At 29.3% G+C, this 102,846-nt stretch overlaps 17 protein-coding genes across 20 annotated transcripts; 9 read left to right on the top strand and 8 right to left on the bottom strand.

Moving 5' to 3' along the window:
* Positions 1-509: 509 nt before the first annotated feature.
* LOC134836078 (lethal(2) giant larvae protein) lies at positions 510-21,922 on the top strand. The gene is made up of 13 exons (XM_063851261.1): positions 510-1,090; positions 3,595-3,709; positions 12,890-14,217; positions 15,061-15,572; positions 15,631-15,758; positions 15,816-15,921; positions 15,980-16,164; positions 16,230-16,378; positions 16,858-17,151; positions 17,210-17,487; positions 18,221-18,373; positions 21,071-21,179; positions 21,241-21,922. The coding sequence occupies exons 2-13, from the start codon at positions 3,626-3,628 to the stop codon at positions 21,374-21,376; spliced, it is 3,462 nt and encodes a 1,153-aa protein (XP_063707331.1). The 5' UTR covers positions 510-1,090; positions 3,595-3,625; the 3' UTR covers positions 21,377-21,922.
* On the bottom strand, positions 18,335-19,884 carry LOC134836080 (uncharacterized). Its single transcript, XM_063851262.1, has 2 exons — positions 18,917-19,884; positions 18,335-18,861 (listed from the first exon to the last, which is right to left on the bottom strand). Exons 1-2 carry the CDS (start codon positions 19,615-19,617, stop codon positions 18,411-18,413), a joined length of 1,152 nt encoding a protein of 383 aa, XP_063707332.1. The 5' UTR covers positions 19,618-19,884; the 3' UTR covers positions 18,335-18,410.
* A 14,279-nt stretch (positions 21,923-36,201) lies between the features above and the next one.
* On the top strand, positions 36,202-39,739 carry LOC134835164 (uncharacterized). The gene is made up of 4 exons (XM_063850035.1): positions 36,202-36,491; positions 37,732-38,109; positions 38,175-39,589; positions 39,651-39,739. Exons 1-4 carry the CDS (start codon positions 36,202-36,204, stop codon positions 39,737-39,739), a joined length of 2,172 nt encoding a protein of 723 aa, XP_063706105.1.
* A 1,583-nt stretch (positions 39,740-41,322) lies between these two features.
* Positions 41,323-42,747, bottom strand: LOC134833965 (retinol dehydrogenase 14-like). Its single transcript, XM_063848475.1, has 3 exons — positions 42,494-42,747; positions 41,749-42,328; positions 41,323-41,687 (listed from the first exon to the last, which is right to left on the bottom strand). The coding sequence occupies exons 1-3, from the start codon at positions 42,649-42,651 to the stop codon at positions 41,439-41,441; spliced, it is 987 nt and encodes a 328-aa protein (XP_063704545.1). The 5' UTR covers positions 42,652-42,747; the 3' UTR covers positions 41,323-41,438.
* Positions 42,748-42,804: 57 nt separating this feature from the next.
* Positions 42,805-45,298, top strand: LOC134833590 (solute carrier family 35 member F6). Its single transcript, XM_063847955.1, has 3 exons — positions 42,805-43,002; positions 43,156-43,558; positions 44,472-45,298. Exons 1-3 carry the CDS (start codon positions 42,926-42,928, stop codon positions 45,138-45,140), a joined length of 1,149 nt encoding a protein of 382 aa, XP_063704025.1. The 5' UTR covers positions 42,805-42,925; the 3' UTR covers positions 45,141-45,298.
* A 522-nt stretch (positions 45,299-45,820) lies between these two features.
* Positions 45,821-47,238, top strand: LOC134834055 (uncharacterized). The gene is made up of 2 exons (XM_063848580.1): positions 45,821-46,126; positions 46,192-47,238. The coding sequence occupies exons 1-2, from the start codon at positions 45,953-45,955 to the stop codon at positions 47,191-47,193; spliced, it is 1,176 nt and encodes a 391-aa protein (XP_063704650.1). The 5' UTR covers positions 45,821-45,952; the 3' UTR covers positions 47,194-47,238.
* A 263-nt stretch (positions 47,239-47,501) lies between these two features.
* Positions 47,502-58,413, top strand: LOC134834054 (uncharacterized). 2 transcript variants are annotated; one of them, XM_063848578.1, is made up of 8 exons: positions 47,502-47,640; positions 47,755-47,930; positions 49,777-53,720; positions 54,893-55,903; positions 56,622-56,935; positions 56,991-57,141; positions 57,201-57,462; positions 57,528-58,413. In XM_063848578.1, exons 3-8 carry the CDS (start codon positions 49,811-49,813, stop codon positions 57,715-57,717), a joined length of 5,838 nt encoding a protein of 1,945 aa, XP_063704648.1. In that variant the 5' UTR covers positions 47,502-47,640; positions 47,755-47,930; positions 49,777-49,810; the 3' UTR covers positions 57,718-58,413. The 2 variants fall into 2 exon arrangements, with proteins under 2 accessions (XP_063704648.1, XP_063704649.1); XM_063848579.1 differs by lacking the exon at positions 47,502-47,640 and having other exon boundaries at positions 47,723-47,930.
* Positions 58,414-64,140: 5,727 nt separating this feature from the next.
* On the bottom strand, positions 64,141-66,073 carry LOC134834743 (hydroxysteroid dehydrogenase-like protein 2). The gene is made up of 2 exons (XM_063849498.1): positions 65,934-66,073; positions 64,141-65,598 (listed from the first exon to the last, which is right to left on the bottom strand). The coding sequence occupies exons 1-2, from the start codon at positions 65,945-65,947 to the stop codon at positions 64,356-64,358; spliced, it is 1,257 nt and encodes a 418-aa protein (XP_063705568.1). The 5' UTR covers positions 65,948-66,073; the 3' UTR covers positions 64,141-64,355.
* Positions 66,074-68,069: 1,996 nt separating this feature from the next.
* Positions 68,070-72,633, top strand: LOC134836105 (protein wntless). 3 transcript variants are annotated; one of them, XR_010162254.1, is made up of 7 exons: positions 68,070-68,367; positions 68,432-68,533; positions 68,590-68,669; positions 68,913-69,018; positions 70,001-70,587; positions 71,355-72,140; positions 72,415-72,633. XR_010162254.1 is itself a non-coding variant. In XM_063851307.1 (6 exons), the coding sequence occupies exons 1-6, from the start codon at positions 68,262-68,264 to the stop codon at positions 72,015-72,017; spliced, it is 1,644 nt and encodes a 547-aa protein (XP_063707377.1). In that variant the 5' UTR covers positions 68,070-68,261; the 3' UTR covers positions 72,018-72,215. The 3 variants fall into 3 exon arrangements, 1 of the variants encoding a protein (XP_063707377.1); XR_010162253.1 differs by having other exon boundaries at positions 71,355-72,161; XM_063851307.1 differs by lacking the exon at positions 72,415-72,633 and having other exon boundaries at positions 71,355-72,215.
* A 1,472-nt stretch (positions 72,634-74,105) lies between these two features.
* Positions 74,106-75,713, top strand: LOC134833946 (adenosine receptor A3-like). The gene is made up of 3 exons (XM_063848455.1): positions 74,106-75,014; positions 75,074-75,294; positions 75,351-75,713. The coding sequence occupies exons 1-3, from the start codon at positions 74,666-74,668 to the stop codon at positions 75,711-75,713; spliced, it is 933 nt and encodes a 310-aa protein (XP_063704525.1). The 5' UTR covers positions 74,106-74,665.
* A 14-nt stretch (positions 75,714-75,727) lies between these two features.
* Positions 75,728-76,439, bottom strand: LOC134833947 (aprataxin). Its single transcript, XM_063848456.1, has 3 exons — positions 76,235-76,439; positions 75,959-76,184; positions 75,728-75,898 (listed from the first exon to the last, which is right to left on the bottom strand). Exons 1-3 carry the CDS (start codon positions 76,385-76,387, stop codon positions 75,729-75,731), a joined length of 549 nt encoding a protein of 182 aa, XP_063704526.1. The 5' UTR covers positions 76,388-76,439; the 3' UTR covers position 75,728.
* Positions 76,440-76,534: 95 nt separating this feature from the next.
* On the bottom strand, positions 76,535-78,896 carry LOC134834194 (beclin-1-like protein). Its single transcript, XM_063848771.1, has 4 exons — positions 78,754-78,896; positions 78,523-78,683; positions 77,559-78,454; positions 76,535-76,747 (listed from the first exon to the last, which is right to left on the bottom strand). The coding sequence occupies exons 1-4, from the start codon at positions 78,857-78,859 to the stop codon at positions 76,606-76,608; spliced, it is 1,305 nt and encodes a 434-aa protein (XP_063704841.1). The 5' UTR covers positions 78,860-78,896; the 3' UTR covers positions 76,535-76,605.
* A 328-nt stretch (positions 78,897-79,224) lies between these two features.
* On the top strand, positions 79,225-79,889 carry LOC134834872 (transmembrane protein 17-like). Its single transcript, XM_063849670.1, has 3 exons — positions 79,225-79,274; positions 79,341-79,444; positions 79,509-79,889. Exons 1-3 carry the CDS (start codon positions 79,250-79,252, stop codon positions 79,887-79,889), a joined length of 510 nt encoding a protein of 169 aa, XP_063705740.1. The 5' UTR covers positions 79,225-79,249.
* On the bottom strand, positions 79,280-80,669 carry LOC134834871 (glycolipid transfer protein). The gene is made up of 3 exons (XM_063849669.1): positions 80,489-80,669; positions 80,120-80,424; positions 79,280-80,061 (listed from the first exon to the last, which is right to left on the bottom strand). The coding sequence occupies exons 1-3, from the start codon at positions 80,601-80,603 to the stop codon at positions 79,894-79,896; spliced, it is 588 nt and encodes a 195-aa protein (XP_063705739.1). The 5' UTR covers positions 80,604-80,669; the 3' UTR covers positions 79,280-79,893.
* Positions 80,670-81,935: 1,266 nt separating this feature from the next.
* LOC134835163 (uncharacterized) lies at positions 81,936-83,300 on the bottom strand. Its single transcript, XM_063850034.1, has one exon. It carries the CDS (start codon positions 83,298-83,300, stop codon positions 81,936-81,938), a length of 1,365 nt encoding a protein of 454 aa, XP_063706104.1.
* A 188-nt stretch (positions 83,301-83,488) lies between these two features.
* Positions 83,489-87,882, top strand: LOC134834321 (N-alpha-acetyltransferase 15, NatA auxiliary subunit). The gene is made up of 3 exons (XM_063848943.1): positions 83,489-83,629; positions 83,894-86,242; positions 87,069-87,882. Exons 1-3 carry the CDS (start codon positions 83,573-83,575, stop codon positions 87,288-87,290), a joined length of 2,628 nt encoding a protein of 875 aa, XP_063705013.1. The 5' UTR covers positions 83,489-83,572; the 3' UTR covers positions 87,291-87,882.
* Positions 87,883-95,740: 7,858 nt separating this feature from the next.
* LOC134833907 (heat shock 70 kDa protein cognate 2-like) lies at positions 95,741-101,063 on the bottom strand. The gene is made up of 6 exons (XM_063848402.1): positions 100,936-101,063; positions 99,128-99,261; positions 98,941-99,052; positions 98,849-98,876; positions 98,440-98,694; positions 95,741-97,355 (listed from the first exon to the last, which is right to left on the bottom strand). The coding sequence occupies exons 2-6, from the start codon at positions 99,159-99,161 to the stop codon at positions 95,901-95,903; spliced, it is 1,884 nt and encodes a 627-aa protein (XP_063704472.1). The 5' UTR covers positions 99,162-99,261; positions 100,936-101,063; the 3' UTR covers positions 95,741-95,900.
* Positions 101,064-102,846: the final 1,783 nt, after the last annotated feature.

Raw genomic sequence — 102,846 nt, 5'->3', positions numbered from 1 at the left:
GTTTACATAACCGTTTGAACCGATTGCAATATGCAAACCACAACCCACGCGGATTTTTTTCACACGAAAACGGTAGCAGAAAATGGAATGTAGGGTTGCCAGTTGTTTAATGTTTCAGTTAACATAAGTTGGCAACCCTAATTAAAAATTTAATTTTTTAATTAAATTAATTATTTTAATTGGATAAATAATTATTTATTAATAACAAAGTATTTTAACTATTTTTGGGCATCTTTATAAATTTATTTTAAATTTTTAATTAAATATTTTAATAAAATTAATTAAAAATTAAATTCAGATTTAAGTTTTTTTATTTGATAAATTAAATTATTTAAAATTAGTTATTTTTAAGGATTTTCCTTTAATTTTGTTATTTATGAAATTAAATTAATTTAATTACAAATTAAAAAAAAAATATTTTGCATCAATTTTTTTTTTAATTTTAAACATTTTTGTAACAGGCTACGAAAAACGCCATGAAATCGGAATCAGTTTGAAGCGAACTGTGACTCACGACGGACGTGTTTTGTTTCGTGTGTGTATTTCGGTGTTTATTTTGACCAATTTTTTACCATTTTCTGCCTTTTTTACGTTATATTTTGACGCATTTACTACAAATTCTCACGAGAATTTCATCGATAAAATACCTAAACTTTATTCTACTTGATCGAGCCAAATTTATGACGATCAAAACTCGCCGCCCAAAAAAATTTGGAATTGTTTATTTTGATTAATTTACTCGCTGTCTGGAGTAAAATTTACTAAAACGAATTAAAATAAATAAATAATTAAATAAAAGTGAACAAATAAAAACAAATTTAAAAAAAAATAAAATAACCGGCAAAGGAATTTTATATATCGACACATCACTTGATCGTGAATCGTGTTAATTCCATTTCGTTGAATATTTATATTTTATGAGTTTATAAGAAGAGAAAAAAAGTGAATTGTACTCATAATAATAATCAATTGGGTGCGGCTAAAAAAACATACAAAAAAATAAGATTGTTAGTAATAAACAGCGATAAAAGTGAACACAAAAGTGGGAGATAACAAACAATTAATTGGATAAAAAACCAACATTATTTAGGTAAGCGTACCATATGTGTGATTTATGTCTAATTTTGTCTTTCGATATTGATGCCGGCGTGAAACACCTGTTGAATGACTATTTTAAAATGCGACTTGCCGGAAGTCATGTCCCGTTGTTTCTATTAGGATTAGTCCAAATTCTATAAAATTCTCTTGAAAAAAGTTAAAAGGGTGGATAAACATTCGGGCGTGTCATTCTAATAATTAATTCAACCCACATATGAATTAATGTCCTTCCTTCCGTTAGATTTTTAACTTTATTCATTACTCAACGATGACATCATTGACCAAAAAATTATCTGGTTTATTTTTTTCTGCTTGCATAACTAATTAACCGGCATATAGCATCGCACTTTCGTTCATTTTATTTACATTCCTGTTTTTTTCAAGTCAATCGATGGAATGCGTCATAAACTGCATCCAAGAATGGCATTAGTTCCATGTTTGTCGTATTATATGTTTGTGTAGAGTGAAAAAAGACTAATGATTAAAATTCCGCAGTCTATTGAACATGAAACTATTACAAACATTCACCTTGAGCTTTTTTCTGCTGAGCTGCTTGTTTACTATTTTGAATCTAAATTTGCTGACTAATTCTTTTGGTTCTTACATTCATGTTTTTTGATGAAATTGAGTCAATGTCAAGTCACAAGTTCTTAGAATTTAAATATTTTTACTTATCGGATACCTTTCTCCTTGAATTTGTGTCACTTGTCTCTCAAAAAATGCAGACAAACGTACAATAGTAGATGTTAAATGGTCTGTAAATAAGCGTCTTGCATTCTGTCTCTTTCTTTTTTTCTTAAATAACAAACAAATAATATGCATAAAAGTAATTTGTCTTGTATGGTCTTTGTAGCTTTGGGAAAAAATCACGTGTTACCCAGACTGTTTTACATATCTAACCTATTGTTTTTTACACTTTCAGGTAGGTTTAACAGGTAGGACCTAAGTCGTAAAAAGAACTTAATAGTTGTGAATGCATGGAAAGGGATTTGTGTGAGCGTATTTTGATGAATTTGTAGATTTTCAGATTTTTTTCAATAGTGATCTTTCAATGTATCCAAAATCCTTCAGAGGCTTAAGAACCTCCAATAACGATGATGATTCTCCAATTATTAATTTTAGCACGTGAAAGTTGCAATAATTTTTATGCATATGAAAAGTATATTTACCTGTTAGATCCTTAATTCCATATTTCTTGTTCCTCTAATAGTTGAGAGCTTTCAGATTCATCCTTTTTTAGACATCAGTTGAATCCATGATTTTTTAAAGTTTTTAGACTGTCCTTTGTCAAACCTAAAAATAATAATAAATTAATTTTTGAAATATTAAAATTTCATAACTTACCGACAGACCCAAAACATAGCAATTTTTCCATAATCTGAAAAAAAAATAAAAAAATTCACATACCTACCATTGAAAGTGAATTATGACCTGTTGATGGAGTTGTATTTGTTGCTGTTTTTGTCTTTTTTTATTATTTCATTTTTTTCACGAAACAAAACATAAAACACAAAAAAGGGAGTACGACATACAATTAATTAACGAGAATCGTTTGTTTATTTGACGACTCCGCTGTGGTAATTAAATAAATATAAATTGCATAAACTTTTGCGGTTGAAACCATCTTTCTGCTGTCTCTCGAAAATAAAACAAAAAAAAGTAGTAGTAGTGCAGTAATAAAACTGTAAAAACAATAAAAGTTGGTAATTATGTTGTAAATTGTCGGTTACTTAGTTTTGTCGTTTCAGCACATTTTATCTCTTTCTCTCATAAGCTTGAAAACTAAAAAGTGTATTAGAGAATTTCCGTTAGGTTATTTAAGTATGAAACAGGATTTGAAAGATACTTCAAAACGTAATTCGATAAAGATTCGTGGACAAACAAACAGCAAACGATTGCATCGTCGATATCGTTCCTGATACATTTTAAGTATTATAGCTCCATTTTAAGCTAAGAAGAAATAAATCTGCACGAAGCATATGAAGAAGAATTTTGTGATATTGAAGACGGGTTTTGATTTTTTTTTACCTTTTTCTAGTTCTTTCTTGAATTTGTGGTTTCTTGCACAAAAAAGTTGTGATTTTATGAGAAATATCAAGAACTTTTCTTCTTAATTCTAAAGATGACGTTCATTGGCTTTTTCCATTACATCAAGAATCACTTTTTAAAAACAAACGACAATTACGACCCACACTTTCTTACATTTTTTTTTTGCTTAAAACTCGACATGTACAAAAAAGTTAATCTTCTCAGACTTTCATGCAATTATCGTGACATTTTTATTTGTAAAGTTGCATTGCTGGACATTTCATTTATTTATGGGTCTCAAGTCGTTCTCATGATACGATAAAAAAAAAATTGTAGATCAGGACAGCTACTTTACGATGAAAAAAGTTGTGTAGGTTGGATGAGAAGATTAGAGTCGCGACGATCGACTTAAAAAAAATGTAAACTTAATAATAATAATGATAAATTTCTTACTTTTTTTTGTTGCAGTTTCCTTTGAACATATGATGCAAACAGAAAAATGTTGAAGTTTATTCGTGGAAAAGGACATCAGCCAACAGCTGAGCGACAAAAGCTCCAAAAGGAGTTGTATGCATTCCGGAAGGTGAGTTTTCAAAGTCATAAATTTTATGTTTAATAAAGCTTTTTGTCACTGAAATGAAAAAAAAAATTATAATTATACCTTAATATATGTAATATATATTACAAAAATATATTATATATATTTTAAAATAATATATTTAATTTTTCGGGACATTTTTAGAAAGGATATGTATCATCGAATATCAAAAAATTTAATTTTTGGTACATTTTTGTTAAAATTTCTCAATTCTAAAGTTTATATCCTTCCTAATTTTCAATTTTTTAGTAAAAAATCTTAAATTTTTACAAAAATATTCAAGATTTCACATACATATACCTATCAACTTTTGAAAATTAAGAGAAAAATTTAATTTCTCACTAAATATTTTTAAAAGTAAGAAAATATTAACTTTCGAATTAATTTTAACCAAAACATTTACCTTTTTTAACAAATTCGGGTCTAAAATTTACCAAATTTAAACAATTTCTTGCATATACCTCCTAAAAACTCTCAAAAAGTTAGGTTATAAAAATTAAAAACATTTTTGATCTTTGTACATAACCTCAAATAAAAATTATAACCTAAAAAAATGAAAATTATACCATTTTTAGATAAGAAAAGGTTGTTATTTACATAAAAAACCTACAATTTGATAACGAAGCTGCACCTTCACGCCTTCCAAGAACGCAAAAGACACAATTTCAAGTAATAATAACTTGTCAGTGATAAGAAAGCACCTTGTACAGTACGATATCACGGCAATTTTTCTACCTTCGCGCTTTCATGCGGTGACAGTTAGTCAAAGCAAAGCGGTGTCAAAGCAAATTAAAAATGCAGTATGGTAATTTTTTGCTTCAATGAGCTATGAAAGCACGTTATCAGCATGCAACACGCACCAGAGAGACCGAAAACCAAAACGAATTGTCTAATCTTTGACCTTCTGCTGCCACAAAAGCTGCCTTTTTGTTGCTAAATTTACGTTTGTTCTCAAATTGAATCAAATTACGTCATCTAAAGTAATTTTTAATTGCTACTGGTGTGAAAAACTGCATTTTATTACTTAACTAGACAAAGCTGTGAATTATGATTTTTATCGTCTTGTGAGTTTTTTACTCCGGAAAAGCAGGTCATTGATCTCGCGTGTTGTTTTTTCGTCAAAAATCATCTGGTTTCGGCATTTACAGCGAGAAAGAAGACCCTTTGTCCATTTTTCGTTGCATCAACGGAAGGGCGAGGTTAACAAAACTCTTTCTTACGGTTCTTTTCGTCTTTGTTTGACGATAATTAACGAGTTCCCTACTCGAGGTACGACCATTAAAGCCATTATGATGTCATTTTAGCATAGAAATGGACAAGAAAGAGGTCAATTACCGTTCTCTCGACGCTTCCAACGACGAAATTTGCATTTAAAATGAACTTTCAATCGGACAAATCTGAGGCACGCTTGAACGAACAAATGCGGATCGAATGTAAAATGTGTCTTGTGCTTGTCTTGTGTCTCGTTGTGTTAGTTCGCATGACTTGTCGCGAGAAAACACCACGAACACGTACAACATTGCATCATTTTTCAATGAAAAAAAATTGTTTTTGTCTCGAAATGTTGCCCAAGCTCGAAATAAGTCACAGATAACGATAAAAATTATTTTTATAAAAAAAATGATAAGATACGAAAAGTAAATTTTTTTGAGAGAAATGAACTTCATTGGTCATAAAATCATGTTTTACATACAATGCAAGCCGAAATCCAGACCTAATTTAAATATAAATAAAATACTAACCAAGATCCAAGTTGTCTTGTCTTGTACTGTTGCTTTCTTGCTGCCATGCCAGAACAACAACAATCATCATTAAATTCGTTGCCTGTGTCACACCACACAGAGCATAACAAAAAAAGTTTAATTTTAATAACATTATAACGGGAACGTGATAGAAAAGTATTACCATTGTCAGACACAAATCTTGTTTCTTTCTTTTGATACTTTTTTACGTTCGAAAAAAGCAACAAGTTTTAAAGGTTTTCGTGAAATTAAAAGATTTCAGCGTTTTTTGAATTAATTTTTAAAAATTAATGATTTTTTTTTTAAAAATTTTTAAATATTTTAAAAAAAAAATAATTTTTTAGAATGCAAGAAAAAAACTTTAAAAAAATTTTCTAATTAAATTTATAAAAAATTTCATAAATAATTTGAATTTTTACAGATTTATTATTTTTATTAATTAATTTATTTAAAATTTTATTAATTAATTTATTATTTTTTTTTAATTTTAAAAATAATAAAAATCTTTTTAAAAATTATTTTTGACTTTAAAAAATTAAAAAAACAATTAAAATGAAAAATAATTTTTAATATTTTTTAAATAATTCAAAAAATTAATTTTTAAATTAATTTTTTAATTAATTATTTTATTTTAATTTTTTTAATAATATTTTATTTAATTAAATTTTTAATTTTAATAATTTTTTAATTATTTACTTTTTAAATAAAATTTTTAAACAAAAATTTGAGATTCCCAAAAAAATATATAATTAAAAATTTCGATTAATTTTAAAAAATAAATTTAAAAATTTTTCAAAAAGGCGTTTTTCTTTCAAAAATTATTTTAAAAAATTTTAAATTCAATAAATATATTTAGAAATAAATTTTTCTTCATAAATTTTATTTATTTCATTAAAATTTAAAACTTTCTTCAGAATTAATATTTCTTAACACAATTATATGATCATTATAAAAATATTAAAAAAAAATTAATTTCATTAAAATTATTTTTAGAATTATTTTTTAAAATTATGATTTTTTTTTATAAAATTTGATTTTTTTATTAAATTTTTTTTTTTTTTATTGAAAATTTTAAATATCTTTTATATAAAAATAAAAAAAAATCATAAATTATTTATTTTTTTTCATTTTATGACAAAAAAGACTCAAAAACAGGAAAAAGAGAAAATTTTCAAGCAAAAAATTAAAATGCGTTAAAAAGTGAATAAAAGAACAACAATAAAATAGTTAGTAGTAGAGTACCTAACAAATGCCAGAGGGACGTTCTCTTGCTCTACTATTTCTCGCAAAGCAAGCAAAGTTCGTTTTCTCCACGAAAGTCATGACTATCGAAATCAATTTCTGTTCTAATAAGCTGCAAGAGATCGTTCGCTAACTCGAATATACCTCGCGTAATAAATAAACCAGCATGACAGTGATTCATATCATTTCTTTACGGTTTGCAACTTCATTCACATATTTTTGTTTGTTTTTTTTTTTTTGCACAAACACAAAAAATTTAAATGCAAAACAGCAAAAAGCCAAAGCAAGAACGTGTCTGTGACTTTCTGAGTCATTTAAATCTGATTTTTGGTCGTGACGAGTCGACAAAAAAAAATAATTCACAAAATTGACGAACGAAATTTATCGAGAAATGAATTTTGTGGTTAACGCGATAAAATTTCGGACGAGATGAAGAATTTTTTTTGGCATTTTTAACGGTTCTCCTCTTGAATTCTCGAAAACTGGTTCATGATTGATGATGACTTGGTACTTTTTTCGTCGTGCGTTCTGGTTGCATTACTTACAAAAATAAAATAAAAATCAATTGTAAGCAATTGAAATTTGATACGTTTCAGGCATAAATCACGACACTTGTAAAACTTCTTCCTTTTAATTCTTTTTGTTTGGCGAGACATAAACACACAGGTGAGCCAAAGTTGCAAAATGCGACCTCTTTTAAGGGAATTATGCGAGACTTACAACGAACTTAACACAGTTTTCAGTGAATTTTTGGGGCAAGCAGGGCTTTGAACGACAGAAAATTAACTTTAAGTAAGAAAAAAAAATTATTTTTTGTAACTTTTTACATTTTTTTTCTAATATTTGTCAAAAATTTGTTAATTTTCATCAATTTTTGAATACTAAATGAAAATTCTTATTAAATTTTTAGCGAAAAAAATTGTTTTGAGTGAAATTTTTCATTTAGAAGTTGACTATTTTTTGACACTTGAAGAGAATTTTTACTCGAAATTTTTAATTTTTAGCTTTTTAGCAAGAAAACCTTGAAACCTTGAAGAAAACATATTTTCGAGCATTTTTTTTTGAATTTTTTATGAAAAAAAAAATATTTTTGCCAATTTTGAGACAATTTATACTCAAATTTTTCAACTTTCAGCGCAAAAAAATAAAAAATTAGTCAATTTTTGTTTATTTTTTCTACGAAATTTAGAGCTGAAAAATATTATTTTTTTATTTTTTTTTTATTTTATTTTTTTTTAATTTATTATTTTAATTAAATTTTTTTAAAATAATTTATTTAAAAATTTTTAAACATATTTTTCATAATTTTAAATTAAATTTAAATGTTTTTAATTATTTATTTTTTTAAATTATTTTGATTATTTAGATTTATGCAAATTTGTACTCAAAAAATTTTTTTTTTAATTTTAAAATTTTTTAAAAGCTTTTCAAAATAATTTTTTTTACCATTTTTGAAGGAATTTGGGCAATAAAATATTAAAAAAAAAAAATAATTAAAATTTTTTTTCGAGCATTTGTGACAATTTTAAAGAAAATTATTTTTAAAAAATTAAAATTTTTTACATATTAACAAAATTTTTTGCTCAAAAATTAATTTTTGGGAAAAAAATATCACATAAAATCTTGATATTTCAAAGATAAATTGACAATTTTTATTCAAAATTGACGAAAACAATCAATCAATACCTCAAAAAATGTTTAAAACGACTCCTCCTACCAATCATTCCTCATATTTACCTTTAATTTTTTCAACCACATATCGAACATTATTACCATATAATCAACATCAGCACACTTTGTAGCGTGAAGATATGCAAGAATCGTACTTTTAATGAAATAATAATAATAATCATCGTAATAACAAAAGTTAATAAAATAAAATAAAATGAAAAAAAATCAAACATGAACCAGAGAACAAGAATAAGAGAGGAAAAAGTTCATTGAACTCTTGAATAGATTGGATAGATTTATTGTTTTTTTTTTGTACGATCGATCGTCGTTGCTATAGTACGGAATATTTGTACTATTGGCACAACAAAATACGAATTTCTTGTTTGTTCTTCGATTTTTTGTCTTAATTTGATGTTTGTTACATTTAATTCGATCGAATTTCATCAAAACCCGACGACGATCGAGTTGACTTAGATAAAAAATTGTAAGATAATGACGAGATAAGGCACTTGTTGATTACTTATCGTCGTCATTTCATCATATTTTTAGCGTTGGATGATCGTTGAGTCATAATTTTGAGACAATGATTCATTTTTTGCTGGATTTTGAGACGATTTAAAGCAGATTTTGTCACTAAATTGAGGCGTTTGTAAAATTTTCTTCAGTTTTTGCTCAGATTTATGCTAAAACGAAACGAAACAAAGAGGTACGAGTTAGAAGAAATTATAATAAAATATTTTTATTTTGAATAGAACGAGTTTCTACCTTGTTCTTGTTCAAGTTTTATGCAAAGTAACGACATGAAGGTATGAACATTGCATTAAATCTTCTTTTTTCATCTTCTTTCTTTGCTCTTCTATCGTTTTGTGGAACGCAATTGAACTTTCTAGCATTTTTTTTGCAAAGTCACGATGTGATGCATGCACGTTGCTTGATTAGAAAAAATTGAAATTTTAATTGGAATTGAAATTATTTCTTAAAATTATTTCAAGAATTGGTATTTTTTATTATTTTTAATTTTTATTATTTTTTTATTAATTATTTTTTTTATAATTTTAATTCTGAGAGACCAATTCCATGAAAAAATAAAAAAAAAATAATTAATTAAAACACTTAAAAAATCCCATGATCCGAATTTCATGACGTAATTAATTAAAGACATCGCGCTAAAAGTATTTTTTAAAAACCTCTTCTTGTCTAAAGTTCTTTTTGTCGCATAAAAAATACTTTCCCGTCAAATAGAATCGTAGAAAACCACATTTAGTCACTCACACGAGTCAACAGGTGTCAATTTGTTTGATAAAAGTACTCTAATTGATGATAACGAAACGATAAAAAGAACATGCAAACAAATATACAGCACTCGACTGGGTGTAATTGTTTACATTTTTGCCTTCGATAACGCTCAATCGATTTTTTTAGATCGGCCCAATGAGGGGGAAAAACTGAAAACTCTTGGAAGGTTTCATTACTTTGTATTTTATTTTAATTTGTTTGTGTTGAAATTGAATTTATATATTGAAAGAGATTCTCAATTCTTGAGATATTCAATTTGCTTAATAAATTTTTTTTCAAATTTTCGAAAAAAAATCCACTTTTCGAAATTTATTTTTTTTGTAGAATTTCGAAAAGTTTCGAAAATTAATTTTTAAAAATTTCGGTCACTAATGAAAATTTCAAAGATTTCAATTTTGTAACAAATTTAAATTTATATTTCATAAATTTGATTAAATTTTAATTATTTTTTCGTAAAATTTTGAAAAAATTAATTTCGAAAATTTTAGAAATTCGACAGTAAGTACAGTATCGAAACATTTTTAAATTACTGAAATTTATTTCGAAAATTATTATTATTTTTTTTTATTTTTCAATTTGTTGCTCTCAAAACTTTAAAAAAATTTTTAATATTTTCGAAAACATTAAAAAAATAACTTAAATTTTTGAAAATTAAAAATTCAAAAATTGATTTAAAAAAAAATTAAAATTTTTGAATTATAAAATACAATTAATTCCCTAAAGCCTTTTAAAGAATTTCGAAAATTTGTTTAAAAATATAAAAAAAAAAATTAAAATACCTATACAAAAAAAAGAAGTTATTTTTTTCAATGTTCAATTAAAAATATATTTTTATTTTTCTTTCTTAACTTTCAACATTTGACGAATCAAAAGTAATTGAAACAGTTTTTACGCCACATTTTTCCTTCCCAAAAATCGTTTTTTGATTATTTCCATGCAAAATCACGTCAAACCATCTGATCCATCGAGCTTTCGTTAAAATTTCCTTAACAATCGAAAAATCGTCAATTTTGTCTTCTGCTGCCTCAAAAGCTTCTCTTATTATTCTCATGTCATTATATAAAAACAACTGACGAATGGCTGAGACTTGTTTAAATTTCGTTTCAAAATTCTCCTTTTTCTCCTTTGCTGTTCTCAGAAGAATTTCAATCCAAAAATATTTGTAACTAAACGATGAATTGACACTTCTCACATTTTTGTTGCTCGATAAATGTTTCGGCATCGAAATTAATGCTTTTTCTTCCTTTTTGTTGGCATCAATGTTGGAAATCAATGCAAATTTTTCATTTTGACTCAAAAAAGAATTAAGAATGACTTCTTCGATTGACATCGTTAGAAACCGAATTTCCTGCAACGCTTTTTCATGACTTTTCAATTTCCCGGTTTTCACAAAATACTCGAGAATTTCATTCAAAGCCGAATCTGGAGACTCGTTCACTGCGAGAAACTCACAAAATGTCTCTTCGTCAATTGTTCGATCGTACGAAAGAATTTCCACGAAAGTCAGGTCTTCAACGAGACTTTTTTTCAGAAATTTGCGACAATGCTCGATAACTCGATCCAAACCAAATAATCGAGCTTTTTCGAAAATGTAGAAACAATTGCTGTAAGAACAATTTTCCAACATGAAAGAACTTGTCATGTCCTTTAAATCCTCGATGTCGTACATTTCGGCAACGTTGCACAATTCTATGGCTTCTTCCAAGTTCGAAATTTTGATTGGTTGCAAGTAAATGACGTCAATGAGTTTTTGAAATATTTCGGGATCCGTAAATCTAATTAAAGCTGTATTTTTTTCCTCGAACGCTCCATTAAACATTGTTTCGAAAACCGGAGAAACTGTTTCCAGAATTAATCGATGAGCTTTGATTATTTTTTCTGAATTTTCGAATGTGAAGTTTATGTCTTTTTTCGCATCGTTTTGATAAAGTTTCATATATTTCGCGTAAACTTTTGGATGAGTTATTTGTTGTTGTGCCATTTTCGAAGAATTTATTCTGACTGAATTTATTTTCGTAACAAATTGCATTTTTATATTGAGAATTACAAGTCAAAGCATCCTTTGTAGGGTACTTTTATGAGTAATTTTGGTATCTGACAGGTTCAGTTTTTTTTATTTGATTACTCATAATTTTTTTTTAAATTAAAATGCTCAAGTTTTCGAAAATTCGAAGTTGCTTGAAATTCTTTTTCGAAAATTCGATGTTTCTTGAAAAAAATTTCGAATTTTGAATTTTTTTGATTTTTTTTTTCGAAAATTTGAAGTTTTTTGAATTTTTATTTTGAGAATTAGAAGTTTCTTGAAATTTTTTTCGAATATTAAAAAAATTCTTTATTTTTTAAAATTAAAAAAAAAAAATCTTAATGAAAAATTATAACTATGGTTTCGAGTCCTTAACACGACGATTTTTGAACGAAGACTGACCTTTCTTCTCGATTCTTCAATATTGAGCTGACATATTGTTTACTTAATGCTAAATTTATCTAAGAAAGGGACGAAGTGTGACTTCCGGCCCTTAATCTATCCGAACTTATGCAAATAACATTTCAGGCCAAATTCTCTAAATTGGTATTTGTTCATCTAAGTTGCTTATCTCTAACAATATTCTTATGCATCTATGTTTCCATAACTTTATATCTTACAGACTTACATTTAAAGAAAAAAAATCTAATTTGTCTTAATAATTTTCGAAAATTTTAAAATATTTGTTTTCGAATTTCGAAAATTTAGTTTTTTCTCGAAAAATTCGAAAATTTTTGAAATTTGTTTTTTCGAAATTTTACAATTTTTTTTTGAAATTCGAAATTTTATAATTTTTTTCGAAATTCGAAGTTTCTTGAAATTTTTTTTCGAAAATGGTATGTTTTTGTTAAATAATTTTCGAAATTAAAGAATCATAAAAAAAATAAATCTTACATTTTTAAAAATAAAAGTTAGATTTTTTTCTAAAGTTTAAAAAAACTTTAAAAAATTTCGAAAAAAAAAATAATAATTCTCAAATTTTTGTGTCACATTGTTCAAACGAAAAAAACGCATATGAGTAATACGTTTAATTAATCAATTTCAACCCAAGTTCGTTCTATCTTCATACTTTAAGTAGTTAATTCTTTTAATTTCTTTTTTATTCTGTGTTGTTCATTACAAATTTTAACGTATTTCACCAATTAACGAGGTCACTGATCTTTTTATCTTACTTTTTTTTTCTCTTTTTAGACCGTGCAACATGGCTTCCCTCACAAACCCTCCGCCATCGCCTACGATCCTCAACGTAAACTCATGGCAATTGGCACGCAAACGGGCGTCTTGAAAGTTTTCGGACAACCTGGCGTCGAATTTTACGGGCAACATACGCCTCCCCAAGGCGGCGGCGTTCAAGATGTGCTCGTGCAGCAAATTGAATGGATTCCCGACAGTGGGCGCTTAATAACGCTCACTTCAGCGAATTTATTGACATTATGGGAGCCAGCAGGAACACTCATGGTGCCTATCAAAACGATCAAATTCGATGGGAAACAAAAGAAAATCTCGTCGTTGTGCTGTTCGTACGTCAAAGATTACTTGTGGGTCGGCACCGAAGGCGGAAATATCTTCCAACTTGACATCAAAACGTTGGATCCGCTACCGGAGCCCGTCGTTTGTCACGATGCCGTCTTGGATCAAGCCCCGAAGGAGTATCGACACAACAATGCAGGCGCCATCGAACAAATTAAGCAACTTCCATCGAATTTCAATCATTTGCTGATCTCCTACAATCGTGGTTTAGCGATTTTATGGGATCTGGAAGAGTCGAAGGTGCATCGTGCTTACGTTTCGCCGGGTCATGGACAATCTGTGGGCTTGGATGTCGAACATGACGGCGAAAAATTCACTTGGTATCACGCAGATGGCTCTTATGCGACGTGGGATGTCGACAACACAGATCCGCCTGAAGATCAAAACTACGTCCCGTATGGCGTTGACCCGTGCAAAGCGATTGATCGTCTTGTTCGCGCTTTCCGTGGCGACGATGAGCTCGTAATTTTCTCCGGAGGCATGCCACGATCCGCCTACGGAGATCATCAATGCGTTTCCGTGCATTGCAAAGACGGCAGCAAAGTTGCTCTTGATTTCACGTCGAAAGTAATTGATTTCTTTGTTACGCACGACGACGACGAACCGGATCAGGCGCAAGTTTTGGTCGTTTTGTTGGAAGAAGAACTTGTGGCATACGATTTGACGGATAAGACGTTGCCGCTTGTTGTGCCGCCGTATTTGCATTCGTTGCATGCGTCGGCTGTGACATGCAATCACTTGGTTTCGGATGTCACGCAGGAAATTTTCGATAAAATTCGAAAAGCGGGCGAACATCAATACGAAAATTGCTCGAAAATTGCTTGGCCTGTTATGGGAGGAACACTTCCAGATCGTGAGGAGGACGAAGAAAACTTCCATGGTTACGAAATTTTGTTGACGGGACACGAAGATGGTTCTGTGAAGTTTTGGGATTGTACAAAAGTCAATTTGACGCCTTTGTTACAGGTCAAAACTGCGCCAATTTTCGGGTAAATTTTTTTTTTATTTTAAATTGTGCATTGGGTCAAATTTTGAAAATGTTCTTTGGGTCAAAATTTTTAAAATATTCAATTGAGAAATTTTTCAAAATGTTCATTGGGTCAAAATATTTAAAATATTCAATTTAGAAATTTTTCAAAATGTTCATTGGGTCAAAATTTTTAAAATATTCAATTGAGAAATTTTTCAAAATGTTCATTGGGTCAACATTTTTGAAATATTCAATAGGGAAATTTTACATAATTTGCATTGGGCAAAATTCTTAAAATATTCAATTGAGAAATTTTTCAAAATGTTTATTGGGTCAAAATTTTTAAAATATTCAATAGGGAAATTTTTCAAAATGTTCTTTGGGTCAAAATTTTTAAAATATTCAATAGGAAAAATTTTCAAAATGTTCTTTGGGTCAAAATTTTTAAAATATTCAATAGGGAAATTTTTTAAAATGTTCTTTGGGTCAAAATTTTTAAAATATTCAATAGGGAAATTTTTTAAAATGTTCATTGGGTCAAAATTTTTAAAATATTCAATAGGGAAATTTTTTCATAATGTTTATTGGGAAAAATTTTTTAAATATTCAATAGGGAAATTTTTTAAATGTTCTTTGGGTCAACATTTTTAAAATATTTAATTGAAAAATATTTTAAAATGTTCTTTGGGTCAAAATTTTCAAAATATTCATTTGGGTCAAAATTTTTAAAATATTCATTTGGGAAATTTTTTAAAATGTGCATTGGGCAACATTTTATGTTCTTTTGTGAAAATTTTTTGGTTATTTTAATTTTTTTTTTATAAATTTAAACAAAAACTTAATTTTCTCTTCATATTTTCAGTCACGGCGATCCCGATTTCGACCAAGAACCGCAAGAATCGAGCGAACCAATGGATGAAGGCGAACCTCCATTCCGTAAAGCGGGTCAATTTGATCCTTACTCCGATGATCCTCGTCTCGCCGTGAAAAAAGTTGCTTTCTGCCCCAACACAGGAGTCTTGATTGTCGCAGGAACCGCTGGAAATGTCGTTTCATTCAACTTTGAGGTAGAATCCAAGTCCGCTGAACCGTTAAAAGTAACAACGATGAATTTGGTTAGCGATCGTGATGGCTTCATTTGGAAGGGACACGATCAATTGAAGGTTCGCACAAATCTCTTGCAAGAATATACAAAAGTTCAAGAAGGTTTGGAGGTTTTGAGTGTCTTGCAAGTATTGCCTCCGGCGGCAATTACGTGTGTTGCTCTCCAAACAAAATGGAATTTGGTTGCAGCGGGAACGGCTCATGGTTTGGTGTTGTTTGACTATCAACATGATACGCCAGTGTTCCATAAATGCACTTTGAATCCGAATGGTGAGTGATTTTTTTGATAAATTTTTGAAATTTTTATTAATTTTTTGTTTTTTCACAGATTTAACGGGAGCTGGCGAGACACTTTCTCGAAGAAAATCCTTCAAAAAGACATTGCGCGAGTCTTTCAGACGTTTGAGAAAGGGAAGATCGACCAGAAATAACCCGAATGCACAAGCAGCTGCTCCTGTAAGAAATTTTTCTTTAATTTTTTAAAACAAAATTTTCATAAAAATCCTTTTTTAGGCTGAAACTCGCCCAATGGAACGTCAAATCGAGGCTCGTCCCGTCGATGATGGCATGGGAAGCATGGTTCGTTGTCTAACATTTGCTCACACGTACATTACGAACAGTAAGTTGCCTCAAATTTACCAAAAAAATCATCAAAATTGACTTTTTTCCTTTTTTAGCACAAACCCCGATGGCAAGTTTGTGGTCAGGAACAAACTCGAGTTGCGTATCTGTCTTTGTGATCTATCTCCCACCGAAGAATGACGATCCTGCAGCACCGCGACGACCAATTACGGGTCAATTGGCGAAGGAAATTCAGTTGAAGCATCGAGCTCCTGTCATTGGAATCACTTTGTATGACAACGTAAGTCGTGAAATGCTTAAAAAATTATGAAAAATGTTAAATTTTTGATTTTTTTGCAAAAATAGGCTGCTGTTCCATTAGATTTCCAACAACCGGGACAAACATCGGCGCCTCATAAAGTATTGATTGCCTCCGAAGAGCAGTTTAAAGTATTTTCATTGCCACAATTGAAGCCCGTTACGAAGTACAAGTTGACGGCGCATGAAGGGGCACGGTGAGTTTTCATCCTTTATGTTGAAAAAATTTAAAAAAAAATCTGAAAAAATAAAAAAAATTTTTTTTTTGAGTCAATTTTTAATAAAAAAATTTTCTTTGATTTTTTTTAACAATTTTTCATTAAAAATAATTTTTTAAATTAATTTTTAATGAAAAATGTTTTAAAAAAAAATCTCAAATAATTTTTTTCTTTAATTTTTTTTCTAAAATTTTTTCTTCAAAATAATTTTTTGAGTTATTTTTTAGTGAAAATTGTTTAAAAAAAATTTTCTTTAATTTTGAGACAATATTTCAATTGATAAAAAATGTTTAGAATACTCAAAAAAAATTTTTTTATCAATTTTTCATTAAAAATTTTTTTAGTTAATTTTTAATAAAAAATATTTTTAAAAATTACTCAAAAAAAATTTCTTTAATTTTTTTTAACAATATTTCGACAATTTTTCATAAAAATATTTTTTTTTTACTTTTTTTCAGTTCTCGCAAGATCCAATTCGCCTCATTCACGTGCAAAGTAACGCCCGAATTGTTGCAACCAAGTCCCGTGAAGCAAACAGGACCACATCACGTTCAATCGCCGCTCGCCACAAATGCGACTCCCGCTCCTGCCGACGCAAACACAAGCTCCGACTTGAATACATCCGCATCACAAGCCGTCCATACCGAAATCGGGCTCATGTGTCTTACAAATTTGGGCGAATGCATGGTACTTTCCGTGCCCGAATTGAAACGACAAATTAATTCGTCAGCTGTTCGTCGCGAAGATATCAAGTAAATTTTCATTTTTAATTAAAAATTTAAAAAAATTTTAATTTTTTGAATTTTTTAGCGGAATTTCGTCACTTTGCTTCACGACACACGGAGAAGCCTTGTACATGTGCTCGTCTTCGGAATTACAACGAATCACATTGTCAGCAACGAAAATTGTCTCGGCAGAAGGATCGGTAGATTTGGAGCCTCTTAGCGAGGAACAAGCCAATTCCGATGAAGATGAAGACACTTTGGAAGGAGATAACGAAGAAAAAACTGTCGATGAACAAAGTACTGTCGAAGTTGTGACTCCCGTTAGTGCAGCAGCTAATTCTGTTACAAATAACAAAGAAAAAGGTAAATTTTTTTTTAGAATTGAGAAAGTTTTGAATCAAATCGAAAAGTTTTTTAAAAATAAAAATATGAGTTGGGTATAAGAATTTTTTTTAAATTCCCAAATTTTTTAGTTCATTGAAATTATCTATTTTTGCTAAAAAGATAAAATTTTTAATTAAATAAAAAAAATTTTTTTTGCTTATTAGGTATGTTTTTATTTTTAAAAATGTTTTTATTCAACTGATTAATAGTTATTATTTTTAATTTTCTAAATATTGCGAAAAATTTGACTTAAACATAATATTTCTTCATTAACTTGGTGTAAAATAAAATTTTTCGTAAAAAAATTTTTTGAAATTACCAAATTTTACTAAAAATTATCTATTTTTGCTATTAAAATTTTTGTTAAAAAAATAAATTTTAAAAGTTAAAAAAAAAATTAAAATAAAAAATAATTTAAAAAAAATTTAATTTAATTTAAAAAATATATTGAATATTTTAGTTAATTAAATTTAAATATTTTTTTTTTAAATATTTTATAATTTAATATAAAAAAAAACTTCCTTAAAGGCTTAAAGTTAAAAGAATTATTATTTACTTTTAAAATTTATCAAAAATTTTAAATTTAATTTTTTTCTCTTCGTAGTTATTTTATTTTTTTAATTTTGGGATAAAACTTATCGATTTGATTAAAAAAAAAACCAAAAGAAAAAAATTGTAATTTAAATAAACTAATTTTTTTTATATTTGACAGAAATTGGATACACAAACGGAATTGATACATCTCCGACAAAAGGTCACAACGATACAATTGGAGATATTTCAACGATGACAATCGATTCAGTTAAAGATCACTTAAATTCAACCGTTTCTACAATTTGTTCCCAAACAACTGAGGAAATTGTCGGTATGTTTATTGTTCCAAGCAAAAAAAAACTTAATTTTTAAGCGAATTTGCGATCAAATTCCTTAAAAACGTACAAAATCTTCTTAATTGCTAAATCCGTCAAGACATCGTCAATTTGCAAGTACAACACAAGACGTACGAAACTCCAATCACGTGATCCTGACTTTACGACGATCCCTTTTCCGTTCTCATCTACAATTCCGTCTTTGATTTCTTGCTCTGTCACGGTTTTGAATCGCTCCGTGACTTGATCCGACTTGATTTTATCGTTTTTTAGTTCGATCATGAAAATGTTAGTTTGTACCGTTGCGATGTCGACAGTGAAATTTGGGCTTTTGAGATCAAAAATGGCTTTTGCGATCTTCATGGCATGTTCGTGATCTTGATTTAAACGAGGAACGACCTTTTCAAAAGCAACTAAACCAGCAGCTGCTACGATTCCAACTTGGCGCATGCCTCCGCCGAGGGCTTTGCGTAAACGATGGGCACTAAAATTGGATTTCATAAATTTTTGATTTTTTTCTTCAAAAAATTGAAACTTACTCCTTTATGAACTCTTTTGTTCCTAAAAGAATGGATCCAATTGGGCATGACAAGTTTTTACTCAAACAGAAACAAACAGAATCGACATCTTTTACGACAGTTGATACGGGAACTTTTAAATAAGTTGCCGCATTGAATACTCGAGCGCCATCCATATGCAATTTCAAGCCATTTTCCTTACAAATTCCGCTCAATTCTTCGATCCATTTCAATGGCAAGACCTTTCCTCCGCAAATGTTGTGCGTATTTTCAATTAAAACGAGTTGCGTTTTCGGTTCATGACAATCAAAGCCTCTAATCTTACGACGAACCTCATTCAAGCAAAAAGTCCCATCTGGTTTGTTCTGAATTAGATTCAGTGACACGCCAGCTAATTGCGCAGCTCCTCCTTGCTCGTACAAAAACGTGTGATTCATATGTCCCGTAATTGCTTCACTTCCCCGCTTATTGCAATGAACCATAATTGCGAGCAAATTCGCCATTGTACCACTCGGCACAAACAATCCAGCTTCTTTCCCAAAAATTTCGGCAGCTTTTCGCTCCAACTCATTCACAGTTGGATCTTCGCCATAAACATCGTCGCCGACTTCCGCTGTGAACATTGCTTGTCGCATTTCGGGCGTTGGAACAGTCAACGTGTCTGATCGGAGATCAACAACCCGGTATTTTTCACTATCAATGCCAACTGGTTTCGCGTACATCTTTCCGTATTTAGATTTGTTCTGCACTTATTTAACTTATTTATTACGTGAACGACCGACGATCCCCGTTATGCGAATGAGGTAATTGAAATTTTTTATCAATAAAATTGTAATGAAGTGTGTGAGAGATTTAATGTCACAATAATGTGTTGATTTTATTATTAATGACAAGACGACCGCAAGCGAAGAGAGACAAGAAGCAACTGAATCTCTGTTTTTGCTTTTTTTTTATTCTGTTCGAGAGATTCAAATTGATAGCAAATCAAGTATAAATGAGATAAGGTTTTTCTTTTTGCTCAAGTCTCTCGCAATTTCTCACACTGCGTCGTGTTTGTTATGATAGGCTATTGCAATTCGTGAAAAAAATGTTTGAACATCGAACATCGTGAAATTTCTTTGTGTTGAATATTTTCTTTGTTTGAAATGATACTTGATTAACATTTTTCTTCTATTTACATAATCAAAAGTCTCAAAAACTTGTTTAGATATGACTCGGCAAATATTATGATAAGATAAATATCAAATGTTAAGTGTGATAAGGTTTGATATGATTTTTGAGAGCACATCAGAAAATTTACTTATTTTCATTTGAACGTCGTATTAAATCTTATCCATAGACAACTATTTACTATCGAACTCACTTTTAGATAAGTTGTGCATTTTAATTCGTTATACGATTTTTGTTCTTTATTTCAAATCAAGAATTTCATTGCTTGTTTCCTTTTTATTTACACATGTTATATTTTAATATGGTCAGCTTTTGCATTTTCCATTTTAAGTTCATTGTCTGGGCATAAGTAACAAGAACTACCTCCGTACCTTTACCTGAGACCCTTTCTAAATATACGTTCGGCAGTAGAAGATCTTTTTTAGTTTCTTCATTCTAAAATCCTCTTCTTCACATTCCGACTGTATAAACAATGTTTCTTAAAAAATTTTCCAGTACCCATTTTTTATCGTGAAGTTCGTTATTTATACTTTTGTCATCCTGCTCCATTGACTTATAATCGTTAAAGAATATTATTTGTTCTATTTTTGTTCCCTTTTGAAGTCGACCAATTTCTTTAAGAGAATGTAGTGCATCAGGTTCTTTATTCTCAAGTCCTTCAAACTCGGAAATTCTTTGCGAACAGTCAATTTTTTCAGTAAGTGACTTTACTTTATTTAGTTCAACACATTGATACTCACAGTTCGTTATTACAAGATTTTATAATATCTCTAATCTGTTTAGGATTTTTTGCATTTATTATTAAACAAAATACTTCAATAATAAAATTTACTATATCTCCCCCTATAAAACATTTCCCAAATTTGTTTTGACCTAAAATGTAAACAAGAAAATTTGACAGTTCAAAACATGTTGACGATGTTCTCTGTACGGTTAATTGCATGTAAATTGCAAACATGAAAATTACCTTCTTCTCATTTCTTTCTCTTCTTTTCTTGCATATAGGACGCCTTTCTGTATTGAGTACCAATACAACAAATGCCTTGTCTGTCGCCACATCGAAGGAAATAATGGATATGAACATGTCCAACATCAAGGATTTAAAAGAGTTTGGGTAAATTAAAATAATTTCTCATAAAAATTTAAAACTTACCTAATTAAATTTTTTTATTCAGTGATACAATTGAGACAAACTCATCATCGACAGTCGTCAAATCCGTTATTACGTCTGTCACCCACACAAATGGTACAAACGGAGATGCCGAAACAATTACAACGACTACCACAACACGTAAAGAAAGTCAGTTCTAAAAAGACAGCGGGAAAATTCCTCGAACAATAAATGTAATACATATACGTATAACGGCAAAATTGCATAACTTCATGATTTTTATGATTACTTTAATATTGATTGAATATTTTTTATTATGATATAAATAAATATATATGAAACAACTACTTACTAAGTATGATTAACATTATGCCGCATATTGGCTCCAGATTTAGTTTACGAACATTTCCATTTTATTATCTTTTCTATGTAGCAAAAAAAAAACATAATTTATAACGAACGAAAGACGTCCAGTTCAAAAGATTTTTTTCTTAGTAGAAACTTCATTTCCTTTAATTGTTATTAATTGATTATTTTTATTATATTTTTTAATAAAATAAGATTTTATTAATATTATTAGTTATTACTATTAGTATGATCATCATTATCTTCAATCATCATCAACATCTTTGTTGATGCGGAAGATTTTAAAATATAAGAAGAGAGAAAAGCAAAATTTATAGCATTTTCGAACTATTAACATACATATTTGATTAATTTTAAGGCTTATTACTTTTTTACATGTTATGACCTTAACTTACCTGAAAATTTGCTTCATTATTAATGTTAAATGACAAAATGTTTTGATAAATTTCACATGTCCAATTTTTACTATAGAAATGTTTCTGAAAGTATACAAAAAAATATATTTAATTAATGAGCAAATATTAAATATTTTTTATACGTAAATAATAAATATGAAATGTTAGAATGAAGTTTGGAAAGAGAAATAAAAATAAAGAAGAGTAGATTATATATTTAGAAATTCAAACCTGAAGTTTTATTTTTTATTATTAGAGAAAGACGTCATTATACTGAAGGTGTAATTGTCCAGCAGCTGGTTGCGTGGTTGGCAAGGTAAATATCTATAAATAAATTAGAAGAAGAATAAAAAGAGGCTTTAATCAGATTATTATAAACATTATTAACATATAACGGGAACGAGTCGGAGCTAGATGTTAATTAGAGGCACATATATTTATGTAAGTATTAATTTATTGAAATATTTTATTGTTTTAGAATTTATAATTAAACATTCACTTTTAATATTGGTTGAGGTTTAAAAAAAGATTTAATGATGAAATTTTTATGATCTTAGTTTTAAATGAAAATTTCGAGAAATAAATTTTGAAAATTTGACCCAATTCACATTCTGAAAATTTGACCCAATGCACATTTAAAAATTTGACCCAATGCACATTTGATGCACATTTAAAAATTTGACCTAATGCACATATTGATAATTTGACCCAATGCACATTTAAAAATTTGACCTAATGCACATATTTAAATCTTATCTGTAGAAAATTGGATGTCAAGCTATTTAGCAATATTTTTTTTCATTTTCGATGACTTTTCTTCGAAAAGCTTTATCGTATAATTAGAAGTTTTTTTAAAGAATCAAATTAAGCGAATTTAAATAATTATCATGTTTCAAAAAAATTAACATAAAACATCAAAAGAATTTAATGTCAAAAATAATCCTTTTAAATGATAAATTAAATGAAATTTGATCTCTTTAGTAAATATTTTTACTCCAATCATTAATACTTCCTCAAAAAATCACTTAAATTTGTTCCATTCCGTCATCGCCTTAACAAACGGTGTTTTCACACTTGTCTTACTTTAAAAAAAAGAAGATAATAAAAAAATAATCACACTGCTCCATTTCCCATATACGTGATTAAAAAGTCTTCCTTTCACTTAACGCCAAATAAATATCAACCTCACCTTTCTTTCCATGACATGTTCTTACAAAAATTTGAGCAAGAACAAGTACTTTACGGCTCATAAATATTCGCACATATGGCACAAAATTTAAATACAAATCTCTTAATTTTTTTTTTTTTTTCTTTTTTGGCAAAATCTTGTTTACATGATTCATTTTAACCAAGAGACAGTTTCAGAACCCGTTAAATGTCTCTGATGTCGAACAATACAAAAAACAAACAAAAAAGATGCAAATTGATATTAAATACTTACCACAAAAGCGGTTGGTTTTTTTCTTAAACGGAGGCAGTAAAGTGATTAATGTTATGAAATCCAACAATTGAAGATCCCCGAAGGCCTTTGCTTTCTTTTCAATTGAACTTTGATGGTTTGTCAGACAAGTAACGTGGATCACGGGCTGTCATTGTTGAACCACATGTGGGTCACTTTGGCAATTATTACAACCGAAAATTGGTTGCTAAAGGCGTTTTTTTATCACATCTCACGTATACGTTCAGAACGAAAGATGATGCACGAAAAGGAGAAGAGATAAAGTTGAACTATAAAAGTGAAAGAACTGGTTGTTTGTCCTATATTCGTTCTCTTTCTTTGATCTCTTATTTTGGTCAAATATCGTATGTGGCTGTCGTTATTTATTAGTTTTGTTTCTTCTTTTTCTGTGTAACCAAAAGGTGACTCATTTACATTTTTGTAAACAGTTATAAAGTAGAGTGCCCTATCGGCGAAAAAGGGGGTTAGAATAACCTTTTAAGCGAGTCAAATTAATCCCTTGGGAGATAATTTAACTCCTCAAGGGATTAATTTGACATTTTAAGGATTAATTAAAGCCATTCCGGACCTTAAATTGATTCGTTTAAAAGAGTTCAAATTAACCTCTTAAGGAGTTAAATTAACTTTTCAGGAGATAAATTAACCCCTTTAAGAGGTTAGTTTAACACATTAAGAGGTTAATTTGAACTCTTTCAGACGAATCAATCTAAGGTCATATTAACCCCTCGGAAGATCTTAAGATGTTAATTTGATCCCTTTAAAAGGTTAGACTGATTTCTCAAAAAGGGGCTTAAATTAACCTCTTAATGAGTTAAATTAATTCTTCGAGAGCTAATTTAATCCCTTTAGAGGTTAATTTTATCCTTTAAGATGTTAATTAAATCCCTATTGGAGGAATCAATCTAACCTCTTAAAGAGATTAAAATAAACCTTTTAAGTCTTAAGATCTTCCTTGGGATTAATTTGACTTCTTCAGGTTTTAATCTAATCCCTTTTTCGTCCATAGAGTGATGATAAAATCAATTTCTTTCTCCTACATGAGGAAATGCAAGAACTTTAGCTAAAAGCAAAATCAAGATAAACAAAAAAGTTTAAAATTGAGTTTATCTTCTGTTTTTGATCAATTTCTAAACCGATGATATCACCTCCATTGCTTCGACCTCTTGAGTTGAATTGAAAGTAAAGGTGTCATCAAAAGAAATTTCTCCTCAGATAAGTGGCAATTTTCGATCTCGACACAGATTCTTCAAGAAGTACAGAAGAAGAGAGAGAAGATGTCATTCCGTGTCACAGACAATAAATTGTCACCAGCTAACGTGCGATAAATTCATTTAAATTATAATAGACGTGCTGTGACTCTGTAATTGCTGTCATTAAGTGAAGCTACTTTTATTCTTTTTTTGTTTATTTTTTATTTCTTTAAATATAGGTTTGAATTCCATGCAAATGACTGACCTCGAACGTCGATGAAAGCTGACAGATTTCGCAAAAAAAAAAATTTTTGAGCTTTTAGATCAAATCTTAAGAATTCAAGCTGGATTTTATGTCTTTTTAACAATAAATCGCAGATGTGAGATGTTTTTATAAATAACTGAAAACACTTGACTCGAGAACAACTGTTGACATTAACAATAGTTTTATTGCTGTTGTAATGGTCAATATACTGGAGTGAAGATGGAATTCCATACCTGCATATAATTTCTTCACGTACTCTGTGAAAAGTTTGTGTTTCGCAACTTAAAATATTGTATTTATGATATGAAACGAGATATTTTTCTTTGATACAGTTTTGAAAAAAAAAAAAATTAAATCTTTTGATTTACTTTTAAAAACAAAACTATGTCAAAGGAAAAAAATTTTTTCAGTTTCAATTTTTTGGCAGTTTTGAGTTATAAAATGATTAAAAATGATAAATTAGAGCCCTCTGACAAATTTTTATCCATTTGGAGCAAGATTTGACAAAAATGGCTTTGACACAGTTTTTGACACAGTTTTTTTGCTCTTGATTTAGTTTTCGCACAAAACTGTGTCAAAGAAAAAAATTTTTTTCAGTTTCAATTTTTTGGCAGTTTTGAGAATGATTAAAAATGATAAATTAGAGCCCTCTGACAAATTTTTATCCATTTGGAGCAAGATTTGACAAAAATGGCTTTGACACAGTTTTTGAGTTAGTTTTACTCTTGATTTAGTTTTCAAAACAAAACTATGTCAAAGAAAAAAAATTTTTTCAGTTTCAATTTTTTGGCAGTTTTGAGTTATAAAATGATTAAAAATGATAAACTAGAGTCCTCTGACAAATTTTTATCCATTTGGAGCAAGATTTGACAAAAATGGCTTTGACACAGTTTTTGACACAGTTTTTTTGCTCTTGATTTAGTTTTTAAAACAAAACTGTGTCAAAGAAAAAAAATTTTTTCAGTTTCAATTTTTTGGCACTTTTGAGTTATAAAATGATTAAAAATGATAAATTAGAGCCCTCTGACAAATTCTTATCCATTTAGAGCAAAATTTGACAAAAATTGCTTTGACACAGTTTTTGACATAGTTTTTGACACAGTTTTGCTCTTGATTTAGTTTTCAAAACAAAACTATGTCAAAGGAAAAATTTTTTTTCAGTTTCAATTTTTTAGCAGTTTTGAGTTACAAAATGATTAAAAATGATAAATTAGAGCCCTCTGACAAATTTTTATCCATTTGGAGCAAGATTTGTCAAAAAAAGCTTTGACACAGTTTTTGACACAGTTTTTGACACAGTTTTGCTCTTGATTTAGTTTTCAAATCAAAACTATGTCAAAGAAAAAAAATTTTTTCAGTTTCAATTTTTTGGCAGTTTTGAGTTATAAAATGATTAAAAATGATAAATTAGAGCCCTCTGACAAATTTTTATCCATTTGGAGCAAGATTTGACAAAAATTGCTTTGACACAGTTTTTGACATAGTTTTTTTGCTCTTGATTTAGTTTTCAAAACAAAACTATGTCAAAGAAAAAAATTTTTTTCAGTTTCAATTTTTTGGCAGTTTTGAGTTATAAAATGATTAAAAATGATAAATTAGAGCCCTCTGACAAATTTTTATCCATTTAGAGCAAAATTTGACAAAAATTGCTTTGACACAGTTTTTGACATAGTTTTTGACACAGTTTTGTTCTTGATTTAGTTTTCAAATCAAAACTGTGTCAAAGAAAAAAAATTTTTTCAGTTTCAATTTTTTAGCAGTTTTGAGTTATAAAATGATTAAAAATGATAAATTAGAGCCCTCTGACAAATTTTTATCCATTTAGAGCAAAATTTGACAAAAATTGCTTTGACACAGTTTTTGACACAGTTTTTTTTGTTCTTGATTTAGTTTTCAAATCAAAACTGTGTCAAAGAAAAAAATTTTTTTCAGTTTAAATTTTTTAGCAGTTTTGAGTTATAAAATGATTAAAAATGATAAATTAGAGCCCTCTGACAAATTTTTATCCATTTGGAGCAAAATTTGACAAAAATTGCTTTGACACAGTTTTTGACATAGTTTTTTTGCTCTTGATTTAGTTTTCAAAACAAAACTATGTCAAAGGAAAATTTTTTTTTCAGTTTCAATTTTTTAGCAGTTTTGAGTTATAAAATGATTAAAAATGATAAATTAGAGCCCTCTGACAAATTTTTATCCATTTGGAGCAAAATTTGACAAAAATTGCTTTGACACAGTTTTTGACATAGTTTTTGACACAGTTTTGTTCTTGAAACTGTGTAGTTTTCAAATCAAAATTTTTATCTTTGTGTTGCAACAGTTTTTGACAAGTTTTTTTGCTCTTGATTTAGTTTTTAAAACAAAACTATGTCAAAGAAAAAATTTTTTTTCAGTTTCAATTTTTTAGCAGTTTTGAGTTATAAAATGATTAAAAATGATAAATTAGAGCCCTCTGACAAATTTTTATCCATTTAGAGCAAAATTTGACAAAAATTGCTTTGACACAGTTTTTGACATAGTTTTTGACACAGTTTTGTTCTTGATTTAGTTTTCAAATCAAAACTGTGTCAAAGAAAAAAATTTTTTTCAGTTTCAATTTTTTAGCAGTTTTGAGTTATAAAATGATTAAAAATAATAAATTAGAGCCCTCTGACAAATTTTTATCCATTTGGAGCAAGATTTGACAAAAATTGCTTTGACAGTTTTTGACAATTTTTTAGCAGTTTTGAGTTATAAAATGATTAAAAATGATAAATTAGAGCCCTCTGACAAATTTTTATCCATTTAGAGCAAAATTTGACAAAAATTGCTTTGACACAGTTTTTGACATAGTTTTTGACACAGTTTTGTTCTTGATTTAGTTTTCAAATCAAAACTGTGTCAAAGAAAAAAATTTTTTTCAGTTTCAATTTTTTAGCAGTTTTGAGTTATAAAATGATTAAAAATGATAAATTAGAGCCCTCTGACAAATTTTTATCCATTTGGAGCAAGATTTGACAAAAATTGCTTTGACACAGTTTTTGACATAGTTTTTTTGCTCTTGATTTAGTTTTCAAAACAAAACTATGTCAAAGGAAAAAAATTTTTTCAGTTTCAATTTTTTGGCAGTTTTGAGTTATAAAATGATTAAAAATGATAAATTAGAGCCCTCTGACAAATTTTTATCCATTTAGAGCAAAATTTGACAAAAATTGCTTTGACACAGTTTTTGACATAGTTTTTGACACAGTTTTGTTCTTGATTTAGTTTTCAAATCAAAACTGTGTCAAAGAAAAAAATTTTTTTCAGTTTCAATTTTTTAGCAGTTTTGAGTTATAAAATGATTAAAAATGATAAATTAGAGCCCCCTGACAAATTTTTATCCATTTGGAGCAAGATTTGACAAAAATTGCTTTGACACAGTTTTTGACATAGTTTTTTTGCTCTTGATTTAGTTTTCAAAACAAAACTATGTCAAAGGAAAAAAATTTTTTCAGTTTCAATTTTTTGGCAGTTTTGAGTTATAAAATGATTAAAAATGATAAATTAGAGCCCTCTGACAAATTTTTATCCATTTGAAGAAATATTTGACAAAAATTGCTTTGACACAGTTTTTGACATAGTTTTTGACACAGTTTTGTTCTTGATTTAGTTTTCAAAAAAAACTGTGTCAAACAGTTTAAATTTTTTAGCAGTCAAAATGATTAAAAATGATAAATTAGAGCCCTCTGAATCCAAAAATTTTTTTGACAAAGTTTTTGACATTTTTTACAGTTTTGAGTTATAAAATGATTAAAAATGATAAATTAGAGCCCTCTGACAAATTTTTATCCATTTAGAGCAAAATTTGACAAAAATTGCTTTGACACAGTTTTTGACATAGTTTTTGACACAGTTTTGTTCTTGATTTAGTTTTCAAATCAAAACTGTGTCAAAGAAAAAAATTTTTTTCAGTTTCAATTTTTTAGCAGTTTTGAGTTATAAAATGATTAAAAATGATAAATTAGAGCCCTCTGACAAATTTTTATCCATTTAGAGCAAAATTTGACAAAAATTGCTTTGACACAGTTTTTGACATAGTTTTTGACACAGTTTTGTTCTTGATTTAGTTTTCAAATCAAAACTGTGTCAAAGAAAAAAATTTTTTTCAGTTTCAATTTTTTAGCAGTTTTGAGTTATAAAATGATTAAAAATGATAAATTAGAGCCCTCTGATAAATTTTTATCCATTTAGAGCAAAATTTGACAAAAATTGCTTTGACACAGTTTTTGACATAGTTTTTGACACAGTTTTGTTCTTGATTTAGTTTTCAAATCAAAACTGTGTCAAAGAAAAAAATTTTTTTCAGTTTCAATTTTTTAGCAGTTTTGAGTTATAAAATGATTAAAAATGATAAATTAGAGCCCTCTGACAAATTTTTATCCATTTAGAGCAAAATTTGACAAAAATTGCTTTGACACAGTTTTTGACATAGTTTTTGACACAGTTTTGTTCTTGATTTAGTTTTCAAATCAAAACTGTGTCAAAGAAAAAAATTTTTTTCAGTTTCAATTTTTTGGCAGTTTTGAGTTATAAAATGATTAAAAATGATAAATTAGAGCCCTCTGACAAATTTTTATCCATTTTGAGCAAGATTTGACAAAAATAGCTTTGACACAGTTTTTGACACAGTTTTTTTGCTCTTGATTTAGTTTTTAAAACAAAACTATGTCAAAGGAAAAAAATTTTTTCAGTTTCAATTTTTTGGCAGTTTTGAGTTATAAAATGATTAAAAATGATAAATTAGAGCCCTCTGACAAATTTTTATTCATTTAGAGCAAAATTTGACAAAAATTGCTTTGACACAGTTTTTGACATAGTTTTTGACACAGTTTTGTTCTTGATTTAGTTTTCAAATCAAAACTGTGTCAAAGAAAAAAATTTTTTTCAGTTTCAATTTTTTAGCAGTTTTGAGTTATAAAATGATTAAAAATGATAAATTAGAGCCCCTGATAAATTTTTATCCATTTGGAGCAAGATTTGACAAAAATTGCTTTGACACAGTTTTTGACACAGTTTTGCTCTTGATTTAGTTTTCAAATCAAAACTGTGTCAAAGAAAAAAATTTTTTTCAGTTTCAATTTTTTAGCAGTTTTGAGTTATAAAATGATTAAAAATGATAAATTAGAGCCCCCTGACAAATTTTTATCCATTTGGAGTAAGATTTGACAAAAATTGCTTTGACACAGTTTTTGACATAGTTTTTTTGCTCTTGATTTAGTTTTCAAAACAAAACTATGTCAAAGGAAAAAAATTTTTTCAGTTTCAATTTTTTAGCAGTTTTGAGTTATAAAATGATTAAAAATGATAAATTAGAGCCCTCTGACAAATTTTTATCCATTTGGAGCAAGATTTGACAAAAATTGCTTTGACACAGTTTTTGACATAGTTTTTGACACAGTTTTGTTCTTGATTTAGTTTTCAAATCAAAACTGTGTCAAAGAAAAAAATTTTTTTCAGTTTCAATTTTTTGGCAGTTTTGAGTTATAAAATGATTAAAAATGATAAATTAGAGCCCCCTGATAAATTTTTATCCATTTGGAGCAAGATTTGACAAAAATTGCTTTGACACAGTTTTTGACATAGTTTTTTTGCTCTTGATTTAGTTTTCAAAACAAAACTATGTCAAAGGAAAAAAATTTTTTCAGTTTCAATTTTTTGGCAGTTTTGAGTTATAAAATGATTAAAAATGATAAATTAGAGCCCTCTGACAAATTTTTATCCATTTAGAGCAAAATTTGACAAAAATTGCTTTGACACAGTTTTTGACATAGTTTTTGACACAGTTTTGTTCTTGATTTAGTTTTCAAATCAAAACTGTGTCAAAGAAAAAAATTTTTTTCAGTTTAAATTTTTTAGCAGTTTTGAGTTATAAAATGATTAAAAATGATAAATTAGAGCCCTCTGATAAATTTTTATCCATTTGGAGCAAGATTTGACAAAAATTGCTTTGACACAGTTTTTGACATAGTTTTTTTGCTCTTGATTTAGTTTTCAAAACAAAACTATGTCAAAGGAAAAAAATTTTTTCAGTTTCAATTTTTTAGCAGTTTTGAGTTATAAAATGATTAAAAATGATAAATTAGAGCCCTCTGACAAATTTTTATCCATTTAGAGCAAAATTTGACAAAAATTGCTTTGACACAGTTTTTGACATAGTTTTTGACACAGTTTTGTTCTTGATTTAGTTTTCAAATCAAAACTGTGTCAAAGAAAAATAATTTTTTTAGTTTCAATTTTTTGGCAGTTTTGAGTTATAAAATGATTAAAAATGATAAATTAGAGCCCTCTGACAAATTTCAATCCATTTGGAGCAAAATTTGACAAAAATTGCTTTGACACAGTTTTTGACATAGTTTTTTTGCTCTTGATTTAGTTTTCAAAACAAAACTATGTCAAAGGAAAAAAATTTTTTCAGTTTCAATTTTTTGGCAGTTTTGAGTTATAAAATGATTAAAAATGATAAATTAGAGCCCTCTGACAAATTTTTATCCATTTGGAGCAAAATTTGACAAAAATTGCTTTGACACAGTTTTTGACATAGTTTTTGACACAGTTTTGTTCTTGATTTAGTTTTCAAATCAAAACTGTGTCAAAGAAAAAAATTTTTTTCAGTTTCAATTTTTTAGCAGTTTTGAGTTAAAAAATGATTAAAAATGATAAATTAGAGCCCCCTGATAAATTTTTATCCATTTGGAGCAAGATTTGACAAAAATTGCTTTGACACAGTTTTTGACATAGTTTTTTTGCTCTTGATTTAGTTTTCAAAACAAAACTATGTCAAAGGAAAAAAATTTTTTCAGTTTCAATTTTTTGGCAGTTTTGAGTTATAAAATGATTAAAAATGATAAATTAGAGCCCTCTGACAAATTTTTATCCATTTAGAGCAAAATTTGACAAAAATTGCTTTGACACAGTTTTTGACATAGTTTTTGACACAGTTTTGTTCTTGATTTAGTTTTCAAATCAAAACTGTGTCAAAGAAAAAAATTTTTTTCAGTTTAAATTTTTTAGCAGTTTTGAGTTATAAAATGATTAAAAATGATAAATTAGAGCCCCCTGATAAATTTTTATCCATTTGGAGCAAGATTTGACAAAAATTGCTTTGACACAGTTTTTTTGCTCTTGATTTAGTTTTCAAAACAAAACTATGTCAAAGGAAAAAAATTTTTTCAGTTTCAATTTTTTAGCAGTTTTGAGTTATAAAATGATTAAAAATGATAAATTAGAGCCCTCTGACAAATTTTTATACATTTAGAGCAAAATTTGACAAAAATTGCTTTGACATAGTTTTTGACACAGTTTTTTTGTTCTTGATTTAGTTTTCAAATCAAAGAAAAAAATTTTTTTCAGTTTAAATTTTTTAGCAGTTTTGATTATATTTTTTTATCAAGAACAAAAATTGCTTTGACACAGTTTTTTTGCTCTTGATTTAGTTTTTAAAACAAAACTATGTCAAAGGAAAAAAATTTTTTCAGTTTCAATTTTTTGGCAGTTTTGAGTTAAAAAATGATTAAAAATGATAAATTAGAGCCCTCTGACAAATTTTTATCCATTTAGAGCAAAATTTGACAAAAATTGCTTTGACACAGTTTTTGACATAGTTTTTGACACAGTTTTGTTCTTGATTTAGTTTTCAAATCAAAACTGTGTCAAAGAAAAAAATTTTTTTAGTTTCAATTTTTTGGCAGTTTTGAGTTATAAAATGATTAAAAATGATAAATTAGAGCCCCCTGATAAATTTTTATCCATTTGGAGCAAGAATTGACAAAAATTGCTTTGACACAGTTTTTGACATAGTTTTTTTGCTCTTGATTTAGTTTTCAAAACAAAACTATGTCAAAGGAAAAAAATTTTTTCAGTTTCAATTTTTTGGCAGTTTTGATTATAAAATTTTGATAAATTATTGACAAATTTTTATCCAAAACACAGTTTTTGACATTTTTCTTGATTTAGTTTTCATTCAGTTTTGAGTTAAAAATGATTAAAAATGAAAAATAAATTTTTATCCATTTGGAGCAAGATTTGACAAAAATTGCTTTGACACAGTTTTTGACATAGTTTTTTTGCTCTTGATTTAGTTTTCAAAACAAAACTATGTCAAACGAAAAAAATTTTTTCAGTTTCAATTTTTTGGCAGTTTTGAGTTATAAAATGATTAAAAATGATAAATTAGAGCCCTCTGACAAATTTTTATCCATTTGGAGCAAGATTTGACAAAAATTGCTTTGACACAGTTTTTGCATAGTTTTTGACACAGTTTTGTTCTTGATTTAGTTTTCAAATCAAAACTGTGTCAAAGAAAAAAAATTTTTTTAGTTTCAATTTTTTGGCAGTTTTGAGTTATAAAATGATTAAAAATGATAAATTAGAGCCCCCTGATAAATTTTTATCCATTTGGAGCAAGATTTGACAAAAATTGCTTTGACACAGTTTTTGACATAGTTTTTTTGCTCTTGATTTAGTTTTCAAAACAAAACTATGTCAAAGGAAAAAAATTTTTTCAGTTTCAATTTTTTGGCAGTTTTGAGTTGCAAAATTATTAAAACTGATAAATTAGAGCCCTCTGACAAATTTTTATCCATTTAGAGCAAAATTTAACAAAAATTGCTTTGACACAGTTTTGACATAGTTTTTGACACAGTTTTGTTCTTGATTTAGTTTTCAAATCAAAACTGTGTCAAAGAAAAAAAATTTTTTTAGTTTCAATTTTTTGGCAGTTTTGAGTTATAAAATGATTAAAAATGATAAATTAGAGCCCCCTGATAAATTTTTATCCATTTGGAGCAAGATTTGACAAAAATTGCTTTGACACAGTTTTTGACATAGTTTTTTTGCTCTTGATTTAGTTTTCAAAACAAAACTATGTCAAAGGAAAAAAATTTTTTCAGTTTCAATTTTTTGGCAGTTTTGAGTTATAAAATGATTAAAAATGATAAATTAGAGCCCTCTGACAAATTTTTATCCATTTATTTGACAAAAATTGCTTTGACACAGTTTTTGACATAGTTTTTGACACAGTTTTGTTCTTGCAAATCAAAACTGTGTCAAAGAAAAAAAAATTTTTCAGTTTAAATTTTTTGGCAGTTTTGAGTTATAAAATGATTAAAAATGATAAATTAGAGCCCTTTGACAAATTTTTATCCATTTGAAGCAAAATTTGACAAAAAATTGAAAACTTTTTAGATTTTCAAGAACGAAACGTGAATTTCCTACAATTAACATATAAAATACGATATGTCACAAGATACAGCAACAATAATTTCTTTAACCACATGACTGTTTTGTGCTACACTTTGTCGAGTTCTTCTTCGGAAATATCGCTTACTTACGATACTTACCTGAAGCATGACAATATTTAAACTCGATTCGAAACGAGAAAAAGTGAGGAACTTTCTGTCAAAATTGACATAAATATTTTTAGAAAATCACTTCCCTCTCTTGCTGAGAAATTATTTATTATTTCTTACCAAAATTTTACTTTGGGTCATTCAATTGTTTCGAAAACAAATCTTTCCGCGACCTTCATTATTATTGTAATTTATTTTTTGGTAAATAAAAGACTTTCATTGTTAATAATGCGAAATAATTTTAGAAATAAAAAACAAAAGTTAATCATTAAAACACGAAATTCGAAAAAAAATGTATGTGGCGCTCTTTGCTGCCTTTTTAGTCGAATTTGACACAGTATTTGTGTATCGATATTGCTTATTCATGAAACATATTTAGCATACAGAAAGCGATCTTTTGTGTTTTATTGTTATATTTGCTGATGGACTGTTTGAAGAATGCAATCGGCTAACGGTTGCCCTTCAGGAAAATAATTAAAATTTAATTTTTTTTTTGCATTAATTTCGATTAGTGAAATTTTTATATATTAAAGTAATAAATAAAATAATTTATAATAAATTTTAAAAAAAATTATTGAAATAAAAATTAATTAATTTTCAGATTTTAAAAAATTTTACGAAAATTTAAATTTAAAATAAAATAAATAATTTTATTTTTGATTAAAAAAACATTAAAAATTTTATAATAAAATAGGCAATTAATTTTTTTATTTTAAAAAAAATTATTTCAATTAAAAAAAAAAATTTTTAACTAAAAATAAATTATTTAAATTAAAATTAATTTTTTTAAAATAAATATTTTAAAATATAAATATATTTAAAATAAATAATTAATTTATTTAATAATTTAATTTTTAATCAAAAAATTAAATAAATATTTTTCAAATAAATTAAAATGAAATAATTTATTATTTTTTTTTGCAATTTCAAAAAATTAAACTTTTAACAAAATTTTTATATTTGAAAAATATTTTTTTTAATAATAAAAAAATTAAAAATTAAAATAAAATAAATAATTAATTTAATTTAATTTAAAAAAAAATTATTTATTAATTTAATTTATATTTTTTTACAACTCTTGCCGAATGTTAATAATTTTTTATTATTTTTTTTTTTTTCATTGAGAATTTTTTAAAAATTATTTCTCATGAAAAAATGTCAATTCTTCAAGTGTCATTAAAATTATAATTTAAATTAAATCTCTCCGGAGGGCCTCTTTCGATGAAAAAGTCGCATAGTCACACTTTTTTCATTAAATATGTGACCAAATAGCCATCTCATTATAATATTTTATTTACCAGAAACAGTTGTAACATATTATAATACCATTCTTTATTGGTAAGGTATGGCTCTAACAAAACCTCCAACATACCACGTCTACACAAACACACCTCTTTCACTCTTCATAACACTTTTTTATTATCGTTCGTTGCATATATGACGAATTTCTTTCTTTTTTTTCATTCAAACATTTCTTAGAGTATCCATTTCATTTTTTTTCTCTCTGTTCTCTTCATAGGTACGCAGCAACGACGATCGACGACAACACATATGAGTTGTGTACGTAAACATTTCATTCACATCTCTCTGGACCTGCGATACTTTTCCCTTCCTTTTGATTCAGTTCTAATTCGGACGTGGAGTGTGCCAGACGCGACTCCGTTAAAAAAAAGAAATTCTTAAAAAAAATTGCCGAAACGAAAAAGTGAAAGAAAAAATTAAAAAAAATATTTTACGATGATAATGAGGTTTTGAACCGAAAAAAAGGTGAAAATCGAAAGAAGAAGAAGAAATTGGAGCTTTTGTTAAAAAATTAAAATTTTTGGATGTGCAGTGAGAATCGATAAATTCACGGTCATTAACACGAGATCGAGGTTAATGAGGAAGAAAATTTTTTAAAAAAAAATCTTAAGAAATTAAACAAACGGATTTCTGCAAAAAAAAAAAGTACAAATAAATAAAGTAAATAATCATCGCCAAGAAACATGAAGTTCTTCGTACTGCTCGTGTGTTGTTTATCAACATTCGCAACTAATAATAATTACTATGCCAGTGCAAATACGAATGTCGTGAGTAGTGCAAAAAGTCATAAAACTCATGCGTTAAAAGCGAGAAATTTTAATAAAGTATTTGAGCAATACATGAAGGAGGCACAGGTGTACATGCCATCGAGCAATGAAACGATGATCGAGAACCACTTTTACGACGACGATACAAATAAAGACATGCTGAAGAATTGCGAGGCGGAGGCAGTTGCCTTTGAATTTGTTTACGAGTAAGTGCGCGGCGGCTCATTAGGGATAATTTAAGGGCACGATTTGTTATGATTTTTTTTACAATTTTTATTTTGTAGCACTTTGAAGTTTACTGAACAAAAAAATCTCAAGAAATTTCTGATTTAATATTTTTTTACTTCATTTCTATAAAACGGAACTTATTTCAAATTTACGAAAAAATTTTAATTTTTGAAAAAAATTGTTAAAAAATTAATTAAAAATAATAAAAAATTTCCTCAAATTTTGAGAAAAAAAATCTTAAAGTTTAGAAGAAAAAAATTAAGCATGTTACTCAATAATTTTTTTTTCTTTTAAATTAAATTTAAAAAATTTTGTTCAATAAAAAAAAATTAAATTCTTGAAATATTTATTCTGAATCTTCAAAATTAATTAAAAAATCTCGAAGAAAAATTTTTTTAACTTTTTTCTATTTTATTTTTATTTTTGGAATCAATTATTAAAATTATCTTCAATTTTTTTTTTAATTTTTAGAAAATATTCAAGAAGTAACTTTTATTTAAATTATTAATTTTTTTTTATTTTTCAACTTGTTTAAATTTATTTTAAAATTATTTCATTTTTTTTTTATTTGGAAATATTTTAAAATATTTTGTAAATGTATTAAAAAATTTATTAAAAAAAATTAAAATTTTCAAAAATTTTATAGAAAAATTAAAACTAATTAATTATTTTTAAAAAATTCTTTAATTTGTAACATGTTTTTAAATAAAAATTTTAATTTTTTAATTAATTTTTTTGTTAATTAAATCTTCGAAACTTCAATCTAATATTACAAATTTTCTTTTCGATTTTAAATTATTTTAATATATTTTTTAATTAAATTTTTAAATAATTTTTTTCTAATTTCTAATATTTCTTTTTTTAAAAATTTTATTTAAAATTATTAATTTAATTTATTTTTTCGAAATAAATACCTATTTCATAAAAATTATGAAATTTTTTTATATTTTTTTTAAACATAATTTCAGAAATATTTAAAAGCAAATTCGAAATTAAAATTTGTCGAATATTTTTTTTTTGTAAAATCTTAACTTTTTTTTATTTTTTTTAAATATTTTATTATTCAAAAAGTATCAAATTTACAAGTTTAAACATTAAAAAAAAAATTTAAAATTAAAAAAATCTCTAACTTTTGATGATTTCAATATTTTTTTTCCTTAAATTAACACTTCAGGGCACTCATTACTTCTCATTATTAATTTCTCTCTCTCTTTTCAGTCACGTTCTCTTTGCGCCACACAACGTCCTCGAATCCATCGGCAACGTTCAATCCGTCAAGGAATGTCAAGCTTACTGCAAGAACAACGGCAAATGTCGTTCGTTCATCTTCTACGATGGCGGTTGCATCTTCCTTTCTGCCACGGAACCAATGTTGCCTGCCGAACGCTTCGTGATACCCGAAAGTGGCGGAAACTACATTTACGGCGAAAAATATTGCCAAAAACAGGCTTTAAAGTGCGGCGAAAATCCAGCTCAAGTTTATCGCTTCCCCGGATACAAAATTAGCGAGAAATTCGTGAAGAAGACGAAGAAAAATGTGGCCACGAAACAAGCGTGTTACGAATTGTGCGTGAAAGAAAAGAAATTTGATTGCAGGTAAGTGATTTTTTTGACCTTTTTTTGCTTTGTAGAATTCGAAATTAATTGAAATTTGAATGTAGATCAGCGAATTTCAACACAACAGGAGGAATTTGTGAACTTTCCGACATGAATCGGTTCACAGTGTTTGCAGCAAATTCGTTACAACGCTCGGAAGAGATGATTTACCTCGAAAACAATTGCGTTTATGAGCCGAAGGAACGTTGTCACTTCCGAACTATTAAAGGACAGTTACCACGTCACGTAGATGCCTTTTACGAAATTGACATGCCCGACGATTGCAAGACTCTTTGTTTGAATGCGACTTTTGGATGTCGCTCCTATTCGGTTTTGAACGAGAAATTGTGTCTTTTGACCCATGACACGGAAAAAACTCGTCTCGCCTATGACAAAGCCGTCTCTTATCCCATCGAGGATGCCATGACGTACGAAAAACTCGATTGTTTCGACATAAAATTGGATTGTCGCAAAGATGGAATGGTTTTGAAAACGAGCAGTTCGAAGATGTTCAACGGAAAAATTTATTCGAAAGGCAGTCCAACGAATTGTGTCACAGATGTCACTTCTGCGATGAATTTTGAGCTTAAAGTTCCCTACAACGATGTCGCTTGTGGCGTTTCGCAAGTAGCTGATGGTTATTTCATGGGAGATTTTGTAATTCAACACATGAAAAATGTTCTTACAGTGAATGATGTTTGGGTTTCCGCCTCCTGTCAATTCGATTTGCAAAGTCAAACGGTTCAAAGTGAGCAAGGATACGCCATGTTGGATTCCTACGCCCTTAAAAATGCCGAAGGAGCTGTTTATGGCAAAAACGAGTACAAAATTGACATTCATGTTGAAAAACCAACCATTCAATTCCAAGTTGTGCATGATAATTTCACTTCTTTGACTGAAACTCCCAATATTGGAGATGCCCTCGCTGTGCTTATTCGTGTCGCTAACGAATCCAGCCCTTATGACATTTTCATCCGTGATCTAGTTGCCTTTGATCAAGATGGCGCCGAGGAAATTCAATTAATTAACGAACGAGGATGCCCCGTTGAACCAACTATCATGGGGGCTGTTGATAAAGTTGACGATAAAAAACCTGTGAGACTTTTCGCTCCTTTCTCAGCTTTTAAATTCCCGACTTCAGATACTGTTCAATTCCGCTGTTTGGTCTCTTTGTGCATTCCGAAGTGCGAGCCAGTCGATTGTAGTCTCAATAACGGATATTACTCGGAGCACGTTGAATCACGAGGGCGTCGAAGACGTAGCGTTGATGCTTTTAGCGGTAAAAACATCAGCAAAAAAGACATTTTATTGAGTCATTCACTGAAGATCAGCGACATTCGCATCATGGATAACTTACTACAAGACTCAGCTTCGTTAAAATTGACACACGAAGAGGAACAAATCAAAAATAGCTATCGGAAAACGCCTGCGATGAAATTTATGGACTTTGAAGATAATGGAAGTTGTATGACGCAATCATGTAAGTTTTTTAAAAGGATATTTTAATAGATTTTGAAATTAATTTTGATTTTTTTTAATAGATTACATCTTCATTGGAGCTCTCATTATTGCGATCGAAGTGATTTTAACCATTATGTATATGCTTTGTTGCAGCAACAAACGCAAATAATGACAGAGAATTAGAAATGTGGAGGTTTTAATTAAGTTATAACAATAATTTTAGACAAAAGTGACAAATTTGGCTCACTTTCAAACCAAAAAAAAAAAATAGAAAATTTTTCGTTTGAAAGTGAGCTGAAGAGCAAAAATTATTCATAGAATTAATAAATGATGCATTTAAATATTTATTAAAAAATTTTATACAAAAAAATTTAAATTTTTGTGAATTAATGAGTGTTAAGTTTATCAAAATTCAAGATTCAAATTGAAAAAAAAAATTAAAGCAAAGATTAAAAAAATAGGCTAATGCAATACTCAAAAATATTTTGCATTTCTTAACTATCTTTGTTGTCATGGGTTGAAATTGAAATTGCATGAACTGACAGGCTAATGAAAAAAAATTTTGCACTGTGAAAAATTAGTAAATTTTACAAAAGTAGAAAAAAATATACAGTACAAAAAATTCAATAAAGTAAGTATAGTTAACAAAAGTTCATCGAAAATTTAGTTCAGAATAGGTAAGAATGATATTCAAATAACTGAACAAAAAGTATCATATAATCTATAAAATGCGAATTGATGGTACCCTTTTAGTTATGGAGCATCTACGAAAATTTGTTAAACATCCCGAGTATAAAGTCACATCGTTATATTGAATATCTGGCATAATAGAGATTCTTACTGCTATTATTACGGTACCATCGTTCAGATTCTATAACTTTTTAAAAGTACATCTTGCCTTATAATAATGAATTTTCGCTTGTGGCTTGCCGATGCAATTTGAAAATTATTAAAATAAATGGATCTCCTGTTATTTTATCCCGTAAATAATATTCCTGTCATTGCCAATCCTCATCTTCAATAGTATCGCCAAATATTTCAAGGTATGGTTTTTTGGATTCTTTGAAAGCAACTGAAACTATAAAATTAAACTTAACATTAATCGTTTTGTAAAAGGATACATGAAAATGCAAAAATTAGAATTCCAACGCAATATAGATGCTCAAATGGTTTTTTATTGCCAAGAAGTTATCACGCAAAATAGCAGAAGGAGAATAAAATGTTAAATCAAAAGCGGATCAGATTTGGGCTACAGCATGGTTTATAGGCTTCAAGAATAATATTTAAAATTTACAAGTTTGTAAACTTAAAAAGGGATCATAATAAAATAATCTTAACAAAGTTATTGCTCGACAGTTGTCGTTCGACCGGCACATATACAACAATGTTAATTATTATTTACTTCTGGAGATCAACAATAGCATATCAATTTTGTTTAACAAGCTAAAAAAAACTTTTCCAAGGAGTCTCTTATAAACATGCTTTAAGCTCTTATGCAAATTTCAGAAAGAAAATTAAAATAAAGTATTTTATCTCATTATTTTATATGAATTTTTAAACATTTAGTCGGTTACGAAACATGTTAGCATCTAAGGGGGGATGACAAAAATTGAAAAAAATATTTTTAATCGCCTTAACAAAAAATTATTCATTTTTTTAAACTTTGACAATTATTGACATTTCTTTTTGCATTAAAAATGTACAAATTAAAGGTCAGAATATCAATTGCACAAAAACAAATAAAAAATTGATTCTTTTAATGAGTATTTTATTATTAAATAAGTATTCGACACAAACAGTACAATAAAATATCTAACCCTGATACCTTTTTCCACAATTTTAAAAACTTTCTAAAACACAATTTACTGTCATTTCTTCAACGATCTCGCCAACCGACACAGTCTCATGCTCTCATTCCATAATCTATCTCCAACCTCATCAGAAAATTTAACCTTTGACTTTGCTTGTCGCATATCCTTCACAATATATCCATTTCCGGGATTCTTCAGACTCGTATTGACATTATCTGTTGCTGCGAAAATTATATTTTGTGCGCCTTGTTCCGCTGAACGAAGATACCACCAAGCGATCGGAGAGAAGAGTACGTAATGATACCACTGAAAAATATTAAAAAATTATTAAAAGTCCCAAAAATTGTGAAAATTTAATGAAATTTACCTTTGGATTGTAATGCCTAAAGAAATCCGTGTGACACAATCCGGGACACAAAACGTGCGCATCATATCCTTGCTTATAAAGTTGCCTTGCAAAATAAAAATTCATGAGTTTCGAATTGTTGTACATGTGATTCATGCGATCGCCTGGTTTGGGTGCCACATATTTGCCCAAATTGTCAAAATCGATGGTTGCACGTTCGTGCATGCGACTCGAAACAACCACAATTCGCGATTGGTTGTTCTTGATCACGTCTTTTAGCAAGTCTGTGAGGAAAAAGTGTCCCAAATGGTTGACTCCAAAGTGAATTTCATGCCCTTCGGCGGTTTTTTCGTCGCCATTCACCGCCAAACCGGCATTTTCGATGAGACAATTGAAGTTTGAGTACTCGTCTTTGATCTTATCGGCAAATTTCTCGATCGAGTCGAAGGAACACAAGTCAAGGCACAAGGGGATCATCGTCCCTTGACCGGTTGTTTGTCGAATTTTGGAGATGGCTTCATTAGCGCGGTCCAAAGAGCGACATGCCATGATAACAGTTGCTCCGCGATGCACAAGAGCCTTTGTTGTTTCGAAACCAAGGCTGAAAAACAAGATTTTCATGTTAATTTGCGTGACCTTGATGAATTTTTTAACAAGTCATCATCTTAAAAGTGGGTCAATGACCGAAATTTGGCAAGTTTTCGAAGAAAAATTTGAATTTTTTGAAGAAAATTGCTTTGTGATGACTTGAAAAGTAAATTTTTACCCCGTATTTGCTCCTGTGATGATGTAAATCCGATCATTCAAAGGATATTTGTTCTTGATCCATCCCCATTGGTACTCCCGTAGCTTCCGAATTGCCCAAATACTGGCGACAGCAGCTGACACAGGAATAAACACGTAATAAAGGAGGTCCTCCGACATTTTTTCAGAGGTTTTTCGTGATTTTTTGCTTAATTAAGTCTTTAATTCGAGGATTTTTTGTTTAATTTCAGCACTTTCTCTTCCAAAACAATTGGATTTGTTCACCGAATGCGACTCACAAGCAAAGTCAAGTTCATTATTTACTGATAAAATATCTGGCAGGCCTACAAAAAGTACAATAACAACAAAAAAGAGTAGCGATTGTCTCAAATTTCTGTGATTTTTGGTAAAATTAGTGACTCAATAAGACTGAAGTAGTAAAAAACGATCAAAAATGGCGTGGACCAAGAAGCAAATCCTCCTCGCCATCACAATGGTCACTTGTGGCTCGATAAATACGCTAAGTACAAAGTAAGTTTCTCCCAAAAATCAATTATTTCTTGTGAGTCATTGTTTCTTATCAATTTTTTGTGTCGAACGAGTTCGTCAATCGTTGACCCGCATACCAAAAATTGCGTATCAGCATCAAAATTCTAATAAAAAAATTTGTTTTTTTTTTCGTAGATGGGCGGATAAAATCGAATCCAAAGGCTCTGATGGCGTTGTACGACCTTTCAATCATCCCTTTGTTCAGTCGTCGTTCATGTTTTTCGGAGAATTTTTGTGTTTGCTGACATTCAAGTTTTTGTACTTCTACTTTAAGCGCAAGGGAGACGGAAGTGAGAACGAAAATGGCTTTGTCAAAGGAAATCGGAATTTTAGCCCGTTTATTCTCTTTATTCCTGCATGCTGTGACATGGTTGCGACGAGTATCATGTATACCGGTTTGAATTTGACGTATGCCTCATCGTTCCAAATGTTGCGAGGGTCAGTAATTGTTTTTGTTGGGTTCTTGAGTTTTGCCTTTTTGGGACGTACGTTCGTTGCGAGACAGTGGTCTGGAATTCTCTTCATCATTTCTGGATTGGTAAGTTTTTTTAACTAAAAATTTTCTAAAAAAAAAAATTTTTTTTGGTGTTATCAAAAATGATTCAAGTTTTATGAAAAAAAAAAATTTTTTACAAAATTTTTGTTAAAATTTAACAAAAAATGAAAAATTTTAAGATTATAGAATAAATTTTAATTTTTTTAAATTTAAATTTTAAGCAAACATTTAAAAATTTTAATATTTTGATAATTTTTGACACATTTTTAGTCAAATTTCGTAAATGTCAATTCAAAAAATTTCCGTTAAATTTTTTAAAATCTTAAAAAATCAAAATTTTAAGACTTGGGTACAATATTTGAATAAAAAGTTTTAAATTTTCAATTTTTCAAGGCAAAAAACTCATAATTAGATGATTTTGATGCGAAATTTTTGAATGTCAGTTTAAAAAAATTACCGTTAAAAATTTTAAAATTCAATTTTTAATAAAAAAAAATATCATTTTTATTTCAAAATATCAAAAGAGCTAAATTTCAAAAAAATATATCAAAAATTTTGACAATTTTTTCCGAAATTTGTAATTGTCAATTCAAAAAAAAATTACCGTTAAATTTTTTAAGATGCTATTTTTAATGGAAAATATTTTAATTTTTTTTTAAATTAAAAATGGTTCTAAAATAAATGAAAAAGGCATTAAAAATAATTTTTGAAGCTAAATATTTAAGAAAAATTTACACATTTTTCCCGAAATTCGTAAATGTCAATTTAAAAAAATGACAGTTGAAAAATAATTTCTTCAAAAAATTTTCAAAGCAATTCATAATTTTTAATTAATTTTAATTTATTGAATTTTTTTAATTTTTAATAAATTAATGAAAATTTGATCCAAATTTGATATTTTTAAATAATTTAAAAATTTTTCACCAAAAATTTTTTTTTTTAAATTTTTTTTCAGGCAATGGTTGGAACAGCAGACTTCTTATCCCACTCTGGCTCCGATAACTCAGTAAATAACGTCATAACTGGCGACTTGCTCATCGTTCTTGCCCAAATCATCACTTCCTGTCAAATGGTTTACGAGGAAAAATTCGTTGGTTCTTTGGATATTCCTCCATTGCAAGCCGTTGGATGGGAAGGCGTCTTCGGATTCTGCATGATTTCATGCTTGCTTGTGCCTTTTTACTTCATTCACGTTCCCGCGCCTTTCAGTGCGAACGCTCATGGCGTTCTCGAAGACTTACCCGATGCTTTGTGCCAAATCGCAAACAATCCTCTCTTAATTGTCGCCATCACGGGCACAATTCTCTCAATTGCGACTTTTAATTTTGCCGGAATTTCCGTCACGAAGGAAATTAGTGCGACAACTCGGATGGTTTTGGATTCGGTGAGGACTTTTGTGATCTGGATGGTTTCGTTGGCGATCGGATGGCAAAAGGAAGTTCATGGATTAGAAGTTGCTGGGTTCTGTTCGCTCATTTTTGGTCTCTTTATGTACAATGGGATCATTGTGCCGCAGATTTGGGAGAAAATTAAAGGTTGTTTCGGACGTTGTTGCAATCGCGGAGATCGCGATCAAATGGATGAGCCAATTATTAATGCAGCTGCCGATGAACCGCATGTCTGAAAAGTGTGTGATGTCTCGAATCTCCAATTTTTTTTAATTTTTAGAGAGAAAATCTTATATTTTTATAGAATTATTTTTTTTATCACTTGTTCAAATCAAAATGTATTACCATATCGATCATTAAATGAATAAAAATTAAGAAAAAGTACAAAAATATTATTTTTTTTTCTATTTCAAATTTCAAGCCAAGTTTGATCAAAATAATCCAAAACTCAAAATTTAAAAAATTTTAAATAAAAAAAAAATTTTTTTTACGAAAATATTAAAAATTTAAAAAAAATTCTTTAATCATACATATTTCTATATTTTTAATAAAAAATTATAAAAAAATTTTTTTTTCGAAAAATATTTTTTAAAAATTAAAGAATTTTTTTTCTAAAAATGTTTTTTAAGAATTAAAGAATTTTTTTCAATCATATAAAAAATTTTTTTTTTTTAAATAAAAAAAAAATAAACTAAGAAAAAATTTATTTTTTAATTTTTTTCTTAATTTTGATTTTAAGATCGTTTTAATTTAATTATTTAAAATAAAATTAAATAATTTTTCAAAAAATTCAATTTTTATTGAAATTTGATGAGAATGTAAAAAATTTTCAAAATTTGATCGTCCTCAAATTCTTCACATAACCGTAAATTTTATTCGAGATAAGCGGTTTTTTAGTTTGCTTCTCTAAAAAAAATTGAATTTTAATTAAAATCCTTGTAAAATATTTGAAAAAATCAATTAAATTGAATAAATTTAATAAATTTCACTTAAATTTCATCAAAATTTCAAAAATTTCGGTCAAAATTCATCCCAAAAAGCCGCAAAAATGGATTTCTTGGAACTCGGCAAACTCTTGTTGATCACAGAAAGCCAAGTCGAAACCTGCGAAAAGGATTTATTGCTCATGAAAGACTCCACAAATGCTGAAAAATTGAATTCACTGCTCCAACAAATGGAAACTTGCCGAAACACAACAAGTGTCTACTCAAAACTTGTCAAAGTAAGCATTTTTTGTTCGTTACCGACAAAATCTCGGGTTTCACGTAAACATTTTTTTGTCGCCAGAACATTTTTGATCGGATTTTTGCCAAAATCAACACCGTCGAGAAGGCTTTGAAGGCGCGTTTGGAACAAGAAGCTCCCAAAGAGATACCAATGGACGACAATATTCTCATCGATGTCAGTGACTCGGGCGATGAGATCCTGAATCCGTTCATTTTGGAGCTTGTGGAAGATCCTCGTTTGGAAAAACCGAAGGAACTGGGTTTATTTGACGTGACTTTGGAAATAATTCCATGGTATCGACTCACAAATGAGATCCAAAGTCCATCTCCGAGCGGTTCGATGCAAGAAGTGAGCGAATTGACCCCTGAAAAGATTGAAACTTCAACCCCGAATCGAATTTTGAAAGATCCTCGACTCAATCCGGCGATCAAAAGTTTCATTTATGCATCGCCGATGCCAAAAAATGATCAAAATGGATCGAAAAATGGAAGTTTTGAAGAATTTGGAGGAAATTCGTGCTTTTTTGCGAGGAAAAAGTCAAAGTCAACGAACGAAATTACAAAAAATAATCAATCTGAGGCTCAAAAAGATGAAAATTTGGAAAAATTTAAAGAGCTAGAAGCTTTTTCAAACTCAAATCTCACAAAAAATGTCGAAAATGGTGACAAAACCGACCAAATAAGCATCAAAATAGAAGATTTCGAGCCCATGGAAAATAATTCTTCAAAGAAAAATGAAAAATCTTCCAACGGAAATTCAAATTCAGAAGAAAACTTAACTGAAAATGGAAATTCTGATCAAATCGATGCCAAAAATGAAGATTTAGAACTTAAACAGGACCCAGAAGACAACATCCCGCTCTCGTACTTTCAAAAAATATCAAAACGTGAGCTCGATTCGTTAAAATTCGACGAAACTTCCCTCTTTTTCGCATCCAAACGTGCCAAACGAGCCATCAAGCAACCAAAACGCTTCGAAACAGCCTCTCACGCCATCCAAAAGATGAAAAAATGTTCCGTTGTCCTCACTCGATGTGATCTCTCAACTCGCAAATCGCTCTAAAATTTGAATTTATGTAATTTTTCTCTTAAAAAAATACATTTTTGAACTGAAATCAACGAACCTTTGGAATTTGCCACTGTTAATTCAAGAAAATTCAACGTGCCTTGCTCACATGGACCGACTATTGATTCATTCATCAAGATTGGAAATCGCCTTCACGCTGATTGCACACAGCCCATTTCACAATTGCAAATTTGTGACAGCCCCGAGACACAGGCGGCACAAATTTCTAAATGTGCGCTGGACTTGTTCATTCCCGAGTTCATTTCCGAGTTCATTTTAAGATTCAATGTTGTGGGAAGCTCAATGTTTTCCATCTGAAACTCGAAAAAAATAAGTTTTAAGAAAGAAATTGTGTGAAAAATCATCAAAAAATGTCAAATTCGTGTAAAAATTAGACTGAACTTTCGTGTTGAAGAACATTTTTCGTTGGAAAAAGTGAAAAAAGTACGTAAAAAGTGTGAAAACAACATTTTTTCCTCTGGCTTGAAGTGTTTGCCAATTAAAATTCAATTAAATCGAGCCGTAAAACTAATGGAAAGATAATTTTTTGTATTCCAGACTCCTGCAAAGTGCGAAATTTCCATTTGGAACGCGATTTTGTGCAGAATGCAACAACAACTTATCGCAAGAAGACATCAAGTCTGGCCTTTGTGTTGTTGTAGGTCTGAAAAGTGAAGCAAAAGCAACGAAAGACGCTGAAAACCGAAGAAAAAATTCCATTTCTCAAACAAATTGTGAGTAATTTCTCTTTAATCAGCGTTAATTGTCGCACAAAAGCGCAGACCAGATGATACGGGAGACAATTTTTTTCATTTTTCGAAAGATATCGATTATTGTGATTGTCTTCGGTGCTGTCTTGGCCCCATGCAATGCGTAGATGTGTGTGTCTGTGATGCATATGTAGCGTTTATTGCGCAAAACCCACACAAAAGTTGCACTTATGTACACGACATTAGTCAGTCAGTCGGCTTTCCTTATCTAATTTAGAACACTTTTACAAGCAGTTACTTCCTGCTTGTCGGCGTTGAATATTAATTTCAATTCGATTTCTTCGGGTAATTATTTGATACGTTTTCGGGGCAACATGGAATTTGCTGAGCCCGCACTTGTTTGCCAACGATCGAATTACATATCACCTGGCTGCAAGTGTGTTTGTGTGTGAGTGTGGGTAGCAAGGTGTCAATCGCTTTCAATGAAAAAATAAGAGCAAAAATGGGTCGATGTGTTTTGAAATTTTATTTTTATCGACGAAATTTAGATTTTTTTTTATTTTTCAATTTTTTGATTGAATATTTTGAAAAAATATAATTTTTTAAATTAAAAAAAAAATTAGAAATTCCACAAATAATTTTTTAAAATATTTAAAAAAATTAATTAAAATTTAAAAAATATTTTTAACATGAATTAAATTTAAATAAAATATTTTTCAAAATTAATTTTTTAAAAAATTTCAGCTTAAAAAAATTAATAAAAAAAATATTTTAATTATGAATTTAATAATTTTTTAAAATAATTAAAAAACAATCAAATTTAAATCAAAAAATTTTAATAAAAATATTTTTAAAATGAATTAAAAACTAAATAAAAAATAAATAAAAAAATAATAATTATTTTTTAAAAATAATAAAAACCTCAAATCAAACAAATTTTGATTCAACTCAAAAGAGAAAATAAATAAATAATTTTTTTTAAATTTTTTAAATAAAAGAGAAAATAAATTATTTTTTTTTTTTTTTATTTTTTAAATTAATTTAAAATATTTATATTTTTAATAAAATTTTTAATACATTTTTATTAAACAAATTAATTTTAATTTTAAAAATATTTTTAACATTAAATAAATAAATTGTTGAAAAATAATTTTAAAAAATTAAAAAAAAATTAAACATTATTAAAAAAAATTAAATTAAATTTTTAAAAAAAATTAAATAAAATTTAAAAAAAAAAATAAATTAAATTTTAAAAAAAATTAAATTAAATTTTTTAAAAAAAAAATTAACAAAAGAGGCAAAAGAGGCAAAAGAGAAAATCATTATCAGAAATAAAATTTGCATTAAAAAAATAAAAAAAAATCAAAATATAAAATATTTAAAATTAAAAAAAAAAAAAAAATTTAAAAAATATTTAAAAAATATTTAAAAAAAATACCTTCAAAAATTAATTAAATTTTTTTTTTGAAAAATATTCAAAAATAATTTACAAAGATACTTAGAAAATAAAAAAAATATTAAAAAAATTATTTAAAAATTTTATTATAAAATGTAAATATTTTAAATTAATTTAAAAATTATTAAAAAACGAAATATTTCAAAAGAAAAAAAAACAAAAGAAATTTAAATACAATAAAATACAAAAAATACGAATCTATTGTTCGACATTGACACCCCTTGCATCAAACTCCCTTATTTTGGTACTTCTTCCCATATTCTGTACGTTCTTTTGTATCCGTTTCATCGACATCTGCATGACATGTACACACAATTCCGCAAAATTAGTTGCCATTCTGTCGGCAACTCCACATTTTTTGCACATCTTTGCAATTTTTTACTGATTTTTTCTTTTATTTTTTCTCTTCCCCAGATACTCACACATTGAATTTAAATGAACCACAAACATGTCAAACAAAAAAATGAGTAATGATAACAGTGCGGGTTACCCTCAGGAGATCTACGAAAACCTCCCGTGTCATCCCGCAGTCAAAAATGACGGCAGTTCAAACAACAAAAAACTGATGCTCGTCAAGGAAGGACTTTATGCGACTCCCCTGAGGAAATCTGATCGCGGGCGGAGTGCAACGAAAGAGCGACAAGCCCAACATTTACGCTACAATCTCGAAAAAGACGTCAAGGAGGACGAAAATAACGCCGAACGCGAAGATGTGAATCCGGAACTCGAAGAAAGGCGCATCCGAAATTTCATCAAGGACACGACGCAGATGCATAAACGTCTGGAAATGCACAAAGACATGCAAAATTCGAATTTTTCGTATCTCGCAAGGAAGGAACATTTCGCGAATTTGGTGCAACAGAACATTTTGAATGATGGCGAGGCGTCGTCGGGTGCTGCAATGCCTTCGGGCGAAGAAAAAACGGTTGAAAAGCAAGATACGGAGGAAATTGGCATCGAAAAAGCTGCGTCAGCATCCATGGCGAAGCTTTTCAGCGAAGATGGGGCGCGAAAAATCACTTCTGTGCATTCGTCGCCGTGTTATCGACCTCCGCGCAACTTCGAAATGGTCGATTTGAACCGCGAATGGGTCTTAAAGAAGATTGCAATGTGCTTGGAGCAACGTGCCAGCAAAAAACCCATCCCATTACTGCCCGATAACGACGGCATGGTCAAAGGAATGTCAAGTCATGGTCATGCCACGGCGGGAAATCACGCAAATTTACCTCAACTCGGGTATTTAATCCTCGGATCTAACGGTTCTGGCAAAACTTCCATCTGCCGCGACATCCAAAACGGCGTAAATGGCACCAAAGGACTCCTAAATCGTCGATTACTCGGTTGCTACTTCATCAATAGCCAAGAACCCGAATGTCATAGCTTGAGTTCCTTCGTACGAAGTCTCGTGCTGCAAATTCTCGTGCACTCGAGCTACATCAACAAAGACGATGCCGCGAATTTTTCCTTCAACGACACGGAAAATGCGGAAAATTGCCTCCCCGAAGCCGATCAAGCGACTTCTGTCGTGCCCGAAGACACCAAAGAACGCAAATTCTCGGAATCTTCCTTGCTGGACAAGGAACTCGAGGAAATTATCAAGGAAGAATTGCGCGCGCAAGACGCCGAGAAGCAAAAACAACAAAAAATCGTGCGACAATGTTCGGATCCGCCGCAAGAAACGGAAGCAAAGGAAGAAAATACAACAAAAAATTACGGAACTCACCCGCCGTCGCAGAAAAACACAGAAAATCGCGTCAAAGAAATTTTAAAAGATGAAAAAACGAATGGATCTCCATCAAAAAGTGGCAATCTTCAACTCCCAAGCAAGAAGAGTAAAATTCCTGTGCCGCGTGGAGCGACTCCAAAAAACACTCAGGGGTCTCCTAAACAGCAAGTTGAATCAGAAACATCCCAAACTGAGTCTGCGAAACATGAAGAAATTGAGAAACAAGAGCCAGAAAATGAAAAATCCGAACAAAAAGAGGATTCTTTAATACCTGAGGGTGCTGTGGAAGCTCCCGCGGACCTTGATGTCACCTTAGAAGCAGATATTTTGGAAGAAATCAAGGCAGAAGATCTCAAAACGGAGAAAAATGATGATATTTCGAAGAAATCATCGTCTCCCGAGTCAACTCCAGCTCCATTACCCAAATCCAAGAGCTGTCGAACGATCATCGCTGATGCTTATTACGAAATGCTCCTCTCCAATCCCGATATTTTCGAGAGTTTAACCATCGATGCCATCGAAAAGAACCCCGATGACTGCTTCAAAAAGGCAATTTTGTTCCCGCTGCTCGAATTAAGTCCCCCAAAGACGGCTTTGCTGCTCCTCATCGACTCCATTGACGAAAATTACCTCAACGAAGGCAGTTTGATCTCAACTCTCAAGGGAAAAGTCTCCGCTAAAAGTCGCAATATCGCCGAATTGTTGTCAAATCACATCCATTTGCTCCCGAAATGGCTGTTTTTGGTCGCCACAGCGAAAAAACAAAACAAAAACATCACAAAATTATTTACGGGCTTCAAAAAATTGGCATTAGATGACTTGCGGAAGAGTCACGTGGTTAAAGACGTTCAGCAGTACATCATAAACCGGCTTAATTGTGATTTTCGTGGCATTAATTTGACCAAAGACATCATCGAGAGCTTGAATCAACTTTATATCAAGAGCAACGGGTCCCTTTTGTACTTGTACAAAGTCCTCACAGGCATCAAAGATAACTTTTTCACGTTTCGTGAGATAAAAATGATCCCGTGTACGTTAAATGGCTTGTATTTGTACATCTGCCAGAAATCCTTCAACAAGAAGCAATATAGCAAAGTGCGACCTATTTTGAATATTTTACTCACCTGCAACTCATTTGTGGAGAAACATTTTGTCTTTAACTGCCTCCGAACGCACAATTACGCGATCGATCAGGAAGAATTCGACTCTCGTCTCGATCTCATGCGAAATATCGTCGAAACCGAAGGCAATAAAATCAAAATTTTTCACAATTCGTTCTGCGAATGGCTTATCGATGTCAAATTTTCGACGAAAAAATTCCTGTGTGACGTCAATGAGGGTCACGTGATGGTTGGCATGTACTATACGATGATCTCCGACGAACTTTGCCCCAATAAAGTTCGTCAATATATCTTCCATTTGGTCAAAACCGGCGAATATTTGGCAGGGAAAAAATCTCATCTCGATATTTTGTTGGTCCTGCTCGATTCTAAGGCGAATTTGAACGATTGTTTTTACACAAATCTCATAAATTGCTGCAAAATGTGCGAATGGGAGCTGAAAAATCACGTAAATTTGCCACAAAAAGGCAGACAACTCATCGACAAGTACCTCAGTGCGGAGCTAAATCACGATTTCATGCAATTCTTGAACGACTTTTTCAAGCCGGGCCTTCCGACGGACAGTAAAGTGCTTAAATTGATGATCGAAACGGGCGTTAGTAACGCAGATTCGCAAATTTCCCGCGAATCGAGCATTAATTCGCCACTTTTTTCGGAGAGATCACAAAATATCGACTCAGAATTGGCTGAATTGCTCATCAGCAGTGAGCGCAGTTGCATGATGGAAGTCAATGGATGTGCCACGGATGAAGTTTCGAAGACAGAATCGGCAGTAGAGTGTGCGACGCCGTTACAATTTGAGGGTTTCGATATGGAACTGCAAAAAGGAAAGGCTTTAATTCATCTTTTAGCGAATGAGGGAAATCATGTCTTACTTGAACGTGCATTAAAAGCTTGTAATACTCCCGTTGATTTGGAAATTGAGGACTTGAATGGGCAAACAGCGTTAAATATCGCCGCGAGAAATGGTCATCCGGAGATCGTAAAGTTACTTTTGAACCATTCGCGAGGTGCAGATGTGAATCACCCGGATCGTGATGGATGGACCCCGCTCAGATCAGCGTCATGGGGAGGTCATACTGAAATTGTGAAGATGTTAATTGCGCATCCAGGTTGCAAAATTGATCGTGCTGATCGGGAGGGAAGAACGGCGTTACGAGCAGCTGCGTGGAGTGGCAATGAGGATATCGTAAAAATTCTAATTCAAGCAGGGGCGAATGTTAATTCGATCGATAAGCAGGGAAGGACTTCGTTAATTGCCGCTTCGTATATGGGGCATTACGATATTGTCGAGATACTGTTGGAAAATGGCGCGGATGTGAATCATACGGATCTGGATGGGAGGAATGCGTTGTGTGTTGCTGCTTTGTGTGGCAGTTCGGGGTATAATAAAGTGATTTCGACACTTTTGGAGCATGGCGCGAAGACAGATCAAACGGATAATGAGGGAATGTCGCCGTTGTTGGTTAGTTCGTTTGAGGGAAATGCTGAAATTTGCGAGTTGTTGTTGGGTGAGTTTTTAATTTTTTTTAAATTGCGATTTTTTTTTTTCAAAAATATCAATCCAATTTCAAAAAATTCAATGATGTAGTTGTTATAAATGTCTTCAAAAATATTTTCGTTTATGAAAAAACATATTTTTTATTTGGAACAAAAATTAAAAAAAAAAAAAATATGAAAAATTGAAACAAAATTGAAAAAAAAAATTTTTTTTATCATAAACATAAATAAAAATTTTGTTTTTTACTTTTTGTCCTTAAAAAAAATTAAAAAAAAAAAAAAAAATAAAATAAAATAAAATTATTAATAATTATTTTTAAAATTTATTTAAAAAATTTTTTTTATTAATTTTTTGTTTAATTAAATTTTACCATTTTTAAAAATTAAATATTTTTTTTTTTTGTTTTTTATTAAAAAAAAGTTTTTTTTTTAAATATTTGCAATAAATTTAATTTCTTAGCGTGAATTCTTTTTTTTCAAAATTATTTAAAAGACAAAAAAAATGTTTCAAAAAATTTAAATTTAAAAAAAAAATTATTTAAAAAATTAAAATTTTTAAATAAATAATTAATAAATATTTTTTTTTAATTTCCAAAATTTTATTTTTTTTAATAATTTAATTTAAATTTAATATTCAAAATCTTTTAATTTTTTAATGGTTATTTTTTTTTTTTGCTTTTTTAATTATTTTATTCACAAAATTTAAAAAAAAATAAATATTTTAATTTAATATATTTTAATTTAATTTTTTTTTTGTAATTTCGAATATTTCAAAATTTTCTTTGTTAAATTTATTTAAAAATATTGAAATTTACATAAAATTTAAATTTTTTTAATTTTCACCTTGAAATGTTCTGAAAAATATTTATAATTTAATATTCAAAAAAAAAAATTGATAAATGGTTTTAAATTGTTTAAAGTTTGTCAAAAAAAAAAAAATTAAAAAAATTATTTTTGAAAAAAATTAAAATAATTAATTAATTGGAGAGTAGGTATCAGAAAAAATTGTAAGACAAAAAATTAAAAAATATTTTTTTTTTGTATTTAATTTTGAGACATTTTTAATTTTTCTTAAATCATTGGATTTTTATGAAATTTGAATTGATAGATTTTTGAGTAATTTTTTTTTAAATCTAATTTTTTTCTCAAAATCTAATAATTTTTAATTTTTTTTTCGTTTTAGAAAACGGCGCTGATCCAGATTTAGCAGATCACATGGGTCGAACTCCCTTATGGGCAGCTTGTACTTCAGGCCATTCGCATGTCGTAAAACTCCTGCTATTTTGGGGATGCGGCATCGATTGCATGGACTCAGAAGGAAGAACAGTTTTGAGTGTTGCCGCTGCTCAAGGCAACTTGGAGACAGTTCGTCAACTTTTGGATCGCGGATTAGACGAAACGCATCGCGATAACGCGGGATGGACTCCCTTGCATTACGCCGCCTTCGAAGGTTACGCCGACATTTGCATCCAACTGCTCGAATCTGGCGCCAAAATCGACGAATGCGACAACGAGGGCAAAACTGCGTTGCATTTGGGCGCCCAAGAAGGTCACAAAAACGTCATCGAAGCAATTCTCGATATTCATCGTCCGTGTGTGGATCAAAAAGCGCACGATGGCAAGACAGCGTTCCGTCTCGCGTGTCTCGAGGGGCATTTCGAGTGCGTCGAGACGTTGTTGCGATACGGTTGTGACGTAAATACGCGAGATGCGGATTCGCGGAGCACGTTGTACATCCTGGCGCTCGAAAATAAGCTGCGAATGGTGAAATTTTTGCTGGAATATTCGAATGTTGATGTCAATGTGCCCGATAGCGAAGGCAGAACGGCGCTTCATGTCGCTGCATGGCAAGGACATGCGGAAATGGTGAAACTTTTGATCACGATGGGCAATGCGAATGTCAATGCGATGGATCTGGAGTATAGGTCGCCGTTGCATTCGTGCGCTTGGCAGGGAAATCACGAAGTTATGCGACTTTTGATGTATTACGGGGCAGTTCCTGATCACGCGTGCAAGCAAGGAGCGACAGCTTTGGGGATTTCGGCGCAAGAAGGGCACGAGGAGTGTGTAAGAATATTGCTGCAATTTGGAGCGAATCCCTTCAAGTCAGATCATTGCGGGCGAACACCGATAAAGTTGGCGGCAAAGTCGAACAGGAATAATGTTTTGAGAATTCTGGAGGAATATGCGAAATGTAAGTAATTTTTTTTTTACAAATTTTTAGTAAAAAAATATTTTTTTTTTATAATTTTTCGACATTTTTTATGAAAATTTTTACTCGAAAAATAATTTTTTGAGAATTAAAGCAACTTTTTATTTTTCTTTTTAATTTTTGAAGAGAATTTTTTTTTACAGTTGTAATTTTTTTTTTTTGAAAGAAAAATATTTTAAAATAATTTTTTGATATTTTTTTAAAAACTTTTAATCGAAAAATTAATTTTTTGACAATTAAAAGCAACTTTTTATTTTTTTTTTTAATTTTTTGAAAGAAAAAAAAATTAAATAATTTTTTTATGAAAACTTTTAATCGGAAAATTAATTTTTTGACAATTAAAAATTTATTTTTTAATTAAAAAATTTTTAAAGAATAAAAGTTTTACTCGAAAAATTAATTTTTTGACAGTTGACGAATTTTTATTTTTTTTTTATTTATTTTAAATGATAAAAATTTATGATTTTATTTTTAAAAAAATTTTTTTTGACAATAAAAAGCAACTTTTTAAATTTTTTGAAAGAAAAAATTTTTTTAAAATAATTTTTTGATATTTTTTATGAAAACTTTTAATCGAAAAATTAATTTTTTGACAATTAAAAGCAACTTTTTATTTTTTTTTTTTTAATTTTTGAAAGAAAAAAAATTTTTTTTTGAATAATTTTTCAAAATTTTTTAACAACTTTTAATTTTTTTTCAGCTGATCCCGTCATTGAATCATCAAATCGACCAAGTGCGCCGCACATGCACGCCCCATCGCCCGATAAACCCGTTCCGCCGCCGCATCAGAGTCATCATGTACCAAAGCAATCGCCCAATGGCGTCATTTCGGGCGCCTTGGGACCCTCATCGCTCGCTAGTCAGAACAACTTAATGGTGCCGGGTCACTTAAATGCAACAAATTCCACCCAAAGTAGCAATAACTTTTACGAAAACACCATGAACTCCGCTGATAGCAGCATCCAAAAGCGAAAAAGTGTCATTTCTAGTCAATCTACGGGAAGCAGTACTGAGGTAAAAATTTTTTTTTATTGAAATTTGCTTGAAATTAACTTTAAAATTATTTTAGGTACCAATTTCCTTCACGCAACAACTTCAAAAACACTCGAGACATCACAATTTGCGCAATAGTCAGGTACTTCCAACGACCAAAGGACAACAGAAAGCAGCGAAACATCAACAATCATTGGCGAATGTTGAGGAATATCAAGCAAATATCGGTAAAAATTATTTTTTTCATCAAAAATGCGTCAAAAATTAACAAAAAATCCAATTTTAGCTGCCAATTTGCGAGCAACTGATGCAGATCTTTTCGATTTGGGTTGCATGTCACCTTTATACGCTTCTCCGCCGCATTCGCCGAGCTCGGATGTCAGTAGTCCGGGACAAGGACTTCCTCCGCATGGGTTCGAAGACATGGGAACAACGACAGCGAGTCAGGCATTCCATCATGACTTGCATTTCGCACGTGATACACACATGAGGATCATCTTGGGCAACGCTCAAAAGGAAAAAGAGGCGAAAGAAGCAAAGGAAGCGAGGTAATTTTTTAAAAAATTATCAAAAAATCATAAAAAATTAAATTTTTGTTTAATTTTAATTTTAGCAAAGCGAAAAAAGCTGCTTCGAGCAATCCCGCAATGCGTTTGATCCGTAACCGAATCGATTCCGCAGCAAATTTGATCCGACGAACACCAAATATTTTGAATATCACATCGAACAGTTCGAGTCAAGGCTCATCCAGCATCGGCGTGAAGTCAGGCACCTTCCAATGGCGCAAAGAGAGTCAAATGTAAATCCCGCAATACGTAAAACTGATAAAAAATTTATTTTTTTGCCTAGATGTCTTTACGATCTGAGTGTTTTTTACTAAAAAAAAATTAATATTCCTCAAAAAAAGATCTTCATGTGCAAAAATCGGTGCATTTAAATTTTTTTGAATTTTTTCATGAGTCTCAAACGTGCTCAGAAATGATAAAAATTCATTCTAACTATTACAATTATACTAAAAAACAACAAAAAAATATTTATTCTACCATTAGTGAGATACTAGAAAGTAGTGAACAGGATTAAATCAGGCATTTTATTTAGTAGATTAAGGGGCAACGAACCAGAAGGCCTAAAAAATTAACTTAAACCTGCAGGCCAGATGCAATTTTACCCCAAAAATCCATCAACCGCTCAAATAATTGCTACGAAAAGTGGCAAAAACTTAAAAGTAGATGAACAAAAATAACAATAGATTAACTATTTTGAAAAAAAAACCGAAGATATTCCATTAAAATACCCTAAATTTAAATTTAAAAAAAAAATAATAGATTCTAACGAAAATGTTAGATTGAATATTTTTGATCAAACTTACACATGAAAATATAAAAAAAAATAATTTTTTGAGCATACGTATAAAAAACTACCTAAAAAAGTAGAAAGAGAGAGATAAAAAAATGTAGTAGAAAGCAAATAATGATTAACAATCAGATTATAAAAATTAAGATTTCAAGGGATTTTTTTTAAAATATTTTTTGTGATATTTATTTTATTTAATTTTTTTGTTTTTTAAAAATTTAAAAAAAAAATAATTCAAAGAAAAATTTTTTTTAAAAGAGATTTTTTCTAAAATTTTATAAATTGTAAAATAATTTTTTTATGTATTTTTAGAATTTTTTAATTTCAATTTTTTTATGGTTAAAAATTATAAAATTACCAAAAATTTCATTAAAATCTGAAACATAAATAAAATATTTTTTAATTAATTTTTTTCAAATTTATAGATTTTTTCAACAAATTAAAAATTAATTTTAAAAAATAAAAATATTGGTTTGAATTGTGATTTTAAATAAATAAATAATTTTTCAAGAAAAATTAAACTACATTTAGATTTTAAGTTAAAATAAGCTCAAATCATGACAAACAAAAATTAATTTTGCGAATTCAAAATTATTCAATTAAAAACATGGCCATAAAACATGACTTTCGTAAACGAAAAAAAATTATTAAAAAATTAACGAAAAATGACTGATTGATCAAAAAATTTTTGAAATTTTTATTTAAATGCTAAGTTCAATTATTTTCTAAAAATATATATTTAAATTAATAAAAAAATTATACACCACAAAAAATGCAATGATATGAAAAGCACACAATTATAAACATTAAGATTATGTATTAATAAATTATATGAACTTGTAAAGGATATAAAAAAAGTAAAAATTAAAACTGAACAAGAAAATATGTTAAAAACAGAAAAAAACAATAAAGATTCGATTTTAGATTGACATAAAAATTTGTTTTTATAATTTTTTTTAAATAGAAGGCTTTACATTTCAAATTTTTTGAAAATTACTCTTCCTGCCAAAATTTTTTTTTAAATTTTTCAACACTTTTCAACCAAATTTTGATGGGTTTCAAAGCTAAAAGTTAATAAATATGCATTCTAAAGTTAATTTCCATTGATATCAATTTCCATTGATATTCTGATCGATTTTTGGTCAAAATAAAAAAAAGTACGATTTTATCATATGAGGAGCAAAAATCGTACTTTTTTTCTCAAGTCACTTTTCAACCAAATTTTGATGGGTTTCAAAGCTAAAAGTTAATAAATATGCATTCTAAAGTTAATTTCCATTGATATCTGATCGATTTTTGGTCAAATAAAAAAAAGTACGATTTTATCATATGAGGAGCAAAAATCGTACTTTTTTTCTCAAGTCACTTTTCAACCAAATTTTGATGGGTTTCAAAGCTAAAAGTTAATAAATATGCATTCTAAAGTTAATTTCCATTGATATCTGATCGATTTTTGGTCAAATAAAAAAAAGTACGATTTTATCATATGAGGAGCAAAAATCGTACTTTTTTTCTCAAGTCACTTTTCAACCAAATTTTGATGGGTTTCAAAGCTAAAAGTTAATAAATATTCATTCTAAAGTTAATTTCCATTGATATCTGATCGATTTTTGGTCAAATAAAAAAAAGTACGATTTTATCATATGAGGAGCAAAAATCGTACTTTTTTTCTCAAGTCACTTTTCAACCAAATTTTGATGGGTTTCAAAGCTAAAAGTTAATAAATATGCATTTTAAAGTTAATTTCCATTGATATCTGATCGATTTTTGGTCAAATAAAAAAAAGTACGATTTTATCATATGAGGAGCAAAAATCGTACTTTTTTTCTCAAGTCACTTTTCTACCAAATTTTGATGGGTTTCAAAGCTAAAAGTTAATAAATATGGATTCTAAAGTTAATTTCCATTGATATCTGATCGATTTTTGGTCAAATAAAAAAAAGTACGATTTTATCATATGAGGAGCAAAAATCGTACTTTTTTTCTCAAGTCACTTTTCTACCAAATTTTGATGGGTTTCAAAGCTAAAAGTTAATAAATATGCATTTTTAAGTTGATTTCCATTGATATCTGATCGATTTTTGGTCAAATAAAAAAAAGTACGATTTTATCATATGAGGAGCAAAAATCGTACTTTTTTTCTCAAGTCACTTTTCTACCAAATTTTGATGGGTTTCAAAGCTAAAAGTTAATAAATATTCATTTTTAAGTTAATTTCCATTGATATCTGATCGATTTTTGGTCAAATAAAAAAAAGTACGATTTTATCATATGAGGAGCAAAAATCGTACTTTTTTTCTCAAGTCACTTTTCTACCAAATTTTGATGGGTTTCAAAGCTAAAAGTTAATAAATATTCATTTTTAAGTTAATTTCCATTGATATCTGATCGATTTTTGGTCAAATAAAAAAAAGTACGATTTTATCATATGAGGAGCAAAAATCGTACTTTTTTTCTCAAGTCACTTTTCTACCAAATTTTGAGGGGTTTCAAAGCTAAAAGTTAATAAATATTCATTTTTAAGTTAATTTCCATTGATATCTGATCGATTTTTGGTAAAATAAAAAAAAGTACGATTTTATCATATGAGGAGCAAAAATCGTACTTTTTTTCTCAAGTCACTTTTCTACCATATTTTGATGGGTTTCAAAGCTAAAAGTTAATAAATATTCATTTTTAAGTTAATTTCCATTGATATCTGATCGATTTTTGGTCAAATAAAAAAAAGTACGATTTTATCATATGAGGAGCAAAAATCGTACTTTTTTTCTCAAGTCACTTTTCTACCAAATTTTGATGGGTTTCAAAGCTAAAAGTTAATAAATATTCATTTTTAAGTTAATTTCCATTGATATCTGATCGATTTTTGGTCAAATAAAAAAAAGTACGATTTTATCATATGAGGAGCAAAAATCGTACTTTTTTTCTCAAGTCACTTTTCTACCATATTTTGATGGGTTTCAAAGCTAAAAGTTAATAAATATGCATTCTAAAGTTAATTTCCATTGATATCTGATCGATTTTTGGTCAAATAAAAAAAAGTACGATTTTATCATATGAGGAGCAAAAATCGTACTTTTTTTCTCAAGTCACTTTTCTACCAAATTTTGATGGGTTTCAAAGCTAAAAGTTAATAAATATTCATTTTTAAGTTAATTTCCATTGATATCTGATCGATTTTTGGTCAAATAAAAAAAAGTACGATTTTATCATATGAGGAGCAAAAATCGTACTTTTTTTCTCAAGTCACTTTTCTACCAAATTTTGATGGGTTTCAAAGCTAAAAGTTAATAAATATGCATTCTAAAGTTAATTTCCATTGATATCTGATCGATTTTTGGTCAAATAAAAAAAGTACGATTTTATCATATGAGGAGCAAAAATCGTACTTTTTTTCTCAAGTCACTTTTCAACCAAATTTTGATGGGTTTCAAAGCTAAAAGTTAATAAATATTCATTCTAAAGTTAATTTCCATTGATATCTGATCGATTTTTGGTCAAATAAAAAAAAGTACGATTTTATCATATGAGGAGCAAAAATCGTACTTTTTTTCTCAAGTCACTTTTCAACCAAATTTTGATGGGTTTCAAAGCTAAAAGTTAATAAATATTCATTTTTAAGTTAATTTCCATTGATATCTGATCGATTTTTGGTAAAATAAAAAAAAGTACGATTTTATCATATGAGGAGCAAAAATCGTACTTTTTTTCTCAAGTCACTTTTCTACCAAATTTTGATGGGTTTCAAAGCTAAAAGTTAATAAATATTCATTTTTAAGTTAATTTCCATTGATATCTGATCGATTTTTGGTAAAATAAAAAAAAGTACGATTTTATCATATGAGGAGCAAAAATCGTACTTTAATAAATATTCATTTTTAAGTTAATTTCCATGCATATCTGATCGATTTTTGGTCATTTTTCTCAAGTCACTTTTCAACCAAATTTTGATGGGTTTCAAAGCTAAAAGTTAATAAATATTCATTTTTAAGTTAATTTCCATTGATATCTGATCGATTTTTGGTCAAATAAAAAAAAGTACGATTTTATCATATGAGGAGCAAAAATCGTACTTTTTTTCTCAAGTCACTTTTCAACCAAATTTTGATGGGTTTCAAAGCTAAAAGCTAATAAATATTCATTTTAAAGTTAATTTCCATTGATATCTGATCAATTTTTGATCAAATAAAAAAAAGTACGATTTTATCATATGAGGAGCAAAAATCGTACTTTTTTTCTCAAGTCACTTTTCAACCAAATTTTGATATTTCTGTTATAAATATTCATTTTTGTTAATTTCCATTGATATCTGATCGATTTTTGGTCAAATAAAAAAAAGTACGATTTTATCATATGAGGAGCAAAAATCGTACTTTTTTTCTCAAGTTACTTTTCAACCAATTTTTGATGGGTTTCAAAGCTAAAAGTTAATAAATATGCATTCTAAAGTTAATTTCCATTGATATCTGATCGATTTTTGGTAAAATAAAAAAAAGTACGATTTTATCATATGAGGAGCAAAAATCGTACTTTTTTTCTCAAGTCACTTTTCAACCAAATTTTGATGGGTTTCAAAGCTAAAAGTTAATAAATATGCATTTTAAAGTTGATTTCCATTGATATCTGATCGATTTTTGGTCAAATAAAAAAAAGTACGATTTTATCATATGAGGAGCAAAAATCGTACTTTTTTTCTCAAGTCACTTTTCAACCAAATTTTGATGGGTTTCAAAGCTAAAAGTTAATAAATATTCATTTTAAAGTTAATTTCCATTTGGTAAAATAAAAAAAAGTACGAGCAAAAATCGTACTTTTTTTCTCAAGTCACTTTTCAACCCACTTTTGATGGGTTTCAAAGCTAAAAGTTAATAAATATTCATTTTTAAGTTAATTTCCATTGATATCTGATCGATTTTTGGTAAAATAAAAAAAAGTACGATTTTATCATATGAGGAGCAAAAATCGTACTTTTTTTCTCAAGTCACTTTTCAACCAAATTTTGATGGGTTTCAAAGCTAAAAGTTAATAAATATTCATTTTTAAGTTGATTTCCATTGATATCTGATCGATTTTTGGTAAAATAAAAAAAAGTACGATTTTATCATATGAGGAGCAAAAATCGTACTTTTTTTCTCAAGTCACTTTTCAACCAAATTTTGATGGGTTTCAAAGCTAAAAGTTAATAAATATTCATTTTTAAGTTGATTTCCATTGATATCTGATCGATTTTTGGTAAAATAAAAAAAAGTACGATTTTATCATATGAGGAGCAAAAATCGTACTTTTTTTCTCAAGTCACTTTTCAACCAAATTTTGATGGGTTTCAAAGCTAAAAGTTAATAAATATTCATTTTTAAGTTAATTTCCATTGATATCTGATCGATTTTTGGTAAAATAAAAAAAAGTACGATTTTATCATATGAGGAGCAAAAATCGTACTTTTTTTCTCAAGTCACTTTTCAACCAAATTTTGATGGGTTTCAAAGCTAAAAGTTAATAAATATTCATTTTTAAGTTGATTTCCATTGATATCTGATCGATTTTTGGTAAAATAAAAAAAAGTACGATTTTATCATATGAGGAGCAAAAATCGTACTTTTTTTCTCAAGTCACTTTTCAACCAAATTTTGATGGGTTTCAAAGCTAAAAGTTAATAAATATTCATTTTTAAGTTAATTTCCATTGATATCTGATCGATTTTTGGTCAAATAAAAAAAAGTACGATTTTATCATATGAGGGTCAAAAAAAATTCATAGTTTTTTTTCAAAATTTTTGTCTTTATATTTAAAAATAAATTTATGAAATATTTAAAAAAAATACCTAAATATTTTTTATTCGAAAAAAATAAATTTGAAGCCCTCTAAAAATAAAATCTTAAGTAAAATTTAATTTTTTTTCTAAATATTTTATAATATAAAAATTTATTAACAGTTCTTCAAAAAAATACAACAAAAAAAGATTAAATGACTTTGTCAAAGCAAATAAGGACAGACTTTTCAATAGAACGTTAAACTTAAAAATTATATTTTTTAATAAAAGTAGATCAGTCCTTTCACCGGGATTCGATCCAAATTGCAAATTTACATTTTAAAGTTTCGCCTTGAGACTCGCCATCAATTTTTCGAGTGCCATTGCCTTCTTCAAGTCTCCCGAAATCTTCAACTTTCCCGTCATAAATGCACTTGCTGGCTTCAATTTTCCCGCAAACATATCGAAAAAGTTCTTATCGCTCATCGTAAGTGTCGCATCAGGACTAACTTTTGGCTCGCCTCTTCCGCACGATCCAGCGCCATTTTTGAGATCGCAGAACCAAACGCCCGCTTCTTCGCCTTTAACGTTAAACTGATAAACGGCATTGACGCGTTTCACGACTTCTTCACTCATGAGCGACTCAATTTTCTGAAAAAGTCCTTCGATTTTGCCTCCAGTAGCAGCAGCGGCTTTTTTCGCATCAAGCCCTGATTCGGGCGACATTTTACCGGCATACTCTTTCATGAGTTCTGGCGGGACATCCAAGAAGAAATCGGGCATCAATTTGTCGGCATTCTCTTTAACGCAAGCGTAATCCGTGAAATCTGTGACTCCGGCTTCACGTAAAACGTCTTCGTCGACGTAAAAGTTGCCCGTCGTCTTTTTGGGGTCACGCGTTAAAATCTCGTAAGCAGCATCTGCCATAATTTCGGGTTTGCGAGACCATGCATTCGAATCGGGACCTGTCAACATCTCGATAGCAGCGGTATGAATGGCAGTTTTGGGCCACAAAGCATTAACGCCGATACCCAAATCCTTGAATTCTTGGGCATGACCCAAAACGCACATCGACATGCCGTATTTCGCCATTGTGTAAGCGACATGCATGCCAAACCAGAAGGGAGACATGTTCAAAGGCGGAGAAATATTCAAAACATGAGGATGTGACGACTTTTGCAAGAAAGGCAAACATTCTTTAGTCACGAGGAACGTTCCTCGCGTGTTAATGTTATGCATCAAGTCGTACCGTTTCATATCCGTGGCAGCTGTGGGCGTCAACGAGATTGCCGAAGCATTATTGACCACAATATCGATGCCTCCGAACTTGGCAGCAGCTTCTTGAACGGCATTTCGCACTTGTTGCTCATCCCGAATGTCAACGATGCACGGCAAAGCCTTGCCCCCGGCAGCTTCAACCTCTTCTGCTGCCGTATAAATGGTTCCCGGCAATTTAGGATGCGCTGTTGCTGTTTTTGCCGCAATTACGATATTAGCTCCATCTCGAGCCGCCTTCAGAGCGATCGCTTTTCCGATGCCGCGACTTGCTCCCGATATGAAAAGCGTTTTTCCAGCTAATTTCCTGAAATTTTTAGAAGAAAAATGAGATAAGTAAAGTTCATTCACCTTTTTATTTATTATTATTTATTGTTTTTGACCCTGGTTTATTTTCTACAGAGCTATCGGAACAACGTGTCATCGCAAAAAAATGTTAATTAAAAGCCGGATTGTATCAACAGCACCTTTGAACTGAGTTTTATGAATGAAATCTCGTCGAAAAAATGATCAAAGTTCATGTTTACAGAAAAATAACGAAAAATTATCGCAAAAAGATATGAATTTTGGTGAAGATTTGCTAAGGGTTCAAAGTCCAAAAGTTGTTACAAAAATATTTTTGTAAAATTTTTTAATAATTACCCGGAATTGATCATGATCTTCACTGGTTATGTTCTTCAAATGTGATGAAAATGGTTGAAAACTCTCTAAAATTAATTAAAATCTCGTAAATTTGGGGAAACGAGCAGAACTTTAAAAGAGAAATCGCCCTGAGATTGAAAACAAACAAGTACTGTGTTCCTGAGAATGTAAGTTTTAACGGGATTAGAGTTGGATTGGGGATTGCAAGTTCGGGATTTGATGTTGTCCGAAGCTCGAGCTCGAGCATAAAGATTTAATCGAACTCATAAATATTTTTCATCATATTTTAAAACTAAATTTATTTTTTTAAACTTGTTTCAAGCTTAAAATCGATTAAAAATTGTTTCTAAAGATCATTTCTGTTAAAATTTTAACGAGTTTTGAAATAACAAAAAAACAAAAATTATTTAGTTTCAAATTTTACTTTTTTTTTTCACTTTCAACATGTTTTTAATGGTTGATTTGTCTTTTTTTGATTTATTTTTTTAAAAAAGTAATAACTATACATCGCTTTAATTTTTTTTTTCAAAGTTTATTTGTCGTTGGTTAAAAATCTAATAGGGCAAAATATTAAAAAAAGTCAAAAATTTTATAAAAAAAATCATTTTTAAAGTTATAAAATATATATTAAGATTATTAAAATCTACCTCCTTCTTAATTATTTTTTAAACTTAAAAACAGTTTATTTCATCATAAGATAATTGATAATTTTGGACCCTCATAATAAGAGGATTTTGACTGAAATTTTTTTTCATCAATTTTTTTCGCTAACATCTTTAAATGGCTCCTGTACATCGGAAACGCAAAATTTAGAAAAAGTCCAAAACAAAAGTTGTTTCTAATGCCAAAACCTTCAATTTGAGCTGGAGAACCGTGATCTAGCTTAATTTTGAAAAATCGGTATGTCATAATAAGAAGATTTTAACTTAAATTTTTTTTCATCAATTTTTTTCGCTAACATCTTTAAATGGCTCCTGTACATCGGAAGCGCAGAAATTTAGAAAAAGTTCAAAACAAAAGTTGTTTCTAATGCCAAAACCTTCAATTTGAGCTGGAGAACCGTGGTATAGCTCAATTTTGAAAAATCGGTATGTGAGCCCTCATAATAAGAGGTTTTTTTTTCATCAATTTTTTTTGCTAACATCTTTAAATGGCTCCTGTACATCGGAAACGCAAAATTTAGAAAAAGTCCAAAACAAAAGTTGTTTCTAATGCCAAAACCTTCAATTTGAGCTGGAGAACCGTGATCTACAAGTTGAAAAAATTTTGAAAAATCGGTATGTGAGCCCTCATAATAAGAGGATTTTGACTTAAATTTTTTTTCATCAATTTTTTTTGCTAACATCTTTAAATGGCTCCTGTACATCGAAAACGCAAAATTTAGAAAAGGTCCAAAACAAAAGTTGTTTCTAATGCCAAAACCTTCAATTTGAGCTGGAGAACCGTGATCTACAAGTTGAAAAAATTTTGAAAAATCGGTATGTGAGCCCTCATAATAAGAGGATTTTGACTTAAATTTTTTTTCATCAATTTTTTTCGCTAACATCTTTAAATGGCTCCTGTACATCGGAAACGCAAAATTTTGAAAAAGTCCAAAACAAAAGTTGTTTCTAATGCCAAAACCTTCAATTTGAGACGGTGAACGGTGATCTAGCTTAAAAATGAGCTTTCAAAATAAAAATTACGTATTTTTTATTTTTCAATTTTCAAGCTTAAGAACCATCTAAAAGACATCCAAAGGCATTTTGCATAACTTTTGATCAATTTCAAGCTTATAAATCATCCAATGGGCTTTCAAAATAAAAATTACGTATTTTTTATAGAATCTAGCTTAATTTTCAAAAATCTTCCTGAGTTCTTCTTTTAGGTCAAAAATGTATCAAAATTTGAACACTCTTACATTTGAAATTCAAATGAGAATTTCTCAAAAATTTATGAAATTGAGAAAAATTTGAAAAATAAAATTTTTGTCAAATTCAAATCAAAATTCTTTTCATCTTTCCAAAACTCGAGCTTTAATAAAAACCCCGAAATCTGACATCCCCAAACAAAAGGTTATCACTTTCATTCGTCTCAAAATCCCTGTAACGTGATTTGCATCTCACCCGAAGACAGTTGGATTCTGTGTGTGTCGGCGATAGGGAAAACACAACAAGAGGAAAAAGGGGGAAATATTCCTTTTATGGGGCAATAAATATTAGACACATACGCACATACGGGTCCAGACAAATAGTTTTCCGATTGGTGAAAAGTGCATAAAAATTTTCGCTCCGCTATTGATTAGCGAAAAATTCTAATTATTCGACGAACAACGAAGCGACAAAGAAGATGTCGGGAACAATTTTGGAGAATTTGAGCACAAAAAAGCTCTCAATTCTTGTGGGTTTGCTGCTCGTTTGTCAAGTTGTTTGTTTCCTCATTGGCGGATTGATTGGTAAGGAATTTTTTTCTCGTTTTTTGTTTTGATCGTAATTCATGTTTTTCCGTTTTTTTTGTAGCTCCAATACCGGCCAGCGTTCAGACAATTTTGGGAACAATTTGCAAGGATGTGCCGCGAGCCTACAACGACACGAGCGTTTGGCTTTATCCGAGGGGCGAAAGTAAGCGCATTAAAATTTCATCAAAAATTAATTATTTAAATCTCATTATTTTGTAGAACGATGTCACACACTTTCTCACGACGAAATAGAAAATCACGACGTGAAGATGGCGAACAATTTGGTATTTGCTTTTCAGGTATGTCTTAATATTTATTTTTTTTATGTCTCTATCTTCGTCGGGTGTGAGCGTGTGTGTGTTCTATATGGGAATTATGATTTCGATACGCATCATCATGCAGGTGAATGAATGCTCGCCGGTGTTTTTTGTTTGTTTCATTCATCTACGACGCACGGAGTACACGACTGAATGACGAATAGAACGAAAAAATGTAAAAGATAAAAAAAATTCCAGGAATTTAATTATTTTTTTTCTTTTTAGATGCCTCTGCCGAGAGAAGGTAGAGTTTTGGATTACTCACGATGGCAGCAAAATTTAATTGGGGTGTTGCAAACGGATATTGGATATAGTGCGGAATTGACTATCAGTGAGTAAAATTTATAAAAAAAAATATTATTTCTATTTTAGATTTTTTTTTCGACAAAAAAGGAATTTTTACGAGTTTTAGGAAAATTTTTGTTCGAAATTATTGAAAAAATAAGGACTTTCAAAAAATTTTAATTTTCATACCTTTTCATATAAAAAAATTGCATTTAATGAAAAATTACATCATCGACATTTTTTGAATTTTGACAGAATTTATTATAAAAAATATTTGTAATTTATTTTTTAAAAATTAATTTATTTCTAAAATTGAATTTTTAGCCATAAAAAATGAAAATCTTATCAAAATATTAAATTTTTGTCGAAATTTGTTTCAAAACTTTTTAAAACATGAGAAAACTTAATCGATAAGAGTTTTAAAAAAATATGAAAAATTCTTTAATTTGACTTTTTGCCATAAAAATAATTTTTCGTGAACTTTTTAACAATTTTTGGTTAACTGAAATTCGTTTAAAAGATTTTTATGCTTCCAATATTTTCCTTAAAATTGCAATTTTTTTTCGTATTTTTTTTTAATAAATTTTTAATTTTTATGATTTCAAATGTTTTAAATTTTTAAAAATTCTCACAGTTTTGTAATTTTGAGGGAAAAATTTTAATATTCCAGATTTTTTATTCACAAAAAGTCAAAATCTCATAAAAAGCGATTAAAAAAATAAATTTTATGAAAAATTTTAATTTTTTTATTTTTGAATGATTTTTATTAAAATATTTCTTAAATTTTTTAAAAAAAGCTCAAAAACAAAAATTAACATAAAAAAAAACCTTAATGCTTCATTTGTGAAAAATTTTACCTTAAATAATTCAATTTTTTGAAAATGGATAATTTTCAGTTAAAAATTTCATAAAAAATTAAATTCAATTTTAAAAAGTCAAAATTTTGTTAAGAAAATTTTCGTAAATTGGTCAAAAATCACGTTAAAAATCATTTCTCATGAATTTTAACAAATTTCCTTTAATTTCAGATCCCAAAACCGACGTCACCATCGACGCTCGCTTGGCATACCGCAACAAGGAGGACAAAGACGACGAATGGAAATATCTCGCATCTTCACTCGAAACCCGTTCTCTCGAATGCACCATGGATGAAATTTCAGGCACTTCATTTTACGATTGCGGCACCATCCCGTTGTTCGAATTGGGTTCCTTGCATCACGATTACTATTTGCTGAATGTGCGATTGCCTCGTGACACGGATTCGAAGATGAATTACGATTTGGGTTACGTGCGCGACTTGCATTTGTCGGTAATTCATCAAAATGGGGGATTCACGAAGGTTTGGGTGTCGCTGAAGACGGTTTTCTTCCCGTTCATTGTCGCTATCATGGTTTGGTTTTGGCATCGCGTGCATTTGTTGAGTCGATCGCCGGCGTTGTTGGAGTACATGTTGCTGTATCTCGGCGGAGCATTGACACTTTTGAATTTGCCGCTTGAATGGTTGACATTGGTGTTCGATATGCCCTTCATGTTGCTCTTGGGAGATATTAAGCAGGGGATTTTTTATGCTACGTTGCTGTCATTTTGGCTTGTTTTCGCTGGAGAGCATATGTTGGTGAGTTTTTAATTAAAAATTAAAAAAAAAAATTATTTCAAAATAATTTCAAATTTTTTATCTCTAAAAGTTTAAAATTTAAAAATTCATCATTCAAAAATTCAAAAATTTTACCAAAAAGAAAAAAAAAATTCAAAGAATTTTTATTTGGATTTTGAAAATTTTGGTTATAAAATTTATTTTTTGAGAAAACAAATAAAATATTAATTTTTTTAGTTCTTCATTATTTAATATCGTTCACAAAATAAATTAAAATATTTATTTAATTAACTTTAAAAATTTGTTAAAAATTATTTTTGAATCATTTTTTTTTAATTTGATTTTAAATAATTTTATTTAATTTATTTTCCTATTGACTTGATTATAAATTCACAAAAATATAATTTTAAATCACTTTTGAATGGTGAATTATTGAAAAATTAAAAAATGTCATTTTAAATATTGACCGTTAAAAAATTTGAAAATCGCCATTTCGCTAATTCAAACATTTTTTTCTAAACAAAATTTTATTTTTAATTTTTTTAAATACTTCAAAAGCTTAGAAATGATTTCAAAAGCTCAAAAATTGTTCAAAAATTAAAATTCTATTTTTTTTGAAGAATCAATTTTAATTTAATTTTTTAAATGATTTTATTTTAATTTTATTTATTTCCTAATTTAATTTATTTTAATTTTTTCAATGATATCAATTTTTTTTTTCAAAAAATCGATCAAAAATAAAAAAAAAAATTTTAATGAAATTTTTAATAAAAATTATTTTTTTTCAGATCCAAGAAACCGGCGAGAAGAAAACCCTCAAATCGTATTGGCGTCACTTAATCGCCGTCATCGTGGGATGCATTTCTCTCTTCATGTTCGACATGTGTGAACGCGGCACAAAATTACGAAATCCCTTTTACTCCATTTGGGGCACAAACATCGGAGCAAATCTCGCAATGACTTTTATCGTGCTCGCCGGCATGTCAGCTGTCTGCTATTTCCTCTTCCTCTGCTACATGGTATGGAAAGTTTTTTCGAACATCAGCATTAAGCGATCCTCGTTGCCCGCCATGTCAAGTGCGCGTCGTTTGCACTACGAAGGCATCATCTATCGCTTCAAATTTTTGATGTTGGCAACTTTGGTGTGCGCCGCTCTCACGATAATCGGCTTCATTTTGGGCCAAGTTGCCGAAGGACAATGGAAATGGGACGACAATCTGTATCTGGAGTTTACGTCGGCTTTCTTTACGGGCGTTTATGGCATGTGGAACATTTACATCTTTGCGCTGATTGTCTTGTATGCGCCGAGTCACAAGCAATGGCCGCAACAGCAACCCAACCAGGAGAGCATTTTGAGCGAGGAAATTGAATTTACGAGTCTTCCGTCGCTCAGTCAGCCAACGGAAGTGAGTTCGCTCACGCAATTCGTTAGCAAGGCAGCGATGGATTAAACGAAGAAGCGTTTTTGAGACGCGCAACTGAAAGCAATCAATTACATTTAGACTTTTAAGGAATGACGACAATGAGTAGAGAGTGGATAAATTTTAGATGTAACATGACAGTATTAACGAAAAGTTCAGAAAATTATTTTGACTGTGAAAAAATTTAATTTTTAAGATATTTTTTATTATTTTTTGATAAAAAATCCAAAAATTTAGATTTTATTAAAAAAAATTCAAATGTCAAAAAATTTTTAAAATCTTAATTTTTGTTCAATTTTTAGAATTTTTATTTAAATTTTTTTTATAAAAAGTTTAAATTTTAAACTTATTATTCACTTTAAAATTAAAATTTTGCTTTTAAAAAAAATTTAAAAGTAAAATTTCAAGCTGTCAAAATAATTTTCAGATCATAACCTCACTTTTTTTTTATCGAATCGATCTAAAATCTGAATGTTGGAAGAAACAAATAATGGTTAAAATATTTATTACTAAATGTCTTGTGAATGTACTTAATGTGTTTTTAAGTTAAAATCGGTTGCTTCCGATATTTTTATGACTTATTTTATTCAAATATGTGCCAAAATATTTGCATTTATTGACAAAAGTTCACATTTCACGTAGAATTTTTTAGTTACGCTTGACTAATATTTATATTTTTTTATACAATAAAATTAACCTTAGACTTAAAACTTTTAACAATTAATAAATAAACAATAAATTACCACGAATCTTTCCAGTATTTGCAGACTTTTTCTCAAAAAAACATATTTAATATTTTAAAAAATAGTGAATTAAATGTCTATACAAAATATGAACAATAAAATACAATTACACTAAAATTTAATATTTTTTTTTTTAATTTTTTGAGGAAAAATTATTTTCTTCGAATTTAATTGTATGAAACCAGGCTCAGATAAACTTTCGCAAATTTTTTCAACAAAAATAAAAATTTAATAATTTTCCATAGACTTTTCTTGAATTTTTTAAGTTTAAATTTAGTTTGAGCTTTATTTTAATGTTTTAATTTAATTAAGTTTTTTTTTTATTTTTTTAAGGCCGCTTCAAATTTTTTTTTTTTAACTTTTTGTCCCATGCCCCATTTCAAAAGTCGAAAATTCAATGGGGCAAAATAAAAAAAAAAGTTAAAAATTTCATCAAAATTGACAGCTTTTTGGTGTTTTTTCATATTTTTTCCAGGAAATTTCCATTTAAAATTTTTGAAAAATTTTTTTTTCAATTATTTTTGTTTTTTATTTTAACATGAACTTTTTTCTTTAAAAATTTTTTCAAAAAAATTCATTTTTTTTCAAAATTTTTTGACACTTTTTACAAATTTATTTTTCTTTAATTTTTAATTGAAATTTCTAAATATTTTAATTTTCAAATTAAATAGTAAAAAAATTTTCATTAAAAAAAATTGATTAATGTCAAAAAATTTTTTTAATTTTTTTTTTATTTATTTTTTTCCCCCCCATTTTTAAAAAAAATTTTGGGACAAAAAGTTCGAAATAAATTTGGAGCGGCCTAAATTAAAAATAAAAATTTTGTAACTTCTCGAAAAAATTTTAAATTATTTTCAGATTTTTTTTAAATTTTAAAGTTGGGAAAAATTTAAATTAAAAATATAAATGACTTTTGGACAAATTTGGAAAAATTTTTGAAATAAAAATTTTGTAGCCTTTGAGTAATTTTTTTAAAAATAATTTTCAGAATTTTTAAAATTTGAAAAATAATCAAATTAATTTTTTTTTTATTTTGAATTTTTGCATGAAATGAGCTTTAAAATAATTTTTTTTTACGAAAGTCCGATTTCATTCATTCAACCGTCATTTTCTTGCATTTTCGATACTTTTTCAAGAAAAAAAATAATTTTAAATTTAGAGAAATAAAATTAATTAAGAAATTAAATTTTTCTTCACAAATTTCATGTTAACGTAAAACAGATGTCCCTCAATTTTTTTGCCTGAATACCTCTCTTTACCGAAAAAATTTAATTTTTAATTCAAATTTTTAACAGGCAACCAAAACAACTTGAAATCAGAACAAAACTCTTTCAAAATTTTTCATTTCGTTTTGAGTCTTGCTTGGAATCAGACGTTCTTCTGAAATTATTTTTGAAGAATTCTCATTCACACGAGATGTCTTCCAAGTAAAATTCATTTTTTTTTTTACTATTTCTCACGGCTTTTAATTGCTAACGAGAGATAGGGAACCAATTTGGGAATAAATTCATCGAAAAATATCAAAAATCCACGTGAATTTTTTGATATTTTCGATTTATTTCCAAAAAATGTGAAACAAAAAATTCTCCACGCGGTCTCCACGCGGCATGGAGCAAAGAAAAAAATGCCAAGCTGTTCATTTGGGGATCATAGCGAGACCATAGCTATGTTCCTAGATTATAACAGCGAGACTAAATTGACTATATGTCCTCGTAGTGGGCTTCTTTCTCAATGAAGTCTATCTCCTGTTGATAGTCAAACAGAATTTTTCGCTTTTTTTCATGAATTTTCTCGCAAAAAAATGTCTTTTCTTCGCCAATTGTGCAAATAACGACAACTGCAGGTCAGTTTCGAGGCATGAACTGCATGTTAACAACATTCGATGTCGTCAGTTTTCGCTTAACGCTCATCGTGCATTCACTTAAGTGACAAATAATGGAAGAAATAATTGGCTTGGAATTGCTTTTCGCCTCAATTCTCGTCATTTTGAACGTTTTTGAGCTTTTTGTGTTCGTCAAGGGCTTGGATAGCATCAAACAGCAAAAAGTGATAATTTCGTTAATCATTTCCGACATCCTGTTTGCCGTTGTTGCGATGCCCTTGAGTGTTCTTTTGGTCCTAGAAGTGCCTAAAACTGCATTTTGGAGTTGTTTGATGATTTCTTGCTATTTGGCAATTGAAGTTTTGGAGACACTTTGCATCATGGTCGTGTTAGTAGAGAAATTTTTCGCCAAATTGTACCCGATGAAGTTTTTTGTGCACGCTACGGGTCGAACAATCAACGGTAAAAAAGCGAATTTGAAGATTTTTTGCTAAATTTATTGAAAAATTACGTTTTTTCAGCTGCAATCGCGTTTTGCTGGACCACAAGTCTCTCTTGGGGCATCAGTTCCTTCCTTTTATTGAACTTTTTGAACGAAAATCTTGAAAAAAATCAATTTTCCTACTTCCAGTTGATGCAAAAGCCCAATTTTGTCAGTAAATGTCAACTTGGGTTCATGATTTTGGGAAGTTTTGTCGTCGCTTTTACTCAACTTCGAACATTTGCGATACAAGTTAATGCTGTAAGTGACTTTTTCTTCTTTGTTTTTAACAAATTTTCATAAAAATTCAATTTTAGACCACTTCTCGTGTCATCGTCTACCAAAATCGCAGAAAATCTGAAGTAATTTTGTATCGCAACAGCGATTCGCAGCTTTCGTCAAAGGAACGTCCCTCATTCGACAATGGGCTTCGTCGAAATCGAGTCAATGCGCCAAATGCTTCCATGGTTGTTCTTCGAATTATCTTCAGGGTTTGCATTTTTCTCAGTTGTCGGCTTCCGATTTACTCGTATTTCGTCTTTAGTCCCGAGATGGATGCGAAAATTTGCGTAAAATTGTTAATTTTGAGCCATTTTAGTGTCTTGTGGAATCCCATTTTGTACGTTTGTCACTTGTCAAAGTTCAAGGAAGCGTTTCGACGGATTTTTTTGAATAAATAAAGTTTATTTTTGGGTTCAGCTGGAGTAAAGATCCACATGGGAGAGTAAATGTTGCTTCAAATTTGGGATATTTTTGGGTTGGAAGTCGCAAGAATTGCATTTTAAGGGCATCGAAAGAAGTTCCTTGGCACGAATTTCGGAAATTCGGTTGATTTTTCCGGTTTTTTCGAGTTCCGAACGTAAATCTACGAGAAAAAAATTAAAATTTATCAAAAATTTTCTTTTAAAATAGGAAAAAATTGTACCATGAAACTTCACAAAGTACTCCGTATTGAAGCTGTTCCAATGTTTTTTCGTTTTTAGAGCTTCCGAGTCAAAATCCCGACTGATGACATGGAGATGCACTTGTTGCATTGACGGAATCGCATGAAATCCAATCTTAAAAGAGGCTTTTGACATTTGTTGCTTCTCGATCAAGCGTTCTGCCATGAGATACATGTCATCCAAGAGGTCCAAATGCGATTTTTTCAACTAAAAATACGAATTTTTAATTAAATTCTCGTAAAAATTTCAAAATTTACCTCAAAAATTGTCGAAATTTGCTCCTTTGGCATCACCAAAAAATGAATTCTTGCTTTTGGGAATTTATCTTTGATGGCAACTAATCGTTCGTTCGTCATGACATGCAAAAGTGGGTCCTTTAAGGAGTCTAAAAGCTTTGAGGACCAAGACATGATTTAATTTTGTGAAAATTTTTTCAAAGAAAATTCAAGCGGGAGACTCAAAACAAACAATTTTTGGCGTGATTTTGTTTCACGGGACCCTTGAATGGAAGGAATTTGAAGAAAAAAGTCGTTTTTTTGCATAAATATTTTTGGTAAGCATTTTTTATTTAGTAAATATCAACAGAATTTAATTCTAGCTAAAAAAGGAGTTCTTAAAAATTAAATTTTTAACGAACTTCGGCGCTTGTGGTTCCTTGAGGCAAATTTCCTTCGTTCATCTGAGACGAGATCCAAGCGAGGCCCCATCGGAGATTTGTTAGCAAAAATTTCATCGCTTTTGTCCATTGTTCTTCAGAGTTGAATTGGATTCTAAAATGAATTTAAAAAAATTTATAAGTTTTTATAAGGTAAGAAAAAAAATTTTTCAAATTTTATAATAAAAAAAAAATTTTAAATAAAAAATTTAGAATTATTTTAGAAACTTAAAGTATTGTAAAATTATTTTTTTTTAATTTCGGAAATTTTCAACAAAAATAAAAATTTGAATATTTTTCTAAAGACTTTTCTTGAATTTTTTTTTAAAGTTTTTTAAATTAAAATTTAATTTTAAATTTTTTAATTAAATTTTTGGAAAAATTTTTATTTTTTTTTTATTATTTTTAAATTTAAAAATTTTTCAAAAAATTAATTTAATTATTTTTCAAAATTAAAAATTCTGAAAATTATTTTTAAAAAAATTACTCAAAGGCTACAAATTTTTTTTTTTGAAAAATTTTTAAATTATTTTTAGATTTTTTTTTTAATTTTAATTTTGATTTTTAAAATTTGAAAAATAATCAAATTAATTTTTTTTAAATTTTTTGACAAACTTTTAAAAAAGTTTTTTTGAAGATTTCTTGGAAATTCAAAGTTTAAAAAAAAATTGTAATTAAAAATTTTTAACTATTGAAATTTTTTAAAAATAATTTTCAACATTTTATTTTTAATTTCAAAATTAAAGAATCTAATTTTTATTTTCAATAAATTTTTCGACTTTTTAAGTAAATTTTCTTAAATTTTTGATCGAAAAATTATCACTTCAGCATTTAAAAAAAATAAATTTAAAAAATTTAAGAATAATAAAAATGTGAAAAATTATCCAAAAATTCACTTCTTCAATAAAAAAAATTTCTCAACTTACTTGACGGAATACGAGCTCCCCGAATCCTCAATCTTGCCTTTGTCCATTTTATAAGGCAAATGAAACCCAGAATTGCCTTCCTCGACTTTCGCCTGAAATTGTTGCAAACAATCGAGAAACGCAACCATTGCCGCATCGAATTTCGTGTCCCACAAAAAACGAAAGGCGCCACTCCCGTACAACGGCAGCTGCTTTCCCTTCTCCGACTCTTTATCACTCAGCACTTCAATGTAGGAATGATTTCCGTAAGGAACTAAATTGTATCTGCTAAATTTTAGCCCGATTTTTTTCGCCAGCGACGCAAGCAGCAGCGCCGTTTGTCCCCATGCCGCGTTAATTTCGTTAAATTCGACGGGAACTGCTGGAAGTCTCCCAAGGCGAAACCCATTAATGGTCCCAAATTGCCCGGATTGCCAAATGTGGAACGTAGTTTGGAAGATATTTGTCTTTTTTAGCTTCTCCAAGTGATGCTGGGCGTACATTATTTGACAGTCGAGACTTTTTTTCTCGTCGTCAGCCAACATGAGATCGCGTCGTTGCTTCGTATATTCGCGCCAATATTTTTGTTCTTCGGCCTGCAAGCGATCCGTTTCGGTTTCTTGCTGTTTTATCGCCGTTTTTAAGACGTCGCTTTCCTTTTTGAGTGCCGCCAGCTCCTCGATCAGTCTTTCTTCTTCGCCTTTGAGGTCGCTGAGCTCCTTTTCGAGCTTTGACAAGTTCGGCACTTCATCAGTTTGCTCGAGACGCTTCAAATAATGGTTGTAGTCGTTCCATTCCGCCTCTGCATCTTTTAATTGTTTGTCCATTAACTCTAAAAGACTGTCAGTACACTCCTCACAAAGCGGATGATCGATCTCGGAATTGTTTGAAAGTGCTTCGAATATCTGGGCCCGCATCTAAAACGAAAAAAAATCATAAAAAATTAAAAAAATGAGGTCATTTGACGTCAAAAACAAAGAAAAACCTTCAAACTGTGACTCAGCACGGGCTGTTGCTTGGGTCCATGGGTGCTATCTTCCGATATAAGCATAAAATCATTGTTGGAAAGGGAGAATTTGGGCACAAAATGATCAAAATCCTCCGCATTTGCTGTGATATCTTCCTCTGTACTCGAAATTATGGGCACTAAATACGAAAAAAACAAAGAAATTAGTACGCAAAATATTTTTTTTTTCTATTTTAGAGGATATCTTACATGTTAACTCTGCTGTCTCGTACTCCGTGAGTGCCAAAGTGTTACAAACCAGAGGCTGCAAGCATCGCTGACATGCAAATTCCACAGGTTTACTACTCCAAGCCATTTGTTATTGTGAAAAAAATTGTAAATATTCAATTAATTTTTTGTTTTGTGAGTCGGCTGAAATTGAACAGTTATACAGTGAGGCGAATGAAATTGATAAGGCAATTCCAGTCACTATCCTGCGATACACACTAATTTTTCCAAAAATCCACGTTACTCGCCTCCCCGAACACACTAATTTTTTTCAAAATCCACGTTACTCGCCTCCTCGAACACACTAATTTTTTAAAAATCCAAGTTACCAACCTCCAGTGCACACTAATTTTTTTTCAAAATCCAGCCACGATCCTCACTTATAACAGCGTATAACAGTATCACTTTCGATCGTCTCAATGGGAAATTAAAATTTTAACCGTTGCTATGACATCCAAACTGCCAACAAAACGGAAAAATGGAGCAAAAATCGGGTTATTATGGTAATTTTTGGTTAATTTAATTAAATTTTTTAATGAATTAATGCTAAAAAAATTTTTTTTTCACAGATAAACCTTATAATCCAAGTTTAAGTTTACAAATTTTGCTGTTTCTTAACGTTTATTGTGCTCCAATGTGGTTTATTGCGGCAATTTTATCGCTCTACTATGAGGTTTCTTCAAATTTTTATGTTTTTTCAACATTTTTTAATTAATTCCATTAAATTTTATTTTTAGTTCGATTATTTGTCAACAATTCACAAGACCCTGTCGATCCTTTCGTTGCTCCTCATCACGCCAATCGAATGTTTGCGGCTCTATCTCGGCTATTCGGGCAACCTAAAAGACAAAATACCCGATTTTGCCGGTTTTTGGATCCTGTCGACTTTTTTGCAGTTCCCCATGCAACTTTATTTGAGCATTTCGGCGCCCCAAATTCAAAAATTTCTGCTTGCGTGGTGCATGGAAGTTATTACGACGGCTTTGCTTGCACTTGAGATCGTCATTGCCTTCTTTGCGATCAAGGGACGGTCCAAGGAACGTGCTGAACAGTTCCATTTGCAGCAATTGTTGAAGTCACGAGAGACGCGAACGGCTAAAGAAAGCGCAAAAGACTAAAAATTTAAACTTTTTTCGCGTTATCGAGGTTGTGACGTGAATAAAAGGTACGGAGTTGGGTGAGATGCGAACGGAGAGGCGGTAAAAATGTTTCCAAAGCCTTTAGGTTTTCTTGATGAACGTCATCGGTGCCCAAAAGTGTCGATCGGTACGGGATGAAGCGATAAAAGAACTAAAAAAATTAAGAAAAATTAGGTTTTTTGAATAAATTTTAAAGGAAAACGACTTACTGAACACGTTTTTTGCACAAAAACTCCGTGATATTGTTGCAACGTGCCACTGTACGCCTTCCGAATGTGTCCTTTCAAGCTTTCATCACAACTTTGGTCGTTTAGGATATTTGTGAAGAACTGCTCAAGCATCTCCAGAGCTCTTTTAAGCCATAAAAGCGCGTCAACCGTAACTCCTTTCTCATTTAAAACCATATCTTCGATGAATTCGTTGCCATTTGGATCATTTTCGAAAATTTTTTCGAGTTTTTCGATGTTTCCTTGCATGTCATACACAACTGGCTTGAATAGTTTTCCAAATTTATCTGAAAATAATTAATTTTGATAAGAAATTTACTTTATTGATAACAAAAAACACTTCAAATTTACCGATAACTGCGACAATTTCGCGACTTGCTGCCAAAAAATCTTCCGTGCGAATTTTTTGTCCTTCATCGAGTGCAGGAAAGCCCTTCATTGAGGAGAATTTTACAACATGCGACATGGTTTGGTTGATTTTTTGTCAAAATATTTACAAATAATGTTGATGACACATCAACTGTAAGGTGTTTTCGCTGCAAAAGTCAATGAATAACTGATTAAGGTAGTCGACGAATGAATGAACGTTCAATGGAAATTTCGTATGAAGCTGTACAAATGTTGATTGAGAATGGAACCAAGTTAAGTAAATATACGGTAGGTAGTTGAATACAGTAATGAAGTTCTTAAAAAGTGTCGATAACAATGTTTACTTGCTTAGTTTGTAATTCGATATTTGTAATCTATTTTTAGGAGATTTTTTTGTTGATTAGTTTTTGAGGCATTTTATGAGATTTTTGTCTAAAAAAAAAAATAAATTAAATTATTTTTTTCAAAAGAATATTTTTGAATGGGATTTTTTTAAAATTTTTCTAAAGATTTTTTTCATTATTTAATTAATTATTTTTTTTTGCAAAATTTAAGTAATAAAAAAAATAATTTTTTTGAACAAAATTTTTTCAGAATATTTATTTAAGAATTTATTATTTAAAAAATTAATTATTTAAAAAATTTTTTGAATTAAAAAAATATTTTGAAATTTTTGAAAATTTTTTTTTAGATTTTTAGAATAAATTTAATTTTTTTAAAATTTTCTATTTTAAAATTTAAATTTTATTTGAAAGATTTTTTTATTTTTTTAATATCAAACTTTTTTTAAATATGCGAAATTTTTATATTTTTCGAATTTGTAATTTGAAAACATGAATTTTTAATTGAAAATATTTAAAATTTTTCAGAATGAATTTTTAATTTAAGTATTTTTTAAAAATTATTTTAAATATAAAAAAAATTTTTTTAAATATTTTAATTTTTATTTAAATCGTAAGATATTAAATTAATTTTTCAATAAAATTTTTTTTTTTTTTAAGAAAAATTGAATTTTTTTTAAATATTTTTTTTCTGATTTTCTGAGATATTTTTTTATTTTTTTAAACATGTGAATTTTAAATTTTTTAATGAATTTTTTTTATATTAATTTACAGAATTTTTTTTTAAATTTTATTTTTTTTATTTTAATTTTTTAGTTTTTTAAACAATTAATTTTTGATTTATCGTTAGAAAATTTTATGATTTTTTCTAACAAAATTAAAAAAAAAAATATTTTTTAAGAAAAAAAATTAAAAAAATTTTGGTTCATTTTCTCGCAAAATCGCATTTGAACAACTTCATTACTGAGTCACTAACTCGTTTTATGAAGTCATTTTTTTTTTTGAATTTTTTAAATGAGAGTGACGTGTTTCTTATGATGTCATAAAAAATGTTACTGACCTTCTTCTTTTTGTTTAAGTTTATTTTCTCACAACTTTTGCTTCAAAATATTTCCTTCAGCATCGATCACAAAAAGAATTATCTCACAAATTTCTATTTCTTGCGGCAATTTAAACTCAAAAACTTCTTTTTCAGTCAAATTCCAAAAATGTATCAACATTTCATCAGCACATTTCCTCAACTCAACCAACTTTAATTGAAATTCACTCGAAATTATTCCATTTTTAAACTTTATTGTTTGTGCTTCGTTCCCGTTATTGTTGAACCATTTATGAAATGCGAGCGTAATTAAATTATTTTGTGCGAAAAAGCTCAAATCGTCGTCTTTTTGTTCGTGATACTTGATGAGAAATTGTCCCGGCGTTCGATTTATCTTCGTAAATCTCGTTTTTTCCTCAGTTTTTGGCAATTTTTGGGGTTTTTGGCCTACAATTCGGTCTGGCAAGTCCTCCGTGTGCAATTCCGTGACAAAAACTCTGCCTACAAAATCGATATCTTTGCCCATAATGCCATCGCTCGTGTGTCCAAGATCGAAAATGTGTCCCAATTCGTGACAAAGACTTCCGATCGTCGTCGAAAAGCATCCGCCGCGCGTGCAACGATAATTACTATCATCCAGCTCTCGTGTGAAATCAATCCGAGTCTTATCCAAAAAGTGTTCGATGACTTCCGAGACGTTTTTAGGCCATGTATATAAACAACCGGTACCTAAAAGAGCTAAACCCCCGGAGGAAAGTGCGGGATTCGACAAAGTACGTGATTTTATCAAAGCATACGAGTATTCTGCATCCTTCGGCAGTCCCAAATACTTCGTGAACGAACAAAAAGCGACGAATTTCGTATTAAAAACGTCAAATTTCCGTGATTCAATGAGACTTTTACCTACAATTTGCCATAAATCTTGATCGGAAAGGGTTTGAGCTTCGGTTTCTTCAATTTCAAGCGTAAATTCCTCACAAAAATCAGCTAAATTAAAAGTTTTTCTCACACCAGTGCCTTGAAAAAGCTTCTCCGCATACAAACTTTGTGCTAATTTGCATCCCAGCAATAGTTTTTGACAATTTATTTCAATTGAGCTCCTTGGAGAATCCCGACACAGCAAATAAATCGGTTGAATTTTCCTTTTTACGTGAGATGTCACTTCATAATTTAATTTTAATTCGAAAAAAATATTTTTATATTCGAATTTTATCGTATTTTCATCAGGAATTAGTTCTACCAAAGCCTTAAATTGCCCTTTTTTGCTCAACCGGTAGTTCTGGACTTGCGAATTCGTGGAAACTTTTATTTCTGACCTCAATTGATCGAAATTTTTGACACGACCTTTGATCAAAACAACTCCATGTGTGACTTTTTCATTATTTTTGTAGTTTTCCACACAAATAGCCGTCATTTTCCATCTTGAACTCGTGATTTTTCATTAAAATTTGATTTTTAATTTTTTTTTTGTTTATGAAAAATTAAAAAATTGCCTTTTTCTAATTCATTTAAATTTTTTTTCATGCTAATTCAATGTTGAGACGAATGAAAGTGATAAAAATTAATTTGAATTAGCGAAATTTATCACTTTCATTCGTCTCACGAAATTGACAGCCAAAAAGAAAATCGTGAATTTAAAGTTGTCGCAAAAATTTGAGGAATCCTCGTTAAAATAACAAGCCAAAAATGCCTAGCAGCGATCCATTACCGCCTAAGGAAAGTGCTCTTTTCCGCAAAATATTGGTAAGTGCCGTGTCGCATTGATTTTCGACAAAAATTGTCAATACAAAAAATTTTTAAATCGATTTTGTGCGAATGTTTGCGAGTTCACGAGGTTTCTAAAAATACATTTTATGCAAGTTGTAGCATTTCGGCAGCGGATCTCGATGAATTTCAGTAAAATTCTTCAATTTTTTGTGGATTTCCAGCAAAATTCCTCTCGTTTTTTGAATTTTTTGTGTTTTTTAATTGAAATTAACCTCAAATTTTGGTTTTTTCTCGCCGTAGAAATGTTACGAGATGAAACAGTACAAGAACGGCCTGAAGCTGGCAAAGATGATTCTCACAAATCCCAAGTTCACGGAGCACGGCGAAACGTTGGCAATGAAGGGATTGACGCTAAATTGCCTCGGTCGCAAAGAGGAGGCCTACGAGCATGTGAAACGCGGTCTTCGCAACGATCTCAAGAGTCACGTATGCTGGCACGTCTACGGAATTTTGCAGCGCACGGACAAAAAGTACGACGAAGCGATCAAATGTTATCGCAACGCCCTCAAATGGGACAAAGACAACATCCAAATTTTGCGTGACTTGTCGCTGTTGCAGATCCAGATGCGCGATCTCGAGGGGTATCGAGACACGAGATACCAACTTTTCAAGTTGCGGCCCTCACAGCACGCCTCGTGGATCGGTTTTGCGATGAGTTATCACCTTTTGGGCGACTACGACACGGCCTGCGACATTTTGGAGTCGTTCCGTGACTCGCAAACCGTCGAATCGCACGACTACAAACACAGCGAGCTGCTGCTGTACCAAAATCAGGTCATAAAGGAGTCGGGAAATTATTTAAGGGCGATGCAACATTTGGAAAAATTCGAGCCGGAAATCCTCGATAAGTTGGCGGTGAAGGAGACGAAGGGAGATTTGTGCCTTAAACTCGAGCGATTCGCGGATGCCGTCGAAATTTACAAGGACTTGATAAAACGCAATCCGGAAAATACTCTGTACTACAAAAAACTCATCGAATCGCGTCGCATCACGAAAGAAGACGAGATTTTGGCACTTTATCGTGAGATGCAACAAGAATATCCGCGGGCAATTTGCCCGAAACGCCTCCCCTTGGACGTTGCCAAGGGAAAAACGTTCCACGAGCTCATCGACACCTACTTGAGACAAAATATCCGCAAAGGAGTCCCGCCGCTCTTCGTTTCGCTGCGTTCGCTGTACAAAGACAAGGAAAAAGTCGCAGTAATTGCTCAATTAGTCGAAAGTTACGTCGAAAATTTGAAGGTTTCCGGTCATTTTAGCGCCGGGGACAAGGAAAAAAATGCCGAACGCGAACCCGCATCCGCACTTTTGTGGAGTTTGTACTTTTTGGCGCAGCATTTTGACTTTTTGCGTGAAACGGAAGTCGCTCTCAAGTACATTGACGCCGCAATTGAACACACTCCGACCCTAATTGAGCTTTTTGTGACCAAGGGAAGGATTTTTAAGCATGCCGGTGATACCGAAACTGCCGTTTATTGGTTGAACGAAGCTCAGAGCTTGGATACGGCGGATCGTTATATCAACTCAAAGTGCGCCAAGTACATGCTGCGTGCGAATCAACTTAAAGAAGCGGAAGAAATTTGCGCGAAATTCACGCGAGAAGGCGTCTCTGCCATGGAGAACCTCAACGAGATGCAATGCATGTGGTTCCAAACGGAATGCGCGCTCGCCTACAAACGCATGGAAAAGTACGGCGACGCCCTCAAAAAATGTCACGAAGTTGAACGACATTTTGCGGAAATCATCGAGGATCAATTCGATTTTCACACATATTGCATGCGAAAAATGACGTTGCGTTCGTACGTGGGACTTTTGCGACTTGAAGATGTCCTGCGACGACATCCGTTTTACTTCAAGGCCGCCAAATGCGCCATCGAAGTTTACATCCGACTTTTTGACAAACCCCTGCCCGCCGAATCCTCGAGCGAAGATATCGATTCGGAGAATTTGCCGCCTAGCGAACTAAAAAAACTGCGAAACAAGCAACGAAAAGCCAAGAAAAAGGCGGAACTTGAAAGTGCGCAGCAACAACAAGCGCAAGTCAAGAAGGAGCAACACAATAAATCGCGTCAAGCGCAAAATGCGGATGGGGATCCGGAAGCGCCGCAACTTGATGAGTTAATTCCGGATAAATTAGCACGTCCGGAAAAGCCGCTCGAGAAGGCAATTGAGTTTTTGAAGCCGCTGCAACTTTTAGCCAAAGACAGAATTGAGACGCATCTCATGTCGTTTGAAATTTATTATCGCAAGAATAAGTTGTTGCTCATGTTGCAGGCGGTGAAGCGTGCGATGCGCATCGATCCAGAGCATCCGGGTGTTTATTCGTGTCTTTTGCGATATCATGACATTTTGGATAAGCAACAAGCGGAAATGGATCCGAATGTCAAGACGGTGATCGATGCTGAGCGGAAAAATTTGTTTAACGGATGCACGGCGAAACAGTTGGCGGAGCAGTTTACGAAGAAACATGCTGGATCCATGGAACATTTGCTCGAAACTGCCAAATGGATGTACTCGACGGACAAGACGAAACGAAAGGAAGCAATAGACAAGATTACGAGCTTTAATTTGGAGAAACAAACGTTAGAGGTAAATTTTTTATCTACCTAAAAATTATCCAAAAATTTTTTCGATTTCTTTTTTTTTTATTTTTATAAAAATTTTAATATCAAATATTTTATTTAAAATGTAAGAAAATAAATAATTTTTTATTTATTTTTTGATTAAAATTTTAATTTCTTAAAATTTATTTAAAAATTTTTATTTAAAAAAATCGAAAGGAGCAGAAAAAAGTTAAAAATTCGATCAAAAATTATCATTTTTAATTCCAAAAAATTAAATTATTTTAATTTATTTTTAATTATTTTTCAAAAATTTTTAAAAAATTTCAATTTAAAAAAAAATTTGCTCCTCTTTAGAATTTTTACATGAATTTTCTTCTCTAAAAATATTTTTTACAAAATTACTCAACAAATTTTTCATCATTTTTTTAATGTTATTTTCATTATTTTTTTTATTTTAATTTTTTTTTTCAAAAAAATTGTGTAAATTGACTCTTTTTATATGAGAATAAATTTTTTTGTTTGATAAAAAATAAGGCATAAATTTAAAGAAGCTTTAAAAAGCCAAAAAATATCGAAACTTTCATTAAATCAATTCAAAAGTTAATATTTTCTTAAAATTTTCAAATATTTAATCGATTTTTAGTAAAAAAAATTTAAATTATTAATTTTCAAGATTAATGTACAAAAATATCGAAAATTCTCTGAATTTTTTTAAAAAATTGTACTTTTTTTAAAACATACCCTTTCAATATTTCTTTTAATTTCATGAAATCGAAAATATTTTTAATTTTTCTTTCAATCATTAACTTTTCACTCCCTCAAAACATTTTTTAACAAATTTTTCATTACAGAGCTGCGCAAAAGTGTACGAAAACCTCAAATATCTGGATGCAACCGAGCAAGAATCGAACAACTATCGCATCGAGTGTCAAAAACGTTTTCCATATGCCCTCATTTTCCAAACTGCCCGTGATAAAGCAGTTAACAAAGCTCTTGCCGCCGAAGCGGAAAGCAAAAATCACGTCAGTGAACACCACGAAGTCAATTCCGACTCCAATCCGGTAATAGCTTAGACCACAACTATCTATTAATTAAAAAAAAAACAAATATGAATAATAAAAATTATTATTAAAAACCCCCTAAACTTACATAAAAACAAGAAACAATTTCACATATTATAGAATAAAAAAATTAGCAAACAAATTGTCCATTTTACATAAAAAAAAAGAAAACTGAAATTAAAGCAAATAATATCCAATATGTAAAAAAAAGCTAATTTTAAACAATTTTTCATCAACCCTCTAAGGTCCTCAAAATCCCAGAAATAACTTAAATAATCAAAATAAATGAAAACGATTTTTATTCAATGAAAAAAATGATAGAACAAAAGAGATAAAATTTAAATTTAGAGGTTGCTGATCGTGTTTTAGATAGTGTCTGATTTGTACAGGCCACACTTTTACATAAGAATAACTTTAAAAATCAATATCTTACTACTAAACTATTATGTTATTTAATTAATTGAGTATAAATGATTAATAATAATCGTAAAATAAAATAAAAATAGGATTCAAATTTTAAACAAGGAATTTTTGGTTTGTTTTTGGAATTTTTTTTTCTTTGGTAAACAAATAAAAAATGTGTAAATTTAAAAAGAAAAATAAATAACGAATTGATATCAAATTGCATAAAAAATAATAATGAACAATAAATAAAAAGAAAAATTTTAAATACATGAAATAATTGATTTTTTTTCTTTCGGATTTGAACTTTAAAAAATTTACAGGGTGACCTTTTATTTTTTTTTAATTTTTTAATGTAAATTATGAGACCTGTAGATATTGTTCTATCAATGAAAACTGAATTGCTAAAAACAATTTAATTTTTCTTCACGGAATATATCAAAAAATTTTATCTTTCATTTGATTCGATCAAACATAAAAATTTGTTGATTGTTTCATCCATTCTATAATTTAAAATTAGCGCTTTGTTAGAGTAAACAAATTTTTTATAAAAATTAAAATGAAACAAGGCCTTTTCTTGCATGGCATTTGGACACAAAAATTGTACTTTACAAAAAAAAAAATATTCTTAGTCTCTTTAGGAAGATAAAGTAGAGGAACTATTAGCAAAATTGAAAGCGGATTTGAGCAGACAACTGCTGAAAAAGTTAAGGTACCTAATAATAATAATTTCTTAATTGGCATATTTAATGTATCGCGAGGGGCATTCAATAATTTCATTAATTTTTAATTTTTCAGGGAAAGTTCTATTTAAGGTACCTAATATATGTTTGGTTGTATTCATGAGAACGCACACATTCGAATTTTTTTACTCCACATTTGTCATGTTGAATGATTCTGTATGTATTCTTACTAGTCGGATTTTTGTCTAAAACCCATTGTAGAATCGCGCTAATAACACTTATGTTCATAAGAAATCTAGTTTTGCAATGGTCAACTTTCTTGATTTGGTTCAATCCATCGTTATTGTCTTCTTGATCTGAAGTTTAGATTCTTATTATTGCTTCCAAAAATTTCTCTCGGCTTGACAGTCTTTCATCATTTGTTGAGACTTTGAGTTTTATCGATTCTGAAATGATTCATCTTAAGTAAACTAATTTCGTAATTTATTTTTTTTTTGCATATTAAACTAAATTTGTAAAAATTTAATAAAATTTGAAGGAAAATATTTGAAAATCTTGAGAGATTTAATAAAAAAATTGGTTTTTTTTTCTTACTTTATCATTTTTTCAATTTTAAGAAATTTGAAAGAAACTCTTAAAATATATATTTTAATTTTAGATTTTTAATTAATTTTATCACTACTTAAATGTCAAAAAAAAAAATACTTACTTATGAGTCACCCTATAAATTCATCATAACCACACAAAATCCATCAATGAATAAAATTTACCGCCGCAAGTTAGTTTTAACTCTTCATTGATTGCCCGATATCAAAGTTTTATTTTTTGCTTTTCTATATTGACTTTCACCTCATCTCTTCTTATCCATTGTTTATTCACGATTGAAGTGCACTTGCTTGTCGATATGCGAGAAAAACTTGACTTGATTAACACAGACAAACTTTTCTTCTTCTTCTTCTTGTCTAAACAAACATATTCAAATGAGTTTCATTGTCTTCTTCATCTCTTTTCGTCTTTTGAGCTTTTCTCCATTTATTTAATGATAAATTTTCGCAGGTACAAAGACGATAGTTTTCTCATAAGATTTATATTGAGATGTAAAAGTTTATTTATTTTCTGTGCAATTTCATTAAAAATGAAAAAGTTTTTATATGAAATTACGATTTGATGATATGAAATCCAAAAAATCAATAAAATCATATCAATCATCATCTGTTCGATTCGAATATTATTTATTAGAAAACAAAAAAAAAAGTTTGTCATTGATACTTACTCGAATGTAATTGGCATCCAACAAATAACTTTTCTTGATATTTATTAGCCAATTAATCAATCAAACATCGGAGCTGTCATCGGTTACAACATGTCGTATCAACAGATTGTCCTTTCATTCGGTGCTAAAACTCTCGCAAGTTAAAATGGGGACAAAGCCTAAGATAACAATAAATATGTCAAGACTTTATTTCTACGAGCGACAACGACGACGACGACGACATCAACAATGGGATTTGTCTCCCCTTATTATTTATACTTTTGCTTCGTCAAAAAGATGTTCCTTTATCACATTTTGATTTCTTTTTCTTCTCCTTATTTTACTTTTTTGGCAGAAAATTAATCTTTTAGGCATTTCGTACCGCACAATAAGATATGCACGTTAAAGTTATGATAAATGATCGAAATATTGAAATTGTATCTTGGTAACCTATATTTTATCTCACCGAACCATGATGATACGAAACATGAATATTCGATAATGAAGGAAATGTTTCTGGTTAAAAGCTTTCATTTTAATACAAATTGATTTCAAGTGTACGGATTCGAGTGTATTTCTGTGTCTTTGTTGGTGAATGTGGGAATTGCAATGTATTGCAATCAATCCCAAATATGTAGTATTATGATTTGTCATCATCAAAGCTAACCTCTGATGTGACCTGAAAATTGTTGTGTTTTGAATTAAATAATATCGATTATCAAAGTTGTTTGGTTTCGACTTGGATGAGTTATTTTGAACAATTTATGGGATTAAAACTGATGTTCATGGAGTGTAAATTGTATTAAAAAAGTTAATTTTTAAATAAATTTTCAATTTTTGAGTTGAATTAGCAGAAAAGCGATTTTCAAATTTTTAACGGTCATTTTTTGAATTGACATTTAGGAAATTTTTCAAATTTTTTTGATTAATTTGCCAAAATTCATTAAATTTAAAAAAAATTATACTTTAAAAATTAAATTTTTAATTCTAAACTTCAAAAAAAAATTTTGAAAAATTATTAAAAAAAATAATTAATTTTAAAAATTGATTAAAAAAAATATTTTAAAATTATTTCATAAATAATTTATTTTTTTTAACTCTAAAATGAAACTTTTAAAAATTAATTAAAACAAAATAATTAATTTGAAATTAAAAATTAATTTAAAATTATAAAATAATTAATTATTTTTTTTAAATTTTATTTTCAACATAAAAATTTTCAATGTTAATTTTAAATGTTGGTCATAAAACTTTAAATCATAATTTTTCATTTTCGTTTCAGTTCATTAATCTTTCATACGATCATCATCAATATAAGATTAAAATTGAAGTATTTTAAAAATTTTCTTTTAATTTTTTTTTCACTTTTCATTAACAGATCATTAAATTTTCGAGTTGAATTTCCTTTTCTAAGGAACATTGAACATTTAATGATGTCCAGAATTCCTTCTATACATTTTTTCTATGAAAAAAAAAGCTTGACATTATCTTGTTCCTCAGATCGTGAAATGACATCGCAAAATCAATATCCTCCGTGTCACTGTGCTGAAAGCAATTCTACTTGAATTTCAAGTTAAAGATACTACTTTCTTAAATTCGCATTTATGGAAATGAACCAGGCGTCTCCATCATTTGCCACAAAATACAAAAAAAAAAGAAAATTTATCAACCTAGTTCGTGAGAACGACGCGAGAGACAACAAAGTGACATAACGAAGACGAGATAACAGTGGCAAATCAATTTGTTAAAGCCGTTTGTTTTCATGTTTTATCAATCTATTTTTTTTGCTGCTCTCCTCTTGTCTTCGTTCCTTTTGTGTTTATCAGCAAACGTGTTATTGTCGTCGTCGTGGTACTTGTACATCGATTTCATCGAGATTGTCATTGCTTTGACACCGAACAATATGTCTTTTCCTGCCCTGCTTTTCTTCTATCATCGAGCGATAGATTTTTTTTTCGTGCACGTTTCCCTTTTTTTTCGTTATCAATTTTTACTCGAGATTAAAAAAAAAGAAATTTCTTTGTTGAAGTTTTATTTTAGTGCAAAAAAAGACAAAACAGAAGCAATTTACCAACCTTATTGTGTCTTTTATGACAAAAAATTTTTTCTTTGATTTGACACAAAAAAAAAATCGCGAACGAGATAAAATTTTGATGAATTTCCTTTTATTGCTCTTTTATTACTTTTAATATTTTTCACGGAATTTTTTAATCATAATTCATTAGAGGTTAGAAATTTGATCAATTTACCGAACGATTGGCGATAAATTCGATACTGAATTTAATTTTGTGGAAAAGTCAATAATGTCTGGATTATTGTTTTCACAAGACTTAAAACAATATGTTTGCAATCGTGTGGGAATACAATTTGCTCAAAATGCTAGATTTTATGATGTAAGCTGATGGTGTGTCGTAAGTTGCTGCCATAGAGATGAGAGTTGGGGGAATATTTTGATGAAAAATACAAAATTTGAGTTAATTTATGATGTTTGTCTTTGGGCTTACTCAAAGACTCCGTCAAAGCTTGATATTACATATCAAAGGTAGTCTTGAGTTAATCCGGATTTTGGCTGTTTTTGTGATGTTACTTCATTTAATAATATTTGATATGTTTGTTTGAACGGGCTTTATCGTTCATGTAATCAAGTTAGTAGAGGAAAAGTTTGGAGTTTTGATGACATATGGAGGATTCGAGCGCATTTTCAGTCAACAGAAGGTAAGAATTTATTGAGATTTGATTATTTTGTACAGGAAAATAAAGAACCTTGGCTTTTAAGTATCATAAATTTTCACAATTTGAAACAACTGAATGAAAAACGAACAAAAACCAACTATCATGCTAATGTTATTGTGCCTATATTGTGAAAATCTATAATAATTTTGGAGACAATATGAACATTGAACAATATTACCTGATGATTTTTTTAAAAAATTGCCCTATGAACAATTTGATTTAGATTTTTACGCTAAACGTCACAAAAATTAAGAAAAACCTCACTCTGAAAGAATAAGCGAACGAAGAAACATGTAATTTTATTCTTCTAGGTGAGGATTGAGAACTAGAATTAATTTGAGTACTTGATTTAATTTTATTTTTTTATAAATTAAGGTAAAATTTAAGAAAGAGAATCATTTGTGACTTTGAGAATCATCAATTAAAACATTAATTTTTGTTATCAGGCCATCTTGGATCCAGTGTGGCATCCTATTCATGACCCATTTTGTTTTGTCCAAACATGATCCTTAACAACGAATCATCAATTAAACAATGCTAAATAAAAGTTTAAGATTCTACAAACGAAAAACGTGGAAAACTCTTCTTTTAAGGTTTAAGCCATCAGATTATCTCCTAAAGTGAATTTTTTGTTCTGTTGGAAATTCATCTGAAGTACGTTAAAAAGAATCAATTGATCCCTTAAAAGATTAGATTAAGTTTTAATAGGATTTCCAATCTTTTGAGCTTTAAGGGATTCATTAACCACAAAAGTTCAACTTTAAGTATCAAGTTGATCCGTTAGGAGGTCAATTTGATCTTTTACGAAGTCAATTTGATTCCATAAGAAGTCAATTTGACCCCTTCAAGAGGTACCTAAATTGTGAAGTTATTGATTTGCATAACCTCTAAAGGCAACAAAATAACCTCTTGAAGGGGTCAAATTGGCTTCTTAAAGAATCAAAGTGCCTTTTTAAGGAATCAAATTGATACATAAAGTTGAACTTTGAAGTTGAATTAATCCCTTAAAGCTCAAGAGATCAGAAAATCTCTTAAAGATTAATCTGATCTTTTTTAAGGGATCAATTGATTCTTCTTAAGGTTCTTCACTTGAGCTTTCAAACACAATATTTGTGATAATTTTTATTCAAATACAAATAATTTGAAGCTATAAAAGACAGACGCCATATTGGATCACTTTTCAACTTGAACACTCATTAAAATTAACCTACACATGTTTCCAATCAAATTATCATCGTTTTAAATAATAAATGCCGGTAATGTAATTAACATTCCCACATATGAGCCTGTCAAAAAAAAAGTTAGCTAAAAAAATTTTTAATTAACAATTTCTCTTTTCATCGCAAATCCGCGATATTAATTTTAATGATAACAAGTACCCGTAAAATCGCGTGTTTGTCAGAAAAATCGCAGATTGACCATTTACAGATTTTTCACGCTAAACACAACAAAAATGGTAGCCACTCAATAATTTACGAATATATAAAATTTCGCAGGCTAAATATGTTTATTTTTCATTTAACAATGATGATGACGATAATAATGGTATTGTTATGGATGGCGGTATCGTGTAAATGGCGGGAAAGCTTCAAACAACAAAAAACAAGCGGTCGACACAAAATATCGCAGGAGTTTGTTTTATGGTTATTTTGCATTACGGAAATTAGCATATTTGTTGTACGGTACAAAAACGACGAGAACGACGACGACGAGACATATGCTTCGATGGGGAAACCATTATCTAGCAGTGATCTCTATTTCAATATTTTTCATGATGTTGCTTGTTTTTTTTTTGTTGTAGTAAGGTATGTGGACTATTTGGAGCGGATTGAATGAATTTGTAACACGTAATAGAGTAGAAGCAAATTGATTTTGAAGGATGATAATTGCATGAATTTCAATTAATTATGTTGTTCTGCAATTTGTACGCCAAGATAATTTGTCGAATAAAATGTTGTTAGTTGTGGTTTTTTTTTCGTGCAGTATTTAGATGGATGTAAAGTGCATTGTAAGCTTTTTTTGTGACTTTCAGTAAGTAACTTTACTTCTTTTTAATTTTTTTAGGATTTGTACGAGCTAAAATTTTAACATTTTTTTGGGAGTCATAAATGTTAAGAAGCAAAAAATCTATTTAGACCATCGATAAATATTCAAACCAACTTCTTACTATTGGTTACTTCTTCAAAATCAAATACTGAAATGATCTTGTCAAAGCCATTTGCCAATGTAGCAACCTGAACTGAAACTATTTTAGATGAAAATGTAAGTACATTTCATATTGTTCTGATATAAATAATTTTTTGAGTTGTCGTTTAAAATAATCAAAATGACGTAAAAATTGTAAAAAAAATTCTAATTCAACGTTAGGATTTTAAGTCAAATTATTAGTGTTTGAAGTAGCATTGTAATTTTTTAATATATTTTTTTTAAATTTTTTTTCGTATTTTTTAAAAATAATTTTTTTTTTACCTAAACATTTTTTTTTAATATTTTTTTTATTATTTTTTTTAAATATTTTTTTAATTTTTTTTTTAATTTTTTTTTTAATTTTTTTTTTAATTTTTTTAATTTTTTTAAATTATTTTAATATCTAAAAATATTTTTTAATAAAATTTTTTTTTTTAAATTAATTTTTTTTAAATAACTTTTTTTTTATTTTTTTCTTTCAATTAATTTTTCTTTCATAAATTTTTTTAAAATAATTTTTTTATTTTTTTAAAGATTTTTTATAATTATTTTTTCAAAAGGTTTTTCAAATATTTTTTTTTAATATCTTTTATTGAATATTTTTTTTAATTATATTTTTTTTTAAATATATTTTTTTTAGTCCAATTATTTATAAGTTGACCTAAAATTCTTATGTTCAAATAGAAAATAGAAGGTATTTGGCAAATACACTTTGATCGTGTTTAAGTTTTATTATTTTATTTCTTTTTGTATTTTTCGGAAATAAGCTTTAGAAAAAAGTTAAATTTAATTCAATTTAATCTAAATATTTGTGAATTAATCATATTTTGTCCAAATTATTAAAATTATTAATTTTGAAAATTTGATGACTTTTTTTAAATAGAAAATAATTCCTTAAAAAAAATTAATTATTTTTTTACTTTTTTAAGAAAGATTTCTTTATATAAAAATTTTATAAAATTTACTTAAAAATCGAGAAAATAATTTATTTTTTTACTATCAAAAACATTTAAAAAATAATACTTACATATTTCACATTCAATTTAAAAGCGTTTTTACCTTGATCTATTTTCGGATAGGATTTTCCCGGAAATTTCACTACATAATTAACCAATATTCCAAATTCATTTTCTGGTTTTTAATTAACTCGTCAAAATATCATACACTGAACCAAAATCAATTTCGCCTCAAAAATATGCGTCTGTTAATGAAATTTATTTCAATGAAAAATTAATCAAAAATATTTTTTTTTTCGGTAATAATAATTAAATATAAAATGCTCCTGCGTTCACTGTATCGAATGTACAGAATAAAATAATAAATATTTGATAAATTGATTTTTAACGGCAAATTAAAAGCAAAAAATTACTCGGCTTCCTCAACTCGAGGACCTTCTTTCTGAGCACCGCCTGCTTGATGCAATTTCATCATGATCGGCGAACAGACCTTTTGGAGTTCCTTCAAGCGATGTTCGTATTCTTCCTTTTCTGCTAAGGTATTTGCATCGAGCCATGCCATCTCAGCAGAACATTTGTCCTTGACAACTTGTTTATCAGAGTCACTCAACTTGTCTGAAGGAACATCTTCAACTGCTTGTTTGCAACTGAAAATGTATCCTTCGAGTTGATTTCGGGCAGCGACCTTTTCACGTTGTTTCTCGTCCTCTTCGCGATATTTTTCCGCTTCTGCCAACATTTTATCGATATCAGCTTTGGAAAGGCGTCCCTTGTCGTTCGTAATTGTGATTGTTTCGGATTTATTGGTGCTCGTATCGCGAGCTGTTACGTTCAAGATGCCATCAGCATTCAAGTTGAAGGCGACTTCGATCTTGGGAACGCCACGCGGGGCAGGAGGAATTCCCGTAAGATTAAAAGTTCCGAGTAAATTGTTGTCTTTCGTCATGGCACGTTCACCTTCAAAGACTTGAATGGTAACAGCGTTCTGATTGTCGCTGTAAGTCGTGAACATTTGACTTTGCTTGCAGGGAATTCGAGAATTGCGTTCGACGAGTTTTGTAAAGACCCCGCCGGCAGTTTCGATACCCAAAGATAACGGAGCTACATCAACCAAAAGCACATCTTGGATCTTGGAGCTTCCATCTCCGCTCAAAATGGCGGCTTGAACTGCAGCGCCATAAGCCACAGCTTCATCTGGATTGATCGAAAGGTTCAAAGATTTTCCATTGAAGAAATCTTGCAACAATTTCTGAACTTTTGGAATACGAGTTGAACCTCCAACAAGAACCACATCGTGAATTGATGCCTTATCGAGTTTCGCATCATTCAAAGCTCTTTCAACAGGTTGCATTGTGGATCGGAATAAATCCATGCACAACTCTTCAAACCTTGCCCGAGTGATTTTCGAGTAAAAATCAACTCCTTCGTACAAGGCGTCAATTTCCAAGCTCGCTTCTGTGCTACTTGACAACGTACGTTTTGCGCGTTCGCAAGCAGTTCTCAAACGACGCAAAGAACGAGCATTTCCGCTCATATCTTTCTTAAACTTGCGTTTGAATTCATCGACGAAATAGGTGACAAGGCGATTATCGAAATCTTCGCCGCCTAAATGAGTGTCGCCAGCTGTCGATTTGACCTCGAACAAGGAACCTTCGTCGATCGCTAAGATACTGACGTCGAAGGTACCGCCGCCCAAATCGAAAATCAAGACGTTTTTGTCGCCCTTGAGGTTTTTATCTAAGCCATAAGCTAAGGCAGCAGCGGTAGGTTCGTTGATGATACGAAGAACGTTGAGACCAGCGATGGCTCCTGCATCTTTCGTGGCTTGGCGTTGACCGTCGTTGAAGTAAGCGGGAACAGTGATCTGTGGAAAAGGGATTTCAGGTGAGTTTTTAACAAAAAAATATAAAAAAACTTAAATCTTAGAAAAAAAAATTTTTTTTGTGATTAAAAAATAATCAGAAAAACGTAAAAAATCGATTTTTTTACTTTTCTGAAGCAAAAAGTTAATTTTTTCGTTTAATACAGTAGTTGAATTCGTTCAGTTAATTATTTATTAATTTTTCAATTTAACATGAATTTTTAATTTTTTTTTTTTTTTGAATATTTTAAAACTAATTTTTAAAAATAATTTTTAAAAAATTAATTAATTATTTTTTTTTATAATCTTTTAAATTTATTTTTTAATTTAATTTAATTTTTTTTTATTTTTTTTTTTTTTTAATGCAATTAAAATACAAATTAAATGAACAAATTTATTTTTTTTTTTCGTAAGAAATTTCGATTTTTAAGCAATTTTTGTGCATTTAAAAAATTCAGGTTGATTTAAAATATTTTTTTTCGTAAAGATCATTTGCAATTTTTCAAAAAATTTTAAATTTGATTTTTTTAATGTTCAGTGTATTTAAATTAATTTAGAATGTGACTTTTGAATTAATTTACAATTTTTATATTTATTTAAAAATTTTTAAAATATTTTTTTAATAAAATAAATTAAAAAATATATAAACAGAAAAAATGAATTAAATTTAAAATTAAATAGTTTGTGATTTTTTAAAATTATTTTTGGATTTTTGTAAATTTATTAAATTTTTTTAAATAAATATTTATATTAGGTAAATATTTAAAAAATTTTTGTGAGTAAAAAAATATTTTTTTTTCATTTCTTAATGTAATGAAAAAATATAAATTAACTGAGCAAATTCAACTTTAAAACTGAATAAATATAACTTTTTTCGTGAGTAAAGAAAAAAAAATAAATAAAAATTACCTAAACTTCAATTTTTGTATATTTGAAGATTCAAGTTGATTCAAAAAAAAAATTTTTTTTTAATAAGATTTTTTTAGTCGAATAATTTTACATTTAATTTTTTGATTTTTTTTATTATTTAACTTTTTTGGCAATTTTTTTTAGAATTTAAAATTTTTAGAACAAATTAAAAACTTACCACAGCATCCGTAATTTTGCCGCCCAAATAAACTTCGGCAATTTCCTTCATTTTCACGAGAACCATTGAGCTAATCTCTTCTGGAGCGAATTTTTTCGTCTCTCCCTTGAACTCTACCTGAATTTTAGGCTTGCCTCCATCATTAACAACCGTAAAAGGCCAATGCTTGATATCCTCTTGAATCTTTTGATCATCAAAACGTCTTCCAATCAATCGTTTCGCATCAAAAACCGTATTTTTCGGGTTCAGCGCAACCTGAAACGCAACAAAATCGTATAAATTCCACTAATATTTTGCCATATATGGCACGAGAACATGACACGAATCGACATTCGAATGTGTATCACTTCTAAAAATGGTGCTGCTGACGTACGTGCGCTGCTAATTGTACGAACATATGGTAACATACCTGATTTTTAGCAGCATCGCCAATTAAGCTGTAACGTTAACAAAAGGGACTCAGTGTGCAATTAAAAAAAATATCATTTTGAATTAATTTACCGTTCGGTGTCATTGAACGCGACATAACTGGGAGTCGTGCGGTTCCCTTGATCGTTTGCGATAATCTCGACACGTCCATGTTGCCAGCAACCAACGCAAGAGTATGTCGTTCCTATTCAAAAATTCATGAGTCACAAGTTATTTACCCGAAAAATATTTTAAGCAGCCAGACACGTCACAGACTTACCGAGATCGATACCGATTGCCGGTGTTTTTGCCATTTTCGTTGAATTTATTTACGTTTTGGGGGTACGTGGGCGGATATGGGTATTGACAGAGCACGGGAGTGTTTAATAAACAATAGAAGAGTAGCAGAAGAAGCTATAAAATGAAATGAAAGAGAAAAGATTAAATATTGCTCGATGGAGGCGACTGGTTGCTTGTTTTATTTGCGTCATCAAGAGACAATTTTGGAATTTAAATTGGTTTTCTAGAATATTTTACGTGATGAAATATGATTTATTGGAGATTTTAATAATTTGACGAAGAAATAGACTTAAATGGGAATTCTAAGAAAGGTAAGAATTTATTTTTTTATTGAAATTATTTAATTTTTGGGTTGTTAATAATAATTTTGTAATTTTTTTAAGATAAAAAGATAAAATTTTGCTACGTTCAATTATTAAATTTTTTGAAGAAGAGAAATTTTTTTTTAAAATTATTCAAAGTTTATATTAGAAAAAAAAAATTATTTGAATCTAAATTTTTTTATATATTTTTTTTATTTTTTTTCACTCTGCTATATATTAAAAATATCTCTTTTGATTAAATTTTTAATTAGAAAAAATTAAATTTCAACATTTTTAATTTTTTTTTATTTTAATTTTTTTTTCATCCTAATTTATTTATTTTAAAATATCATTTAAAAAAATTATTTATTTTATTTTAAAAAATAAATATAGAATATTTTATTTTAGTTTTTTTTAAATTTTTTCTTTGTTCTCAACAGTTCTAAAAATTATTAAAGAAATGTTATTGAACGTATTTATAAATATAATTAATTAAATGAGTAAATTTTAATTATCAATTTAAATTTTTCATAATTTTGAAAAATAATTAAAACAAAAAAAAAATAAATAAATAAAATAAAAAATTAATAAAATGAATTTAAATAAAGAATTAAATTTATAGAATAAAAAAATATTAATTCAAAATATTTTAATAAATTTATGAAAAAAATTGTTAATTTTTTAATTAATAAATATTTAATTAAATATTTGATTATTTATTAATGTAATTAATTACACGGAAAATTTTAATTTTTGATAATTTAAAAAAAAATAAATAAAAACTTATTTAAAAACTTTTTAGATAAAAACGTTCATTAAATTATCGCAAAAATATTTTTTCTATAAAAAACCAACAAATTTCATTTCCGTTAAATCCTCCTAAAAATATCTCATTTTGCAACATTTCTCTCATAAATCCAATAAAAAAACTGTCAAAAATGTCATTAACACTAAAATGTCTTTCACAATTCTTTTTTATTTAATCTCTTTTTCACACAACAATATATTTCTTCATTAATTTCTTTTATTTTTATTTTTTTAATATAAAAAACCATCAACGACATGCAGTTGTCCATTTCGATCTAAAAATAACTAGATCAGCCGGTTGATGCACACTTGCACTTGACGAGTAGAAGACATCACGCGGTGTCGACATTATCTTTAAGTTTTATATGATGTCACACAATTTTTCTCCATTTTAATTGAAAATAATAATTTTAGAAAAAATTGTCTTTTCCTGACTCATATCATCGTCATCTCGCCAATAAAATAACAATAACAAACACTTTGGTGAGAATTTTTTTTATTTATACTTTTTTTTTATAATATTTTGTAATAATCTATTTTTAAACGCAGCATCAAAAAATCGTATGGGAGGAAATTTTTCCAGTTTGTTCTAGATTTGATTTTTTTTTGGTATTAGATCGCCGCATGACGTAAGTTTGAAAAAAAAATTAAAAAATGTCACAAAATTAAGTTGAATCACCTTTTTATTGTTTTTTTGTAGGTAAAGTTGACAAAAAATAATTAATTTAAAACAATAAAAATTTAAAAAGAAATTTCCACAAAAACAAACTTTTTTTAGAAAGACCGTACGATCTTGTCCCGATGAAAATCCGAAATGAACTGATCAAGCAACAATTTTGTAAGTATGTTATAAGCGATTTTTTATTAAATATTTTTTGTTTGTATATTTTAAATGTTGTTCGTATAGTTTGAGCGGCATCAGTGTGGAATATGAAAAAATGTAAATTTTAATGTGTCTGTTTGTTTGTGTGTTGCTTGTGTATTCTATGCGATGTGCGTTATTTATTTACATTTTATTTAATTTAATGAAAAAATTCTTTAAATTTTTATTTTTTTTCAGGATTTTTGTTAAAAATCTGGATTCAGCCATAATTTGTGAATATTTTCTCCCGCCAAATATGCTCTAAAAAAAGTTTTATTTAATTTTTCAAATAATTTCAGTACTTGAACGAGACAACTTACGCTTTTCCTGACGTATAGTCGATGCATTTCAAGGCAAGGCGATTCAACGTGTACGGATAGAACATGCGAGAATGAATCGCTACGGGAAAGGTTAGCACAAAAACGATCATTCTCAAGGGAAAATGCAAGGACCATGCCTGGATTTTTTTCAAAATTCCCTTGAGATTCGGTTTTCTTTGGAAATCGTGAACCAAAAGTTGAGCTAATGATGTCGCAGCAACATTAAAGACGCTGTATTCCGTAGCTGTAAAGTAACTAGCTCCCGAAAGTAATCCAGCGATGAGATTAGCAACACGGGGACTCGCAAAACGATTTTTTAACAACCCACAATTAACGATCTACGAGTTTGAGGTTATGTCAAAAGGTAAGTTTTGAGGTTATGTTGATCTAAAATGTTACTTACTCGATAAATTCCAGCCATTGAAGCCAAAAAACGAACCAGAGGAGTGTTAATCTTCTTAAATAACCCAAAAAAGAATCCTCGAGCATCCCCTCGAAGCTTTCCAGCATGAAAAAATCCATATTTAACAAATTCAAAGATGATCCCAATGGCAGCATATGACGCCAATCCATCTAAAAAATACCGAAAACAGCCTACTTTGTGTTTACACAAATTATTATTGTCGTCACGCGATTCCGATTTTTCGGGATGCAAAAACCAAAACACTAAATTATTATTTTTCAATCGTTTTTGCAAATCCATAATTGATCCAGACATTGCCATAAACGCAAGTGTTCCCGCCAGCTTTGATTTCCTCAGCCATGACACAAATGTCGAATTATTTTTACGGATGACCGACTCGAATGCCTGTAAAAGGCACACAGAACTCGATGAAAAAAACATATTTACATGATTTCAATTTGTTTTGTGAATTTTAATCGAATTTTAAATAATAAATGCAGCGCAGTCAATCACTCACCAAGCCATAAATGTAAATCACGTGTGTCATGGCGATGGGTTTCGGAAGGAAAACAAGTGGCAGTGATGCGAAAAATGCACTTACAGCAACAAAAAAGTAGTAGTAAAAGCGACCAAAGAGATTGCTGTGAAGAAAAATTAATGAAAATTTTTGGAAAAAAAATTAGGAAAAATAATTTACCGCCACATGCAAGCGCTAAAAACGATTGAATTAGCGATAAACATTCCATTAGTGAAAACAACCGCATAATGAATTAATGAATCGCGCAACATCTGCCGATTGAATGACTTAATTTTGAGCATTGCTGGAATCTGGAAGTGATTTAAAATGGAAAATTATTTCAAAAATTGACAAATTTTGACATTAGAAAAATTGACAGATGTCAAAATTTTGTTAAACTGTCATTTTTAAAGGAATTTCAATATGAATTCATGTTAATTTAAATTCAAAAAATTTTTATTTTAAATTTTTTTTAAATTAATTAAAAT

Source organism: Culicoides brevitarsis, chromosome 3 (genome assembly GCF_036172545.1).
Source record: "Culicoides brevitarsis isolate CSIRO-B50_1 chromosome 3, AGI_CSIRO_Cbre_v1, whole genome shotgun sequence".
NCBI lineage: Eukaryota > Metazoa > Arthropoda > Insecta > Diptera > Ceratopogonidae > Culicoides > Culicoides brevitarsis.
Note: the sequence above shows the minus strand (reverse complement) of the source record. Positions and strands in the feature narration are given on the sequence as shown.

Bases quoted from the DNA above. Each gene is read 5' to 3' on its own strand.
- LOC134834872 (XM_063849670.1), top strand. From the start codon at position 79,250: ATGGAGCAAAAATCGGGTTATTATG. The intron at 79,275-79,340 runs GTAATTTTTGGT...TTTTTTTCACAG, and splicing joins GCAAAAATCGGGTTATTATG to ATAAACCTTATAATCCAAGT. The intron at 79,445-79,508 runs GTTTCTTCAAAT...TTTTATTTTTAG, and splicing joins TTTTATCGCTCTACTATGAG to TTCGATTATTTGTCAACAAT.
- LOC134833590 (XM_063847955.1), top strand. From the start codon at position 42,926: ATGGCGTGGACCAAGAAGCAAATCCTCCTCGCCATCACAATGGTCACT. The intron at 43,003-43,155 runs GTAAGTTTCTCC...TTTTTTTCGTAG, and splicing joins ATAAATACGCTAAGTACAAA to ATGGGCGGATAAAATCGAAT. The intron at 43,559-44,471 runs GTAAGTTTTTTT...ATTTTTTTTCAG, and splicing joins TCTTCATCATTTCTGGATTG to GCAATGGTTGGAACAGCAGA.
- LOC134835164 (XM_063850035.1), top strand. From the start codon at position 36,202: ATGAAGTTCTTCGTACTGCTCGTGTGTTGTTTATCAACATTCGCAACT. The intron at 36,492-37,731 runs GTAAGTGCGCGG...CTCTCTTTTCAG, and splicing joins GCCTTTGAATTTGTTTACGA to TCACGTTCTCTTTGCGCCAC. The intron at 39,590-39,650 runs GTAAGTTTTTTA...TTTTTTTAATAG, and splicing joins AAGTTGTATGACGCAATCAT to ATTACATCTTCATTGGAGCT.
- LOC134834321 (XM_063848943.1), top strand. From the start codon at position 83,573: ATGCCTAGCAGCGATCCATTACCGCCTAAGGAAAGTGCTCTTTTCCGC. The intron at 83,630-83,893 runs GTAAGTGCCGTG...TTCTCGCCGTAG, and splicing joins CTCTTTTCCGCAAAATATTG to AAATGTTACGAGATGAAACA. The intron at 86,243-87,068 runs GTAAATTTTTTA...TTTTCATTACAG, and splicing joins TGGAGAAACAAACGTTAGAG to AGCTGCGCAAAAGTGTACGA.
- LOC134836105 (XM_063851307.1), top strand. From the start codon at position 68,262: ATGTCGGGAACAATTTTGGAGAATTTGAGCACAAAAAAGCTCTCAATT. The intron at 68,534-68,589 runs GTAAGCGCATTA...ATTATTTTGTAG, and splicing joins GCTTTATCCGAGGGGCGAAA to AACGATGTCACACACTTTCT. The intron at 70,588-71,354 runs GTGAGTTTTTAA...ATTTTTTTTCAG, and splicing joins TCGCTGGAGAGCATATGTTG to ATCCAAGAAACCGGCGAGAA.
- LOC134833907 (XM_063848402.1), bottom strand. From the start codon at position 99,161: ATGGCAAAAACACCGGCAATCGGTATCGATCTCG. The intron at 98,695-98,848 runs GTATGTTACCAT...GTTGCGTTTCAG, and splicing joins GCGATGCTGCTAAAAATCAG to GTTGCGCTGAACCCGAAAAA. The intron at 97,356-98,439 runs GTAAGTTTTTAA...CCTTTTCCACAG, and splicing joins GCAAAATTACGGATGCTGTG to ATCACTGTTCCCGCTTACTT.
- LOC134834194 (XM_063848771.1), bottom strand. From the start codon at position 78,859: ATGGCTTGGAGTAGTAAACCTGTGGAATTTGCATGTCAGCGATGCTTG. The intron at 78,684-78,753 runs GTAAGATATCCT...TTTCGTATTTAG, and splicing joins CGAGACAGCAGAGTTAACAT to TGCCCATAATTTCGAGTACA. The intron at 78,455-78,522 runs GTTTTTCTTTGT...TTTTCGTTTTAG, and splicing joins TGCTGAGTCACAGTTTGAAG to ATGCGGGCCCAGATATTCGA.
- LOC134833947 (XM_063848456.1), bottom strand. From the start codon at position 76,387: ATGTCTTGGTCCTCAAAGCTTTTAGACTCCTTAAAGGACCCACTTTTG. The intron at 76,185-76,234 runs GTAAATTTTGAA...TCGTATTTTTAG, and splicing joins AAATTTCGACAATTTTTGAG to TTGAAAAAATCGCATTTGGA. The intron at 75,899-75,958 runs GTACAATTTTTT...TTTTTCTCGTAG, and splicing joins GTACTTTGTGAAGTTTCATG to ATTTACGTTCGGAACTCGAA.
- LOC134833965 (XM_063848475.1), bottom strand. From the start codon at position 42,651: ATGTCGGAGGACCTCCTTTATTACGTGTTTATTCCTGTGTCAGCTGCT. The intron at 42,329-42,493 runs GTAAAAATTTAC...CTTGTTTTTCAG, and splicing joins ATCACAGGAGCAAATACGGG to CCTTGGTTTCGAAACAACAA. The intron at 41,688-41,748 runs GTAAATTTCATT...AATATTTTTCAG, and splicing joins TTAGGCATTACAATCCAAAG to TGGTATCATTACGTACTCTT.
- LOC134833946 (XM_063848455.1), top strand. From the start codon at position 74,666: ATGGAAGAAATAATTGGCTTGGAATTGCTTTTCGCCTCAATTCTCGTC. The intron at 75,015-75,073 runs GTAAAAAAGCGA...ACGTTTTTTCAG, and splicing joins TACGGGTCGAACAATCAACG to CTGCAATCGCGTTTTGCTGG. The intron at 75,295-75,350 runs GTAAGTGACTTT...ATTCAATTTTAG, and splicing joins TTGCGATACAAGTTAATGCT to ACCACTTCTCGTGTCATCGT.
- LOC134834871 (XM_063849669.1), bottom strand. From the start codon at position 80,603: ATGTCGCATGTTGTAAAATTCTCCTCAATGAAGGGCTTTCCTGCACTC. The intron at 80,425-80,488 runs GTAAATTTGAAG...AATTATTTTCAG, and splicing joins CGAAATTGTCGCAGTTATCG to ATAAATTTGGAAAACTATTC. The intron at 80,062-80,119 runs GTAAGTCGTTTT...TAATTTTTTTAG, and splicing joins TTGTGCAAAAAACGTGTTCA to TTCTTTTATCGCTTCATCCC.
- LOC134834055 (XM_063848580.1), top strand. From the start codon at position 45,953: ATGGATTTCTTGGAACTCGGCAAACTCTTGTTGATCACAGAAAGCCAA. The intron at 46,127-46,191 runs GTAAGCATTTTT...TTTTGTCGCCAG, and splicing joins TCTACTCAAAACTTGTCAAA to AACATTTTTGATCGGATTTT.
- LOC134836078 (XM_063851261.1), top strand. From the start codon at position 3,626: ATGTTGAAGTTTATTCGTGGAAAAGGACATCAGCCAACAGCTGAGCGA. The intron at 17,152-17,209 runs GTAAATTTTCAT...TGAATTTTTTAG, and splicing joins GTTCGTCGCGAAGATATCAA to CGGAATTTCGTCACTTTGCT. The intron at 18,374-21,070 runs GTATGTTTATTG...TCTTGCATATAG, and splicing joins AACAACTGAGGAAATTGTCG to GACGCCTTTCTGTATTGAGT.
- LOC134836080 (XM_063851262.1), bottom strand. From the start codon at position 19,617: ATGTACGCGAAACCAGTTGGCATTGATAGTGAAAAATACCGGGTTGTT. The intron at 18,862-18,916 runs GTAAGTTTCAAT...ATCCAATTTTAG, and splicing joins ACAAAAGAGTTCATAAAGGA to TGCCCATCGTTTACGCAAAG.
- LOC134834054 (XM_063848578.1), top strand. From the start codon at position 49,811: ATGTCAAACAAAAAAATGAGTAATGATAACAGTGCGGGTTACCCTCAG. The intron at 53,721-54,892 runs GTGAGTTTTTAA...TTTTCGTTTTAG, and splicing joins AATTTGCGAGTTGTTGTTGG to AAAACGGCGCTGATCCAGAT. The intron at 56,936-56,990 runs GTAAAAATTTTT...AAATTATTTTAG, and splicing joins CTACGGGAAGCAGTACTGAG to GTACCAATTTCCTTCACGCA.
- LOC134835163 (XM_063850034.1), bottom strand. From the start codon at position 83,300: ATGACGGCTATTTGTGTGGAAAACTACAAAAATAATGAAAAAGTCACA.